This window comes from Mercenaria mercenaria, chromosome 14 (assembly GCF_021730395.1).
Source record: "Mercenaria mercenaria strain notata chromosome 14, MADL_Memer_1, whole genome shotgun sequence".
In the NCBI taxonomy this organism is placed as follows: Eukaryota; Metazoa; Mollusca; class Bivalvia; order Venerida; family Veneridae; genus Mercenaria; species Mercenaria mercenaria.
The window spans coordinates 5,226,408-5,370,586 of record NC_069374.1 but is presented as its reverse complement, the minus strand read 5'-3'; the positions used below and the strand labels follow the sequence as shown (position 1 = coordinate 5,370,586).

The following is a 144,179-nucleotide window of genomic DNA, read 5'->3' as shown; positions in this document are numbered from 1 at the left end:
TTTTACTCTCGGCGAAAAGCTTTCATATGTCATAACCATTTGAATTTTACTACACAAATAACGAAAGTTTTCTTACAGTAAGCAGTATAAACATGGGGAAAACTTAAATGAAGTAGATAGACTTTTAATAACAAATCTTTAAATCAAGCCCCCGTCTTAGCATTAAGAAAAACGGACCCCCGCTTAGCAATTTGATAAATCCGGCCTAGGAAGCTATTGTAGGCTCTTAATTTGTAATTTCTTAAAGTGTTTATGTCAAGACAATACTCGTACAAATATCCGTGTCGCAAAATAGTCTTTTACGGTCTCTTAAAGGGTTTATTTATTGAATTTGCGGAAATGTCCCCCGTCTTAACATCATCAAATTTGTTCACTTCAGTTGCGCGGTTGCACTTTTAGAGAAAACGAACGGACTTTGAGACAGAAAACTTGTAGCCGAGTGTTGGATTTTCATATGAGACGGCACTCATCTATGTTTCCTTTTATTTGAGCAGGTTGCTGAAAAGATATTTAAGAAAATGTTACCTTTATCGAGCAGTCCGCCATGTTTTTGGCACCCCAGATTAGCGAAAAAGTCACGTGGTACATGCACCCTGAGTAAGCTCGGAAAATATTTTAGTGTAAACATAATTATGAAAAATTAGAAAGGAAATAAGAAAGATTTATGTTTTCTTGTCGTTTTTATAAAAAAAAACATTCATGGAAAACAGAATAATAGAACGTAACAGTATGATTTTTAGAACAAGTAAATACTCGAGTTTTTTTCCAAGCGTCAAATGTAAGAAAACGGCGTATTTCTGGCGTTACGCTTTTTAACTCCAACTTATGACGTCGCGTCGGAATAGCAAGTGCGACAGATGGGGGATCAGATGGGTACACGATTGACACTGTCAACTAAGACACACCAGAATTTTTTGGATGTGAACCACTGAAACGATAATACTAGTTCAAAACGTAATTTAAAATTCTCCAACATAAATTAAAATCATTTTTAAAACATTTAATAATAAGCACATTGCAGTGACGTCTGTGCAATATATTAGCTTTGTATCGGGAAACAGGAGTTCTGCAGCGGAAATATTGCGCGACTTTAGGAGCTAAAGAACGAGTGTGCATATTTCCCGATGCAAAGATTTACACGTATAAATGTAATGTGAATTTTATGAATTTGTTCATTAGTCCGAAAGAGAACGATCAATCTGCTGCAGCAGTGCAATGTCGGACGGGCCTCACATCACAAACAGACTGGTCCCCTGCCAACTTCGAAAAAAGTACATTTGGATGGGAATCATTATAGGACAGGGAACCAGATAATTTTGCATGAAAAAAACCCATAATTTTCCCGCTCTCAGTACGCTCAGACGTGGTATTGTGTGCAGTGTGTGTTTGCGCTCATTGTCTCTGGTCACCACAATATTGGGTAAGTCAAGCTTTTTTGTGGTTTTTAGCGAACCATGTTAGACCCCTGGTGTACGAGAATGGGCTAGATTCTATATTTGTTAAAATTTTCGTGTTTTTTCTTCTTTTTTTTGATTGTTCATTATTTGTAATTAGGTAAGTGGGCGGGGTTGTTCATTATTTGTAATTAGGTAAGTGGGTGGGGTATTATAAAATTTATCTGCTTAAAAGTACAACGTTTCTGTATAAAAAATGATACTATTTCAAATGTTATTAGTAGACAAAAAAGTGCTCAGGTCTAGAAAATGGTATATTTACAGATTATCTGTAAATTTAAAGCAAAATACTAATCAACAGAAGTTTGAACGATGATGGCAAAGACAAAATGTTTCATTTACCATTGATTTATCAGTTTTCAAACCCCTAAGGAATTTAGACAAATTATTTATAATTAAGGACTTTTGCAGGACATCATCTTATATTGTTTTCCAGTTGAGTCACAAACGACTGGCACAAATAAAAACATTTTATTTATTGATAGAGTAACATACTTTTAAATATTAATAGTGGCTAGCAAATTTCAAACACGCATACTTCCAAATGACGCCTGATTCAAAAACCTGTTTTCAAACCACATACTTAAGTAAATGTTGAGAAATATACCTGTATGTTTCTAAGTATTTGGAAACTTGGCCTAATTAAAGAACCACTAAAAGATAATAGTTTTTGGACTTTTTCTTTATTTTCCTGTCATCTGTTGTTTTTATTTTGCTTAGAGGAAAAGACATACATTTGATTAACTATGAAAAGTGATGATTATTCTACATTAACGTAAAAAGTTTAGTAATTGAAAAAGCTCTGACTTCATTTGAACAAACAATTAATGTATACAGTATTATAGGTAACATTTTATTAAATGGTGTATACGTTACAGCTTACAGTTTTTCATTAAACGTGTTTAAGAATGGTAAAAATGTAACGTAGTGGAATTAACAAACTTTTTTCTGTAATTTTAATTGACAAAACAGCGCCAGGTGTCAATCAAATCAATAAATCTATAAGCGATCAACCAATCAATGCGCTTAAATTGCACACCTCCAGGCAGTGTTATGTAAATATTACCCTCCAACATTGTGATCTCGACACGATAAAAACAGCTGATTAATTACTTTTGACAATGATTATTTATACCTGTAAAACTTATTAGAATAAAGTAAAAAAGGTGTCAGTCACAGGGACTTAGCAAGTCAGACAGTAGCTTCCCAGAACGCTTAGGTTAAAAAATACCAACATTAGATCGCCCCTATTGTATGTATGCACATATTGAGTGTAAAGGTTAGGCCTGGGTAGGGTTAGGTTTAACATAGGTTTAATAGTGGACATTCAATGCATGCCAACACTCAATGCAGGAGATTTAATGCCAACCTGTTAAAAACCCACCACTGTAAAAGAAAAGAAACGAAATTTGTGAGCATAATTTTAAGTCATAAGGTCATAAAATGTCATTTTCTAGTTTGATACATTTCTGATTGATTTGATAGCAAAATAATTTTCCTAAAACAATAAGATTAATATACTTAGTCATAAAACAAAGACTGGCCATCAATGCCCAGCATGTATAGCACTTGAAGTATATAATCGTAATATTAAACATTAATTGGCACAAAGTTCTTTAAAACAGACTGTACTTGTATTCTCATAAAAATTGAAAGTAGTGTAAGTAAACTTATGAATGTAATTTTTTCTATTTTCGGTCATTGAGGACTTGTTTGCTGTCAAGGTCTTTGGTGAGGAGCTACAGGCAGGTGATGAGGAGTTCACCATGGTGGTAGGGTACAGGAAGATCTTCAGTTTCCTGACTTTGCTTGGACTGAGGTAGGACCAGTAGAGATGTGGTTCTTTCCAAGGTAGGTATTGCTTTTCCACAGAGTGAATCTTTTTGACATGGTTAACAATCCAATTCTAATTCCAAGCCCATCTCGTGTTGGACCTTTCATAGGACATGCCAAACTTCTGACTTTACATGTAGTTTAGTTACCAATAGGTAAAAAAAAAAATTACTATTCTCTTTTAAAGATATGAAATGAAAGAAAACACTGTGTCTGAAATCATTTATCCTGCACTTTTGGTTGGCAGTTACTAATGAAAAACAGGTAAATACTGGTGCAGAATCCAGGAACATTCGTTAGTTAAACTGTCTGGCATTACAAAGTAGGATATTGTACAAAAGTTTGTTAGAATTATTCCAGTTTGTCAGAAGTACGGCTACAAGATATGTAAGTCACTTACAAATATCACCGTGTCCAACCTATACGTCGCATTTACGGCGGGTACGCTATACACACATTATATATATTGTATGTTCCATTACTGGCATTTCCTGTTGATTTTGTCAACATTCTGTATGGTGAGGTAAGAAAAACTACTTATTTTCATTGAAGTTCAACGAGTGTAAAGAAGCGATATATTCAGTACGAGCTGCAGATCATTCACGCTTCTCATGGTAATTTGGTTTTGGCCAGCAATTTTCTATTTTATTAAAACATTCGAGTAAACTGACGTGTGAAGTCGGTTTCAAACTCGGACGCTCACTTTCAGGTTCATTTTCTGTCTCTCAAAAAAATTCTGTTGACTGTTCACTTGTTTAACGCGAGAATAGTACAAATAAACATATATATCATGGCGTAAATTCATGTTTTAGGGAAGCTTTATGCCAAAATTAGCGATGTTCGCCCCATAAAATGGCGGGTCTACAGAAGTACGCAACATAAAAAGGCCGTTCTCTTATGCCATTCAGTTAGTACTTACTGTATTTGCATTTGAGAGCCAGTTTAATATAGTATTTTTGACATTGTGATACATGTTTTGTATAGATCACTCATATATGATAAACTATGGCATAAGATTTTTTAAGTGTTAGGCCACACCAAATTGATTACTTGGTCAATGGATTTCCTGCACCATTTTTTTTTTGGAAATCAGCTTCCGCTCACTTAGTTTTTTTGCAGACTGATTTCAAAGCGGGCCTTAATTTTTAGCTCACTTGAGCCAAAGGCTCATGGTGAGTTTTTGTGACCACACAGTGTCCGTCGTCCGTCGTCCCTCCGTCAACATTTTCTAAAAAAATCTTCTTGAAAACCACTGGGCAGAATTACACTAAACTTCACAGGAATGATCCTTAGGTGGCTTCCTTTAAAAAATGTTCAAAGAATTGAATTCCATGCAGAACTCTGGTTGCCATGGCAACCAAAAGGAAAAACTTTAAAAATCTTCTTGTCCAAAACCACAAGGGGTAGAGCATTGATATTTGGCATGTGACATCATCTAATGGTTCTCTGTATAGATTGTTCAAATTATGCCCCTGGGGTGAAAAGAGGCCCCACCCCGGGGGTCACAAGTTTTACATAGACTTATATAAGAAAAAACTTAAAAAATCTTCTTGTCTAAAACCAAGGACCTAGGCCTTTGATATTTGGTATGTAGCATTGCCTTGTGGTTCTCTACCAAAATTGTTCAAATTATAACCCTTGGGTGAAAAAAAGCCCTGTCCCGGGGGGTCTCAAGTTTTACATAGACATATATAGGGGGAAAAAATCTTGTCTGAAAGTTCAAGTCCTAGGCCTTATTTGGTATGTAGCATTGCCTAGTGGATCTCTAACAAGATTGTGTAGAGCATTGATATTTGGCATGTGACATCATCTAATGGTTCTCTGTTTAGATTGTTCAAATTATGCCCCTGGGGTGAAAAGAGGCCCAGCCCCAGGGGTCACAAGTTTTACATAGACTTACAAGAAAAAACTTTAAAAATTTTCTTTCCTGAAACTGCAAGGCTTAGGCTTTGATATTTGATATTTGGTATGTTGCCTTGTGGCCCTCTACCAAAGTTGTTCAAATTATGCCCCTGGGGTGATAAGAGGCCCTGCCCTGGGGGTCCCAAATTTAACATAGACTTATATAGGGGAAAAAAATCTTCTTGTCTGAAAGTTCAAGGCCTAGGCCTTTGATATTTGGTATGTAGCATTGCCTAGTGGATCTCTAACAAGATTGTTCAAAATATGCCCCTGGGGTGAAAAGAGGCTCCGCCCTTGAGTCACTTGTTATGAGTTATATAGGATAAAAATGCTTCAAAAATTATCAGATCATATTTCCTAGACTGTTTAATTGTAATTACCTGACGACCCCAAGCGATTAGGGGTCACTTGACTGTGACCTTGACCTACTGACCTACTTCCTTGTTTTTTAAGATACAGGCTTGAAATTTGGATGTCATGTACAGTTTTGCACACCGATCTTAATTCTGACTTTCAGTGACCATGAAAGTGACCTACTGACCTACTTTCTAATATTTTACCATCAGTTTGCCATTTTAAACAAGTGGCTCATATTACTTTGGTGAGCAATTCAGGGTCATCATGACCCTCTTGTTTCACTGTTTAGGTGCCTTTTTATGCCCCCGAAGGGAGGCATATAGTTTTTGAACCGTCTGTCGGTCTGTCTGTCGGTCTGTCAGTCTGTCCGCAGTTTTCGTGTCCGGTCCATATCTTTGTCATCGATGGATGGATTTTCAAATAACTTGGCATGAATGTGTACCACAGTAAGAGGACGTGTCGCGCGCAAGACCCAGGTCCGTAACTCAAAGGTCAAGGTCACACTTAGACATTAAAGGATAGTGCATTGATGGGCGTGTCCGGTCCATATCTTTGTCATCGATGGATGGATTTTCAAATAACTTGGCATGAATTTGTACCACAGTAAGACGACTTGTCGCGCGCAAGACCCAGGTCCGTAGCTCAAAGGTCAAGGTCACACTTAAGACGTTAAAGGATAGTGCATTGATGGGCGTGTCCGGTCCATATCTTTGTCATCAATGGATGGATTTTCAAATAACTTGGCATGAATGTGTACCACAGTAAGACGACGTGTCGCGCGCAAGACCCAGTTCCGTAGGTCAAAGGTCCTAAACTCTAACATCAGCCATAACTATATATTCATTCAAAGTGCCATAGGGGGCATGTGTCGTCCTATGGAGACAGCTCTTGTTTCAATATGAAGCGACATGAACTAATAAAATTTAATACTTTTGAGTCGTAATTGTCCATTAAAACACCACAAGAACATGTTTTAGGCTCTGTATTGCACAAGTTCATACGTCAGTTTACTCGAATATTTGAAGAAACTAGAGAATTGCTGGCCAAAATCACCTTACCATGAGGAGCGTGAATGATCTGCAGCTCGTACTGGATATATCGCTTCTTTAAACTCGTTGAACTTCAATGAAAATAAGTAGTTTTTCTAACCTCACCATACAGGATGTTGAAAAAATCAACAGGAAATGCTGGTAATGGAACATACAATATACCGTGTGTGTAGTGTACCAGCCGTAAATGCGACGTATACGTTGGACACAGTGCATATGCATTAAGCGGATACTACAAAAATTTTCTTCTCAGAAGAAACTTGCTCATTTTCAAAATAAAAAGACACATATTTTCCATGTGTTTCCCTCTGTTTGGTGTGGGTTAACCTCAGTGAGACCGAGTGTCATGCGCAAAATCAAGGCTCCTATGTCAGAGGTCAAGGTCACACTTGGAGGTCAAAGGTCAAATTCAACAAATGCTTTGTCTGGAGCATTAATTTCTTCTTCATGCATGGAGGGATTTTGATGTAACTTGGCACAAATGTTCACCATGAGACGGAGTGTCATGCACAAAAACCAGATCACAAGAGCTAAGGTCAAGGTCACACTTAGAGGTCAAAGGTCAGAACAAGAATGACTTTGTCTGGAGCATTTCTTTTTCATGCATAAAGGAATTTTGATGATCTGACATGCAATGCACAGGTTCCATAACTCTACATTGCATTCTACAAAATTATGCCATTTTTTTTTCGACTTAGCAGTTTTTGGTAAAATTTTTGTATGTAAGCTGGTATCTCAGTACCCACTAATGGGAATGTATTGAAGCTTCACACACTTGTTCACTGTCATGATCTGAAATGTAAAGCACAGGTTCTGGTAAGTTTTTTAGCTCACCTGAGCAATGCTCAGGTGAGTTTTTCTGATCGCTCGATGTCCGGCGTCCGTCGTCCTTCGTCTGTCGTCTGTCGTCCGTCGTCTGTCAACATTTAGCTTGTGTATGCGATAGAGGCTGTATTTTTCAATTAATCTTCATGAATATTGGTCAGAATGATAACCTTGATGAAATCTAGGCCGAGTTCGAAAATGGGTCATCTGGGGTCAAAAACTAGGTCACTAGGTCAAATCAAAGAAAAACCTTGTGTATGCGATAGAGGCTGTATTTTTCATTTAATCTTCATGAATATTGGTTAGAATGATAACTTTGATGAAATCTAGGCCGAGTTCGAAAATGGGTCATCTCGGGTCAAAAACTAGGTCACTAGGTCAAATCAAAGAAAAACCTTGTGTATGCGATAGAGGTGGTATTTTTCAATTAATCTTCATGAATATTGGTCAGAATGATAATCTTGATGAAATCTAGGCCGAGTTCGAAAATGGGTCATCTCGGGTCAAAAACTAGGTCACTAGGTCAAATCAAAGAAAAACCTTGTGTATGCGATAGAGGCTGTAGTTTTCAATTCTTCTTCATGAATATTGGTCAGAATGATAACCTTGATGAAATCTAGGCCGAGTTCGAAAATGGGTCATCTGGGGTCAAAAACTAGGTCACTAGGTCAAATCAAAGAAAAACCTTGTGTATGCAATAGAGGCAGTATTTTTCAATTGATCTTCATGAATTTTGGTCAGAATGATTACCTTGATGAAATCTAGGCCGAGTTCGAAAATGGGTCATCTGGGGTTAAAAACTAGGTCACTAGGTCATATCGCGTAAAAACCTTGTGTATGCGATAGAGGCTGTATTTTTCAATTGATCTTCATGAATTTTGGTCAGAATGATTGCCTTGATGAAATTTAGACCAAGTTCGAAAATGGGTCATCTGGGGTCAAAAACTAGGTCACTAGGTCAAATCAAAGAAAAACCTTGTGTATGCAATAGAGGCTGTATTTTTCAACTGATCTTCATGAAATTTAGCCAGAATGATTACCTTGATAAAATCTAGGATGATTTCGAAAATGGGTCATCTGGGGTCAAAAACAAGGTCACTAGGTCAAATCGAAGAAAAACATTGTGTATGCAATAGAGGATGTATTTTTCAATTGATCTTCATGAAATTTGGTCAGAGTGATTGCCTTGATGAAAACTAGGTCGGTTTTGAATATGGGTTATCTGAGGTCAAAAACTAGGTCACTAGGTCAAATTAAAGAAAAATCTTGTGTATGCGATAGAGACTGTTTTTTTCAGTTGATATTTATGAAATTTGGTCAGGTTGATTGCCTTAATGAAATCTAGGTCGAATTTGAATATGGGTTATCTGAGGTCAAAAACTAGGTCACTTGGTCAAATCAAAGAAAAAACTTCTGTATGTGATAGAGGCTGTATTTTTCAGTTGATCTTCATGAATTTTGGTCAGAATGATTGCCTTGATAAAATCTAGGTTGAGTTTGAACATGGGTCATCTAGGGTCAAAAACTAGGTCATATCTAAGAAAATGCTTGTTTTATCGCAAGAGACCAATTTTTTGGTCCAATCTTAATGAAAATTGGTCAGAATATTTGTTTCCATGAAATCACTAGGTCAAACATGTTTTACACTGTTATGGAGTGTTTCTTAGGTGAGCGACCTAGGGCCATCTTGGCCCTCTTGTTATATGTAAGCTGGTATCTCAGTACCCACTAATGGGAATGTATTGAAACTTCACACACTTGTCCACTGTTATGATCTGACATGTAATGCACAGGTTACATAACTCTACTTTGCATATTAACAAAATATGTCCCTTTTTTGGACTTAGCAGTTTTTGGTTAAGTTTTTGCATGTAAGCTGGTATTTTAGTACTCACTAATGGGAATGGATTGAACTTCACACAATTGTCCACTGTCGTGAACTGATATACATTTTACAGGTTCCATAACCCTGTTTTGCAATTTTACAAAATTACTTCACTTTTTCAACTTTTGTTTTCATTCAACTGACAGGGCTGTTGAATAGTTGAGCGTTGCTGTCCTCTGACAGCTCTTGTTATCCCCAGCCTATGAAATCGGGAGGGGGTATTGAAATGGCGTTGTCCGTCCGTCCGCAGCCATTTCTCAGTAACTACCTGGTAGAATTTCATGAAACTTGAAATAAACATGAACCAACATACTGCAATGATGCCCGTCAATTTTTTTTTTGATTGGTAAATTTCCCTTAGAGTAATTGCCCTTGATTTAATGAAAAATACACGTCTGCAGCCATTTCTCAGTAACAAGTTTGTAGAATTTCATGAAACTTGAAATAATTATGAACTAACATACTTTGATAATGCCCGTCATTTTCTTTTCTTTTTTTTCGACTTAGCAGTTTTTGGTAAAGTTTTTGTATGTAAGCTGGTATCTCAGTACCCACTAATGGGAATGTATAGAAACTTCACACACTTGTCCACTGTCATGATCTGACATGTAATGCACAGGTTACATAACTCTACTTTGCATATTAACAAAATATGTCCCTTTTTTGGACTTAGCAGTTTTTATGCCCCCGAAGGGAGGCATATAGTTTTTTAACCGTCTGTCGGTCTGTCCGCAATTTTCGTGTCCGGTCCATATCTTTGTCATTGATGGATGGATTTTCAAATAACTTGGCATGAATGTGTACCACAGTAAGACGACGTGTCGCCCGCAAGACCCAGGTCCGTAGCTCAAAGATCAAGGTAACACTTAAGACATTAAAGGTCATTTTTCATGATAGTGCATTCGTGTCCGGTCCATATCTTTGTCATCCATGGATGGATTTTCAAATAACTTGGCATGAATGTGTTCCACAGTAATACGACATGTCACGTGCAAGACCCAGGTCCGTAGCTCAAAGGTCAAGGTCAGACGCATTGATGGGCGTGTCCGGTCCATATCTTTGTCATTCATGCATGGATTTTAAAATTATTGGGCATGAATGTGTACCACAGTAAGACGACGTGTCGCCACAAGACCCAGGTCCGTAGGTCAAAGGTCCTAAACTCTAACATTGGCCATAACTATTCATTCAAAGTGCCATCGGGGGCATGTGTCATCCTATGGAGACAGCTCTTGTTGGTTAAGTTTTTGTATGTAAGCTGGTATTTTAGTACTCACTAATGGGAATGGATTGAACTTCACACAGTTGTCATCCGTCATGAACTGATATACATTTTACAGGTTCCATAACCCTGTTTTGCAATTTTACTTCCCTTTTTCAACTTTTGTTTTCATTCAACAGACAAGGCTGTTGAATAGTTGAGCGTTGCTGTCCCCTGACAGCTCTTGTTATCCCCAGCCTATGAAATCGGGAGTGGGTATTGAAATGGCGTTGTCCGTCCGTCCGTCCGCAGCCATTTCTCAGTAACTACCTGGTAGAATTTCATGAAACATGAAATAAACATGAACCAACACACTGCAATGATGCCCTTCAAGGTTTTTTTTGTATTGGTCAATTTCCCTTAGAGTTATTGCCCTTGATTTAATGAAAAATGTCCATCCACAGCCATTTCTCTGTAACTAGCAGGTAGAATTTCATCAAACTTGAAATAGACATGAACCAAGATACTGCGATGATGCCCTTAAAGTTTTTTTTCGATTGGTTAATTTCCCTTGGAGTTAATGCCCTTGATTTAATGAAAAATGCACAAAAATGTCTGTCCGCAGCCATTTCTCTGTAACTAGCAGGTAGAATTTCATCAAACTTGAAATAAACATGAGCCAACATACTGCAATGATGCCCGTCAAGTTTTTTTTTTTTTTTTGATTGGTCAATTTCCCTTAGAGTTATTGCCCTTGATTTAATGAAAAATACACGTCTGCAGCCATTTCTCAGTAGCAAGTTTGTAGAATTTCATGAAACTTGAAATAAATATGAACTAACATACTTTGATGATGCCCGTCATTTTCTTTTTTATACGCCCGTTTGAAAAACGGGACGTATTATGGGAACGCCCCTGGCGGGCGGGCGGCGTCCACAGACCTTGTCCGGAGCATATCTTCTACATGCATGAAGGGATTTTGATGAAACTTGGCACAGTTGTTCACCATCATGAGACGGAGTGTCATGCGCAAGAACCAGGTCCCTAGGTCTAAGGTCAAGGTCACACTTAGAGGTCAAAGGTCAAATTCAAGAATGACTTTGTCCGGAGCATATCTTCTTCATGCATAGAGGGATTTTGATGAAAGTTGGCACAATTGTTCATCATCATGAGAAGGAGTGTCTTGCGCAAGAACCAGGTCCCTAGGTCTAAGGTGAAGGTCACACTTAGAGGTCAAAGGATACAAGAATGAAAACTTTGTCCGGAGCATTTCTTCTTCATGCATAGAGGGATTTTGATATAACTTGGCACAAATGTTCACCACCACGAGACGTAGTGTCATGCGCAAGAACCAGGTCCCTAGGTCTAAGGTCAAGGTCACACTTAGAGGCCAAAGGTCAGATACAAGAATGACTTTGTCCGAAGCATTTCTTCTTCATGCATGGAGGGATTTTGATGTAACTTGACACAATTATACATCATCATGAGACGAAGTGTCATGTGCAGTTCCCTTCTTTAGAATTACTTCCCTTTGTTGTTACTATAAATAGCTTATATTGTAAGTTTTTCATTACTAGTCGTAGGGAAAAATCGAGACCACTTTTCTGTAGTACAACATGCATGCTACATCCAATTTTGAGGTGTATTTTGACCAGTCTCTACCTGGTAAAGATTTTTGTGAGGACTTACATTTTTTTTTTTTTGATTTTTTTTTTTTTTTTTTTTTTTTTTTTTTTAAGATTAACTTCCCTTAGTTGTTACTATAAATAACTTATATTGTAACTTTTTAGCTCACCTGTCACAAAGTGACAAGGTGAGCTTTTGTGATCGCGCGGTGTCCGTCGTCCGTCGTCCGTCCGTGCGTCAGTGCGTCCGTGCGTCCGTGCGTCCGTAAACTTTTGCTTGTGACCACTCTAGAGGTCACATTTTTCATGGGATCTTTATGAAAGTTGGTCAGAATGTTCATCTTGATGATATCTAGGTCAAGTTCGAAACTGGGTCACGTGCCTTCAAAAACTAGGTCAGTAGGTCTAAAAATAGAAAAACCTTGTGACCTCTCTAGAGGCCATATTTTTCACAAGATCTTCATGAAAATTGGTCAGAATGTTCACCTTGATGATATCTAGGTCAAGTTTGAAACTGGGTCACGTGGGGTCAAAAACTAGGTCAGTAGGTCTAAAAATAGAAAACCTTGTGACCCCTCTAGAGGCCATATTTTTCATGAGATCTTCATGAATGTTGGTCAGAAAGTTTATCTTGATGATATCTAGGTCAAGTTCGAAACTGGGTCACGTAGGGTCAAAAACTAGGTCATTAGGTCTAAAAATAGAAAAACCTTGTGACCTCTCTAGAGGCCATATTTCTCAATGCATCTTCATGAAAATTGGTCAGAATGTTCATTTGATGATATCTAGGTCAAGTTCGAAACTGGGTCACGTGGGGTTAAAAACTAGGTCCCGTAGATCTAAAAATAGAAAAACCTTGTGACCTCTCTAGAGGCCATATTTTTCATGAGATCTTCATGAATATTGGTCAGAATGTTCACCTTGATGATATCTAGGTCAAGTTCGAAACTGGGTCATGTGGGGTCAAAAACTAGGTCAGTAGATCTAAAAATAGAAAAACCTTGTGACCTCTCTAGTGGCCATATTTCTCAATGGATCTTCATGAAAATTGGTCAGAATGTTCACCTTAATGATATCTAGGTCGAGTTCGAAACTGGGTCATGTGCGGTCAAAAACTAGGTCAGTAGGTCTAAAAAGAGGAAAACCTTGTGACCTCTCTAGAGGCGATATTTTTCAATGGATCTTCATGAAAATAGGGGCAGAATGTGTACCTTGAAGATATCTAGGTCAAGTTCGAAACTGGGTCACGTGGGGTTTAAAACTAGGTCAGTAGATCTAAAATAGAAAAACCTTGTGACCTCTCTAGAGGCCATATTTTTCATGAGATCTTCATGAATATTGGTCAGAATGTTCATCTTGATGATATCTAAGTCAGATTCAAAACTGGGTCACGTGGGGTCAAAAACTAGGTCAGTAGGTCTAAAAATAGAAAAAAACCTTGTGACCTCTCTAGAGGCCATATTTCTCAATGGATCTTCATGAAAATTGGTGAGAATGTTCAGCTTGATGATATCTAGGTCAGGTTCATAACTGGGTCATGTGCGGTCAAAAACTAGGTCAGTAGGTCGAAAAATAATAAAAACCCTTTTGACCTCTCTAGAGGCCATATTTTTCACGAGATCTTCATGAAAATTGGTGAGAATGTTCATCTTGATGATATCTTAGGTCAAGTTTAAAAGTGGGTCACGTGCCTTCAAAAACTAGGTCATTAGGTCAAATAATAGAAAAACCTTGTGACCTCTCTAGAGGCCATGTTTTTCAATGGATCTTTATGAAAATTGGTCAGAATTTTTTATCTTGATGATATCTAGGTCACATGTGCTCAAAAACTAGGTCACTATGTCAAATAATAGAAATAACGATGTCATACTCAGTTGAACACTGGGTCATGTGGAGATAGGTGAGCGATTCAGGACCATCATGGTCCTCTTGTTTATAATTGAGCGTAGGGAAAAACCAAGACCACTTTTCTGTGGTACAACATAGATGTTACTTTCCAATTTTAGGTGTATTTTAAGGTATCTCTACCTGGTAAGGAGTTTTTTTGTGGACTAAGAAAAACAAAACACTTAGTTATTACAAAAATTACCACAAAATTAAAATTCCATTTGCAAATACAGGTGCTAGAGTAAAGAAATTTGCTGTGACGGGCGTATATTGTGACATTCTTGCACTCTTGTTATTGGTCAATTTTCCATACAGTTATTGCCCTTAAATTGTTTAAAAATCCACAGATTTGTACATAACAAACCAACCAATTGGAAGAATTGCATTAAACTTATTTCATTCTTTTCCATGAACATTTATTATGTCTCCCCAGGAGACATATTGTTTTTGCCCTGTCCGTCCGTCCGTCACACTTCATTTCCGAGCAATAACTGGAGAACCATTTGACCTAGAACCTTCAAACTTCATAGGGTTGTAGGACTGCTGGAGTAGACGACCCCTATTGTTTTTGGGGTCACTCCGTCAAAGGTCAAGGTCACAGGGGCCTGAACATTGAAAACCATTTCCGATCAATAACTAGAGAACCACTTGACCCAGAATGTTGAAACTTCATAGGATGATTGGTCATGAAGAGTAGATGACCCCTATTGATTTTGGGGTCACTCATTCAAAGGTCAAGGTCACAGGGGCCTGAACAGTGAAAACCATTTCCGATCAATAACTAGAGAACCACTTGACCCAGAATGTTGAAACTTCATAGGATGATTGGTCATAATGAGTAGATGACCCCTATTGATTTTGGGGTCACTCCATCAAAGGTCAAGGTCACAGGGGCCTAAACATGGAAAACCATTTCCGATCAATAACTAGAGAACCACTTGACCCAGAATGTTGAAACTTAATAGGATGATTGGTCATGCAGAGTAGATGACCCCTAACGATTTTGGGGTCACTCTGTGAAAGGTCAAGGTCACAGGGGCCTGAACATTGAAAACCATTTCCGGTCAGTAACTTGAGAACCACTTGACCCAGAATGTTGAAACTTAATAGGATGATTGGTCATGCAGAGTAGATGAACCCTAACGATTTTAGGGTCACTCTGTTAAAGGTCAAGGCCACAGGGGCCTGAACATGGAAAACCATTTCCAATCAATAACTTGAGAACCTCTCGACCCAGAATGTTGAAACTTCATAGGATGATTGTTCATGCAGAGTAATAATAATAATGATAGTAATATTAATTATTAAGAGTACGGTATTTTGGTGTGTATAGGTCGCGGTAATGTATAGTCCGCATCTAATTTTTGCTCTGGAAATGGTCGGAAAATTTAACTTCCAGCGTATTAGTCGCAGTTAAATTTCGGATTTTTTCCCCAGCAATATTTAATATTTACCGGCAAAAAAGTTATGGCGGCGGCCATATTGATGCCGCGGACTGAATTATTATCAGAACCTGATTGGTGGATATCGGACGGTGTTATTTTCGTTCCCAACCGTTTCGTACCAACAGTAGTATCGGTAACAGACTACATCAAAGAAAAGCGGCTTTTTGACACTACTTGGCAGCAGACGGTTTGCGTTTTCATTCTGTTATCATGCAAGTTTAAGTGTGAATTGTTTGCACAGCAATTATAGCACCTTTCCGTGTCATGTAATAAACAGCGTTCTTTTGATTCTGAGTAAAAAGATTAACAAAATATCTCTGTTTGGATTTTTTTCTTTTATTTAAAAATCAAAAGTAAAAAATTATCTTGCAAATTTTTTAATACGCTAAGAATTAGTATAAACAATGTTTGGAATGGAGGACGGATCTGTCCGGATTTTATCCAACCCGGAGTACATGTCAATGGCGTCCAGTAAAACGAAAGTAGAAACAAACGTAATTCAGACTGCAAAAACATCTTTGAATTAATGTCATTCGTAATTTTAATAGTCTGTATGGGTTATTTACAATATATTTTATTGAAAGTAACCGCTGTTGGCTGAAAAGCCGCCGATATTGATATTTTTTTATCCATTTTGTTCGTTCGTAACAGATGCACGTAATTTTTCTAGAGCTACGGTCAGAAAATTGGCCCGAAAAAAAAACTGCTGGCAATGTTCTGTCGTATAGGTCGCAGGAACTTTTTCAGGCAGCAAAATGGGTAGAAAAAGTGCGACCTATACACACCAAAATACGGTAAATGACCCCTATTGTTTTTGGGGTCACTCCATTAAAGGTCAAGGTCACAGGGGCCTGAATTATTAAGAGTAAATGACCCCTATTGTTTTTGGGGTCACTCTGTTAAAGGTCAAGGTCATAGGGGCCTGAACATTGATAACCAGTTCCGATCAATAACTTGAGAACCACTTGACCCTGAATGTTGAAACTTCATAGGATGATTGAACATGCAGAGTAGATGACCCCTATTGATTTTGGGGTCAGTCTATTAAAGGTCAAGGTCACAGTGGTCTGTTCATGTAAAATCATTTTTATGCCCCCGAAGGGAGGCATATAGTTTTTGAACCGTCTGTCGGTCTGTCAGTCTGTCCGCAATTTTCGTGTCCGGTCCATATCTTTGTCATCGATGGATGGATTTTCAAATAACTTGGCATGAATGTGTACCACAGTAAGACGACGTGTCGCGCGCAAGACCCAGGTCCTTAGCTCAAAGGTCAAGGTCACACTTAGACGTTAAAGGTCATTTTTCATGATAGTGCATTCGTGTCCGGTCCATATCTTTGTCATCCATTGATGGATTTTAAAATAACTTGGCATGAATGTGTACCACAGTAAGACGACGTGTCATGCGCAAGACCCAGGTCCGTAGCTCAAAGGTCAAGGTCACATTTAAATGTTAAAGGTCATTTTTCACGATAGTGCATTTGTGTCCGGTCCATATCTTTGTCATCCATGGATGGATTTTCAAATAACTTGGCATGAATGTGTACCACAGTAAGACGACGTGTCGCGCGCAAGACCCAGGTCCGTAGCTCAAAGGTCAGGGTCACACTTAGACGTTAAAGGTCATATTTCATGATAGTGTATTGATGGGCGTGTCCGGTCCATATCTTTGTCATTCATGCATTCATGCATTGATTTTAAAATTATTGGGCATGAATGTGTACCATGTGTCATCCTATGGAGACAGCTCTTGTTTGGACATAACTTGAGAACCACTTGACCTACAATGTTGAAACTTAATAGGATGATTGGACATGCAGAGTAGATGACCCCTATTTATTTTGAGGTCACTTGATCAAAGGTCAAGGTCACAGGAGCCTGAACAGTGACTTGAGGACCACTAGGCCAAGAGTGTTGAAATTTAGCGGGATGACTGGACATGCCAAGTAGATGATCCCTATTGCAGCCAACCATCAGTGTCTCTTTGACTTTCGCTCCTGACCCCTATTGACTTCTTGCCTATAGGACTTTGCATTGGGGGAGACATGCGCTTTTTTACAAAAGCATTTTCTAGTTATAAACATGTGATGTTGTGTACCCACACCTGGTCGCCACCTTGCCTTGGTCACACCCCTCCCCATCCCCCCCCCCCCCCCCCCCAATTTTTTTTTTTAATTTTTAATTTTTAATTTTCCATCAATATTTATAATCAACATGTTAAGTTTTGTACCCCCCCCCCCCCCCCCCCAAAAAAAAAAAAAAAAAAACGAAAAAAAAAAATTCATTTTCTGTTGATTTGATTTTGACTAATGAAATAATTTGCTTCTTTGTAACATCCTTAACTTTTTGCTGGATATATTTTTTTGCCGTTCCTCACCACAGACCCTTTCGGCGGGGGATACCAATTCATCGAATTTGCTTGTTAAATACAGGGATGGGTTTGGCAAAATTAGTTCCAGGAATTGCCATTAAAGTTGCAGTTTTTATTTATTTTTTTTTTTTTTTTGGTTCGACTATTCAAAGAATATGTACAGCTATTGCATTTGCCCATGCGTCAGCGTCTCGATTTGGTTAAGTTTTTGTATGCAAGCTGGTATCTCAGTAATCACGTAACGGAATGGATTGAAACTTCACGCATTTATTCACTGTAATAAACTGACTTACACTGCACAGGTTCCGTAACTTTATTTTGCTTTTTATGCCCCCGAAGGGAGGCATATTAGTTTTCAACTGTCCGTCCATTCGTTAGTTTGTTCATTCATCACAACGTTAACTTTTTGCATGAAGGCACTTTACTCGTGAACCACTGCACTCTGGACCTTCAAACTTCACATGCTGGTAGTGCTTATTGAGTACACCACACCTATTGAATTTGGGGTCACCAGGTCAAAGGTCAAGGTCACCAGGTAAAAGGTCGAGGCACAGCAGGGGCATTTGTCACCATTACAAAATTATGCCTGTTTTTCGACTTAGAAATTTTTGGTTAAGGTTTTATATGTAAGCTGGTATCTCAGTACCCAATAATGGGAAAGGATTGAAACTTCACACACTTGTTCACTGTGATGATCTGACATGCAGTGCACAGGTTCCATAACTTTACTTAGCGTTTTTAGCTCGCCTGTCACATAGTGACAAGGTGACAGGGTTCCCATTCACGTAAAGCCAGTACGTATTTTCACGCAACCATAATGCTGACCAGGAAGATGCTTAATTGTTCTAAATCAAAATACAGTCGACATTGTATTAAGAGACCCCCCAAGGGACTGATAAAAAGTGGTCTCAGAGTTAATGGAGTGGTCTCTTAATGAATTTCAGTCAGGTGAAAAGAAAAGATATTTTTAACTGTTAATTATAACTGTATATATCATGAGCATACATATATGTATATCAATTTCACAAACTGAAAAATTATAACTGGATTGTTCGTCAGTTCGACTGTTACAAAGGTTAATTGCATCCAGGCAGGTGCAAAATGTACTCGCTAATTACACAGGTGAAGAAATACCAGGCAGGAATTTGATACCAGGTTGCTTAATAGATACTGTTGTTAAATATTTTTCCTGTCGGGACACCATTAAAGTGGTCGCTGGTCGTTTAATAAAAAAAGTCATTTAATGGAATAAATTTATGTACTGAAAACGTTCGGGAGGGATTTTGACTGGTCATTTAATACAAAAATTGCTTAATAGAGGTGATCGCAAGTACTATGTCGACTGTAACAGCAAACATACAATGCAATCAATCCGAAAGTAGCTGAAAAATGAACTGTTTGTGGAATCTCGGTTATTCCTAAATGGATTTGATTCAGAATGAAAGTAGTTGTTCCACATCATCTCCCACATCATATGACAAAAGGCCCATAACTCTGGTACCAATATTTCATGAATTATCCCCCTTTTTACTTAGAATTTCAGGTTAGTTTTGATGCACTTTCACTCTATCTCAGTTATTCCTAAATGGATTTGATTCAAACTAAAAGCGTTGTTCCACATCATCTACATCATATGACACAAGGACCATAACTCTGGTACTAATATTTAATGAATTATCCCCCCCACCTTTTACTTAGAATTTCAGGTTAGTTTTGATGCACTTTCACTATATTTCAGTTATTATCAGTCAGGGGTGTAACTGTTTCAAGTTATCGCAGTTTATAACCCATTTGAGTTATTGGTTAAACTTTGATAACTGGTTTCAGTTATCATAAAATATTACAAAGCCCTCCTGTGCCAATTCCTCATTTTGAACGAGACTAATGCAATTATTTCCTGAATCCTTGACCTTTTATCTTTCCAGCTATGCAGTAAAAATTTTTACGCAAGGCTGATGAAGTTTTACGCAAAAGCTTTAAAGTTATAAAACTCTTAATATCTCATTACTATCCCATTATGCTTATCAGGTCATGCTCAGACTAAAAGAGAATTTGATTAACAATAGTTTGCTACTAATTATGTCTCCCCTAGGAGACATATTGTTTTTGCCCTGTCCGTCCGTCCGTCCGTATGTCACACTTCATTTCCGAGCAATAACTGGAGAACCATTTGACCTAGAACCTTCAAACTTCATAGGGTTGTAGGGCTGCTGGAGTAGACGACCCCTAGTATTTTTGGGGTCACTCCGTCAAAGGTCAAGGTCACAGGGGCCCGAACATTGAAAACCATTTCCGATCAATAACTAGAGAACCACTTGACCCAGAATGTTGAAACTTCATAGGATGATTGTACATGCAAAGTAGATGACCCCTATCGATTTTGGGGTCACTCCATTAAAGGTCAAGGTCACAGGGGCCCGAACATTGAAAACCATTTCCGGTCAGTAACTTGAGAACCACATGACCCAGAATGTTCAAACTTCATAGGATGATTGGTCATGAAGAGTAGATGACCCCTATTGATTTTGGGGTCACTCTGTCAAAGGTCAAGGTCACAGGGGCCTGAACATGGAAAACCATTTCCGATCAATAACTTGAGAAGCACTTGACCCAGAATGTTGAAACTTCATAGGATGATTGGTCATGAAGAGTAGATGACCCCTATTGATTTGAGGGTCACTCTGTCAAAGGTCAAGGTCACAGGGGCCTGAACATGGAAAACCATTTCCGATCAATAACTAGAGAACCACTTGACCCAGAATGTTGAAACTTCATAGGATGATTGTACATGCAGAGTAGATGACCCCTATCGATTTTGGGGTCACTCCATTAAAGGTCAAGGTCACAGGGGCCTGAACATTGAAAACCATTTCCGGTCAGTAACTTGAGAACCACTTGACCCAGAATGTTGAAACTTAATAGGATGATTGGTCATGCAGAGTAGATGACCCCTAACGATTTTGGGGTCACTCTGTGAAAGGTCAAGGTCACAGGGGCCTGAACATTGAAAAGCATTTCCGGTCAGTAACTTGAGAACCACTTGACCCAGAATGATGAAATTTCATAGGATGATTGGTCATACAGAGTAGATGACCCCTAATGATTTTAGGGTCACTCTGTTAAAGGTCAAGGCCACAGGGGCCTGAACATGGAAAACCATTTCCGATCAATAACTTGAGAACCTCTCGACCCAGAATGTTGAAACTTTATGATGATTGTTCATGCAGAGTAAATGACCCCTAATGATTTTGGGGTCACTCTGTTAAAGGTCAAGGTCACAGGGGACTGAACATTGATAACCAGTTCCGATCAATAACTTGAGAACCTCTCGACCTAGAATGTTGAAACTTCATAGGATGATTGAAAATGCAGAGTAGATGACCCCTATTGTTTTTTGGGTCACTCCGTTAAAGGTCAAGGTCACAGGGGCCTGATAGCTGTATGTACTTGCATGCAAAACTTTAACCAAGGTGTGACGCTAAAACCAACGCCGACGCCAGGGTGAGTAGAATAGCTAGACTATTCTTCAAATAGTTGAACTGAAAACAAGAGCTGTCACAGGAGACAGAGCTCTCGACTATTTCGATGATGGATAGTGAAACTGGGCACATCTGTGGAAACCGGAGCTGTCACTGGAGAGTTCAATGACTCCAGTGGTGGATGAAGATGTGGCACAATGGCCTCAGTCTGTGTAAAAAATTTTATTAAGTAAAAGAGGGGAAAGTAAAGTGTATAAAACCCACTATATAAGTAAAAGTCAATGCCTTTTTAGTGAAGTAAAACGATTTTTCCTGATCGTCTTCCATTCGAATTTTACATCCGTGTGAAGTCGTCGAAATGGTTTTTTAGGATGAAAAAGCCATCTATGAACTAGACAAATAGTTGTGAGCCCAAGAAATGAACGGATTTGGTTACAGTTTTGGGTCTGTCCATGTTTTTTACTGAAATTTACCTTGTCAGGATCGGGTTTAAAAATTCCCGATTCCGAAAACAGGGTATCCTTTTATTTTAGAATTTGTTTTTTTTGTTGTCCGAAACAAACCATTTTTTCTTTTTTTCAAGTAGGTTGGGTTTTTGAAGACGCTGAAGTAATAGAAATATTTTTAAAATCTTACTACAGAAAAAAATTGGGAATATGATATCTAGGCGGAGTTTAAATTTATCTTGTAGATTTGGGTTACTACCTTACCTCAGGGGCCCAAGTCCCATAAATTAATTGTTTTGGGGGAAAATTTAGGGCCCCTTTTTGGGATTTAGAAATTCGGGTTTAAAGTTTGTGGGGAAGGAACAAATCCAGAAAAAAAGGCGGGTATTAATTTAAAAACCTTACTTGTGCCTTCGAGGTTTATAAAACTAGTTGATCGAAGGGAAGCCCCAAAAACCTCGGGACTTTACTTTTTGGTTTGGAATTATCCCCCCTTTTAAAATTAGAAAAAAAAAGGTATGGTTTGAAACTCTTTAGATAGTTAGGGACAATATTTAAAATAGTCAAAGTTGGGACTGTTTATAAAAAACGCTCTTGTTATTGTTTGCAATACTTAAAACCCTGTTTATCTTGCTAAATTTTTTTTTGATTTTCAAAATATTTTCAAACTTTCTTAGCTAAATTTAGGCAGCCCAAGATTAGGGATCTTGGGGGGTGTTGTTTCCATGGGGTTTTGGAAAAGACATTGTGTTTGAAACATTCACCCCAACTTTTAAATTATGTAGAGAATTTTGGCAGTTAATGAGAGAAACGGTTTTTTTTCCTGGTACAAAATCCGGGAAAAACACCTTTAAAACTGCCCCCCAATTAGAAATTAAAATATTTTTAAAAAAAACTGCGAAAAACCCCAAAACAAAAAAAAAAAATATTCTAATAAATAATTAGTTGTCTCAATTTACTGAAAGGGAATGTTTTTAAAAATTTTTCTGATGTGAATCCTGGGGAAAACACGGCCATTAAAAAAATCCCCCCCAAACCCTTGCTGTGTTGCTATCTCATATAAAATTTTTTTCTTATCTAAGTTAGGGTTATAAATTGATTGTAAGTATTGTGAATTTTGGGTGTCCCTTTCGGGGTTTGCGTTATTTTTTAAAAACCTACAGAGTACACTAAAGCCCCAAACCTACCCCTGGGGTCACCCTGGTATTTGAATTTCTTCCGGGTCCCTTGATCCTGAAAGTAGTTCTTTGAAATTTTTAATTTCCCAAAATTTTAAAGCTATCCCCACTTTTTACCCGTTAAATTCCAAAAAAAAGTATTTATTGATTCTGTGTTTCCCTTTTTTGTCATTTTTGGGTCTTTAGCAGTTGTTTTTAAAGTGTGGGTTTTGGGGTTTCTTTTGTGGGAAGGGAATTTTAAAAAAACAACCCGGGTGGTGGCCATGCGTTTTCAGGGGAAAATTTTTAAAAATGGACTGATAAAGTGTTTTGGGAGCAAAAAAGTTCATTGTAGTGGTGGTTTTTTTTCTATGATATATTGACTGGGAAAAGTATTTCTCTTTAGGAAAAAACCCGAGCTGTCAAGCTGCAAATTTTTTTGTGAAATTCCCCAATTTCCCGTCCCAAAAATGCTTGTTTTACTATCAGCAAAGAAGAGGGAAAATTTTACCGGGGCCCACACCTTATGGCCAAAATTCAGAAAAGGGGGAATTTTTCAGAAACATAGGGGTTTTCAGTCATGAAAATTCACACACAAATAGCTGATTAAAAAATTTCAAATCAATGGTAAAAGGGAAAATTTCCCCAAAGGGTTTTTGAAAAATTTTTAATTTTTTAAATTTTAAAAAAAAAGTTTAATTTTTTTGAAATTTGAGTAAAGTTGTCTCCTTTTTGATTTGCAAATCTTTTACTTGGGGAAAAAACCCCTGAACAAGCGGGGGAAACTTTAAAAAGGCTAATAAAAAGAAAACAAATAGTTTTTTTACTTTAATTTTTTGGGAAAAAAAAAAAAATTTTTAAAATTTTTTTAAAAATTTTTTAAAAGAATTTTTTTATTTCACATAGCGTCTCTTTTCCGGGAAGGGAAATTTTTAATATATTTAGGGGAACATGGTTTCACCCGTTTCGGGAATAGACCGTGGATGAAAAGTGTCGTTTTATGGAAAACCCGTAAAATTTTTGGGCTGGATGGGTTTATAAAAAAGGGGGATAGTCGGTTTAAAAACAAGAGTCGGAGAGACTGGGGGTGCTAGTTTTTTTGGGGGTGGATTTTCCCAAAAGGTTTACGGTGTTTTACACGGGTGTTAAACCCGTCAGGAGGCTTCATAAATGATATTTAAAAAAATTGGGAATTTTTCGTTTCCCTTTCGTATGAGCGCCCGAGCTAAAAATAATACCCCAAAATAATCATTTTTCTCATTTTAAACAAGTTAAGTGTGCTATGGCATTTTTGGAAATTGAAAGGGCATTTTCCCTACCAGGTGTGCCGAGTGATTTGTCTGCATTATTAATGTATGGAAGAAGTTTCCTTTACACTGAAAGGAAAATTTGGTTGTATTAAAGGGGAAAACATGGAGGTTGCTTTTGTGTGATAAAAAAGTTGTTGTTGGGTATTATTTTTTTTTTATTTGTTTTTTTTAGGGTTTTGAAAATATTCCGAGCTTTCAGTTTAGCCCGCATCAGGCCATCGAAGAAATTCTGCCCTTTAAAAGGTGCTTTTTTTTGATTTGCTTTTCAGGTTTTAAAAAGCAGGTCTGTGGTTTTCTAAGAAAAAATTTTAACCGGGGTTTATTTCCTGGGGGGGCCATGTTTCAGTTTTCCCTTTAAATGTATTTGGGCCCCGGGGAACCCATGGGGAAACCCCAAATTGATGGGAAATTTTATTTAAATTTTGCTCGATTTTATTTTTACTTCATTTTTTTAGATGGGACGTTTCCTGTTAGGACTTTTATCCATGTTTTTCTGTATGTTGTGTATTCATAGCATTTATGTGTTTCAATTCTTTTAAATGTGCATTTCAGATACTTTGTTGTCTGTGCTGAAAGAGGTTGTCTGGTAATGCTTATTTTAATATTCTTTAATTTCACTATTTCAGCTAACATACATGTAGAAAATTATTCAGTTGCAGTGTTTTAATGACAGACTTCCTGTAAAGTTCCTGAACCAGTTGATATCAGAATGATAAAGAAATGATAGATGGTACCAATCTGTGAATATTATGTCACTTTTTTTCTATAGGTGTTCCTGATCACACTTAGAACTATACACACACACTCAGTTGTTTCTCAAGAAAGGCCGACACCGGTTAATGATGTTTCTTTTGTCATTTGCAGGCAATGAATTCCACACGTTAGAAGGAATTTAGAATTGTACAACCAGTCAGCAGCTACCCATAAACCAGACCAACCTATTAAGTCGAGCGGGCAGAAGCTGTGATTCCCAGTGTAACACCGTTTTGCCCTGTCCGTCCGTACGTCACACTTCATTTCCGAGCAATAACTGGAGAACCATTTGACCTAGAACCTTCAAACTTCATAGGGTTGTAGGGCTGCTGGATAGATGACCCCTATTGTTTTTGGGGTCACTTCGTCAAAGGTCAAGGTCACAGGGGCCTGAACATTGAAAACCATTTCCTATCAATAACTAGAGAACCACTTGACCCAGAATGTTGAAACTTCATAGGATGATTGGCCATGAAGAGGAGATGACCCCTATTGATTTTGGGGTCACTCCGTCAAAGGTCAAGGTCACAGGGGCCTGAACATTGAAAACCATTTCTGATCAATAACTAGAGAACCACTTGACCAAGAATATTGAAACTTCATAGGATGATTGGTCATGCAGAGTAGATGACCCCTATTGATTTTGGGATCACTCCATCAAAGGTCAAGGTCACAGGGGCCTGAACATTGAAAACCATTTCCGATCAATAACTAGAGAACCACTTGACCCAGAATGTTGAAACTTCATAGGATGATTGGTCATGAAGAGTAGATGACCCTAATTGATTTTGGAGTCACTCCATCAAAGGTCAAGGTCACAGGGGCCTGAACATGGAAAACCATTTCCGATCAATAACTATAGAACCACTTGACCCAGAACGTTGAAACTTCATAGGATGATTGTACATGCAAAGTAGATGACCCCTATCGATTTTGGGGTCACTCCATTAAAGATCAAGGTCACAGAGGCCTGAACATTGAAGACCATTTCAGGTCAGTAACTTGAGAACCACTTGACCCAGAATGTTGAAACTTAATAGGATGATTGGTCATGCAGAGTAGATGACCCCTAACGATTTTGGGGTCACTCTGTGAAAGGTCAAGGTCACAGGGGCCTGAACATTGAAAACCATTTCCGGTCAGTAACTTGAGAACCACTTGACCCAGAATGATGAAACTTCATAGGATGATTGGTCATGCAGAGTAGATGACCCCTAACGATTTTAGGGTCACTCTGTTAAAGGTCAAGGCCACAGGGGCCTGAACATGGAAAACTATTTCCAATCAATAACTTGAGAACCTCTCGACCCAGAATGTTGAAACTTCATAGGATGATTGTTCATGCAGAGTAAATGACCCCTATTGTTTTTGGGGTCACTCGGTTGAAGGTCAAGGTCACAGAGGCCTGAACATTGATAACCAGTTCCGATCAATAACTTGAGAACCACTTGACCTAGAATGTTGAAACTTCTTAGGATGATTGAACATGCAGAGTAGATGACCCCTATTGATTTTGGGGTCAGTCTATCAAAGGTCAAGGTCACAGTGGCCTGTTCATGTAAAATCATTTTTTGGAAATAACTTGAGAACCACTTGACCTACAATGTTGAAACTTAATAGGATGATTGGACATGCAGAGTAGATGACCCCTATTTATTTTGAGGTCACTTGATAAAAGGTCAAGGTCACAGGAGCCTGAACAGTGACTTGAGAACCACTAGGCCAAGAGTGTTGAAATTTAGCGGGATGACTGGACATGCCAAGTAGATGATCCCTGTTGCAGCCAACCATCAGTGTCTCTTTGACTTTCGCTCCTGACCCCTATTGACTTCTTGCCTATAGGACTTTGCATTGGGGGAGACATGCGCTTTTTTACAAAAGCATTTTCTAGTTCATTTTAAGATAGGCTGTGATGTATTGATCTGTTTTACTTGCAGTAATTTTCATAAATACAATCACATATTGGTCTTTGCTTGTGGGTTCTGGTCTTTCAATCATTTAAAAAAATGTTCATTTTTCTGCAATTGTAGTGGGTAAATTATGCATTTTTTACTAAAAATTGCATATTTTTAAAGGAAATATTCATTTTGATACATCATTTTACAAAATAAATAAGCTTAAAGTTACATAAAACATACTATAAGCATTAACTAGTGATATTTCAGTTGATTTCATGAAAGTCTGATTGAAATTTTCAGAAGGAAGGCAAATTTTGTAATGTGCCTTTTCTCTTCAAAATTCCGATTTCTGAGCCAATTTCTCCGCAAAGTAGGTCTAATGTTTGAACTGTTTCTGCGGTACAAAATTTTCTTTGCGATGACAATGTCTTTGTAACTTTTCTCGCAAAACCCTAAGTTACAAGATTTTGTGGGAAAAATTTGGCTAAATTGAAAAAAATTTGGCTAAATTGAAAATTTGATAAGATTTAATATATGGCAAATTCAGAAAGTGGAATATCTCAGCAACCATAGGGTTTACAGTCATGAAACTTCACACACTAGTAGCTGATAATAAAAATCAGTGGCTAAAAGGATATTTCCAAGGTTTGTGAAATTTTAATTTTATTCAAATTTTAAAAATTCAGTTGAATTTTCTTTGAAATTTGAGTAATAGTTGTCTCCTCTTGATTTGTCAGTCTTCTACTATAGTGCAAAGACACTGAACAAGCTAGAAGCTTTAAAAAGGCTATATAAAAAGAAGAGACATAGTTTTTCACTTTAATTTTAAGAAAAAAAATATAAATTTAAATTTCTTAAATTTTTTTAAAAGAATTTCTATTTCGCATAGCGTCTCTTTTCTGAAGAATTTATAAGTATATATAATTATGTGAACATGTTACACAGTGCTGCAATAGACCGTGGATGAACAGTCGTATTTATGGAAGCTGTACATTTTGGACTGGATGGGTTTATAAATGAGGCTATAGTCGGTTTCATAACAAGAGTCGGAGAGACTGACTGTTTGTCTGGCCTGGATCTTGAACTGGTCACGGTGTTATTACACTGATGTTAAAGCCAGTCAGCAGGCGTCTCATATATGATACAGTGTAACTTCCGAAAACCGGATGACCTTCGGACCAGCATAAAAGTTTGGTATTTGAAAGTTTGTAGGCAAAGTGGACGTGGTGCACAAGAGTTGTATTTTCTTACATATAGGATGAAGGAGATTATTATCCTTAAAATTTTACAAGTTTATATAAAGTTGTTAATTAACTGATTAATTAATAAATTACAAGCATTAATGATAACAGATACATAAATAACAAATATAAAAACATAGCTTTGATAATAGCATTTACGCAAACATTTTCCACTTAAATTTTACCATCTTTGGAGTCTGGAGTTCGTCAATATTTAATTAATGCTGTTAATGCATAGTTTAATTGATGTAACTAAATCAATTAAAACACCGATCTTTCTTTCGTGCAAACATTAAGGAAGGTTTTCACACTTAAGATATTTAATTTATCACGTTTTCATAAATTGAATACAAATAAAAGTAATTGCCGATTACTTCTTTACTTTTGCATCAAATGTTCATTGTAATTATGAAGTATGTCAAAATAAATGCGCGCTGCTAATATATCAACAAAAGAAAATGTTGAAAACTTGCCACCGGTTTGTTTGGATTAACAGGTGACACTTTTAATCCGGCAAGTATTTTGCTGCTCGGTTTTCAGAAGTCAATTTTAGAGTTAAAATATAAACGGTCCTTTAGAAGTCATCCGGTTTTCAGAATTCGGAAGTTCCGGTTTTCAGAAGTTAAAAATATATAGAAATAAGAACAGAAAAAATGGGACCTTGTGTTTCGTGCAGTTTTCAAAGGTTTCCTGTTTTCAGAAGGTCCGGTTTTCGGAAGTTCCACTGTATAAAGAAATTGCGTGATTGTTTGTAATATAACACAAAATAATTATTTTTCTCATTTCAGTCAAATTCAATGTGCTACCGGTATTTTGGCATTGAAGGACATTGCATACTGTTGTGCCTAGTGCATTTGTCTGCATTATTAATGTATAAGAAGTTTCCTTTACACTGACAGGACATTGGTTGTATTGCTGGGAATTACATGGAGGTTGCTTCAGTGTGATAAAATAGTTGTTGTTGTTTGTGTATTATTTTATTTATTCATTTGTTTTTAGCTCACCTGTCACAAAGTGACAAGGTGAGCTTTTGTGATCGCGCAGTGTCCGTCGTCCGTCCGTGCGTGCGTCCGTAAACTTTTGCTTGTGACCACTCTAGAGGTCACATTTTTCATGGGATCTTTATGAAAATTGGTCAGAATGTTCATCTTGATGATATCTAGGTCAAGTTCAAAACTGGGTCACGTGCGAAAAACTAGGTCAGTAGGTCTAAAAATAGAAAAACCTTGTGACCACTCTAGAGGTCACATTTTTCATGGGATCTTCATGAAAGTTGGTCAGAATGTTCATCTTGATGATATCTAGGTCAAGTTCGAAACTGGGTCACGTGCTGTCAAAAACTCGGTCAGTAGGTCTAAAAATAGAAAAACCTTGTGACCACTCTAGAGGTCACATTTTTCATGGGATCTTTATGAAAGTTGGTCAAAATGTTCATCTTGATGATATCTAGGTCAAGTTCGAAACTGGGTCACGTGCCGTCAAAAACTAGGTCAGTAGGTCTAAAAATAGAAAAACCTTGTGACCTCTCTAGAGGCCATATATTTCAAAAGATCTTCATGAAAATTGGTCAGAACGTTCACCTTGAGATATCTAGGTCAAGTTTGAAAGTGGGTCACGTGCATCAAAAACTAGGTCAGTAGGTCAAATAATAGAAAACCTGTGACCTCTCTAAAGGCCATATTTTTCATGGGATCTGTATGAAAGTTGGTCTGAATGTTCATCTTGATGATATCTAGGTCAAGTTTGAAACTGGGTCACGTGCTGTCAAAAACTAGGTCAGTAGGTCTAAAAATAGAAAAACCTTATGACCTCTCTAGAGGCCATATATTTCACGACATCTTCATGAAAATTGGTCAGAATGTTCACCTTGATGACATCTAGGTCAAGTTCGAAAGTGGGTCACGTGCCGTCAAAAACTAGGTGAGTAGGTCAAATAATAGAAAAACCTTGTGACCTCTCTAAAGGCCATATTTTTCATGGGATCTGTATGAAAGTTGGTCTGATGTTCCTCTTGATGATATCTAGGTCAAGTTCGAAACTGGGTCACGTGCTGTCAAAAACTAGGTCAGTAGGTCTAAAAATAGAAAAACCTTGTGACCTCTTTAGAGGCCATATATTTCATGACATCTTCATGAAAATTGGTCAGAACGTTCACCTTGATGATATCTAGGTCAAGTTCGAAAGTGGGTCACGTGCCATCTAAAACTAGGTCAGTAGGTCAAATAATAGAAAAACCTTGTGACCTCTCTAAAGGCCATATTTTTCATTGGATCTGTATGAAAATTGGTCTGAATGTTCATCTTGTTGATGTCAAGATCAAGTTCGAAACAGGGTCATGTGCGGTCAAAAACTAGGTCAGTAGGTCTATAAATAGAAAAACCTTGTGACCTCTCTAGAGGCCATACTTGTGAATGGATCTCCATAAAAATTGGTCAGAATGTTCACCTTGATGATATCTAGGTCAAGTTTGAAACTGGGTCACCTGCCATAAAAAACTAGGTCAGTAGGTCAAATAATAAAAAACCTTGTGACCTCTCTAGAGGCCATACTTTTCATGGGATCTGTATGAAAGTTGGTCTGAATGTTCATCTTGATGATATCTAGGTCAAGTTTGAAACTGAGTCAACTGCGGTCAAAAACTAGGTCAGTAGGTCTAAAATTATAAAAATCTTTTGACCTCTCTAGAGGCCATATTTTTCAATGGATCTTCATGAAAATTGATCTGAATGTTCACCTTGATGATATCTAGGTCAGTTTCGAAACTGGGTCATGTGCGGTCAAAAACTAGGCCAGTAGATATAAAAATAGAAAATCCTTGTGACCTCTCTAGAGGCCATATTTTTCATGAGATCTTCATGAAAATTAGTGAGAATGTTCACCTTGATGATATCTAGGTAAAATTCAAGACAGGGTCACGTACGTTCGAAAACTAGGTCAATAGGTCAAATAATAGAAAAACCTAGAGACCATATTTTTCAATGGATCTTCATGAAAATTGGTCAGAATTTTTATCTTGATAATATCTAGGTCAAGTTCAAAACTGGGTCACATGAGCTCAAAAACTAGGTCACTATGTCAAATAATAGAAAAAACGACGTCATACTCAAAACTGGGTCATGTGGGAAGAGGTGAGCGATTCAGGACCATCATGGTCCTCTTGTTTCAGTTTAGAACATATTCCGAGCTTTCAGCTTCAGCCCGCATCAGGTCATTGTCAGATACATTCTGCCTTGAATGGGATGCTTCTATTCTGATTTGCTTTTCAGGTTTACAATGCAGGTCTGTGTTACTAAGAAACTATTTAACCGGGCTGATTTCCTGGGTCGGCCTTGTGCAGTTTCCTTAATATGTTTTTGTACTGGTACCGACTGGAAACACAACTTGACGGTATTTGTATTTAAGTTTTGCTGGATTCATTCCACTTCATTCTATAGATGGGACTTTTCCTGTTGGGACTTTTATCCATGTTTTTCTGTATGTTGTTTATTCATAGCATTTATGTGTTTCAATTCTTTTAAATGTGCATTTCAGATATTTGTTGTCTGTGCTGAAAGAGGTTGTCTGGTAATACTTATTTTAATATTCTTTAATTTCACTTTTTCAGCTAAGATACATGTAGAAAATTATTCAGTTGCAGTGTTTTAATGACAGACTTCCTGTAAAGTTCCTGAACCAGTTGTTATCAGAATGATAAAGAAATGATAGATGGTACCAATCTGTGAATATTATGTCACTTTTTTTCTATAGGTGTTCCTGATCACACTTGGAACCTTACACACACACTCAGTTGTTTCTCAAGAAAGGCCGACACCGGTTCACGATGTTTCTTTTGTCATTTGCATGTGATGAATTCCATATGTTAGAAGGAATTTAGAATCGTACAACCAGTCAGCAGCTACCCATAAACCGGACCAACCTATTAAGTCGAGCGGGCAGAAGCTGTGATTCCCAGTGTAACACCGCAGACTGACGGCTAGTTTTCGGTAAGTGATTTACATGTTCCATTGGCACATTTCCCTCTGGTCGTCATGTCTTTAGTCAGAACTGTAGTCTTGTCAGTAACTGCTTGACAGTTTCAGGGGTACCCTGAGCTGTGTCTGGCTCCAGTTGGAGTTCTTGACCTTCCGCACTTGCCTGCTTCCAAGATGGTGCGGATCGGCTTTGCATTTGACGTTTCAGGCATTGCCCGGCTTAGTCGAAGAAGTAATTCATTTTACGATAGGCTGTGATGTATTGATCTGTTTTACTTGCAGTAATTGTCATAAATATAATCACATATTGGTCTTTGCTTGTGGGTTCTGGTCTTTCAGTCATTAAAATGTTCATTTTTCTACAATTGTAGTGGGTAAATTATGCATTTTTTACTAAAAATTGCATATTTTTAAAGTAAATATTTTGATACATCATTTTACAAAATAAATAAGCTTAAAGTTACATTAAACATACTATAAGCATTAATTAGTGATATCACAGTTGATTTCATGAAAATCTGATTGAAATTTTCAGAAGGAAGGCAAATTTTGTAATGTGCCTTTTCTCTTCAAAATTCCGGTTTCTGAGCCAGTTTCTCCGCAAAGTAGGTCTAATGTTTGAACTGTTTCTGCGGTACAAAATTTTCTTTGCGATGACAATGTCTTGTGTAACTTTTCTCGCAAAACCTTAATTACAAGATTTTGTGGGAAAAATTTGGCTAAATTGAAAATTTGATAAGATTTAGGTGTCACCCCAGTATAGAAGTACTTCTGGGTCGTTGTATCCTAGAAAGTAGTTCTTTGAAATTTTGAAGTTCGCAATTGAACGCTATCCCTACTTTGACATGTTGAATTCCAAATGTATTTATTGATACTGTGTACATTTCTTGTCATTTCTGATGTCTTTAGCAGTTGTTTAATGTGTGTGTTTTCAGGACTACATTTCTGTGCGGAAGGATTAAAAAACTACACCAGACTGGCGGCCATGACAGATGTCAGTTGGAAATTTAAACATGGACTAGATACTTTGATGTGTAGCAAAAAAGTTCATCATTGATGGTGGTGTTTTTCTGTGATATATTGACTGGGATAGTATTATTCTTCAGAAATACAGAGCTGTCAATGCTGCAATTTTGTTGTGAAATTCACAATCCATGTCCAAAAGTGCTAGTTTTACTACACAGCAAAGAAGGAGAAATTGTACCAGGCCGACACCATGAGCCACTTTCAATTCTGCTTTCCAAATACTTAGTAATATATAGAACTAAATGCAGTTTAGCTATGAGTGGAGTCCAGCAATTATGTCGCCATTACCAGCAAATCTAATCAGTGTTCTAATCAGCTGGAAAATAAGAACATTCAGTTATAAACCAGTTATTCTTCATGGATTTTTGTGGAGTTTATGAACATTCAGTTATAAACCACTGATTGTATTTGAGTAGATACAAATATTCAATTATAAACTGGCGATAGTACATGTATGGATTTTTGAGCAAATTATAATTGTGTGCATTATCAGAATATTTCTGTGGTATTAGGAAATGATTTACTTTGACATTCGGAAAAGAGTGACTGTATGAATAGTGTAGTTCAGTAGGTTATTAAAAAATAAAAGTGTATACATGTACTGGTATTATATTTTTTTAATATGAGAAGTTGTACCACTGGAGTGGAAAACACAAACAGTAACAGTTGACAGTGAAATTTTTATTAAAAAATCAAAGGGCGTAAAGAGAAAATTAAAAACTAAGATAAACGGAGAAGAAAACTAAAGCAGTAACAGTTGACAGGAAATTTTTATTAAAAAAATCAGAACGGTGTAAACAGAAAATTTAAAACTTTTACAAAGTGGCTTTTTTATGTGAAAGTGGCACAGTAAGATGTTTTACAGTCTAAAGTACAAGAAATTTACAGTCGGGTACAGATATTAACTGAGTGGTGAGTTACACAAATATTCTATACAGAAATTGCAGTTATCTGTAATAATTAAAGCTAGTGTTGGCATTTCAACACATTACTTATTACTTCAGTTTGCACAACTTATTTTTGTGCAATAAACTGGAATAACTGCAGTTCCTGTATATACAGAAGTGTTTATTGTTTTGTTTTTAGGTCAGTGATGTTTTTAGCTCACCTGTCACAAAGTGACAAGGTGAGCTTTTGTGATCGCGCGGTGTCCGTCGTCCGTCGTGCGTGCGTGCGTCAGTCCGTAAACTTTTGCTTGTGACCACTCTAGAGGTCACATTTTTCATGGGATCTTTATGAAAGTTGGTCAGAATGTTCAACTGGATGATATCTAGGTCAAGTTCGAAACTGGGTCACGTGCCGTCAAAAACTAGGTCAGTAGGTCTAAAAATAGAAAAACCTTGTGACCTCTCTAGAGGCCATATATTTCACAAGATCTTCATGAAAATTGGTCAGAACGTTCACCTTGATGATATCTAGGTCAAGTTCGAAACTGGGTCACGTGCCTACAAAAACTAGGTCAGTAGGTCAAATAATAGAAAAACCTTGTGACCTCTCTAAAGGCCATATTTTTCATGGGATCTATATGAAAGTTGGTCTGAATGTTCATCTTGATGATATCTAGGTCAAGTTCGAAACTGGGTCACGTGCGGTCAAAAACTAGGTCAGTAGGTCTAAAAATAGAAAAACCTTGTGACCTCTCTAGAGGCCATATATTTCATGAGATCTTCATGAAAATTGGTCAGAATGTTCACCTTGATGATATCTAGGTCAGGTTCGAAAGTGGGTCACGTGCCGTCAAAAACTAGGTCAGTAGGTCAAATAATAGAAAAACCTTGTGACCTCTCTAGAGGCCATATTTTTCATGGGATCTGTATGAAAGTTGGTCTGAATGTTCATCTTGATGATATCTAGGTCAAGTTCGAAAGTGGGTCACGTGCCATCAAAACTAGGGCAGTAGGTCAAATAATAGAAAAACCTTGTGACCTCTCTAAAGGCCATATTTTTCATGGGATCTGTATAAAAGTTGGTCAGAATGTTCATCTTGATGATATCTAGGTCAATTTCGAAAGTGGGTCACGTGCCGTCAAAAAATAGGTGAGTAGGTCAAATAATAGAAAAACCTTGTGACCTCTCTAAAGGCCAATTTTTCATGGGATCTGTATGAAAGTTGGGTTGATGTTCCTCTTGATGATATCTAGGCCCAATTTCGAAAGGGGTTTCCGTGCTGTCAAAAACTAGGTCAGTAGGTCTAAAAATAGAAAAAAAACCTTGTGACCTCTTTAGAGGCCATATATTTCATGAATCTTCATAAAAAATTGGTCAGAACGTTCACCTTGAATATCTAGGTCAAGTTCGAAGTGGGTCACCGTGCCATCTAAAACAAAGGTCAGTAGGTCAAATAATAGAAAAACCTTGTGACCTCTCTAAAGGCCATTTTTCATTGGATCTGTATGAAAATTGGTCTGAATGTTCATCTTGTTGTGTCAAGATCAAGTTCAAAAACAGGGTCATGTGCGGTCAAAAACTAGGTCAGTAGGTCTATAAATAGAAAAACTTGTGGACTCTCTAGAGGCCTTACTTGTAAAATGGATTCCATAAAAATTGGTCAGAATGTTCACCTTGATGATATCTAGGTCAAGTTTGAAACTGGGTCACCTGCCATAAAAACTAGGTCAGTAGGTCAAATAATAAAAAACCTTGTGACCTCTCTAGAGGCCATATTTTTCATGGGATCTGTATGAAATTTTGGTCTGAATGTTCATCTTGAGGGATATCTAGGTCAAGTTTGAAATGAGTAAAACTGCGGTCAAAAACTAGGTCAGTAGGTCTAAAATTAAAAAAAATCTTTTGACCTCTCTAGAGGCCATATTTTTCAATGGATCTTCATGAAAATTGATCTAAATTGTTACCTTGATGATATCTAGGTCAGTTTCGAAACTGGGTCATGTGCGGTAAAAAAACTAGGCCAGTAGATATAAAAATAGAAAATCCTTGGACCTCTCTAGAGGCCATATTTTTATGAGATCTTCATGAAAATTAGTGAAATGTTCACCTTGATGATATCTAGGTAAAATTCAAGACAGGGTCACGTACGTTCGAAAACTAGGTCAATAGGTCAAATTAATAGAAAAATAGAGGACCATATTTTTCAAGGATCTTCATGAAATTGGTCAGAATTTTTATCTTGATAATTATCTAGGTCAAGTTAAAAACTGGGTCACATGAGCTCAAAAACTAGGTCACTATGTCAAATAATAGAAAAAACGACGTATACTCAAAACTGGGTATGTGGAAGAGGGGAGCGATTCAGGACATCATGGCCCTCTTTTTTCAGTTTAGAACATTTTCCCGGCTTTCGTTTTCAGCCCGCATCAGTCATTGTCGAACTTTCTGCCTTGAATGGAGCTTTTATTCTGATTTGTTTTTCATTTTAAAATCGGGTCTGTGTTACAAAAAAAACTATTTAACCGGGCTTTTTCCTGGGTGGGCCTTTTTGCATTTTCCCTTTAAAAGTTTTTGTACGGTCCGAGGGAAACCAACTTGACGGATTTGTATTTAAGTTTTGGGTTATTCCCTTCATTATAGATGGGACTTTTCCTTTTGGGATTTTATCCATGTTTTTTTCTGTATGTTTTTATTCATAGCTTTTGTGTTTCAATTCTTTTAAATGTGATTTCAGATACTTTGTTCTGTGCTGAAGGGTTGTCTGGTAAAATTATTTTAATATTCTTTATTTCATTTTTTTGCTAAATACAGTAGAAATTATTCAGTTGCAGTTTTTTAAAATGAAAATTCCTGTAAATTTCCCCTAAACCTTGTTATCAAAGAAAAGAAATGATAGATGTCCCAAACGGAAATATTTGTCACTTTTTTTCTATGGGTTTTTCCTGATCAATTTGGGAACCTTACACACACACTCAGTTGTTTTCAAAAAAGGGCCCCGACCCCGGGTTTCCGATTTTCTTTTGTCTTTGCATTGATGAATCCATTGTTAGAAGGAATTTAGAATCGTAAAACCCAGTCAGCAGCACCATAAAGGGCCCAAACCCTATTAATCGAGCGGGCAGAAGCGTGATTCCCAGTGAAACACCGCAGCTGAGGTAGTTTTCGGAAAAGTGTTTTTACATTTTCCCATTGGCACTTTCCTTGGTCAAATGCTTTAGTCAGAACGTGTCGTCTTAATGCTTGACAGTTTCAGGGGTCCCCTGAGCTGTGCTGGCCCCATTGGAGTTCTTGCCCTTTCCGCACTTGCCGTTCCAAGATGGTGGGGATCGGCTTTGCTTTTGATTTTCAGCATTCCCCGGCTTAGTCGAAGAATTCTTTTTACGAAGGCTGTGATGTTTTGAATCTGTTTACTTCAGTAATTGTAAAAAAAAAATTAAATCACTATTGGTTTTGTTGTGGGTTTTCGGGCCTTTCAGTCATTAAAATGTTCATTTTCTAAAATTTGTATGGGTAAATTTATGCATTTTTTACAAAAAATTGCATATTTTAAAAGTAAATATTTTGATACATCATTTTACAAAATAAATAAGTTAAAGTTACATTAAACATATTAAAAGCTTAATTAGTGATATCACAGTTGTTTTCAGAAAATCGATTGAAATTTTAAAAGGGAAGGCAAATTTTGTAATGGCCTTTTTCTTCAAATTCCGGGTTTCTGAGCGTTTCTCCGCAAAGTAGGTCAAGTTTGAACTGTTTCTGCGGTACAAAATTTTCTTTCGAGACAAGTCTTGTGAAACTTTTCTCCCCAAAACCTTAATTACAAGATTTTGGGGAAAAATTTGGGCAAATTGAAATTTGAAAAAGATTTAGGTGCCCCCGTATAGAAGTACTTCTGGGTCGTTGTATCCTAGAAGTATTTCTTTGAAATTTTGAAGTTCGCATTGAACGCATCCCTCTTTGACATGTTAAATTTCCCCAAATGATTTATTGTACTGTGTCATTCTTGTCATTTCGATGTCTTTAGCAGTTTTTAATGTGTGTGTTTAGGACTACATTTCTGTGGGGAAGGGGAAAAAAAACACCCAATGGCGGCCATGACAGTGCAGTTGGAAATTTAAACAGGGATAGTACTTTTGATGTGTAGCAAAAAGTTCATCTTGATGGGGTTTTTTTCTGTGATATATTGTGGGATAGTTTATTCTTCAGAAATACAGAGGTCCAAGCTGAAATTTTTTTGTGAATTCCAACCCCAGCCCAAAAGGCTATTTTACTACACGCAAAAAAGGGAGAAATTGTACCGGCCGACCCTGACCCCTTTCAATTCTGCTTTCCAAATATTAAAATATTAAAAAAAAAATGCGTTTAGCTTGAGGGGACCCAAAAATTATGTCGCCTTTACCAGAAAACTAATCATGTTCAATCGCGGGAAAAATAAAAACATTCAGTTATAAACCAGTTATTCTTCATGGATTTTTTGTGGAGTTTTGAAATTCTTTAAAAAACAATGATTGTATTTGAGTAGATACAAAATTTCAATTTAAAAACTGGCGATAGTCATGTATGGTTTTTTGAGCAAATTAAAATTGTGTGCATTATCAAAATATTTCGTGGATTAGGAAAGATTTACTTTGACTTAAAAAAGAGTGACTGTTGAATAGGTATTCGTAGGTTTTAAAAAAATAAAATGTAACTGACTGGTTTTTAATTTTTTTAATATGAGAAGTTTCCCCCGGAGTGGAAAACAAAACGTAACAGTTGACAGTGAAATTTTTTTTAAAAAAAACAAAGGGCGTAAGAGAAAATTAAAAACTAAGAAAACGGAAAGAAAATAAAAGCAGTAACAGTTTACAGGAAATTTTTATTTAAAAAAATCAGAACGGTGTAAACAGAAAAAATTTTAAAATTTTCAAAATGGTTTTTTATGTGAAAAATGGCCAGTAAAATGTTTTACAGCTAAAGTCAAGAAATTTACAGTCGGGTACAGAATTTTAAATGAGTGGTGAGTTACACAAATATCTATACAAAATTGCATTATTTAATAATTTAAAAAAATAGTGTTGCATTTCAAACATTCTTATTACTTCAGTTTGCACAATTTTTTTGTGCAATAACTGGAATAAAGCGTTCCTGTATATACAGAAGTGTTTATTGTTTTGTTTTTAGGTCAGTGTGTTTTTGCCCCCTGTACAAAAGGGCAAGGTGGTTTTTGATCGCGCGGGTTCCTGTCCCCTCGTGGGCGTGCGTCGTCCGTAAACTTTTGCTTGTGACCACTCTAGAGGGCACATTTTTCATGGGATCTTTTAAATGGTCGAATGTTCAACTGGATGATATCAGGTCAAGTTCGAAACTGGGTCAACGTGCCCTCAAAAAAAATAGGTCAGAGGTCTAAAATAGAAAAAAACCTTGTGACCTCTCTGAGGCCCTTTTTTCACAAGATTTTCATGAAAATTGGGCAAAGTTCACCTTTTGATATCTAGTTTAAATTTGAAAGGGGCCCCGTCCTACAAAAACTGGCGAGGTCAAATAATAAAAACCTTGTGACCTCTTAAAGGCCATATTTTTTGGGATCTATAGAAAATTGGTTGAATGTTCATTTTATGTTCTAGGTCAAGTTCGAAAATGGGTCACGTGCGGTCAAAAAAATAGGTCGTGGTCTAAAAATAAAAACCTTTGACCTCTCTGGGCCAAAATTTTCTGAATCTTCTGAAAAAATTGGGCAGAAAAGTTCACTGAAATTAAAGGGCGGTTCGAAAATGGGGCACGTGCCGTCAAAAACTAGGTCAGTAGGCAAATAATTTAAAAACCTTGTGACCTCTCTAGAGCCATATTTTTCAGGGATCGTATGAAAGTTGGTTGAATGTTCATCTTGAGTATCTAGGTCAAGTTCGAAAAGGGTCACGTGCCGTCAAAAAAATAGGGGAGTGGTCAAAAATTTTTGAAAAAACCTTGTGCCCCCTCTAAAGGGCCCTATTTTTTTGGGATCTGTATGAAAGGTTGGGCGAATGTTTTCTTGAGTATCTGGTAAATTCAAACGGGTCACGTGCTCAAAAACAGGGCAGTAGGTCTAAAATGAAAAAACCCTTGTGACCCTCTAGCTAGGGCCATTTTTATATGAGACTTCAGAAATTGGTCAGAATGTTCCCTTGGTATTTGGTCAAGTTTTAAATGGGTCACGTGCCATCAAAAACTAGGGCAGTAGGTCAAAAATAGAAAAAAACCCTTTTACCTCCAAAGGCCAAATTTTTTTATGGGTCTGTATGAAAGTTGTCTGAATGTTACTTGAGACATCTAGGGCAAGTTCGAAAGTGGGGGCACGTTCCGTAAAAACTAGGGCAGTAGGTCGATAATAGAAAAAACCTTGGACCTCTCTAAAAGGGCCCTATTTTTTATGGGTCATATGAAAAGTTGGTCTGAATGTTATCTTGTGATTTAGGCAAGTTCGAAAAAGGGGCATGTGCGGGCAAAAACTAGGTCAGTGGTCTAAAAATAGAAAAACCTTGTGACCTCTTAGGGCCCCAATTGGAATGGATCCCATAAAAATTGGTCAGATGTCATCTTGATGTATCTAAGTCAAGTTCGAAAAATGGGTCACGTGCCATCAAAAAAAGGTCAGTAGGGCAAATAATGAAAAAAAAGTGACCTCTCTAGAGGGCCTTTTTTTTTGGGATCTGAATGAAAATTGGCCCCTGAATGTTTTTTTTTTGATTATGGTCAAATTTTAAAACTGGGTCAACTGCGTCAAAAACTGGCAGTGGTCTTGAAAAAGAAAAATTGTGACCTTCTAGGGCCATACCCTTGAATGATCTTAGAAAATTGGTGAAAGTACCTTTGAGATACTGGTCAAGGTTGAAACGGGTCACGTGCCAAAAAAAAATAGGGCAGTAGGTCAAATAATAAAAAAACCTTTTGACCCCTTTTAGAGGCCATCCTTTTATGTGATCTGTTGAAAATTGGGGCGAAAGGTCATCTTTTATGATACTAGGTGGTTTGAAACGGGGTCAACTGCGGTCAAAAGTAGGTCAGTAGGTCTAAAATTAGAAAAATCTTTTGACCTCTCTAGAGGCCATATTTTTCAATGGATCTTCATGAAAATTGATCTGAATGTTCACCTTGATGATATCTAGGTCAAGTTCGAAAGTGGGTCACGTGCCGTCAAAAACTAGACCAGTAGGTATAAAAATAGAAAAACCTTGTGACCTCTCTAGAGGCCATATTTTTCATGAGATCTTCATGAAAATTAGTGATAATGTTCACCTTGATATCTAGGTAAAGTTCAAAACAGGGTCACGTACCTTTGAAAACTAGGTCAATAGGTCAAATAGTAGAAAAACCTTGTGACCTCTCTAGAGACCATATTTTTCAATGGATCTTCCTGAAAATTGGTCAGAATTTTTATCTTGATAATATCTAGGTCAGGTTCAAAACTGGGTCACATGAGCTCAAAAACTAGGTCACTATGTCAAATAATAGAAAAAACGACGTCATACTCAAAACTGGGTCATGTGGGAAGAGGTGAGCGATTCAGGACCATCATGGTCCTCTTGTTGTATTTTGTTAATTGAACCATCGGTTAGCTAGGTAATGTTTACAAATCTGTAGGAATCAGGATATTAACAAATAATTTACAATACCTTAATACAGTGTTTTGTCAAGCCAATTCGGGGCTTCGGCCTGATTTGTGGACAGATAACTTAAAAAGTCACTTGTCAATATTTTTTTTTTTCAATCTATTTGGCTGCAATTTTATGTGAATGACTTGTTAACATAGAAATCTAGATATTTTGATTAGTCATAACATTTGCTGAAATTTCTTTAGTTCAGGTAAGATGTGTACATCCACTTGAAAAATGTGAAAAAATCCTACATTTTGTTTACATATTTCTGGAGAGCTACTAAATTTGCAGGTTCTACCCAGGTGCCCGCTTGTGATGAAATAATGCACGGAGGGGCACCTGGGGTCTTCCTCCACCATTAAAGCAGGAAAGTCGCCATAATTATGACCTATCATGTGTCAGTGCAACGTTAAATAAAAAATAACAACAAAAACTTAACTTAAAAAAACAACTTAATTTACAGGTGTTTGTGCATGAAATGCATGTTTACTTAAGTGTTATGTTTGACACTGGTATATAGAAGACAACTGTGTATCGAAGAAAGTTGACCAAGATTTGGACATAATAATTATATTATAGTGGACGCAACTTGACCCCGATGGTTGACCTTATTATTGAAAAGGAGTGTACGTAAAACCCTTCATCTCTTTGAATTCATAAGTTTGTTGAAAAAAGGTGAGCTGCACAAGAAAATAGAAACATAAATTTGTGTAAATATAAATTATAGTGATGAAACGATGATCGAGTTAAATCGAATAATCGTCGCCGGCAGCCGCAGGTCGCCGACTATCGATGTTGGAGTTCTGAAATCGATGTCGCTAGCGCTTTTCACGCAATTGATCCCTTTCCGTTCATTCCATATATCCGTTATTTTCATACATTTCGTTAGTTAAACCGCAAGGGACGTCACTCTCACACGTTAAAATGGCAGAAAAAAGTGTCAATGCAGACACCGAAATATTTCCCTTTCCAGGAAAAGTTCGGTCGACTGTGTGGGCTTATTTTGGCTTCGAAAAAACAAAACAAGGACCACCTTTTAAAGAAAACCTCAACATGCAATCTGTTATTTGCAAACTCTGCCAAAAATCATATGTGAACAACGGTATGTTTTCGTACCCAAACTATTCGAACCCTTCGTAATTCGTATGGAATTTGTGAATTATTAAACAATGATCCCGATGTACCTCTCTGTGTCTGCAATTTGTCAACCTTATTTTGAAATAGTCTTGAACTGTCTTGTTTTATATTTATCTTATCAAGCCAACGAGATTGAATTAAATTAATCAATTTTATACTTACAGAAATTTATAGTTAAAAGTAAAAATGCATTCCCTAAATACATTAAATGTATTCACCATGATCACTTGACACTTGTTATTGGTTTAATTTACTTATCAAGAAAAGTATTTACAAGTACAATTTTAATAAACATCCCTAGTCCCAAGTAATGATAAAAGCATAGTATATTTTTGTTTTATGAAATTATCTGAAATGTATTGCCTAAGTGGAACCTATAATAAGAGTATAATTATAGGTAAGTCTGAATGCTTTTACTTTCGATTATATAATCGATTGTGAATCGAAATAGCTGTTCAGATTCGATTCGATTATCGATTTTGTTTTGAAACCGATTTTACAACACTAATAAATTAGTGTATTGGAAAGTTTTAACTGATCCTATGTAAGTATAGTGCATATTTTGATACTTCACTGTATACAAACTAATACCATATAAATATACACGGCTACCCTAAGCACCCCTTATTTCTACAATGAAATAATCAATATGAATAATTAGCCTTAGGTCAACCATCGCGGTCAAGTTGCGACTACTATACTTTTCTCTTGTTTACATGAAATACCACTCTTAGTTGCTTAAATTTACATAGTACTATGTTACTACTAACATCACACTTAGTTTGAGTAGAGGAATATTTATTATAATCTGGTGCAAAAAATTCAGTTCAAGGAATTGAAAACTATTTAACAGATTGGGCCTGAAATTTGCATATAAATTATGAAGGAATACGAGCAGAATGTATGTTATTAGGGATTTGACCAAACACAGAAAACTGTTGTTTGATAGGTTGCTAATAAACTTGATAAGTAATATCTATGTAAATGTTTTAATTAAATCAAAATTAATTGTTGTAAAATTTAGTAGCCTTCGTTAAGTTGCAATGGCTAGCAAGAAAAACCAGAAAACAGAATTACAGTACTATAACATTATTTCAGTCAGTTTTGCATTCAGTTCAGAGTATAGTCAATTTTATTTGGTAACTGTACACATTCCTTCAGATTTACAATGCAAGTTAGGCAACAAAGCAGAAAAGACTGCTTTGTGATTGGTATTTGTATTATTTAATAGGTTATGGCATTATTTACTATGTCTTGTGTAAGACTTTATTTTCAGGTACATTTTGACACTTTCAGTGTGGGGAAAGGAGATTGTGATATAAATGTTCATGGAAAAGTTGCTACGAGTGTCACTTTTAATATTTCACACTTTTTAAATATTTCACACTTTTTTGAACTCGCATTGTTTTAAGACATTTTGCACATAGTACACAGTTTAGATATTTATGACTACAATGTAGCTTCCATCATTTTTCAGATGTGGTACTCAGTCTTGCACAAACCCGCCCACTTAGCTCAGTAGGTAGAGCGTTGGTCTACGGATCGCAGGGTCGCGAGTTCGATCCTCGGGCGGGGCGTGTGTTCTCAGTGACAATTTGATAAACGACATTGTGTCTGAAATCATTAGTCCTCCACCATAACTGAAATACTGTTGAAAAACGGCGTTAAACCCAAAACAAACAAACAAACAGCCTTGCACAAGTTGCTATGTCTGACAGTGGCACGAATGGTCACTGGAATTCACACTAGTCACTGGAAAAATTACGAGAAACAGTTGTAGTTAGATTGATATTTTTTAAGGTTTTTACAGAAATTTAGCCAGTTTGAAAAATTCAAAAGACAGTGTTGAGCAAATAAATCTCCTCATATACAGAGACTTTTTTTCTAGGAGTCTCAACTATGATACACAATTTAGGAATTAACTAACAAATAATAAGAGGGAGGAACAACACAGCAACAATGGGGTAAAATGGACTAAAATTTATTAATGTCTACCGGTTTCGGTCCTCCAGGACCTTCATCAGGACAAAATTGCATAGAAAAATCATTATTGAAGTACTAAAAAAAGGTTACACTTTGTGACGTTCATTACTAAATATAGAACAATAGTTACTATTTATAGTGCAAAATTGGCTGATGTCCAAATGTCTTGGTAGAGTTCATATTAGTGAAAATTGAGCATATGAATTAAATGGTATATAAATTAGTTAAAACATATTTTTGAGTCTTTTATGCTGTAATGTACATTGTTCTGATGTATCTGATGCTAAATGTACTTCATTTCTAATGTTACTCCTTTCAGTAATCCAGTGCAAGAATGATTAATTTTAACTACAGTCAACGGTCACTTCTCAGTTAGCCATTATCATGCTGATAAAAGTATCTTTACAGCAGCTTCTTGCATTCTTTATGTTCTATGTATTAATTTGGCCGGTGTAAACCTGCAAATTTTCAATATAGCAGTAATTATTATGTTTGCTATAAGGCCAAAGTCGTGAAAATTCGGCGGATTTCAAATATTTTCAAGCCGGAACGGTCCAGCTTGGTCGTTACTGAGGGGCAATTTATATGACCTTTGGGAATCAATTTGGCTGGTCGCGGTCGCCAGGTGGTCGCTATTCACGGCCTTTTTATGAGCATTTTTCTATGGGGGGACCAGAGACAGGTGGTTGCTATTCACGGGTGGTCGCTACCAGTTTGAATGTATTCAGTTCATGTACTGATTTCAACAAAAAATCATCTTAAAAAAAATGTCATACAGATAATCTTGTCCATGTGATATTCGATGTTAGTCAAGTCTTGATTATGTAAAAGAAAAAAATGTTTCACCCTGTATTTGTCTGCTCTCACAGTGTAACTGTCTGTGGCCTAGGAGCGTGCTAAATACAAAACTGAGGGCATCTTGCTGAAGATTTTGGCATAATACTCCTATATCAAAATGAATACATGTTTAAATTTGTTCTGTTTTTCTGTGGCAATAAACTGTGATAGTTACAAATTGTTTAAATGCATAAAAAAAGACTAATACATACAGTGTTTAATTTTTGTGTCTGTTTCCTACTTGTGTTTCCCTTAAATTTATCTCTATTTGACGGATTTCTATTCAAAGCTAACTGGTAAGTCATGGTTCTTATGCATCGTGAACGGGGTTCCGGCTTTTTTCTGCTATCTAGTTTTTAGCTCACCTGTCACAAAGTAAAAAAATCTTCTTCTTGAAAACAACTGGGCAGAATTACACCAAACTTCACAGGAATGATCCTTGGGTGGCCCCCTTTCAAAATTGTTCAAAGAATTGAATTCCATGCAGAACTCTGGTTGCCATGGCAACTGAAAGAGAAAACTTTAAAAATCTTCTCAAAAATCAGAAGCCCTTTAGCTTAGATATTTGGTGTGAAGCATTGCCTAGTGGACCTCTACCTAGTTTGTTCAAATCATGACCCCAGGGCCAAAATTGACCCCGCCCCAGGGGTCACTTGATTTTACATAAGAAAATCTTAAAAAGTCTTCTCAAAAAACCAGAGCCCTAGAGCTTAGATATTTGACATGTAGCATTGCCTAGTGGACCTCTACTAAAATTGTTCAAATCATGACCCTGGGGTCACTTGATTTTACATAGGAAAATCTTCAAAAATTTTCTAAAAATAAACCAGAAGGCCTAGAGCTTAGATATTTAACATGTAGCATTGCCTAGTGGACCTCTACAACATTTGTTCAAATCATGACCCCGCCCCAGGGGTCACTTGATTTTACATAGGAAAATATTAAAAAATCTTCTTCTCAAAAACCAGAAGCCCTAGAGCTTAGATATTTGACATGTAGCATTGCCTAGTGGACCTCTACTAAAGTTGTTCAAATCATGACCCCGGGGTCCCCGCCGTAGGGGTCACTTGATTTTACGTAGGAAAATCTTCAATAAACTAGAAGGCCTAGAGCATAGATATTTCACTTGTAGCATTGCCTAGTGGACCTCTACAAAATTTGTTCAGATCATGTCCCACGGGGTCAAAATTGACCCCGCCGCAGGGGTCACTTGATTTTACCTAGGAAAATCTTTAAAAAAAATCTAAAAATAAACCAGAAGGCCTAGATCTTAGATATTTGACATGTAGCATTGCCTAGTCGACTTCTACAAAAAAAATTCAAATAATGACCCCCTGGGTCAAATTGACCCCACCTATGTTACTTGATTGTACATAGGAAAATCTTCCAAAAAAATTCTAAAAATCATCAGTTTGACATTTGAAACATGTAGCTCATATTACTCAGGCGAGCGATCCAGGGTCATCATAACCCTCTTGTTGTGTGTCCCATTTTTAGCTCACCTGAGCCAAAGGCTCATGGTGAGCTTTTGTGACCCGTCAATGTCTGTCGTGCGTCGTGTGTCCATCAACATTTTCTAAAAAAATCTTCTTGAAAATCACTGGGCAGAATTACACCAAACTTCACAGGAATGATCTTTGGGTGGCCCCCTTTCAAAATTGTTCAAAGAATTGAATTCCATGCAGAACTCTGGTTGCCGTGGCAACCGAAAGGAAACACTTTAAAAATCTTCTTGTCCAAAACCACAGGGCCTAGGGCTTTGATATCTGGTTTGTAGCATCATCTATTGGTCCTCTACCAAGGTTGTTCAAATTATCCCCCTAGGGTCAAATATGGCCCCGCCCCGGGGGTCACATAGTTTATATAGACTTATATAGGGAAAACTGTGAAAATCTTCTTGTACAAAACCACACGGCCTAGGGCTTTGTTATTTGGTATGTAGCATCATCTAGTGGTCCTCTACCAGGATTGTTCAAATTATCCCCCTAAGGTCAAATGTGGCCCTGCCCTGGGGTCCCAAGTTTTACATAGACTTATATAGGGAAAATTTTTTAAAAATCTTCTTGTCTGAAACCACAAGACTTAGACCTTTGATATTTTGTTTGTAGCATTGTCTAATGTACCTCAACCAAAATTGTTCAAATTGTACCCCTGGGGTGAAAAGAGGCCCTGCCCTGGGGGTCCCATGTTTTATATAGACTTATATAGGAAAAAACTTTAAAAATCTTCTTGTCTGAAACCACACAATCTAGGCTTTTGATATTTGGTATGATGCATTGCCTAGTAGTCCTGTACCAAAATTGTTCAAATTATGCCCCTGGGGTTAAAAGAGGCCCCGCCCTGGGGTCACTTAATTATTATATGAGTTATATAGGAAAAAATACTTAAAAAATTATCTGATCCTATTTCCAAGACTGTTTAATAATAATTACCTGATGACCCTAAGTAATATGATGTCACTTGACTGTGACCTTGACCTGCTGACCTACTTTCTGTCTAAGATACAGCCTTGAAATTTGGATGACATGTACAGTTTTGCACACCTATCGTAAAACTGAATTTCATTGACCATGAATGTGACCTACTGACTTTCTTAATATTTTAACATCAGTTTGACATTTGAAACGTAGCTCATATTACTCAGGTGAGCGATCCAGGGTCATCATGACCCTCTTGTTACAATAGCTTTATACTTCACTGTAGAAGAACACCCTCTGACTGTACAGGTGTGTCTGTGCAGTTTAATTTCATGTAAACTGAGACAGGTGACATAATTTTCATCTTATGGCAAGTTCCCTATCCAAGGGCTAAGTTGCTGCCTGCTGACGGTGGATCCACAGGAGAATGCTATGGCAGTAGGTGTTTTAACTTATAGTCTGCCACACACCGCCTTTTGGTGACTGTTTAGCTGGCCCACTGCTACTGGATCCTCAGCAGAATTCACGTTCCCCCAAAGTATAAAACTAACAACTAATAGGGGGGAGTGACTAAAATTTATTAATGTCTACCGGTTTCGGTTTTGATAAAGTTAAATATCTCTGTTACTATTAAAGCTTTTGACATGAAACTCGAAATAGTTATTTACTATCAAAATCTACACTAGGAGAGACAATGCACATAACTCTGGTTTGAATTTTGACAGGATTATGCCCCTTTTTAACGTAGAATTTTGGTTAAAGTTTTTGAAAAAGTCAAATATCTCTGTTACTATCAAAGCTTTTGACTTGAAACTTAAATTACTTGTTTACCATCAAAGTCTACACCAGGAGAAACAATCCCCATAACTCTGATTTGAATTTTGACAGAATTATGTCCCTTTTTAACTTAGATTTTTTTGTTAAATTTTTTGATAGTCAAATATCTCTGTTACTATTAAAGCTTTTGACTTGAAACTCAAAATAGGTATTTACTATCAAAGTCTACACCAGGAGACGCAACTCCCATAACTCTGATTTGAATTTTGACAGAGTTATGTCCATTTCTAACTTGGAATTTTTTTTACTGGCAAAGCTGTAATTCAGACTCAAGCACTGAGAAAAGTCGAGCGCGCTGTCTTACGGACAGCTCTTGTTTGTATGCCAGACACTGCTTAATATATATGGTCTAGATAGATTTGAAACACCAAACAAATTTTAATCAGTATGATTGATAACTTTAAACTTGCTACAATTATTATCTCCATAGCTGTAGTAAAAAAAAAATTTGGGATAACCGGAAACATTTTTAGCTCACCTGTCACATAGTGACAAGGTGAGCTTTTGTGATCACCCTTCCTCCGTCGTCTGTGCAGGCGTGCGTGCGTGCGTCAACAATTTCTTGTCAGCACGATAGTGGTTTCATTATTGATTTTATTTTAACTAAACTTGCACACAACTTGTATCACCATAAGATGTCGATTCCTTTCTTGAACTGGCCAGATCCCATTATGGGTTCCAGAGTTATGGCCCCTGAAAGGGCCAAAAATAGCAATTTTGACCTTGTCTGCACAATAGCAGCTTCATTTATGATTTGATTTTACCCAAACTTGCACAAAACTTGTCACCATAAGATCCTGGTTCCTTTCTTGAACTAGCCAGATCCCATTATGGGTTCCAGAGTTGTGGCCCCTGAAAGGGCCAGAATTAGCTATTTTGACCTTGTCTGCACAATAGCAGCTTCATTTATGATTTGAATTTAATCAGACTTGCACAAAACTTGTGTCACCATAAGATCTCGGTTCCTTTCCTGAACCGGCCAGATCCCGTAATGGGGTCCAGAGTTATGGCCTCTGAAGGGGCCAAAATTTAGCTATTTTGACCTTGTCTGTACAATAGCAGCTTCATTTATGATTTGATTTTAACCAAACTTGCACACAACTTGTATCACCACAAGATCTTGCTTCCTTTCTTGAACTGGCCAGATTCCATCTTGGGTTCAAGAGTTATGGCCCCTTAAAGGTTCAAAATTGGCTAGTTTGGCTTTTGCAGCCATATAGAGACTTCATTTATGGTTTTATTTGATACAAACTTCCAAAATATCTTCAACAACAATAAATCTTGGATTCCATGACAAATCAGATCCAGTCGTAGGTTCCAGGGTTATTTTATATCTGATTACCTCCCCTGATTGTAATCATAATTGATTTATATCAGTAAGTACTTATGACTTATTTGAAATTTCATTATTGTTATTAGTTGGACTGAGACAATCAGGGTAGATAACTATGGACTGATTTTATGTTGAATTACCTCCCTTTATTTCAAATTAAAATGGGTATATCTCCGTAACTAACGAAGATACTGATCAGAAATTTCATTTATGCCAACATATTTATTTGGCAGATCCTTCTTTTGTTCACTTACAATATTTGTTTTTAATTACTTCCCTTTTACGTTACTATAAATAGCTTATTTTTAGTAACTTTTTTATTATCGGCCAGAGGAAAAACCGAGACCACTTTTCTGCGGTACAACATGGATGGTACCTCCAATTTTTAGGTGCTTTTTGACATATCTATACCTTGTAAGAATTTTTTTCTTCTTTTTGGTTAAATTTCTTCCCTTTGTTGTTCCTGTCCTTTGGATTTAGATATTTTTTCTGAGGACCTTCTTGTCCTCAAGTGCAATGATAACAGGTGAGCGATATAGGGCCATCATGGCCCACTTGTTTTTTTATCCCAGCCTACCCTATTGACTTACTATTAAGTAAGTTTAGGTCTAGGTCTCTTAAATTAATAAAGTGCATTTTTATGTTTTAATGTTTTTAAATATCTGGAATGAGCGGAATCCTTAAATTTTTTATATTGCTTTATAATTCTTGTTCAGATTCTTGTTGGTTTGATTTGATGGCTCATGCAGTACATTTCTATGCATTAAATGAATGTACCCCCCATTCATTGGTTTAATAGATAGTATCTGATAGGTATTTTAGCAGCGACCCTTCTTTTAGTGTAAACTGCTGGCATTACTTTCAAGTTCAGGGGTGGCAAATTTAATTGTCCTTATTGCCCAGGTTGTCCCAAAGCTTGTACGGACAAGTGAAATTTGATTAGAATTTTCTATATAACTATCATACGGACAAGTAAAAAATGGCAATTGACAAAAACAGACAAGCAAGTCAAAATCAGATTTTCCCTCCCCTGAAGTTTAGGTTTAATTAGTGTGGTGCATTCTTTAATGTTTTAATGTTTTTAAATGTCTGGAATCCTGGACTTTCTTGTTTTACTTTTTCAATCCTTATCATGCTAGGGAGCACATGATTCCTTCACCAAGAAATACCATCTCTGTCTGTCAGCTGACATTTGTTTTATCTGGCCCCAAGTCCTTCCAAGTTCTTTCATCACAAATGCACGTAATATTGGCAACCCTTCTTATTGCCTTTGTAGTTTAAAGTGCTGGCATTACTATTAAGTAAGTTTAGGTCTCGAAATCAGTAAAGTGCGTTTGTATGTTTTAATGTTTTTAAGCATCTGGAATCCTTAAATTTCTATGCCCCCACTTTGGGGGCATACAGATTTGCCCTTGGCCGCCCTTCCGAGAATGTTGTGTCGCGCCTAGCTCCAAAAGTATCGACGTAGAGTCACCAAAGTTTGCTGGAATGTTGGTCAGCATGTGTAGTTGTGCACCTGGGGTTTTGCATCTGGATTCATTCAGTTGTGTAGGAGTTATGGTCCCTGACTTAGTTAAAAATTGCTCATTTTACTGTTGTGTCATGCATAGCTCCAAAAATATTTGACCTGGAGTTTCGCGTCTGGACACATTTCTAGTTGATATTGCTTTATAATTCTTGTTCAGATTGTTGTTTGATTTGATGGCTCCTGCATTACATTACTATGTATTAAATGAATGTACCCCTTGTTCATTTGTTTAATATTAGTATCTGATAGGGATTCTTGTGGTAACCCTTTTTATTGTCTTTTTAGTTTAAACTGCTGGCATTACTTTTAAGTTTAGGTTTAGGTCTTACAAATTAGTAAGGTGCATTTTTAGCTCGACTATTCAAAGAATAGTCTAGCTATTCTACTCACACTGGCGTCGGCGTCGGCGTCACACCTTGGTTAAGTTTTTGCATGCAAGTACATACAGCTATCATTTAAAGGCATATAGCTTTGAAACTTATTTATTCTTTTTCTGGGTCAATTACCAACCTCACTGGGTCAAGTTCCATAACTCTAACATGTATTTTGAGCAAATTATGCCCCCTTTTGGACTTACAAAATTCTGGTTAAAGTTTTACATGCAAGTTACTATCTCCAAAACTAATGCAGATATTGAATTGAAACTTCACATGTGTCTTCGGGGTTATAAAGCTAGTTGATAGCACCAAGTCCCATAACTCTGACCTTCATTTTGGCCAAATTATGCCCCCTTTTGGACTTGGAAAATTCTGGTTAAAGTTTTGCGTGCAAGTACATACAGCTATTACTAAAAGGCATATAGATTTGAAACTTTTTTTTTCTTTTTCTAGATCAATTACCTACCTCACTGGGTCAAGTCCCATAACTCTGACATGTATTTTGGGCAAATTATACCTCCTTTTGGACTTAGAAAATTCTGGTTAAAGTTTTACATGCAAGTAACTATCTCCAAAACTACTACAGATATTAAATTGAAACTTCACGTGTCTTCGCGGTTATAAAACTAGTTGATAGCACCAAGTCCCATAACTCTGACATGTATTTTGGGCAAATTATGCCCCCTTTTAGACTTAGAAAATCCTGGTTAAAGTTTTGCTTGCAAGTACATACAGCTATTACCAAAAGGCATATAGCTTTGAAACTTATTTATTCTTTTTCTAGGTCAATTACCAACCTCACTGGGTCAAGTTCCATAACTCTTAACATGTATTTTGAGCAAATTATGACCCTTTTGGACTTAGAAAATTCTGGTTAAAGTTTTACATGCAAGTTACTATCCCCAAAACTAATGCAGATATTGAATTGAAACTTAACATGTTTCTTCGGGGTTATAAAACTAGTTGATAACATCAAGTCCCATAACTCTGGTATGTATTTTGGTCAAATTATGTCCCCTTTCGAACTTAAAACTCTTTTGATATTTAACATTTTGGGTAATAATTTCCTGCTTCTGTGACAATATTTCGAATAGTCGAGCTTGGCTGTCTTACGGACAGCTCTTGTTATGTTTTAATGTTTTTAAATGTCTGGAATCCTTGCCTATTTAGCTCAGGTGAGCTTTTGTGATCGCCTTTCGTCTGTCGTCCGTCCATCGTCTGTTCACAATTTCTTGTGAACATGATAGAGACCACAGTTTGCAATCAATTTTAATCAAACTTGCACACAACTTGTATTGGCATAATATCTCAGTTCCTTTCGAAAACTGGCCAGATCCCATCATGGGTTCCTGAGTTATGGCCCCTTAAAGGGCCAGAATTTGCTATTTTTGGCTTGTGAACATGATAGAGACCACATTTTGCAATCAACTTTGATAAAACTTGCACACAACTTGTATTGGCGTAATATTTTGGTTCCTTTTAAAAACTGGCCAGATCCCGTCATGGGTTTCAGAGTTATGGCCCCTTAAAGGGCCAAAATTTGCTATTTTTTGCTTGTGAACACGATAGAGACAACATTTTGCAATCAACTTTAACCAGACTTGCACACAACTTGTATTGGCATAATATCTCGGTTCCTTTCGAAAACTGGCCAGATCCCATCATTGATTCCAGAGTTATGGCCCCTTGAAGGTCCAAAATCTGCTATTTTGGCTTTTGCAGCCATATAGAGACATCATTTATGATTTGATTTGATACAAACTTGCAAAATATCTTCAACAACAATAAATCTTGGATTTTCATGTTTTGTTGCGCAAATTTTCAGTTTTGTAGTTATTTTGTGGAATACACTATTTGTTTGAAGGATTTGTCTTAAGTTGATCACCAACAGTCTTATTATAAACAGAAAACTAATAATAAATGAATACAACAGTGATTTTCAAATATGTGTCCCCTGTGCACCTGTAAAATAACTGTTTTGAGATGACAATTTTAGAAATTATTATTACAGTACATTCTTGAAATTTGGTATGCGGTTGATGAACATGCAAACTGAGAGAAAAAAATAGGTTTTATAATAATATGTTAATTATTTTTCATTGAGCAATAACTTTTCTAGGTAGAATTTTATTTTCATGTTATATTTATGCAGAAATGGCGATTTTGAAAACCAATGTCCACAAATATTTGATAAATTAACATTCAAACCATTCACATATACCTATTATGTATCATATATGTTGAAAAAATTACTGTTATACATATTTCCTTGTCATAAAACATTACAGCATTTATCACCCATTTTACTGGAAATTCATCAAACTTTCGAATTAAAGGCTGAAATTTTTTCTGACTGGTATTTCTCAACACTTTCCCAAAACTATTTCCTTGAAATTCGAAGTATTGCTATAATATAAAATAGGTGACCACTATAAGAAATAGGTTTGAATTTTAAACACCTATGTCACACATTTGCTTCATTATTTTGAAAACCACCCATGTATGAAAGTTTCATTATCTTTGTTTCTATTGTAGCAGGTAGGTAAATATAGGTCTCTCTTTTAAGGTAGCATGACATTGATTCGTCGCCTTCCTCACTTTATAAAAAGAACTGGTATTCTGACATCATTGTCAGTACTGTAGTGAAAACTGCCATATTTGACTAGAAGGTTCCCGAGAGTCATTGCTTTCAAATTCAGCCTTTGCTTAATTTGCGTATTTGAACTCTTTGGAAGCTGAAAAGTTATAAACAGAAGTTCTATCATCTTTATTTAATTTCTAGCAGATATGTAAATGAAGTAGGTCTCGTGTCGGGTAGCTTGACACTAACTCATTGCCTTCCTCACTTTATAGAAATAATCTTATATTGTGACTTTATTTCCATTTTTTCTTTTTGTTTGGAACAACTGCCATATTGGTCTATTAGGTTCCTTAGGGTCACAGCTTTCAAATGCTGCCTTTGCTTCGTTTGCGTATGTGAGCTCTTTGGACCCCAAAAAACTATGTATGGAAGTTCTATCAACATTTTTTCTATTGATGCAGATAAGTTAATGTAGAGTTTTTCCTTTGCGTGTAACCTGACAGTAATTTATTGCCTTCTATTTCATAGAAATGACAGAATATTCCGACTTCATTTTTCAGAATTTTAGAAGAACCGCCATATTGTTCTAGTAGGTTCCTTAGTGTCACTGCTTTCAAATGCAACCTTTGCTGAATTTGCATATGTGAGCTCTCTGGAAGCAGAAAAGCCATTTACGGAAGTTCTTCCTCACTTAATAAAATGAATTAATATTCTGACTTCAATTTTTGGTTTGCTGTTTTATCCGACAATCATAGCATCTTTATTTGATTCCGAATCACATCCACAGGATATTCATGTGCTACACAAAATAGTCCCATTCATGAACAATGCAGATGAATTATCAATGAACAAGCAGTTCTTATTCAGCCTGTATCCACTCACACTGACCATTTAGATTATACAAGATCTATCAATGATATGGTATTCCAGCCCATGGTTACATCACAAGCTGAGTCAGACAGAGTTCATCTTAGATATGAGGCACATTAAATTTGTATTTGTTTCTCATTCATGTATATTCATAGACTGGCATTTAAACAGAAATAAATCTACCAAAAACCCACAACCATCAGTCATTTCAAGGCTTTGATTTTTACTGCAGGAAGTACTGACATATTGACCTAGTGGGTTCCTTGAGTGTCACCACTATCAAGTGCCTTTGCTTCATGCGATATGTGAGCTCTTCGGAAGCAGAAAAGCCATGTACGGAAGTTCTTCCTCACTTTATAAAATGAATTAATATTCTGACTTTGTTTTTATTACTGCAGGAAGTACCACCTTATTGGCCTAGTAGGTTCCTTAGTGTCACCGCTATCAAATGCTGCCTTTGCTTCATGCGATATGTGAGCTCTTCGGAAGCAGAAAAGCCATGTACGGAAGTTCTTCCTCACTTTATAAAATGAATTAATATTCTGGCTTCTTTTTTATTACTGCAGGAAGTACTGCCACATTGGCCTAGTAGGTTCCTTAGTGTCACTGCTATCAAATGCTGCCTTTGTTTCGTTTGCGTATGTGAGCTCTTTGGACCCCAAAAAACTATGTATGGAAGTTCTATCAACATTTTTTGTATTGTAGCATGTAAGTTAATGTAGAGTTTTTCCTTTGCGTGTAACCCGACAGTAATTTAGTGCCTTCTATTTTCATAGAAATGACAGAATATTCCGACTTCATTTTTCAGACTTTTAGAAGAACCGCCATATTGTTCTAGTAGGTTCCTTAGTGTCACTGCTTTCAAATGCAACCTTTGCTGAATTTGCATATGTGAGCTCTCTGGAAGCAGAAAAGCCATTTACGGAAGTTCTTCCTCACTTTATAAAATGAATTAATATTCTGACTTCAATTTTTGGTTGCGGTTTTATCCGACAATCATAGCATCTTTATTTGATTCCAAATCACATCCACAGGATATTCATGTGCTACACAAAATAGTCCCATTCATGAACAATGCAGATGAATTATCAATGAACAAGCAGTTCTTATTCAGGCTGTATCCACTCACACTGACCATTTAGATTATACAAGATCTATCAATGATATGGTATTCCAGCCCATGGTTACATCACAAGCTGGGTGAGACAGAGTTCATCTTAGATATGAGGCACATTAAATTTGTATTTGTTTCTCATTCATGTATATTCATAGCCTGGCATTTAAACAGAAATAAATCTACCAAAAACCCACAACCATCAGTCATTTCAAGGCTTTGATTTTTACTGCAGGAAGTACTGACATATTGACCTAGTGGGTTCCTTGAGTGTCACCGCTATCAAGTGCTGACCTTTGCTTCATGCGATATGTGAGCTCTTCGGAAGCAGAAAAGCCATGTACGGAAGTTCTTCCTCACTTTATAAAATGAATTAATATTCTGACTTTGTTTTTATTACTGCAGGAAGTACCACCTTATTGGCCTAGTAGGTTCCTTAGTGTCACCGCTATCAAATGCTGCCTTTGCTTCATGCGATATGTGAGCTCTTCGGAAGCAGAAAAGCCATGTACGGAAGTTCTTCCTCACTTTATAAAATGAATTAATATTCTGGCTTCTTTTTTATTACTGCAGGAGGTACTGCCATATTGGCCTAGTAGGTTCCTTAGTGTCACCGCTATCAAATGCTGCCTTTGCTTCGTTTGCGTATGTGAGCTCTTTGGACCCCAAAAAACTATGTATGGAAGTTCTATCAACATTTTTTGTATTGTAGCATATAAGTTAATGTAGAGTTTTTCCTTTGCGTGTAACCTGACAGTAATTTAGTGCCTTCTATTTTCATAGAAATGACAGAATATTCCGACTTCATTTTTCAGACTTTTAGAAGAACCGCCATATTGTTCTAGTAGGTTCCTTAGTGTCACTGCTTTCAAATGCAACCTTTGCTGAATTTGCATATGTGAGCTCTCTGGAAGCAGAAAAGCCATTTACGGAAGTTCTTCCTCACTTAATAAAATGAATTAATATTCTGACTTCCATTTTTGGTTTGCTGTTTTATCCGACAATCATAGCATCTTTATTTGATTCCGAATCACATCCACAGGATATTCATGTGCTACACAAAATAGTCCCATTCATGAACAATGCAGATGAATTATCAATGAACAAGCAGTTCTTATTCAGCCTGTATCCACTCACACTGACCATTTAGATTATACAAGATCTATCAATGATCTGGTATTCCAGCCCATGGTTACGTCACAAGCTGAGTCAGACAGAGTTGATCTTAGATATGAGGCACATTAAATTTGTATTTGTTTCTCATTCATGTATATTCATAGCCTGGCATTTAAACAGAAATAAATCTACCAAAAACCCACAACCATCAGTCATTTCAAGGCTTTGATTTTTACTGCAGGAAGTACTGACATATTGACCTAGTGGGTTCCTTGAGTGTCACCGCTATCAAGTGCCTTTGCTTCATGCGATATGTGAGCTCTTCGGAAGCAGAAAAGCCATGTACGGAAGTTCTTCCTCACTTTATAAAATGAATTAATAAATTATTCTGACTTTGTTTTTATTACTGCAGGAAGTACCACCTTATTGGCCTAGTAGGTTCCTTAGTGTCACCGCTATCAAATGCTGCCTTTGCTTCATGCGATATGTGAGCTCTTCGGAAGCAGAAAAGTCATGTACGGAAGTTCTTCCTCACTTTATAAAATGAATTAATATTCTGGCTTTGTTTTTATTACTGCAGGAAGTACCACCTTATTGGCCTAGTAGGTTCCTTAGTGTCACCGCTATCAAATGCTGCCTTTGCTTCATGCGATATGTGAGCTCTTAGGAAGCAGAAAGCCATGTACGGAAGTTCTTCCTCACTTTATAAAATGAATTAATATTTTGGCTTCGTTTTTATTACTGCAGGAAGTACTGCCATATTGGCCTAGTAGGTTCCTTAGTGTCACCGCTATCAAATGCTGCCTTTGCTTCGTTTGCGTATGTGAGCTCTTTGGACCCCAAAAAACTATGTATGGAAGTTCTATCAACATTTTTTGTATTGTAGCAGATAAGTTAATGTAGAGTTTTTCCTTTGCGTGTAACCTGACAGTAATTTATTGCCTTCAGAATCTGTTTTCATAGAAATGACAGAATATTCCGACTTCATTTTTCAGAATTTTAGAAGAACCGCCATATTGTTCTAGTAGGTTCCTTAGTGTCACTGCTTTCAAATGCAACCTTTGCTGAATTTGCATATGTGAGCTCTTCGGAAGCAGAAAAGCCATGTACGGAAGTTCTTCCTCACTTTATAAAATGAATTAATATTCTGGCTTCTTTTTTATTACTGCAGGAAGTACTGCCATATTGGCCTAGTAGGTTCCTTAGTGTCACCGCTATCAAATGCTGCCTTTGCTTCGTTTGCGTATGTGAGCTCTTTGGACCCAAAAAAACTATGTATGGAAGTTCTATCAACATTTTATGTATTGTAGCATATAAGTTAATGTAGAGTTTTTCCTTTGTGTGTAACCTGACAGTAATTTAGTGCCTTCTATTTTCATAGAAATGACAGAATATTCCGACTTCATTTTTCAGACTTTTAGAAGAACCGCCATATTGTTCTAGTAGGTTCCTTAGTGTCACTGCTTTCAAAATGCAACCTTTGCTGAATTTGCATATGTGAGCTCTCTGGAAGCAGAAAAGCCATTTACGGAAGTTCTTCCTCACTTTATAAAATGAATTAATATTCTGACTTCAATTTTTGGTTGCGGTTTTATCCGACAATCATAGCATCTTTATTTGATTCCAAATCACATCCACAGGATATTCATGTGCTACACAAAATAGTCCCATTCATGAACAATGCAGATGAATTATCAATGAACAAGCAGTTCTTATTCAGCCTGTATCCACTCACACTGAGGCCAGAGTTTTTTATTTTTTTGTTACTTGGATTTTGGGCAGAAAAATGTTGACAGGAGGAGGGAAAAAAATAAAAATAAAAAGGCAGTAAAATTACTAAAACAACAGACGATAAGTGATCACTTCAAATGTGTTGCCTGAAAGGATTTTAACACTACTTTAATACGCATTTAACATGTAATACAAAGAAAATTACCATTCTGTGTTTTATTATCTTGAACATAAAATTGATGATTTCAAAAACTTTAACAAAATCACTCTTTGGGCATGGGTACTATTTGCCCTTGGTCATAACATCTCCGACGAGTATTAAATTGATGATTGAATAGCAATTTTTAGCTCGACTATTCGAAGAATAGTCTAGCTATTCTACTCACCCTGGCGTCGGCGTCGGCGTCGGCGTCGGCGTCGGCGTCGGCGTCACACCTTGGTTAAGTTTTTGCATGCAAGTACATACAGCTATCATTTAAAGGCATATAGCTTTGAAACTTATTTATTCTTTTTCTAGGTCAATTACCAACCTCACTGGGTCAAGTTCCATAACTCTAACATGTATTTTGAGCAAATTATGCCCCCTTTTGGACTTAGAAAATTCTGGTTAAAGTTTTACATGCAAGTTACTATCTCCAAAACTAATGCAGATATCGAATTGAAACTTCACATGTGTCTTTGGGGTTATAAAACTAGTTGATAGCACCAAGTCCCATAACTCTGACCTTCATTTTGGCCAAATTATGCCCCCTTTTGTACTTAGAAAATTTTGGTTAAAGTTTTGCGTGCAAGTACATACAGCTATTACTAAAAGGCATATAGATTTGAAACTTATTTTTTCTTTTTCTAGATCAATTACCTACCTCACTGGGGCAAGTCCCATAACTCTGACATGTATTTTGGCCAAATTATGCCCCCTTTTGGACTTAGAAAATTCTGGTTAAAGTTTTGCGTGCAAGTACATACAGCTATTACTAAAAGGCATATTGATTTGAAACTTATTTTTTCTTTTTCTAGATCAATTACCTACCTCACTGGGCCAAGTCCCATAACTCTGACATGTATTTTTGAGCAAATTATGCCCCCTTTTGGACTTAGAAAATCCTGGTTAAAGTTTTACATGCAAGTTACTATCTCCAAACTAATGCAGATATTAAATTGAAACTTCACATGTGTCTTCGGGTTATAAAACTAGTTGATAGAATCAAGTCCCATAACTCTGACATGTATTTTGGGCAAATTATGCCCCCTTTTGGACTTAGAAAATCCTGGTTAAAGTTTTGCGTACAAGTACATACAGCTATTACCAAAAGGCATATAGCTTTGAAACTTAATTATTCTTTTTCTAGGTCAGTTACCAACCTCACTGGGTCAAGTTCCATAACTCTTAACATGTATTTTGAGCAAATTATGCCCCCTTTTGGACTTAGAAAATTCTGGTTAAAGTTTTACATGCAAGTTACTATCTCCAAAACTAATGCAGATATGGAATTGAAACTTCACATGTTTCTTCGGGGTTATTAAACTAGTTGATAGCATCAAGTCCCATAACTGATATGCATTTTGGTCAAATTATGTCCCGTTTCGAACTTAAAACTCTTTTGATATTTAACATTTTGGGTAATAATTTCCTGCTTCTGTGACAATATTTCGAATAGTCGAGCTTGGCTGTCTTACGGACAGCTCTTGTTAATGGTCTGATCGGCTGGTTTCATTTTTAGCATGTGCATACTTTTATTTTTAATTCAATAACTTTTCTGACCAAGATCTTTATTTAATACATTTTAATATTTATTTGTTGTGTTATAAGTCACACTGACACAATTTTATAGGTCATATGGTGACTTTCCAGACTTAAATGGTGCTGGAAGACCCCAGGTACTCCTCTGGGCATCATCTCAGGCAAGAATTGGCATCTTGGTAGAATAGCCTACCTTCCGTCAGCCAGCTGGATATCTTTTTCACATGATGACCTGAGTGGGGCTCGACTCCACAGTGGTCAGGAGCACGTGATTCAAAGTCGGGCCACTCTTTATTTTATATTCAATGGCCAGAAAATGACTGAAAGCATAAGTAGCTAGATAGGTCCCTGAAAAGGATTTGTATGCAATGGAATATATAGATAAATACCTCCAATCAGGCAACTTGTAATATATATATATAATTATGTCTTCATAAGCATATCACAGGGTTTTATCCCCTTCATAATAGGGTCCTTCCCTCAGAAAATATCTTTTAAATTATGCAGTTTTCCCCAAAAACTGACTTTACATAAGGTTTTTTATTCCCCTTTGCCCAAACACCGAGCTGTTTTTGCTCGAAATCACAGGCCTGGGCCCCTTTCCCTCCTGGTTAAACCGCTCCCCCTCCCTCAAAATCTGTAACGGATGACTCCTTTGGCAGTACTTTGTTGCTCCTATACATCATTCTCATGTAAATATATAACTGCCAAAGGCATGTCAAATTCACATTCAATTTTGCCGTTGTTATTTACGTCGGGTAAATCTATGTTTTTCTAACATTTTGAGACACTGTTACTGACCGTTACCTTTACAGAACTTGTTTTTCGTTGTTTTATTGTCTATGCTAGATCACAAACCAAATATTCCGCTTTTCCATCGCGCATAAATCGTTCAAAGACAATCTTAAATTTCACTCAGGTTTTTGTTTACGTACGGGAGACGCTTCCATTTGAGCGGAAATTGCGCCTATATGACACTGACGGATAATGCGCTGACGAATATCGACGTTGTCGTCGTCGTCAGAATGCAGCAAAACATTGATCGTTGCCCGAAAATAATTTTGAAATTTTTGAAATTTCAATTTTTATTTTTTTCGAAAATGACGGAAAAATAGGGTCGGGGGGGTTCTGAGTAACAAAAAAATCAAAGAACTCTGGCCTACCTTTAAAATACAAGATCTATCAATGTATGTTTTCCACCCTTTACTCACGCGTGTAGACAGTTCTCTTAGGTATGGGGCCAAATAAATTTGTATTTGTTTTTCATTCATGTATATTCATAGCCTGGCTTTAAACAGAATAAATTACCAAAAACCCACAACCTCAGTCATTTAAAGGCTTTGATTTTTACGCAGGAATACGGGACATATTGACCTAGTGGGTTCCCGAGTGCCCCGCTTCAATGCGGGCCTTTGCTTCATGCGATTTGAGCCTTGGAACAAAAAATTTATGTAGGGAAAAGTTTTTCCTCACTTTATAAATGATTAAAATAAATTTTTGACTTTGTTTTTATTACTGCAGGAATTTCCACCTTATTGGCCCTGTATTTTCCTTTTATTTCACCGATCAAATTGCCTTTGTTATGCGTTTGTGAGCTTTCAAAAGCAGAAAACCCAGTAGGAAGTTCTTCCTCACTTTTAAAAAGAATTAATATTTTGTTTCGTTTTTATTACCCAGGAAGTAGCCAATTGGCCAGTGGGTTTTTGTGTCCCCTATCAAATGGCCTTTGCTTCATTTGCTATGTAAGCTTTTTTGGACCCCAAAAAATATTAGGGAAAAGTTTATAAACTTTTTTTGTTGTAGCAGATAATTTAATGTAGATTTTTTTCCTTTTGGGGTGTCCCCTGACAAAATTTTTGCCTTCTATTTTCATAGAATGACAAAATATTCGATTTCATTTTTCAGCTTTGAAGAACCCCCCATATTGTTCTGTAGGTTCCTTAGTGTCATGCTTTCAAATAAACCTTTGCTGAATTTTGCATTTGTGAGCCCCTTGGAAGCAAACCATTTACGGAATTTTCTTCTCCTTTATAAAATGAATTAAATTCTGATTTAAATTTTTTGGTTGGGGTTTTAAACCGACAATATAGCATCTTTATTTATTCCGAACACATCCACAGGAATTATTGCTACACAAAATATTCCCATTCATGACAATGCAGATGAATTATAAATTAACAAGAAAGTTCTATTCAGCCGTATCCACTCACACGACCTTTTGTTATAAAAGATCTTCAATGATAGGTATTCCACCCCGGGTTTTCATCAAAACTGGGTGAGACAGAGTTCATCTTAGAATAGGCCCAATTTAAAATTTGTTTTTGTTTCCCCTTTCATGTATATTCAAACCCCTGGCTTTTTTTAAACAGAAATAAATCTACCAAAAACCCCAAAACCCAATCAGTCATTCAAGGCTTTGTTTTTTTACTGCAGGAAGTACGACTATTGACCTAGGGGGTTTTTCCTTTTGAGTGCCCGCTTTCAAGTGCTGGCCTTTGCTTCATGGTTTGAGCTCTTCGGAAGCAAAAAAGCCATTAGGGAAGTTTTCCTACTTTAAAAATAATTTATAATTTTTCTGACTTTGTTTTATTACTGCAGAGGTACCACCTTTTTGGCCTAGTGGTTCCTTTAGTGTCCCGCTATAAAATGCTGCCTTTGTTCAGCGATAGTGGCTCTTGGGAAGCAGAAAAGCCTGTACGGAAGTTCTTCCCCCCTTTATAAATGTTTAATATTTGTTTTTGTTTTTTTTACGCAGGAATCCACCTATTGGCCTATAGGTTCTTGTTCCCGCTATCAAATGTGCCTTTGTTTTCATGCGATTGTGAGTCTTGGGAAGCGAAAACCCATGTAGGGAAAGTTCTCCCTCACTTTAAAAAATAATTAATATTTGGTTTTTTTTTATTACTGAGAAGTACTGCCATTTTGGGCCCTAGTATTCCTTAGTGTCACCCAATAAAATCCCCTTTTTGCTTGTTTGCGTATGTGAGCTTTTTTGGCCCCCCAAAAAACTATACTTTGTATGAATTTATCAACATTTTTTTATTGAAAGCTATAATTTATTTAGGTTTTTTCCTTTGCGTGAAATCTGACAGAAATTTAGTCCCTTCTTTTTTCATAAAATACAAAATTCCCGACTTCATTTTTCAAACTTTTGAAAAACCCCGCCATATTGTTCTGTTTTTTCCCTTTAGCGTCGCTGCTTTCAAATGCAACCTTTGCTGAATTTGCATATGTAGTCTCGGGAAGCAAAAAGCCTTTTACGGAGTTTTTCCTCTTTGAAAATGAATTAATATTTGACTTCAAATTTTTTTTTGGTTGGGGTTTTCATCCGAAAATCTAGCATCTTTTTTTGTTTCCGAACACATCCACGGTATTCATGTCTACCAAAAAGCCCCCCCTTTTCTGAACAATGGAGAATTATAAAATGAAAAAGCATTCTTTTCCCTGTATCCATCCCCTGACCTTTTAATTATAAAAGATCTATCAATGTATGGTTTCCAGCCCAGGGTTACATCACAAGCTGGGTGAGACAGATTTCATTTTAGATATGAGGCACATTAAATTTGTAAATTTTTTTTCCTTTCTTGTTTTCATAGCCGGGGGGCTTTAAAACAGAAATAAATTACCAAAAACCCACAACCATCGTCTTTTCAGGTTTGTTTTTATGCAGGAATACTGACAATTGACCTAGTGGGTTCCTTGATTCACCGCTATCAATGCTGGCCTTTGCTTTGCGATATGTAGTTTCTTGGGAAGCAAAAAGCCATGTAGGGAAGTTTTTTCCCTCATTTATAAAATGAAAAAAATCAATTATTCTGACTTTGTTTTTTTACTGCGGGAATACCACCTTTTTGGCCCCAGGGTTCCTTAGTGTCATGCTATAAAATCCCTTTGCTTCATGCGAATGTGAGTCTTGGGAAGCAAAAAACCCATGTACGGAATTCTTCCTCCTTATAAAATAATTAATACTGATTTTTGTTTTTTTTGCGGAAGTCCATTTATTGGCTATAGGTTCCTTAGGGGTCCCGTATAAATGCTGCCTTTGTTCTCATATTGAGCTCTTCGGAAGCAGAAAACCCTGTAGGATTCTTCCTACTTATAAAAATTAATTTTAAAAAATTCGGCTTTTTTTTATTACTGCGGAAGACTGCCATTTTTGGCCTGTGGTTCCTTGTGTCACCGCTATCAAATGCTGCCTTTGCTTCGTTGGTTGTGAGCTTTTTGGACCCCCCAAAAAACTATGCTTTGTAGGGAAAATTCTATCAAAATTTTTTGTATTGAAGCATAAAGTTAATGTAGAGTTTTTCCTTTGCGTGTAATTGACAGAAATTTAGTCCTTTTCTATTTTCAAAATGACGAATTTTCCGACTTATTTTAAAACTTTTAGAAGAACCGCCATTTTGTTCTAGTAGGTTTTCCTTAGCGCGCGCTTTCAAATGAAACCCTTTTTGCTGAATTTGATATTGAGCTCTCGGGAAGCAAAAACCCATTTACGAAGTTCTTCCTCACTTTGTAAAATAATTAAATTCTACTTAAATTTTTTTGGGTTGCGGTTTCATCCGACAACATGCATTTTTATTTATTCCAAACAAAATCCACGATTTTTGCTACAAAAAATTCCCCATTTATTTTTCCCAAGATGAATTTTTAAATAAGAAGCAGTTCTTATTCACCCCTGTTCCACTAAACCGCCATTTAATTTAAACTTTTAATGATAGGGGTTTTTTAAGCCATTTACATCCAACCAAACCAAATTCATTTGATTACCCCTAAATTTGTATTTGTTTCTCTTTTGTTTTCATGCTTGGATTTAAAAAAAACAAAAAAAAAACCCCCCATCATTATTTCAAAGGTTTGTTTTTTAGGCGGGAAAAGTACTCCCCTTATTTCCTAGTTTCCTTGTGTCACCGCATCAATGTGGCCTTTTTTTTTGGGGGGGTTTTGTTTTTTGGGGGGGGGGGGTTTTTTTTTTTTTTTTTTTTTTTTTGTTTTTTTTTTGGGGTTTTTTTTTTTGGGGGGGGGGGGGGTTTGGTTTTGCTTCATGCATAGGGAGCTCTGGGAAGCAAAAAGCCTGTGGGAAGTTTTTTTCCCTCACTTTTAAAATAAATTTTAATTTCTGATTTGTTTTTTTTATCGGGAATCCCACCTTATTGGCCTAGTAGGTTCCTTATGTCACCGCTTAAAATCGCCTTGCTTATGCGATTGAGTTTTCAAACAAAAAAAAACCATGTAGGGAATTTCTTCCCATTTTTAAAAAAATAAATTTTTTGGCTTTTTTTTTTATTACTGCGGGGAAGTACTGCCTAGGGCCCTAGTGGGTTCCTTATGTCACCCTATCAAATGTGGTTTGTTTTCGTTTGCGTATGGGGGGCTCTTTGGACCCCAAAAAACTTTTGTTGGAAGTTCTATCAACATTTTTGTATTGTAGCATATTTTTAATGTAGATTTTTTTCCTTTGCGTGAAACCTTTACAGAAATTTTGTTTTCATTTCGTAGAAAGGGGGGACAAATATTCCGCATTCTTTTTTTCCAGCTTTTAGAAAAACCCCAAATTTTTGTTCTAGTAGTTCCTTAGTGTCACTGCTTTCAAATCAACCTTTGCAAATTTGCATGTGTGAGCTTCTGGAAGCAAAAAGCCATTTACGGAAGTTCTTCGTACTTATAAAATAAAATTTAATTTTCTGACTTAAATTTTTTTTGGTTGGGGTTTTAGCCGAAATCATAGACTTTTTTGTTCCAACCACCCACAGGATATTCATTGCACCAAATAGCCCTTCAGACTGAATGAATTATCTTTGAAAAAAGCATTTTATTCCCCCCTTTCCACTCACCGACCTTTAGATTTCAAGTCTTCAATGAAGGGTTTTCCACCCATGGTACATCACAAGCTGGGTGAGACAGATTCATCTTTGTATGAGGAAATTTAAAATTTTGTTTTGTTTTCATTTATTATATTCTGCCTGGCATTTAAAAAAAAAATAAATTTTTAAAAAAACCCCCCAAACCATCAGTCTTTTTCAAGGCTTTGATTTTTACTCGGAAGTACTGCATTTTGCCCTAGTGGGTTCCTTTGTGTCACGTATAAAGTGCTGCTTTGCTTAAAGGTTTGGAGTCTTCGGAAGCAAAAAACCATGTCGGAAGTTCTTCCTCACTTTTAAAAAAATAATAAATTTTCTGACTTTGTTTTTATTATGCGAAGTACCCCTTATTGGCCTGTATTTCCCTTAGGTACCTCATCAAATGTGCCTTTGCTTCTGCATATGTGAGCTTTTTCGGAAGCAAAAGCCTTAAAAAGTTCTTCCTCGTTTAAAAATGTTAATGCTGTTTCGTTTTATTACTGCGGGGAGTACTGCCATATTGGCCTAGTAGGTTCCCTTTTGTCACCCTAAAAATTTCTCCCTTTTGTTCGTTTGCGTTGGCCCTCGGGAAACCCCAAAAAAACTATGTATGGAATTCTATCAATTTTTTGTATTGTGCAGAATAAGTTAATGTAGATTTTTTTTCCTTTTGCGTGAAAAACCTGACTTTTAATTTTTTCCCTTCTGTTTTCATAAAAATGACAAAAATATTCCAATTCTTTTTTTTAAGGACTTTTAAAAGAAGCCTATTGTTCTAGTGGCCCCTTGTGTCACGTTTTCAAATGCAATTTTTGCTGATTTGCATTTGTGACTCTCTGGAAAGAAAAGCCTTTTTTGGAAGTTTTTCGTCACTTTATAAAAAAATTAAATTTTCGACTTCAATTTTTGGGGTTGCGGTTTTTTTATCCGACAATCATAGCATCTTTTTTGTTTCCAATCACCCCACAGATTTTTCAGGCTAAAAAAATAGTCCCATTTAGAACAATGCGTGTTTATAAATGACAGCTTTTTATTCCCTGTACCCCACTCCACTAATTTGTTTATAAAAGATCTAAAATGGATGTTTTCCAGCCCATGGTTACACACAATGGATCAACAAATTCATCTTAATATGGGGACCTTAAATTTGTATTTGTTTCTCATTTATGTAATTATAGTTTGGGCATTTAAAACAGAAATAATCTCCAAAAACCCAAACACAGCTTTCAAAGGGTTTTGTTTTTTTACTGCGGGAAGTACTGCATATTGCCTAGTGGGTTCCGAGTGTCACCGCTGTCAAGTGCTCCCCGTTGCTTCATGCAAAATTTGTGAGCTTTTTCGGAACAAAAAGCCATGTACAAGTTCTTCCCACTTTATAAAATAAATTTAAATAAATTTTCGACTTTTTTTTTTATTACGAGGAAGTACCCCTTTTTGGCCTAGTAGTTCCTTAGTGTCCCCCCGATAAAAATCTCCCTTTCTTCATCATATGTGACTTTCGAAAAAAAGCCTGTGGGGAAGTTCTTCCTCATTTTATAAATGAATTAAAATTCTGATTTTGTTTTTATTACTGCGGAAGTCCACCTATTGGCCTAGTAGGTTCTATGTCACCGTATCAAATGTCCCTTTTTGCTTCATGCGATATGTGAGCTCTTGGGAAGCAAAAAACCAGTAGGGAAGTTTTTTCCCTCACTTTATAAAATAATTAATTTTCTGGTTTCTTTTTTTTTTCCTGGGGAAGTCTGCCATTTTGGGCCTAGTGGTTCCTTGTTTTCACTGCTGTCAAATCTGCCTTTGCTTCGTTTGCTTTTGGAGCTTTTTGGCCCCAAAAAAATATTTTGGGAAGTTCTATCAACTTTTTTTGTTTTGTACAGATAATTTTGTAGATTTTTCCGGGGGGAAACCCGACGTAATTTTATCCCTTCTTTTTTCGTGAAATGACAGAATATTCCGACTTCCTTTTTTCAGATTTTTTAAAGAACCCCATATTGTTCTAGTAGTTTCCTTTTGTCATGTTTTCAAAGCAACCTTTGCTGAATTTGCATATGTGACTCTCGGAAGCAAAAAACCTTTTCGGAAGTTTTTCCCTATTTGAAAATGAATTAATTTCGGACTTAAATTTTTGGTTGCGGTTTTATCCGACAATCAAGCATCTTTATTTGATTCCGAACAATCCACAGGATTTCTGGTCCCAAAAAATTCCCCATTCAAAAAAAATGCGATGAATTTCAATGAACAAGCATTCTATTCACCTGTATCCACCAACTGACCATTAAATTATAAAAGATCTATCAATAAAATTTGGTATTCCAGCCGATGGTTTCATCCAAGCTGGGTGAGCAAGTTTCTTAGATTGAGGCACTTTTAAATTTGTTTTTGTTTCTTTTTCATGTATATTCATAGCCTGGCTTTTAAACAGAAAAAAAATTAAAAAAAACCCAAAAACCATCATCATTTAAAGGGCTTTGATTTTTACTGCGGGAAAACTGACATATTGCCTAGTGGGTTCCTTGAGTGTCACCGCTTCAAGTCGGTTTTGTTATGCGATATGTGAGGCTCTTCCCGGAAGCAGAAAACCATGTACGGAAGTTTTTTCCCCCTTTTTATAAAAGAATACAAAATTATTCGACTTTGTTTTTTTTTACGCAGGAAACCCTTTATTGGCCTAGTAGGTTCCTTAGTGTCCCCGCTATCAAATGCGCCTTTGCTTCATGCGATATTGACTTTGGGAAACAGAAAAGCCAGTACGAAGTTTTTCCCTCACTTTAAAAAATGAATTAATTTTCTGATTTGTTTTATTACTCAAAAAGTACCACCTTAGGGCCAGTGGTTCCTTAGTGTACCGCTAAAAAATGCTCCCCTTTGCTTTATGCATATGTGAGCTTTTTCGAAGCAGAAAAGCCGTACGGAAGTTCTTCCTCACTTTATAAAATGAATTATATTTGGTTTTCTTTTTTTACTGCGGGAATCTGCCATTTTGGCCTAGTATTTTCCTTAGTGTCACCGACAATGCTGCCTTTGCTTCGTTTGCGTTGTAACTCTTTGGGGACCCCAAAAACTATGACTTTGTTGAATTCTCTAAAACATTTTTGTATTTAGCATATAATTTAAAGTAGATTTTTTCCTTTGCGTGTAACCTGACGTAATTTAGTCCCTTTATTTTCATGAAATGACAGAATTTCCATTTCATTTTCAGATTTTAAAAACCTCCATTTTGTTTAGTAGGTTCCTTAGTGTCACTGTTTTTTAAAGCAACCTTTGCTGAATTTGCATATGTAGCCCCGGGAAGAAAAAAAAGCCCATTTCGAGGGCTTAGAGCAAAAGGGTCTATCTGTTTTTATTCTATATAAATGCCCCATTTCCTCAAAACCCCCTCGTTTTAAAAAGTTTTTCCTCGCTTTATAAAATAAATTTAAATTTCTGGCTTCTTTTTTTTACTGCAGCCAGTCCCCATATGGCCTATGGTTCCCTTGTGTCCCCTATCAAATGCTGCTTTGCTTCGTTTGCCTTGTGAGCTCTTGGCCCAAAAAACTAGTAGGGAATTCTTTAACATTTTTTGATTTACAAAAGTTAATGTAATTTTTTTCCTTTGCGTGTAACCTACAAAATTTTTTGCCCTTCTGTTTTCATAAATGACACAATATTCTGATTCATTTTCAGACTTTTAGAAAAAACCCTATTTTTTTAGGGGTTTCCTTTTAGTCATTGTTTTAAAATGAAACCTTTGCTGAATTTGCATATGACTCTCGGGAAAGCAGAAACCTTTAGGAAGTTTCCTCATTTTTATAAATGAATTAATATTTGACTTAAATTTTTTGGTTGGGGTTTTTACCCGACAATCATAGCATCTTTATTTGTTTCCGAATCACATCCACGGATATTCTGTGTAAAACAAAATATCCATTTAGAAAAATGCGATGAATTACAAAAAAGCTTTTCTTATTCAGCCTGTATCCTTCGCCACCTTTTAATTAACAAGATCTATCAATGTATGGTATTCCACCCCATGGTTACATCACAAGGGGGTCAGAAAAGGTTCATTTAGATATAGGACCTTAAAATTTTTGTATTTGTTTCTCATTATTTATTCAAGCTTTGGATTTAAACAGAAAAATTTTCTACCAAAAACCCCAAACCATCTTATTTAAAGGGCTTTGATTTTTACTGCAGGAAGTAGACATATTGCCCCTAGTGGGTTCCGGGGTTCACCTCTTCAGTGTGGCCTTTGCTTCATCGATATTTAGCTCTTCAAAAGCAGAAAAGCCATTACGGAATTTTCTTCCTCACTTTATAAAATTAAAAAAAGTTTCTGACTTTGTTTTTTTTATGCGGGAAGACCACCTTTGGCCTATTTTTTCTTTTACCCCGCTATCAAATGCTGCCTTTGCTTCATGCGATATGTGACTTTTCGAACAAAAAGCCTTTTGGGAAGGGTTTCCTCATTTATAAAGTGATTAAATTTCTGACTTTGTTTTTTTTTACTGCGGGGAAAGTACCACCTTTTTGGCCTAGTGGTTTCCCTTTATTCACCGCTATCAAATGCTCCTTTTGCTTCAGGAATGTACTCTTCAGAAGCAAAAAAAAGCCAGTAAAATTTTTCTTCTATTTAAAATAAATTTAAAATATTCTGGCTTCTTTTTTTTATGCGGGAATCTGCCATTTGCCAGTGGTTTCCCTTATTCCCCCGCATCAATGGGGCTTTGCTTCGTTTGCTATGTGAGCTTTTGGGGCCCCCCAAAAACAGTAGGGAAGTTCTATCAACTTTTTTTGTATTGTAGCAAAAGTTAATGTGGATTTTTTCCTTGCGTGTAACCTGACAGTAATTTTATGCCTTCTTTTTTTAGAATAAAAAATTTTCCCGATTCATTTTTAAACTTTTAGAAAACCCCCCTTTTATTTTTCTAGTAGTTCCTTAGTGTACGTTTTAATGAAACCCTTTGCTGAATTTGCATGGGGAGCTCTCTGGAAGCAGAAAAGATTTGGGAATTTCTTCGCACTTTATAAAATGAATTAATTCTGACTTAAATTTTTTTGTTGCGGTTTTAGCCGACAACATGATCTTATTTGATTCCAACCATCCACGGATATTTTGCTACACAAAAAGCCCTTTCATGAACAATGCAGATGAATTATCAATGAACAAGCGTTTTTATTCAGCCTTTCCACCCACTAAACCATTTAATATAAAGATCTTCATGTATGGTATTCCGCCCATGTTACATCAAAGGGGTGAGAAAGTTCATCTTGATTGAGGCACTTTAAAATTTTATTTGTTTCTCATTCATGTTTTTTCATGCCTGGCATTTAAACAGAAAAAATCTCCCAAAAAACCCACAACCATCAGTCTTTTCAAGGCTTTGATTTTTACTGCAGGAAACGACATATTGCCGGGGGTTTCCTTGAGTGTCCCGCTATCAAGTGCGGGCCCCTTGCTTCATGCGTTATTGAGCTTTTCGAAGCAAAAAACCATGTACAATTCTTCCCCCTTTTATAAAATGAATAAAAAATTTTTCGATTTTGTTTTTTATTATGCGGGGAAGTACCCCTTTATGGGCCCTAGTAGGTTCCTTATGTACCTCTATAAAATGCGCCTTTCCCTTCTGGATATGTGAGCTCTTCGGAAGCAGAAAAGCCATGTACAGAAGTTCTTCCTCGCTTTATAAAATGAATTAATATGCTGGCTTCGTTTTTATTACTGCAGGAAGTACTGCCATATTGGCCTAGTAGGTTCCTTAGTGTCACCGCTATCAAATGCTGCCTTTGCTTCGTTTGCGTATGTGAGCTCTTTGGACCCCAAAAAACTATGTATGGAAGTTCTATCAACATTTTTTGTATTGTAGCAGATAAGTTAATGTAGAGTTTTTCCTTTGCGTGTAACCTGACAGTAATTTATTGCCTTCTGTTTTCATAGAAATGACAGAATATTCCGACTTCATTTTTCAGACTTTTAGAAGAACCGCCATATTGTTCTAGTAGGTTCCTTAGTGTCACTGCTTTCAAATGCAACCTTTGCTGAATTTGCATATGTGAGCTCTCTGGAAGCAGAAAAGCCATTTTTGGAAGTTCTTCGTCACTTTATAAAATGAATTAATATTCTGACTTCAATTTTTGGTTGCGGTTTTATCCGACAATCATAGCATCTTTATTTGATTCCGAATCACATCCACAGGATATTCATGTGCTACACAAAATAGTCCCATTTATGAACAATGCAGATGAATTATCAATGAACAAGCAGTTCTTATTCAGCCTGTATCCACTCACACTGACCATTTAGATTATACAAGATCTATCAATGGTATGGTATTCCAGCCCATGGTTACATCACAAGCTGGGTCAGACAGAATTCATCTTAGATATGAGGCACCTTAAATTCAGGGTCCACGCTTCTAGGCGACGTGAGCGAAGTGGTCGCTTTTTTTCTGATGACTTCGCTCTGTTTGTACAGAAAAGCGAAAAACAAGTCGCCCTAAAATCTGGCGCCCGAGACAGTTATCATACATGTATATATCACATATATCAGCTTCTAATCAGCTTGTAAAAACATTACATAATCAATTAGCGAAACTTATCCCGTTACGGGTTGTGCACCTGTCAACAAAGTATGCTCCGCCTATCACCGAATATCGTTAGGATGATTTTAATTGGTCGAAAACTTTGGAAACACCAATCAAATGAGGCGAAACAAAATTGCCTTTAATTGATTTTGTGCATCACGGATAAAAAGTGTGTGCATCACGTGTGAAAACAAACAACTAAAAACTGTCAAAAGTAGGGTAAATAAAAACAAAAACACAAGTATGTCGGCGCAAGAGTCAGTAGCTGATTATAGGATGATAGCCCATCGCAAATTGACCGATAGGGCCTAAAGAAAAGCTCTGAATAATAACCAGAGTTATTCGTAATGTATGGTTTTAATTGTGGCTGCCAGACGTAAATATCCGTGTTATACACAAATTAAATTGGAATTCAGACAACAGATATTTAATTTCAGTCAACAAAAATCAATCACAATCAATTTTAGATAAGAACACATTAGCTTTTATCTTTTTGTAAAAGTTTTTTGAAAACGAAAGTAGGCTGTCAGAATGTCTGCTCGCGGTGACAACTTGCCGGTATTTCATGAACATTTTTCTTAATTTTCTCCAATAAAAGGTATTGTCATTGTAGACTTTAATATCAGATACTGTCCTGTGCTGTTAAATTGTCTTTGCATCATCACAGTATGTGAAATATATTCTTTAGACTGGAGAATTGGGCAATGCTTATGAGTGTATCAGTATCCGGACATAAAATTTTGGATATCCGGATTTTGACCAGCTGGGGTTTGAAACAGGGGTGTGCATGGATAAGAATTGAAAAATTAATTTTCTATTGTTAGTTTTGACTGGTGGAAGGAAGATGAGCCTGGCAAATCGCACTGTGTTATATGTAGACTGGCAAAATTTGATAAAGCATATGCAAGGGGTCATGACAAATGAGCCGAACAACAAATCACACTACACATGCCTGTTATAATACTGATACTGATTTAGTATTATTTATGAATGTTTCAAACTACTGCATAAATCCATGCTCACTGTGTGTGTTTGTATTTGATACTTGGCATTTTGTACTTATAAGTAAAATATGTGTTGTTTTGAAATGTTATTCCTTTGTGTTGTACCATCAAAACTGTAATATACGGTTTAATTAATGACTGTTATGACCCGCAGCCTCACTTCTCCCTGTTCTGAGAAAACTTCTCCCTATTTTCACTGAAGGGAGAAGTCACTTCTCCCAATTTTTCTGGGCTAGCTTGAACCCTGTAAATTTGTATTTGTTTCTCATTTATGTATATTCATAGCTTGGCATTTAAACAGAAATAAATCTACCAAAAACCCACAACCATCAGTCATTTCAAGGTTTTGATTTTTACTGCAGGAAGTACTGACATATTGACCTAGTGGGTTCCTTGAGTGTCACCGCTATCAAGTGCTGGCCGTTGCTTCATGCGATATGTGAGCTCTTCGGAAGCAGAAAAGCCATGTACGGAAGTTCTTCCTCACTTTATAAAATGAATTAATAAATTATTCTGACTTTGTTTTTATTACTGCAGGAAGTACCACCTTATTGGCCTAGTAGGTTCCTTAGTGTCACCGCTATCAAATGCTGCCTTTGCTTCATGCGATATGTGAGCTCTTCGGAAGCAGAAAAGCCATGTCCGGAAGTTCTTCCTCACTTTATAAAATGAATTAATATTCTGACTTTGTTTTTATTACTGCAGGAAGTACCACCTTATTGGCCTAGTAGGTTCCTTAGTGTCACCGCTATCAAATGCTGCCTTTGCTTCATGCGATATGTGAGCTCTTCGGAAGCAGAAAAGCCATGTACGGAAGTTCTTCCTCACTTTATAAAATGAATTAATATTCTGGCTTCTTTTTTATTACTGCAGGAAGTACTGCCATATTGGCCTAGTAGGTTCCTTAGTGTCACTGCTGTCAAATGCTGCCTTTGCTTCGTTTGCGTATGTGAGCTCTTTGGACCCCAAAAAACTATGTATGGAAGTTCTATCAACATTTTTTGTATTGTAGCAGATAAGTTAATGTAGAGTTTTTCCTTTGCGTGTAACCTGACAGTAATTTAGTGCCTTCTATTTTCGTAGAAATGACAGAATATTCCGACTTCATTTTTCAGACTTTTAGAAGAACCGCCATATTGTTCTAGTAGGTTCCTTAGTGTCACTGCTTTCAAATGCAACCTTTGCTGAATTTGCATATGTGAGCTCTCTGGAAGCAGAAAAGCCATTTACGGAAGTTCTTCCTCACTTTGTAAAATGAATTAATATTCTGACTTCAATTTTTGGTTGCGGTTTTATCCGACAATCATAGCATCTTTATTTGATTCCGAACACATCCACAGGATATTCATGTGCTACACAAAATAGTCCCATTCATGAACAATGCAGATGAATTATCAATGAACAAGCAGTTCTTATTCAGCCTGTATCCACTCACACTGACCATTTAGATTATACAAGATCTATCAATGATATGGTATTCCAGCCGATGGTTACATCACAAGCTGGGTGAGACAGAGTTCATCTTAGATATGAGGCACATTAAATTTGTATTTGTTTCTCTTTCATGTATATTCATAGCCTGGCATTTAAACAGAAATAAATCTACCAAAAACCCACAACCATCAGTCATTTCAAGGCTTTGATTTTTACTGCAGGAAGTACTGACATATTGACCTAGTGGGTTCCTTGAGTGTCACGCTATCAGTGCTGGCCTTTGCTTCATGCGATAATGTGAGCTCTTCGGAAGCAGAAAAGCCATGTACGGAAGTTCTTCCTCACTTTATAAAATGAATACATAAATTATTCTGACTTTGTTTTTATTACTGCAGGAAGTACCATCTTATTGGCCTAGTAGGTTCCTTAGTGTCACCGCTATCAAATGCTGCCTTTGTTCTTAGCGATATGTGAGCTCTTCGGAAGCAGAAAAGCCATGTACGGAAGTTCTTCCTCACTTTATAAAATGAATTAATATTCTGACTTTGTTTTTATTACTGCAGGAAGTACCACCTTATTGGCCTAGTAGGTTCCTTAGTGTCACCGCTATCAAATGCTGCCTTTGCTTCATGCGATATGTGAGCTCTTCGGAAGCAGAAAAGCCATGTACGGAAGTTCTTCCTCACTTTATAAAATGAATTAATATTCTGGCTTCTTTTTTATTACTGCAGGAAGTACTGCCATATTGGCCTAGTAGGTTCCTTAGTGTCACCGCTATCAAATGCTGCCTTTGCTTCGTTTGCGTATGTGAGCTCTTTGGACCCCAAAAAACTATGTATGGAAGTTCTATCAACATTTTTTGTATTGTAGCATATAAGTTAATGTAGAGTTTTTCCTTTGCGTGTAACCTGACAGTAATTTAGTGCCTTCTATTTTCATAGAAATGACAGAATATTCAGACTTCATTTTTCAGACTTTTAGAAGAACCGCCATATTCTTCTAGTAGGTTCCTTAGCGTCACTGCTTTCAAATGCAACCTTTGCTGAATTTGCATATGTGAGCTCTCTGGAAGCAGAAAAGCCGTTTACGGAAGTTCTTCCTCACTTTGTAAAATGAATTAATATTCTGACTTCAATTTTTGGTTGCGGTTTTATCCGACAATCATAGCATCTTTATTTGATTCCGAACACATCCACAGGATATTCATGTGCTACACAAAATAGTCCCATTCATGAACAATGCAGATGAATTATCAATGAACAAGCAGTTCTTATTCAGCCTGTATCCACTCACACTGACCATTTAGATTATACAAGATCTATCAATGATATGGTATTCCAGCCCATGGTTACATCACAAGCTGGGTGAGACAGAGTTTATCTTAGATATGAGGCACATTAAATTTGTATTTGTTTCTCATTCATGTATATTCATGGCCTGGCATTTAAACAGAAATAAATCTACCAAAAACCCACAACCATCAGTCATTTCAAGGCTTTGATTTTTACTGCAGGAAGTACTGACATATTGACCTAGTGGGTTCCTTGAGTGTCACCGCTATCAAGTGCTGGCCTTTGCTTCATGCGATATGTGAGCTCTTCGGAAGCAGAAAAGCCATGTACGGAAGTTCTTCCTCACTTTATAAAATGAATACATAAATTATTCTGACTTTGTTTTTATTACTGCAGGAAGTACCACCTTATTGGCCTAGTAGGTTCCTTAGTGTCACCGCTATCAAATGCTGCCTTTGCTTCATGCGATATGTGAGCTCTTCGGAAGCAGAAAAGCCATGTACGGAAGTTCTTCCTCACTTTATAAAATGAATTAATATTCTGACTTTGTTTTTATTACTGCAGGAAGTACCACCTTATTGGCCTAGTAGGTTCCTTAGTGTCACCGCTATCAAATGCTGCCTTTGCTTCATGCGATATGTGAGCTCTTCGGAAGCAGAAAAGCCATGTACGGAAGTTCTTCCTCACTTTATAAAATGAATTAATATTCTGGCTTCTTTTTTATTACTGCAGGAAGTACTGCCATATTGGCCTAGTAGGTTCCTTAGTGTCACCGCTATCAAATGCTGCCTTTGCTTCGTTTGCGTATGTAAGCTCTTTGGACCCCAAAAAACTATGACTTTGTATGGAAGTTCTCTCAACATTTTTTGTATTGTAGCATATAAGTTAATGTAGAGTTTTTCCTTTGCGTGTAACCTGACAGTAATTTAGTGCCTTCTATTTTCATAGAAATGACAGAATATTCCGACTTCATTTTTCAGACTTTTAGAAGAACCTCCATATTGTTCTAGTAGGTTCCTTAGTGTCACTGCTTTTAAATGCAACCTTTGCTGAATTTGCATATGTGAGCTCTCTGGAAGCAGAAAAGCCATTTCGAGGGCTTAGAGCGAAACTGGTCTATCTGCTTCTATTTCTATATACAGATAGACCAGTTTCGCTCTAAGCCCTCGATTTACGGAAGTTCTTCCTCGCTTTATAAAATGAATTAATATTCTGGCTTCGTTTTTATTACTGCAGCCAGTACTGCCATATTGGCCTAGTAGGTTCCTTAGTGTCACCGCTATCAAATGCTGCCTTTGCTTCGTTTGCCTATGTGAGCTCTTTGGACCCCAAAAAACTATGTATGGAAGTTCTATCAACATTTTTTGTATTGTAGCAGATAAGTTAATGTAGAGTTTTTCCTTTGCGTGTAACCTGACAGTAATTTATTGCCTTCTGTTTTCATAGAAATGACACAATATTCTGACTTCATTTTTCAGACTTTTAGAAGAACCGCCATATTGTTCTAGTAGGTTCCTTAGTGTCAGTGCTTTCAAATGCAACCTTTGCTGAATTTGCATATGTGAGCTCTCTGGAAGCAGAAAAGCCATTTACGGAAGTTCTTCCTCACTTTATGAAATGAATTAATATTCTGACTTCAATTTTTGGTTGCGGTTTTATCCGACAATCATAGCATCTTTATTTGATTCCGAATCACATCCACAGGATATTCATGTGCTACACAAAATAGTCCCATTTATGAACAATGCAGATGAATTATCAATGAACAAGCAGTTCTTATTCAGCCTGTATCCATTCGCACTGACCATTTAGATTATACAAGATCTATCAATGATATGGTATTCCAGCCCATGGTTACATCACAAGCTGGGTCAGACAGAGTTCATCTTAGATATGAGGCACCTTAAATTTGTATTTGTTTCTCATTTATGTATATTCATAGCTTGGCATTTAAACAGAAATAAATCTACCAAAAACCCACAACCATCAGTCATTTCAAGGCTTTGATTTTTACTGCAGGAAGTACTGACATATTGACCTAGTGGGTTCCTTGAGTGTCACCTCTATCAAGTGCTGGCCTTTGCTTCATGCGATATGTGAGCTCTTCGGAAGCAGAAAAGCCATGTACGGAAGTTCTTCCTCACTTTATAAAATGAATTAATAAATTAGTCTGACTTTGTTTTTATTACTGCAGGAAGTACCACCTTATTGGCCTAGTAGGTTCCTTAGTGTCACCGCTATCAAATGCTGCCTTTGCTTCATGCGATATGTGAGCTCTTCGGAAGCAGAAAAGCCATGAAAGGAAGTTCTTCCTCACTTTTAAGTGAATAATATTCTGAACTTTGTTTTTATTACTGCAGGAAGTACCACCTTATTGGCCTAGTAGGTTCCTTAGTGTCACCGCTATCAAATGCTCCCTTTTGCTTCATTGATATGTGAGCTCTTCGGAAGAAAGAAAATCCATGTACGGAAGTTCTTCCTGACTTTATAAAATAAATTTAAATATTCTGGCTCTTTTTTTTTACTGAAGGAAGTACTGCCGTATTGGCCTAGTGGGTTTTCCTTAGTGTCACCGCTATCGAATGCTGCCGTTGCTTCGTTCGATATGTGAGCTCTTCGGAAGGAGAAAAAGCCCATTATGGAAGTTTTTCCCTCGCTTTATAAAATAAATTTTAATATTCTGGCTTCGTTTTTATTACTGAAGGAAGTACTGCCATTTTGGCCTGGTAGGTTCCTTAGTGTCACCGCTATCAAATGCTGCCTTTGCTTCGTTTTGCGTATGTGAGCTCTTTAAACCCCCAAAAAAACTATGTATGGAAGTTATATCAACATTTTTTTGTATTGGCGATAGTTAAAGAAGGTTTTTCCTTTGCGTGTATCCTGACAGTGATTTATTGCCTTCTGTTTTCATAGAAAATGACAGAATTTTTCCGATTTCATTTTCAGACTTTTAGAGAACCGCCATATTGTTCTAGTAGGTTCCTTAGTGTCACTGCTTTCAAATGCAACCTTTGCTGAATTTGCATATCCTTTCGGCTACCATAGCAGACTAATACTTACCATAAAAACGGGGGTCGCTATTACCGCTTTCATACACCGACTGACTACCGCAGACGCCTAAAACGTACCATCAAAACGAGGGTCCAGATTACCGACATCGTACAGTGTAGGACTACCGGAATTTTTTGATTTTTCTTTGTATCTGGGGGGAATTTAAATGTGTTTTTTTTATTGCAGAATTTGATTTGAAGTGTAAACTTTCATTTATGTTATTAACAAAACGGTATAGAATCAGTTAAACTAATAAGTTAAATCATTCATATGACATACTAAATAATATTACGCAACAAATTACAGGTCCATAAAATTTAAAAACAAAACCAAACGCCCTCGTGCGCAAAATGTTTCTAAAATCATTTTTATCGCAATTTGTTGATACGAAAATCCTTTTCCGACAATTAAGGGATCATTACTCTCTAAAAATACCCATTAGTTTTGATGGTTGCTCGTCGCAGTAATTACAGAACTCATTTTTTTTCAAATTTAAATTTAAATTTAAACCATTCTACGCTAGGGTTTATTTAAAGCTATTTTACTACGTCTGCATTATCGGCTCCGGCATTCTAGAAGTCTGAAAACCACGGGTCTGCCACTGATGCGTTTGTAGACTTTTCACCAGTTACTTTCACTATGGCACTAGTAGTTCTGAACTTTTTTCCATGAAATACAAAATTTTACTGTAGATATCAGAAATAGTGTACATTTATATACTACGGCAGTAATATTTTAAATTGTTATTGCACTTGGAACATACAAAATATAAAACTGTGGTAATTCTCTACAAAACGCTTCGTTTTTACGCTGCAACGGAATACTATGCCCCAAAATCGCTTCTTCCAATTGCGTACTAGTAGTGTGTAAATTTATCCACTATGGAAGTATTGTACTTTTCAAATTTAAAACTCAAACTTTAGGTAAGAATGCATTAAATTTAAACCCAAATACACAATGGTAATTTTGACTTTGAGCTCCATGCATTATGCATTATAATGCATGGATACTCTGGAATGCTTCATAAATGGTACAGTATTCAGTATTTAACTCGACATTTTTGAGTTTTGTTTTGGCACTTGCATCGTATACACCACAAAACAGATTATGAATATGAATAAATTTAAATGAACTGTAATAACGTATAGTTGACGCGTTTACATGGTCCGCTGACATAACTGGTAGGTGACTAAAAGTAAAATGAAAAAAAAAAAAAAAAATTTTATAACAGAAAATAATAAGATAAAAGTAAGAAGAATCATATATCAAATGCTACACAACCTGAACAACGTATTTTGGACTAAATTTCATGATAGCCAGTTACTTTTAGTCCGATCCGGAAGAAACAGTAGGAGACAAAAAGTAAAACTTTTAAAAGCAAACAAAAACATTTAAACAGAAAATAAAAAATATATATTTAACGAAAGCAAGTTGTAAAAAGCTATAACAGATGAGGATATCATTCATCACTTACAAATCATTGCAAAAGAAAATTTAGAGCATAGTAATGTTACACAAAAAGTTCACTGAAAGTCATGAAATAATTCCTGTTTATGATGAATTTGTACTGTAGTCCTTTTTAAACTGAGTAAAAAATGTAACAATTTGTCAACAATTTAAACGACAATAACCGTTAATCTATATATACATGTTTTCTTTTAATAGCCGTCTAAATGCAAGGGGGATGGGGGGGGGTGGGGTAATTAGCATTGTTAATGCGCATAGAAAGATAAAATTTTCCAAAATTCACTGTGATAAAATGTCATCGGTAGAACTGTTTAATAAGTTAGTTATTTGTCTATATTTAATATGCCCGAATGTATGATTATTATTTCTTTACCATATTACAATGTATCAAAATTCTACAAGAAGCCAAACTTTATGAAACATGTTTTTCTTGAATTTCAAAACTCTAAACAACTTTTCCCTTGAGACAGCTCATATTAGAAAAGTATATTGCATGTGAAGATTAATTATCAAAAGATGAATCAATCAAACTTTCTCATTCTACTAGAAACATAACGTACATATACGCACGACACATAGTAAAAATGTGTACACCATGTAATGTTGTCACTAATCTTAGACACTGTCTCTTTCTTTCTCCAGTTTGTGCTTAGTGTCTGCTAGTCAGACAGTCATTTCTGCTTCGTCGATTTCCAAGATAATTTTGTTGGCATTTTACGGGGTTTTTTCTATTTTAATATGTACCTTCCTGGGTGTTTTTTTTGAAAAACCGTTATGTAGCTAAATTGAAGAAACGGATTTCTTATTAAAATGTAGTAAAAATTGAAAAATAATAAAACGTATCAAATTATAACATTTAGTGATTTGCAATGGTTATATATACTAAAATCGATTTTCGGGAGTTTCCATTTTGCTCTTGTTGCCATGGACTTGTTCTTTAGTTACCCCAATCCCAGTTCTGGACGCATGATACGAAGAAAGCATTCCCTGAAAGAAATTATTAAAAGATCACGGGGATTAACCCTAAAAAATAGATGACAAATATTTTTATGTAAGCAAGACATTTTGATTTTCAGCTACAATTATTGCACAACTCTGGAACTGGCTTTTGTACTTAAGGGCTAGATTTCTCGAAACATTTTATCCTGTTTTAAAAAGGGATTAACCTGTTAAAAGCAGTCGAATATATCATGCAATTACAGTCTTTTCCTCTTCTGAAAAGCTTAAATATTTCGAGAAATTTGACCCAGAGCGATAATTTGAGTACATTTTTGGATTTGAGCGACTTGTTGACTCAGACCCAATTTATATACATGGAGTAAAAAAAAAAGTACGTTCACGTAACATAGCAATGACCCAATAATACCATGAAACCTTTAAAACTACTCATTAGATCAATATAACTTTTTAATAAGAAGAGTATTGTTATACCTGTGTAAATTGTCTTTACACTGCTTAGAACCAAATGATGACGTTGGTGTTCGGAGACCACCGGCTGTCTTTAGTTTCTTCATACTGCAAAACTGACAAGCATTTGTTCCCCTGACATTGAGATAATTTCATGTGAGTCTGCAAACTCTCGGTGAATGGTATTAACTACCTGCGTTTGTTTGGGTTTCCTAATTCCTGAACGGTAACCTTCCATACTCCAGCTACCATGTTTCCATCTTTGATTTGACGTGTCATATGCTGTCCTTTGTTCATTGTACTAACCGAAACCAGGAATTATAATGTATTACATGTATTACATTATTCCTGCCGAAACATCCTTCCATCGGACTAATTTCTGTGGTTTAAAATCATATGGCAAGAATTTTCGCCCTTATTAAAAGATCGACAAAGATGGGTTGAGCTGGCAAGGAATGCCTGTGCCAAAGGGATGTGTCTAGAAGCACTATACGGTTCAAACAGATGTTCAACAATCTTCCTCGTTAGTTCTACTTCTTTTTTGCCTCTAATATAAACTTTAAACTTCCAAAGATATGCAGAAACTACATCTGATAAAACGAATATTTTAAAGCCTCTCTTTAATACCTACTATTAACTAAACGTTTATCTATTTATCTTTATATACTGCATCACTCCTCTTTACGAGTATTACGTGCAGCTGTGCGCCTGTACAAGAATTTTAAAGTAGAATGGACAGGAGAATAAAAGTTATACACCGATGTGTATGCAAGCATGAATACAGTTGATAGTGTTAAAAAAAAGAAGGACTTACAGATAAAAAACAGTTTTAAAAAAAACCCGGTCTATCATGTTAAGCATTGTGTGCAAGTTTGGTTACACCCCGCCTAAACTGGTTTTAGGGTTGGGGCTTGCACAAGTTGTACTGGAAGGGGAATTCCAAAGCACTATGGTGCCTGGAAAAAAGAGTACTTATAGTAATTACAGGGAGTGAGGATCTGGGATAGGTGGGGGATGCATATGTCTTGTTAGACGGGATTGGGGAGGGGGAGGGGCTGAATAGGGAGAGTGATACAGCAAAACCAAACCACTCTGCAAATAATTACCTCAGTAGACGTTTACAGGAAGAACGAATTTCATGTAGTACCGCAGTGTAGTTTTACTCGTCCTGTTACTAAGAACTATAGTAGACTTTTGTGAGAAACTTGAATTTAAGGCAGTGCTATAGTGTAGTATACATATTAAAAAGAAATTAAGTGCACTTCCACAATGCTGAGAAAGTTACCCTGCGAAAGGATTATATATAATCAAAACTTATCCTGTAGGGATTATTTATTCCCCGATTACCACAGTAGTTTAATGCAGGGGAAAGCGAAACCAAAGAGAGTGCCGCAGCGTATTAATACATATTTACACAAATAGCATTTTACTGCCGTAGTGATGCAGTGTCCTTTAAAATATGTGACTTTTAATAAATACATTAACCCGTTTGTTTTATCTGCATATAAAAACCATAGTAGACTATTGCAGGAAACAAGAAACTATAAGTTGTGCCACAGTGTAGTTATACCAAAAACCACACAATGGACTAACTACCATAGTGTAGCAACCGTTTTACATAAAAATTACCGCAGCATAAAAATGTAGTATATTTTTGTTAATTCCTTCTATTTTCAATTGCGAAAATATACAATTTTTACCCAAATACTGCATTATACGCTATGGAAATGAGCACCCCCATTTTTCTGGTACATATTAGTCGTCTGCGGTAGCCCGTCTGCAAAACAGTAGCGGTAATGGAGAACCCCAAAAATATAGTCTGCATTTGAAGTCTCAGGTAGTGCGTCGGTGTACGATAGTGGTAGTAGAAAGGATATGTGAGCTCTCTGGAAGCAGAAAAGCCATTTACGGAAGTTCTTCCTCACTTTATAAAATGAATTAATATTCTGACTTCAATTTTTGGTTGCGGTTTTATCCGACAATCATAGCATCTTTATTTGATTCCGAATCACATCCACAGGATATTCATGTGCTACACAAAATAGTCCCATTCATGAACAATGCAGATGAATTATCAATGAACAAGCAGTTTTTTATTCAGCCTGTATCCACTCCACTGACCATTTAGATTATACAAGATCTATCAATGATATGGTATTCCAGCCCATGGTTTATTCACAAGCTGGGTCGACAGATTATCTTGATATGAGGCACATTAAATTTGTATTTGTTTCTCATTCATGTATATTCATAGCCTGGCATTTAAACAGAAATAAATCAAACCAAAAACCCGACAACCATCAGTCATTTCAAGGGTTTGATTTTTACTGCAGAAGTACTGACATATTGACCTAGTGGGTTCCTTGAGTGTCACCGCTATCAAGTGCTGCCTTTGCTTCATGCGATATGTGAGCTCTTCGGAAGCAGAAAAGCCATGTACGGAAGTTCTTCCTCACTTTAAAATGAATTAATAAATTATTCTGACTTTGTTTTTATTACTGGGAGGAAGTACCACCTTATTGGCCTAGTAGGTTCCTTAGTGTCACCGTATCAAATGCTGCCTTTGCTCTTGCGATATGTGAGCTCTTCGGAAGCAAAAAACCATGTCGGAAGTTCTTCCTACTTTATAAAATGAATTAATATTCTGACTTTGCTTTTATTACTGAGAAGTACCACCTTATTGGCGTAGGTTCCTTAGTGTCACCGCTATCAATGCTGCCTTTGCTTCATGCGATATGTGAGCTCTTCGGAAGCAGAAAAGCCATGTACGGAAGTTCTTCCTCACTTTATAAAATGAATTATTCTGGCTTCTTTTTTATTATTGCAGGAAGTACTGCCATATTGGCCTAGTAGGTTCCTTAGTGTCACCGCTATCAAATGCTGCCTTTGCTTCGTTTGCGTATGTGATGCGTATGTGAGCTCTTTGGACCCCAAAAAACTATGTATGGAAGTTCTATCAACATTTTTTGTATTGTAGCAGATAAGTTAATGTAGAGTTTTTCCTTTGCGTGTAACCTGACAGTAATGTATTGCCTTCTGTTTTCATAGAAATGACAGAATATTCCGACTTCATTTTTCAGACTTTTAGAAGAACCGCCATATTGTTCTAGTAGGTTCCTTAATGTCAGTGCTTTCAAATGCAACCTTTGCTGAATTTGCATATGTGAGCTCTCTGGAAGCAGAAAAGCCATTTACGGAAGTTCTTCCTCACTTTATAAAATGAATTAATATTCCGACTTCAATTTTTGGTTGCGGTTTTATCCGACAATCATAGCATCTTTATTTGATTCTGAATCACATCCACAGGATATTCATGTGCTACACGAAATAGTCCCATTCATGAACAATGCAGATGAATTATCAATGAACAAGCAGTTCTTATTCAGCCTGTATCCACTCACACTGACCATTTAGATTATACAAGATCTATCAATGATATGGTATTCCAGCCCATGGTTACATCACAAGCTGGGTCAGACAGAGTTCGTCTTAGATATGAGGCACATTAAATTTGTATTTGTTTCTCATTCATGTATATTCATAGCCTGGCATTTAAACAGAAATAAATCTACCAAAAACCCACAACCATCAGTCATTTCAAGGCTTTGATTTTTACTGCAGGAAGTACTGACATATTGACCTAGTGGGTTCCTTGAGTGTCACCGCTATCAAGTGCTGGCCTTTGCTTCATGCGATATGTGAGCTCTTCGGAAGCAGAAAAGCCATGTACGGAAGTTCTTCCTCACTTTATAAAATGAATTAATAAATTATTCTGACTTTGTTTTTATTACTGCAGGAAGTACCACCTTATTGGCCTAGTAGGTTCCTTAGCGTCACTGCTATCAAATGCTGCCTTTGCTTCATGCGATATGTGAGCTCTTCGGAAGCAGAAAAGCCATGTACGGAAGTTCTTCCTCACTTTATAAAATGAATTGATATTCTGGCTTCTTTTTTATACCCCCACCAAACATGTTTGAGGGGGGTATATAGGAGTCAGTTTTGTCGCGTCCCGTCCAGTCGCGTCCCGAAATCTATTATCTCAGTTATTACCAAATGGATTTGATTCAAACTTAAAATACATGTTCCACCTTATCACCCACATCATGTGACACAAGGTGCATAACTCTGACACCAAGTTTTCATGAATTATGTCCCCTTTTACTTAGAATTTAAGGTTAATTTTGTTGTATTTTCACTATATCTCAGTTATTACTAAATGGATTTGATTCAAACTTAAAATAGATGTTCCACCTCATCACCCACATCATGTGACACAAGGTGCATAACTCTGACACCATTTTTTTATGAATTATGCCCCTTTTTACTTAGAATTCAAGGTTGATTTTGAAGTATTTTCACTATATCTCAGTTACTACAAAATGGATTTCATTCAAACTTAAAATAGATGTTCCACTTCATCACCCACATCATGTGTCCACATCATGTGACACAAGGTGCATAACTCTGACACTAAGTTGACATGAATTATGTCCCCTTTTACTTAGAATTTAAGGTTAATTTTGTTGTATTTTCACTATATCTGAGTTATTACTAAATGGATTCGATTCAAACTTAAAATAGTTGTTCCACCTCATCACCCAGATCATGTGACATAAGGTGCTTAACTCTGACATAATTTTTTTTATGAATTATGTCCCCTTTTACTTTAAATTTAAGGTTGATTTTGATGTATTTTCACTATATCTCAGTTATTACAAAATGGATTTGATTCAAACTTAAAATAGATGTTCCACCTCATCACCCCATCATGTGACACAAGGTGCATAACTCTGACACCAATTTTTTCATGAATTATGCCCCTTTTTATGAGAATTTAAGGTTAATTTTGATGTATTTTCACTATATCTCAGTTACTACTGAATGGATTTGATTCAGACTTAAAGTAGATGTTCCACCTCATCACCCACATCATGTGACACAAGGTGCATAACTCTGACACTAATTTTTCTTGAATTGTGTCCCTTTTACCTAGAATTTAAGGTTAATTTTGATGTATTTTCACTATATCTTATTCTGATTGGCTTAGAGCCAGAGGGAAGTAACCTTTTTTAACTTATGAACTGAGTTTCTTCCTCTTAAATTCAAGGAATTAGTCTATTTTTAGAAATCCTATTTTTTAGATTTTCAATATTTTAGGTATTTTTCTAACTTTTTTATTATAAGTCCTATGTAAAAAGTAAATACATTTTTCTGTGGTAACATGGGTCGGTAAGACATTTTTTTTGTATTCACTTTCAGTGTATCTCTAATATTAGAGATTTTTTATATTTACTAGTATTACTATACTAGTATTATACTAGTATTACTTATATGTGGAAGCCCAGGATGAAGTACTCCAAAGACTAAGTATTTTTAAGATTTCTTATGGTTGCCATTCTTCTGTGACAAGACCGTATGGTGGGGGTATGAGTCACTCCTGTGACAGTTCTAGTTATTACTGCAGGAAGTACTGCCATATTGACCTAGTAGGTTCCTTAGTGTCACTGCTATCGATTGCTGCCGTTGCTTCGTTCGATATGTGAGCTCTTCGGAAGCAGAAAAGCCATGTATGGAAGTTCTTCCTCACTTTATAAAATTAATTAATATTCTGGCTTCGTTTTTATTACTGCAGGAAGTACTGCCATATTGGCCTAGTAGGTTCCTTAGTGTCACAGCTATCAAATGCTGCCTTTGCTTCGTTTGCTCATGTGAGCTCTTTGGACCCCAAAAAACTATGTATGGAAGTTCTATGAACATTTTTAGCTCACCCGTCACAAAGTGACAAGGTGAGCTTTTGTGATCGCGCGGTGTCCAACGTCCGTCGTCCGTGCGTGCGTCCGTCTGTCCATTAACTTTTGCTTGTGACCACTCTAGAGGTCACATTTTTCATGGGATCTTTATGAAAGTTTGTCGGAATGTTCATCTTGATGATATCTACGTCAAGTTTGAAACTGGGTCACGTGCCTGCAAAAACTAGGTCAGTAGGTCTAAAATTAGAAAAACCTTGTGACCTCTCTAGAGGCCATATATTTCACAAGATCTTCATGAAAATTGGTCAGAATGTTCATCTTGATGATATCTAGATCAAGTTCGAAACTGGGTCACGTGCCTTCAAAAACTAGGTTAGTAGGTCTAAAATCAGAAAAACCTTGTGACCTCTCTAGAGGCCATATATTTCATGAGATCTTCATGAAAATTGGTCAGAACATTCACCTTGATGATATCTAGGTAAAGTTTGAAACTGGGTCACGTGCCATCTAAAACTAGGTCAGTAGGTCAAATAATAGAAAAACCTTGTGACCTCTCTAAAGGCCATATTTTTCATGGGATCTGTATGAAAGTTGGTCTGAATGTTCATCTTGATGATATCTAGGTCAGTTTTGAAACTGGGTCACGTGCGGTCAAAAACTAGGTCAGTAGGTCTAAAAATAGAAAAACCTTGTGACCTCTCTAGAGGCCATATATTTCAAGAGATCTTCATGAAAATTGGTCAGAATGTTCACCTTGATGATATCTAGGCCAAGTTTGAAAGTGGGTCACGTGCCATCAAAAACTAGGTCAGTAGGTCAAATAGTAGAAAAACCTTGTGACCTCTCTGGAGGCCATACTTTTCATGGGATCTGTATGAAAGTTGGTCTGAATGTTCATCTTGATGATCTCTAGGTCAAGTTCGAAAGTGGGTCACGTGCCGTCAAAAACTAGGTCAGTAGGTCAAATAATAGAAAAACCTTGTGACCTCTCTAAAGGCCATATTTTTCATGGGATCTGTATGAAAATTGGTCTGAATGTTCATCTTGATGATATCTAGGTCAATTTCGAAACAGGGTCATGTGCGGTCAAAAACCAGGTCAGTAGGTCTAAAAATAGAAAAACCTTGTGACCTCTCTAGAGGCCATACTTTTGAATGGATCTCCATAAAAATTGGTCAGAATGTTCACCTTGGTGATATCTACGTCAAGTTTAAAACTGGGTCACGTGCCTTACAAAACTAGGTCAGTAGGTCAAATAATAAAAAAAACCTTGTGACCTCTCTGGAGGCCATACTTTTCATGGGATCTGTATGAAAGTTGGTCTGAATGTTCATCTTGATGATATCTAGGCCAAGTTTGAAACTGGGTCAACTGCCATCAAAAACTAGGTCAGTAGGTCTAAAATTATTAAAATCTTCTGACCTCTCTAGAGGCCATATTTTTCAATGGATCTTTATGAAAATTGATCTGAATTTTCATCTTGATGATACCTAGATAAAGTTCAAAACAGGGTCACGTACCTTCGAAAACTAGGTCAATAGGTCAAATAATAGAAAAACCTTGTGACCTCTCTTGAGGCCATATTTTTCAATGGATTAAAATTGGTCAGAATTTTTATCTTGATAATATCTAGGTCAAGTTCAAAACTGGGTCACATGAGCTCAAAAACTAGGTCACTATGTCAAATAATAGAAAAAACGACGTCATACTCAAAACTGGGTCATGTGGGAAGAGGTGAGCGATTCAGGACCATCATGGTCCTCTTGTTTATATTGAAGCAGATAAGTTAATATGTAGAGTTTTTCCTTTGCGTGTAATCTGACAGTAATTTATTGCCTTCTGTTTTCATAGAAATGAAAGAATATTCTGACTTCATTTTTCAGACTTTTAGAAGAACCTCCATATTGTTCTAGTAGGTTCCTTAGTGTCACTGCTTTCAAATGCAACCTTTGCTGAATTTGCATATGTGAGCTCTCTGGAAGCAGAAAAGCCATTTACGGAGGTTCTTCCTCACTTGATAAAATGAATTAATATTCTGACTTCAATTTTTGGTTGCGGTTTTATCCGACAATCATAGCATCTTTATTTGATTCCGTATCACATCCACAGGATATTCATGTGCTACACAAAATAGTCCCATTCATGAACAATGCAGATGAATTATCAATGAACAAGCAGTTCTTATTCAAACTGTATCCACTCACACTGACCATTTAGATTATACAAGATCTATCAATGATATGGTATTCCAGCCCATGGTTACATCACAAGCTGGGTCAGACAGAGTTCATCTTAGATATGAGGCACATTAAATTTGTATTTGTTTCTCATTCATGTACAGTCGAACTTCGATGGCTCGAACTCGAGGGTCCCGTGGAAATTAGTTCGAGTTTTTCGTTGCTCAAGCCATCCAAATAGCGGCCATTTTGAATTTGGGAATTCGAGGACATGATATGTTGCAAACCTTACATCGTAATATATTGTCATATTGTACCTAAATGTGTGTATGATATGATGATAAATAAACACTGCGATATGCTTTATTATTTATTTTCAAACACGACAGTCAGTAGGTCTGAAAATAGAAAAAACTTGTGACCTCTCTAGAGGCCATACTTTTGAATAGATCTTCATGAAAATTTGTCAGAATGTTCATCTTGATGATATCTACGTCAAGTTCGAAACTGGGTCACATGCCTTCAAAAACTAGGTCAGTAGGTCAATTAATAAAAAAACCTTGTGACCTCTCTAGAGGCCATATTTTTCAAGGGATCTGTATGAAAGTTGTTTTGAATATTCATCTTGATGATATCTAGCTCAAGTTCGAAACTGGGTCAACTGCGGTGAAAAACTAGGTCAGTAGGTCTAAAAATAGAAAAACCTTTTGACCTCTCTAGAGGCCATATTTTTCAATGGATCTTCATGAAAATTGGTCTGAATGTTCTCCTTGATGATATCTAGGTCAAGTTCAAAACTGGGTCACGTGCCTTCAAAAACTAGGTCATTAGTTCAAATAATAGAAAAACCTTGTGACCTCTCTAGAGGCCATATTTTTCAATGGATCTTCATGAAAATTAGTCAGAATTTTTATCTTGATGATATCTAGGTCAATTTCAAAACTGGATAACATGAGCTCAAAAACTAGGTCACTATGTCGAATAATAGAAAAAACGATGTCATACTCAGTTCAAAACTGGGTCATGTGGGGACAGGTGAGCGATTCAGGACCATCATGGTCCTCTTGTTTGAAAATCCCTCGCTTGTCATTGGCTAAAAATGATGTTTGAACTATAATATCATTACGAGTTAAACCTACATATTATATTTCCATTGAATAAGAATATAAAATTGTGTTCCACAAACTACTCGATAAGACTTAGTCGTCTACTATGTATTTATGATAACTAAATTAAAATCTTCCAGCACTGGATCAACCGCTGTTTTGCTAAAGGTTGGCACTAAAATGACCTTGTATAAAGTTGTAGTAAACATGTACTTCTCCATCATGAGTGAAGATAAGACAAGCCAATGAATTCCAAGAGACTGAAGAAGGCGTGGTTTAGTTTACTTCAGAGAGAGCTTTTTGTTTCTTTAACCTGTCAGTTAAATGAAATGGGGCGTTTAAACTATAAATAGGTTATAGATACACTTATTGAACTTCTAATGCATTAAGTTTTGCCTTCACTACGCTACGCTGCGTTTCGGCAAACTTAATTGCATTAGAAGTTCAATAAATGATCTATGACCTATATACATATTACACACTTGTGTATGCTGACTTGACTCTATCTATTTTTGGCTCACCTGTCACATAGTGACAAGGTGAGCTTTTGTGATCACCCTTCGTCCGTCGTCCGTCCATCCGTCAACAATTTCTTGTCTGCACGATAGTGGTTTCATTTATGATTTTATTTTAACCAAACTTGCACATAACTTGTATCACCATAAGATCACGGTTCCTTTCTTGAACTGGCCAGATCCCATTATGGGTTCCAGAGTTATGGCCCCTGAAAGGGCCAAAATTAGCTATTTTGACCTTGTCTGCACAATAGCAGCTTTATTTATGATTTGATTTTTACCAAACTGGCACACAACTTGTATCACCATAAGATCTTGGTTCCTTTCTTGAACTGGCCAGATTCCTTAATGGGAACCAGAGTTATGGCCCCTGAAAGGGCCAGAATTAGCTATTTTGACCTTGTCTGCACAATAGCAGCTTCATTTATGATTTTATTTTAACCAAACTGGCACACAACTTGTATCACCATAAGATCTCGGTTCCTTTCTTGAACTGGCAAGATTCCATTATGGGTACCAGAGTGATGGCCCCTGAAAGGGCCAGAATTAGCTATTTTGACCTTGTCTGCACAATAGCAGCTTCATTTATGATTTGAATTTAATCAAACTTGCACAAAACTTGTGTCACCATAAGATCTCGGTTCCTTTCTTGAACGGGCCAGATCCCATAATGGTTTCCAGAGTTATGGCCCCTGAAAGGGCCAAAATTAGCTATTTTGACCTTGTCTGCACAATAGCAGCTTCATTTATGATTTGAATTTAATCAAACTGGCACACAACTTGTATCACCAGAAGATCTTGCTTCCTTTCTTCAACTGGCCAGATTCCATCATGGGTTCCAGAGTTATGGCCCCTTAAAGGTCCAAACTTTGCTATTATGGCTTTTGCAGCCATATAGAGACTTCATTTATGGTTTTATTTGATACAAACTTCCAAAATATCTTCAACAACAATAAATCTTGGATTCCATGACAAATCAGATCCAATCGTAGGTTCCAGAGTTATTTTATATCTGATTACCTCCCCTGATTGGAATCAAAATGGATTTATATCAGTAAGTACTTACAGATCTTATTTGAAATTTCATTATTGTCATTAGTTGGACTGAGACAATCAGGGTAGATAACTATGGACTGATTTTATGTCAAATTACCTCCCTTTATTTCAAATTAAAATTGTTATATCTCCATAACTAATGAAGATACTGATCTGAAATTTCATTTATGTCAACAGATTTATTTGGCAGATCCTTCTTTTGTCCACTTACAATATTTTTTTTAATTACTTCCCTTTTACATTACTATAAATAGCTTATTTTTAGTAACTTTTTTATTATTGGCCATAGGGAAAACACGAGACCAGTTTTCTGTGGTACAACATGGATGGTACCTCCAATTTTAGGTGTATTTTAACATATCTATACCTTGTTAGATTTTTTTTTCTTTTTGGTTAAATTTCTTCCCTTTGTTGTTCCTGTCCTTTGGGCTTAGATATTTTTTCTGAGGACCTTCTTGTCCTCAAGTGCAATGATAACAGGTGAGCGATATAGGGCCATCATGGCCCTCTTGTTAACAATAACGTCACTGTGCTTGATCAGTAAAAATAAGCTAACTTGATCAGATATGTAGTCAGACTAAGTCAGTGGGACGCATATAATGTAGGTGATGTTTTTCTGCTGGACATATTTTGGAGGAAATGCTGTTAAATTATAATTTGTTTACCTGCGAGCACATTTACCATGGTGTGTATTTCAAACTTCAAGCGTGTATTATTACTGTCACACTCACTGATCTTTACTTTTTAGTCCCCTACTGGTTGAAAACCAGTTTTGGGGACTATAGGAATGCTCTTTTCCGTCATTCCGTCTTTCCGTCATTCTGTCATTCCGTCCGTCCGCAATTTCGTGTCCGGTCCATAACTCTGTCATCCATGAAGGGATTTTAATATTACTTGGCACAAATGTTCCCCATGATGAGTCGACGTGTCATGCGCAAAACCCGGACCCCTAGCTCAAAGGTCAAGGTCAATATAGGAGGTCAAAGGTCAACAAGGCTTTTTTCCTGTCCGGTCCACAACTCTCCCATCCTTGAAGGGATTTTAGTATTACTTGGCACAAATGTTCCCCATGATGAGATGATGTGTCATGCGCAAATCCCGGACCCCTAGCTGAAAGGTCAAGGTCACAATTTAAGGTCAAAGGTCAACAGGGCTTTTTTCCTGTCCGGTCCATAACTCTCCCATCCATGAAGAGATTTTAATATTACTTGGCACAAATGTTCCCCATGAGGAGACGACGTGTCATGCGCAAAACCTGGACCCCTAGCTTAAAGGTCAAGGTCACAATTGGAGGTCAAAGGTCAACAAGGCTTTTTTCCTGTCAGGTCAATAACTCTCCCATCTATGAAGGGATTTTAATATTACTTGGCACAAATGTACCTCATAATAAGACGATGTGTCATGCACAACTTTCAGACCCCTAGCTCAAAGGTCAAGGTCACACTTAACAGTCAAATGTTAACATAGCATGAACAGGGTCTGTTTCGTGTCCGGTCCATAACTCTGACATTCATTAAGGGATTTTAATATCACTTAGCACAAGTGTTCCCCATGATGAGACGACGTGTCATGTGCAAATCCCGGACCCCTCGCTCAAAGGTCAAGGTCACAATTGGGGGTCAAAGGTCAACAGAGTTTTTTTCCTGTCCCGTCCATAACTCTGCCATCCATGAAGGGATTTTAATATTACTTGGCACAAATGTTTCCCATGATGAGACGACGTGTCATGCGCAACACCCAGTACCCTAGCTTAAAGGTCAAGGTCACACTTTGAGATCAAAGGTCAAGAGGATTTTTTTCCTGTCTGGTCTATAACTTTGTCATGCAAAGCAGGATTTAGATATCAGTTGGCACAAATATTCCCCTGGATGAGACAACATGTCATGCGCAAGAACCAGGTCCCTAGGTCTAAGGTCAAGGTCATATTTAGAGGTCAAAGGTCAAATTCAAGAATGACATTGTACGGAACATTTCTTCTTCATGCATGGAGGGATTTTGATGTAACTTGGACCAAATGTTCACCACCATGAGGCACCCTTGTTTTTAGAATTACGTCCCTTTGTTTTACTATAAATAGATTTTATTGTAACTTTTTTATTACTGGGGGTAGAGAAAAATTGAGACCACTTTTCTGTGGTACAGCATGCATGTTACATCCAATTTTTAGGTGTATTTTGACCTATCTCTACCTGGTAAAGAGTTTCTTGTGGACTTATATTATTATTATTATTTTTTTTTTTTTTTTTTTTTTTTTTAAAGATTAATTTTCCTTTGTTGTTACAATAAATAACATATAACTTTCTTATAATCGGCCAAAAAAAATTCGATATGAAAACAACTGTGGGTTTTTATATATGCACATTTTAATCCAAGTGTGTTGTTATAATGTTATAACATATTGTATATGTAGTACAATATTGTTTATACATCATTGACAGATATCAGTTCATTATGTTATACTGCAGTAGAAAAAATTAGGTGCCTTCCAGTAGGGGACTTTGTATTGCATGGCAATACTTCATTCACTTGTTTATTTTAAAAGTGCATGGATGAACCCGAACTTGTTGAGAGAACAGAATCTGTGCAGTGTTCTACAGATAGTTCGGAAACAGCTAATGTCAGTCAAGGTAATAAATTATACATAATCTTGCAAAATAGTATTTTTTTTAGTAGTACTAACAAGTTTGCATTAGCAGGGCGCCAATGGCTCCAGTTTCCAAATAATAAATTCTGGCACTAAAAATATAACCATAAAAGAAATAAACGATAGATTTTTCTCAAACTATTGTTCAGTGCACCAGATATTGATGCAAGGTAAATTAAGCATGTTGTACATTATATATGTTGTGTGATATTGATTCATGCTCTGCCCTTGCATCACTGATCTTCCATTAAGAATAACATTCTATTGTGAATAAGTCAATGACCTTTTACCAAAAAATCATATGAAGTTTGTACGGTGCATACTAGAAAAAAAAGACATACGAAAACAAAATTTTCAAGGTATGTGGTAAGTATGTGTATAAAACGTATGAAAACAACTGACTTTGTTAAATCTTTTACTGCCAATTTCAGAAAAGCTCGCCGAATGTGCGTTTACATCCAACGCAGGTAGTAAATGACATAGCTGTCATTCTAGTAATTGGTGAGAGGGTAATTTGATGACGCTTGTAGTTTGCTCCGCCCAAACGTATATTTCTATCGGTTGCAGTGGAAAGCAAGTGTTAGTTTAATACAAAAGTAAAATATATTGAGGACGTTTTATTTCAGTATTACAATATATACATATATGTGCATGTGCACATACGCAGCATATACAGTATTTACATTATAGATCTGAACTGTCTGAAGATCGACATTGATGTGTATAATTTGTATTTATAGCAACTCTCGATGAAATACAACACAGCTGGTTTCATGTATTTATTTTGAATTGATGTATCTAGTCTTCGTATTATATCCACGGATATCGGTCATGGATTTTTTTTTTCAAACGCAGAAAGTACCGCTTATTATCGATTTATCGATGTTGTCTTCCACATTGAACTATAAGGTTCGTTTACCCATTTTGCTTTCAATTGTGGGAAAAACTCGGCAGTATTTATTTAAAACTACATGCAGTATCTTGTCAAAATACAACTGAAAATTTTGTCCCTAGAATCGTGAACGTCTGGTAATTATATGTAACCTAGTACATGTATGTATAATGCCTTTCTTCTCTTTCAATCTTTAGCCTGATTGTGGCAAGTGCTTCTGCCTTTGCGACCAGTGCAGACCAAGATCAGCCTGCACGTTCATGCAGTCTGATCATGGTCTGTACTGTTCGCCATTTCAGTCAGTATCTTTTTTGTAAGCGCCCCTTTCAACAGTTAATGGTACTGTCCAAACTGAAAGATGGACAAGTTCATTATAGAAATTTAGCAGAGTAAGGGTTAAGAGCGCAGCGTGTTGCATTTCGTTCTTGTTACGCAGAGAATAGAAACCTAAGATCATGCACTAGATTTTGTAATAAAAAGCTTTATTGTCCAGTTTACATGTCATGTTGATTGCTATTTTAGCGCGCCAGTTATGACTGATATCACTCTATTGAACATGTTTTCAGATCACTGTTATATTATAGCACTAAGTCTTCCCCCCGTGGCCCAACTTTGCCCCTTACCATTTCCTTCTCCATGTTGTTCGTTTATGAAATATTTCTGTGTTTTGGTGATAAACTCCTAAACCTTAAAGACTACATGAATGATTTTGCAAATGTATTCTTGCCAAAATTCACTAATCAGGTTTTTTTTTTGGTTGTATCTATAATTACTAAGGGATGAGTGTCTAATTTTCACATGTATAATGGATGCATGAAATCCGATCAGTATCGCCTTGACGCATTAAAACAGCGATAAAACCTGTTTTACCGTTATCATTCTGGACCGCGTAATCAGAAAAAAAAAAAAAAAAAAAAGATTTTTTATATACGTGTGGGGCAGGTGAATTTTTTTCTTTTTCTCAGGAGTGAAATTATTGATGCAGTCGTTCACGACATATCAATTCGGAATGGCCTTATAATGTATACGTGAAATGATACAGCTTATTGTAACACTGCCTGTCTGAAATATAGTTTATGAATGTATCATCATGTATACAGCTTATTGTAACACTGCCTGTCTGAAATATAGTTTATGAATGCATCATCATGTGTACAGCTTATTGTAACACTGCCTGTCTGAAATATGTATAGTTTATGAATGTATCATCATGTGTACAGCTTGTTGTAACACTGCCTGTCTGAAATATAGTTTATAAATGCATCATGTATACAGCTTGTTGTAACACTGCCTGTCTGAAATATAGTTTATGAATGCATCATCATGTATACAGCTTGTTGTAACACTGCCTGTCTGAAATATAGTTTATGAATGTATCATCATGTATACAGCTTGTTGTAACACTGCCTGTCTGAAATATAGTTTATGAATGTATCATCATGTATACAGCTTATTGTAACACTGCCTGTCTGAAATATAGTTTATAAATGCATCATGTACACAGCTTATTGTAACACTGCCTGTCTGAAATATAGTTTATGAATGCATCATCATGTATACAGCTTATTGTAACACTGCCTGTCTGAAATATAGTTTATGAATGTATCCATACTGAAGAATTGGGCAAAAATCGATTCTATTATCTTTCCTTGTTTATTGAGATCAACGCTATACCTTGTTGTCTCCCTTCGACCGTCTAGCTAAATATCGATCACTATAGGATATTTTTTAGCGAGTGTTGCAGATCGTTATGGTTCGGCTATCTCCGCTTATCGTATCACGGGAGGTGCCGAACATAAAAAACAAGGATTATAGATCTGCTGTAAAAACGTAGTGGGAAGGGTGATTTATTTTACACCAATTTTAAGTACCGGTAAAACAACAACAGCAAATATAGTCATCAACTTGATTTAATTCTGTTACAGAACGGAAAAAAGAAGACACTATGTTATTTATTCTTTTATTTTGCATAGTATATGAAAATATGATCAACACTATATTACCGTCTTTATATTTTACATTAAAGAAACTGAGACATAAAAACAAATATAAATACACAAAATCATGTATGTTAGGCGAGCATAACATACATGTACATGAAACTACTATTATCTTAAAAAATAGAAAGCAGGAAAAAGTTATAATTTTTAAGAGTGCTTACACACTTGACAATTTCATTTTCAGTTATTATAAATAGATGTGAAATGGGTTTTTAGTCCCCTGCTGGTTGAAAACCAGTTTCGGGGACTATAGGAATGCACTTTTCATTCATTCCGTCTTTCCGTCATTCCGTCTGTCCGCAGTTTCGTGTCCGGTCCATAACTCTGTCATCCATGAAGGGATTTTAATATTACTTGGCACAAATGTTCCCCATGATGAGACGACTTGTCATGCACAAAACCCGGACCCCTAGCTCAAAGGTCAAGGTCACAATTGGAGGTCAAAGGTCAACAGGGCTTTTTTCCTGTCCGGTCCACAACTCTCCCATCCTTGAAGGGATTTTAGTATTACTTGGCACAAATGTTCCCCATGAGATGATGTGTCATGCACAAATCCCGGACCCCTAGCTCAAAGGTCAAGGTCACAATTGGAGGTCAAAGATCAACAGAGCTTTTTACCTGTCCGGTCCATAACTCTCCCATCCATGAAGAGATTTTAATATTACTTGGCACAAATGTTCCCCATGATGAGATGATGTGTCATGCGCAAAACCTGGACCCCTAGCTTAAAGGTCAAGGTCACAATTGGAGGTCAAAGGTCAACAAGGCTTTTTTCCTGTCCAGTCCATAACTCTCCCATCTATGAAGGGATTTTAATATTACTTGGCACAAATGTACCTCATAATAAGACGATGTGTCATGCGCAACTTTCAGACCCCTAGCTCAAAGGTCAAGGTCACAATTAGCAGTCAAATGTTAACATAGCATGAACAGGGTCTGTTTCGTGTCCGGTCCATAACTCTGGCATTCATTAAGGGATTTTAATATCACTTAGCACAAGTGTTCCCCATGATGAGACGACGTGTCATGGGCAAATCCCGGACCCCTAGCTCAAAGGTCAAGGTCACAATTGGGGGTCAAAGGTCAACAGAGTTTTTTTCCTGTCCTGTCCATAACTTTGCCATCCATGAAGGGATTTTAATATTACTTGGCACAAATGTTTCCCATGAGACGACACCCAGTACCCTAGCTTAAAGGTCAAGGTCACACTTTGAGATCAAAGGTCAAGAGGATTTTTTTCCTGTTCGGTCTATAACTTTGTCATGCAAAGCAGGATTTAGATATCAGTTGGCACAAATATTCCCCTGGATGAGACAACATGTCATGCGCAAGAACCAGGTCCCTAGGTCTAAGGTCAAGGTCATATTTAGAGGTCAAAGGTCAAATTCAAGAATGACTTTGTACGGAACATTTCTTCTTCATGCATGGAGGGATTTTGATGTAACTTGGACCAAATGTTCACCACCATGAGGCACCCATGTTTTTAGAATTACGTCCCTTTGTTTTACTATAAATAGATTTTATTGTAACTTTTTTATTACTGGCGGTAGAGAAAAATCGAGACCACTTTTCTGTGGTACAGCATGCATGTTACATCCAATTTTTAGGTGTATTTTGACCTATCTCTACCTGGTAAAGAGTTTCTTGTGGACTTATATTATTTTTTTTTTTTTTTTTTTTTTTTTTTTTAAAGATTAATTTCCCTTTGTTGTTACTATAAATGACTTACATGATAACATTTTTATAATCAGCCAAAAAAATTCAATATGAAAACAACTGTGGGTTTTTATATATGCACATTTTAATCCAAGTGTGTTGTTATAACATACTGTATATGTAGTACAATATTGTTTATCAGTTCATTATGTTATACTGCAGTAGAGAAAATTAGGTGCCTTCCAGTAGGGGACTTTGTATTGCATGGCAGTACTTCATTCACTTGTTTTTAGCTCACCTGTCACAAAGTGACAAGGTGAGCTTTTGTGATCGCGCGGTGTCCGTCGTCCGTCGTCCGTCCGTGCGTGCGTGCATGCGTCCGTAAACTTTTGCTTGTGACCACTCTACAGGTCACATTTTTCATGGGATCTTTATGAAAGTTGGTCAGAATGTTCACCTTGATGATATCTAGGTCAAGTTCGAAACTGGGTCACGTGCCTTCAAAAACTAGGTCAGTAGGTCTAAAAATAGAAAAACCTTGTGACCTCTCTAGAGGCCATAATTTTCAATGGATCTTCATGAAAATTGGTCAGAATGTTCAACTTGATGATATCTAGGTCAAGTTCGCAACTGGGTCACGTGCGGTCAAAAACTAGGTCAGTAGGTCTAAAAATAGAAAAACCTTGTGACCTCTCTAGAGGCCATATATTTCACAAGATCTTCATGAATATTGGTCAGAATGTTCACCTTGATGATATCTAGGTCAAGTTCGAAACTGGGTCACGTGCCATCAAAAACTAGGTCAGTAGGTCAAATAATAGAAAACCTTGTGACCTCTCTAAAGGCCATATTTTTCATGGGATCTGTATGAAAGTTGGTCTGAATGTTCATCTTGATGATATCTAGGTCAAGTTCGAAACTGGGTCACGTGCGATCAAAAACTAGGTCAGTAGGTCTAAAAATAGAAAAACCTTGTGACCTTTCTAGAGGCCATAAATTTCACAAGATCCTTATGAAAATTGGTCAGAACGTTCACCTTGATGATATCTAGGTCAAGTTCGAAACTGGGTCACGTGCCATCAAAAACTAGGTCAGTGGGTCAAATAATAGAAAAACCTTGTGACCTCTCTAAAGGCCATATTTTTCATTGGATCTGTATGAAAATTGGTCTGAATGTTCATCTTGATGATATCTAGGTCAAGTTCGAAACTGGGTCACGTGCGGTCAAAAACTAGGTCAGTAGGTCTAAAAATAGAAAAACCTTGTGACCTCTCTAGAGGCCATATATTTCATGAAATCTTCATGAAAATTTGTCAGAATGTTCACCTTGATGATATCTAAGTCAAGTTCGAAAGTGGGTCACGTGCCATCAAAAACTAGGTCAGTAGGTCAAATAATAGAAAAACCTTGTGACCTCTATAGAGGCTATATTTTCCATGGGATCTGTATGAAAGTTGGTCTGAATGTTCATCTTGATGATATCTAGGTCAAGTTTTAAAGTGGGTCACGTGCCGTCAAAAACTAGGTCGGTAGGTCAAATAATAGAAAAACCTTGTGACCTCTCTAAAGGCCATATTTTTCATGGATCTTCATGAAAGTTGGTCTGAATGTTCATCTTGATGATATCTAGGTCAGGTTTGAAACAGGGTCATGTGCAGTCAAAAACTAGGTCAGTAGGTCTAAAAATAGAAAGACCTTGTGACCTCTCTAGAGGCCATACTTGTGAATGGATCTCCATAAAAATTGGTCAGAATGTTCATCTTGATGATATCTAGATCAAATTCGAAAGTGGGTCACATGCCATCAAAAAGTAGGTCAGTAGGCCAAATAATGAAAAAACGTTGTGACCTCTCTAGAGGCCATATTTTTCATGGGATCTGTATGAAAATTGATCTGAATGTTTATCTTGATGATATCTAGGTCAAGTTTGAAACTGGGTCAACTGCGATCAAAAACTAGGTCAGTAGGTCTTGAAATAGAAAAACCTTGTGACCTCTCTAGAGGCCATACCCTTGAATGGATCTTCATGAAAATTGGTCAGAATGTTCACCTTGATGATATCTAGGTCAAGTTTGAAACTGGGTCACGTGCCTTAGAAAACTAGGTCACTATGTCAAATAATAGAAAAACCTTGTGACCTCTCTAGAGACCATATTTTTCAATGGTTCTTCATGTAAGTTCAAAACTGGGTCACATGAGCTCAAAAACTAGGTCACTATGTCAGATAATAGAAAAAACGACGTCATACTCAAAACTGGATCATGTGGGAAGAGGTGAGCGATTCAGGACCATCATGGTCCTCTTGTTTATTATTATTACATTCAATGGAGTGAAAAGTTAAGTAATTAATCAATTTATTGCGGATTGAAATTTTAAGTAATCAATTGATTGTATTTAATCATATTTAACTTGTCAAAACTAATTTTGCTATGTAGTAAACATTTGAAAAACATATTGTCACACACTAATGAAAAATGAACAGAAAAACAAACTAACAAACATACTTGACAATGTAAAAGGTATCTTTTTATGACACCAGAGCCTGTTAATTGGAAGTGTGACTTATTTGCCCCCAAGCCAGTCATTGTGTAATAAAGTATGTGCGAATTATGACTTCTCAAGGTTTCTCAAATTAAGGGACTGACTGACTGATTTAATAAATGTCAGATTTTTAAAATAAAAAGTGCAAAAACCTAAGAACAAAACAAGCTCATCATAGCAAGAAGTATTTTAGGAAAGATATAGGATAATGTGACACTAAAGTAGTGTAAATGTTATTCATAATAGTTATCACGAATATTTTTACTAAATGAACAAGGGATTACAGATTTTTCATATCTTTTAGCGCATGCTATACTTTCTTGAGATTCAGCTGTGCATACATTAAGTTCAATTCAATTTCGATTTATTGCATAAATATAATGCCTACAGCAAGCGAAAGCATTATATGATATGGAGCAGAGAGAGTACATAGTAATTTTCAGGAGAGACAATAAACCAAAGAGCTATAAAAATGTATTTTATACTTCTTTGACTAAACTAATAAATCGATAAACGACAATTTTTCACAATGTTGTCAGGAAACTTTTATAATATGATATTTTCACTTTGAACCTTTCACACGTGTTTTTAATATCGAACAATTAACCTGTATTCAGGAAAAAAATACTGTTAATCAAATACAAGTAAAAACTCAATCACTGTCACATTATCTTATGTATCTAACGAGTGTATATCAAAATCCCCTTGATCAAAATCCCCTCCACTGAAAAATGACTGGGTGTTACAAAATCCCCTTCATACTTTTGCAGTGGGTATCATAATCCCCTCTGTGATTAACATTATAGATATATAGATATTAGTGCTCCAAATTATATTATGTTTGCTAAAGGCATTGTATTTACGTGCTTTATGCAATAGACTTTTAAGTTGTATATAGTTGTTTTTGAATTTCATGAAATAAATAAAAATCACAGAGGGGATTATGATACCCCCTGCAAAAGTATGAAGGGGATTTTGTAACACCCTGTCATTTTTCAGTGTAGGGGATTTTGATCAAGGGGATTTTGATTGTCTCCCGTATCTAACAACATTGTTGTTTAAGGTTTCGATGGAGGCCTTGAGAAACAAAAATCAAACAACACCAAATCATAGAAAGAAAGAGTTGTTTGACATGAAAATTGAACAGCATGTAAAACATGTATATTACTTTACGAAACAAGTGTCAGTATACCGATATAAACATTGAATTCCGGAAAAGGGCTGCCTAAAGGGGCTCCACTTCCGGACAGTTAAACGCCTTTAAAAACTCACAAATTTCAAAGAACTGATACACATGTTTGTTTTGATGCATTTGCAATAGCGTGCGAGTGGTGAAATTTCACGTAACAAGGTGGAACATAGTTTTCAGCAATTGTTTATCTTTTTTTCTTTACAAATGGCATTCATTTTCAAAGGGAGACAACTTTTTCTCAAAGATTACTTAAAATAATCGGAAAAAGTTGTTTCCCTTTGAAAATGAATGCCATTTGTACTTAAAATAATCGGGAACAGTTGTCTCCCTTTGAAAATGAATGCCATTTGTAAAGAAATAAAGATAAACAATTGCTGAAAACTGTGTTCCACCTTGTTATGCGAAATTTCACCACTCGCACGCTATTGCAAATGCATCAAAACGAACATGTGTAACTGTTCTTTGAAAATGGTGAGTTTTTAAAGGCGTTTAACTGTCCGGAAGTGGAGCCCCTTTAGGCAGCCCTTTTCTGGAATTCAATGTTTATATCAGTATACTGACACTTTCGTAAAGTAATATACATGTTTTACATGCTGTTCAATTTTCATGTCAAACAACTCTTTCTTTCTATGATTTGGTGTTGTTTGATTTTTGTTTCTGAAGGCCTCCATCGAAACCTTAAAAAAAATATATATATATGGGCCATTCCATGAGAAAACCGGTATTAGTGACAAAATTTTCGATTTTTGCTTTTTTGCATTTTCTTAAAGAAAAATATATATATTTTCATTCAGCGCAAAATTTAACATAATTCAAAGCTGCTTTTATATTTTATAACGCGTTTTAAACCCGAAGGTACCAAATGATAATTTACAAGAAATGATGACGTCAACATCACTTTCTGAACGTTAGATAAAAAAAACCACAAAGAATCATTGCATGCATAATTGTTTGTTTTAATCTTAAACCATATCATTAGAATATAAAACATTAACTTAAAGGCTCTATCAATAATATTGAAATAGTTTACCTTTCAAAAAGTGGATTTCTTGATTGAAGAATTACTCGACACTGAATTGGTGGAATATTTCTAGCAAATTTATAAATTTACCAGATATATGTACAAAACAGTCAAAATCTGTACATAAACAGTCATTTATAATACTGACAATCAACGAAATGAAGTATTTTATAAACGTATTTGTATTAAGATATCATTTTTGGGATTGAGAAAGAGAATAAAAAATATGAGTATTAAAACAAAGAAGAACAAAAAAGAAAGAAAAAAGTCGCGAAACCATTACGTCTCGAACCCGTACCTCTCGAACCCATATATTTAACTTCTAAAAAATGGGACAACGCTCTAACTATCTGAGCTAAACGCTCACTTGACTTTTAGGCGCTAAATGTAGTATATATCATATTTGGTCATGTGTTGACTTGAAATTCACTTTTCTTATAACAGTTCAATATGTAATATATTAGAGATGGATAGAAAGAGAGAACAAATATTCATCTCGATAACCTGGTTAATTGTCAAACACTATCAAGACCAGCATAATACTACAGAAAGGGCACATCTACCAGCGAATGTCATCTTTGCTTTATTTTATATCCTAGATCTAGAGTGTAAAAGGGTTTTATCAAAACATGCAATCACTTTTGTAGGATTGTATCACAACTGAAAGAAGTCAAATTAAAGTATCTCATCTATAAAGAAATGACAAAAAAAGAGAAACAAAATGGCGGCAAAAATTAATGTCAAGATGTGTTCAAAATAACTGTTGAATTTCCGTCCTATAACACTTTTGTTTAATAATCAACATGTCATTATATATATATCATTCGTTACTAACCTCGAAATCACTATCCATTTGAATTCAACTTTAATATATCCTGTACAATTAATCTCCAAATGATGTCAACAAACTTCCGGGTTATTCGCTGTAGATAATAGTGACGTCAAACTTTAATTGCTCTGACGTCATTGTTTATTGATGTCACTAATACCGGTTTTCTCATGGAACGCCCCATATATTTATTGTGTATTTAAGTCTCGTTCATTAAACATGCTCTTACGCAATCGCCGAGAAGATTATTATCTGTGTAATAAAAAGACATGATCGTCCCTAATCCCCTAATAAAAAGGTGTTGATAAGCAATAAACTTGCAAAAAGCTGTTAATTGGTAATAAGCAACTATCGAAAAGTGCTTTTAGATGGCTGTTTCAGAGGCTCCGAAAACAATTTACTCAAAATGTTGCATTATATAAATTCTTTATAACATATTTATGGTTAAAACTTAAACTAAGGGGTATAAGTATAGCGGAAAACTAGTAATTCCCAAAAACTATGGTTCGCTTTAATATAACTGAAATTATAATCATTTGAAATTATAGATAATTTACATACTCAAGCTTCTTTTCTAAATGTGTATAGCAAACAGTAAAATATAGACCATTTATATACTTTAGCTTCTTTTCTAATTGTGTAAATTTAAGTCATGAAATTGTTATGACTTTCCCTTCTCTCTCTCTCTCTCTCTCTCTCTACCTTTCTTTCTTTTATATTGATGCATGCAGTAAAAATAATACTCTGTTGTAACAATCAGCTCTTTCTGTATCATCGGCAGCTAAACTTCGGGCGAGTTCATGCGTTTCGGCACGTGTTCGGAAATATCATGGACACATGCAAATAAAGAAATAATACAAAAATCACCAACTTTTAAACGTCTAGGGAAGCAAGAAGACATTAAAATAATTTCAAAATAAAAACATATATAAAATATTTATTGTCTGTAGAATACTTCAATAGGATAATAAATATTCTAAAATTATGAATAAAGTGGCTACAGGGGAAAGAATAAGATAGGTATCACAGGTTTTTGCTTATTTATTCAGTAACTATATGCCGTAAACAGAGACTGATAGTGATGTTTTTTAATCGCCAAGGGAAGCATTAATTCTTCATTTTAGATAAATAATTTTTATATCTTTGTAAAGAGAAAAGGATGACGAACACTTCAATAGGATAATAAATATTGTGTGTTCATTCTAATTAAAACAATATTTGTTCAAACTTTTTTTCCTTCTTTGTTTCTATTGGAAAATGTCAACCAGATAAAAATCGATATCGTACAGCCAGGTGATTTCAAGGGGGATAATTTTACCGATAAGATGGCAAATTTTACCTAATTGTTGATCATGATCATGTATTATACAGCTTATTGTAACACTGCCTGTCTGAAATATAGTTTATGAATGCATCATCATGTATACAGCTTATTGTATCACTGCCTGTCTGAAATATAGTTTATGAATGCATCATCATGTATACAGCTTATTGTATCACTGCCTGTCTGAAATATAGTTTATGAATGCATCATCATGTATACAGCTTATTGTATCACTGCCTGTCTGAAATATAGTTTATGAATGCATCATCATGTATACAACTTATTGTAACACTGCCTGTCTGAAATATAGTTTATGACTGGATCATCATGTATACAGCTTATTGTAACACTGCCTGTCTGAAATATAGTTTATGAATGCATCATCATGTATACAGCTTATTGAAACACTGCCCGAAATATAGTTTATGAATTTATCATCAGGTATACAGCTTCTTGTATCACTGCCTGTCTGAAATATAGTTTATGAATGTATCATCATGTATACAGCTTCTTGTATCACTGCCGGTCTGAAATATAGTTTATGAATGTATCATCATGTATACAGCTTATTGTAGCACTAATCAAGTTCAGTTTTACAGACATAATGTAATCAGTCCGAGTGCACGTAAAAAAAAAATGTTTGTTTTGAATTTGAGTCTGAGATACGGCTAAAAACTGTAATGTCATCCATTTTTAGCTCGACTTTTCGAAGAAAATGTAGAGCTATTGCACTCACCCCGGCGTCAGCGTTGCTGTTGGTTAAAGTTTTTGATAATAAAGTCAAATATCTCTGTTACTATCAAAGCTATTGACTTGAAACTTAAAATGGGTATTTACTATCAAAGTCTACACCAGGAGAAACAATCCCCATAACTCTGGTTTGAATTTTGACAGAATTATGCCCCTTTTTAGCTCGACTTTTCGAAGAAAATGAAGAGCTATTGCACTCCCCCCCCCGGCGTCGGCGTCAGCGTTGGTTAAAGTTTTTGATAAAGTCAAATATCTCTGTTACTATTAAAGCTATTGACTTGAAACTTAAAATAGGTATTTACTATCAAAGTCTACACCAGGAGAAACAATCCCCATAACTCTGATTTGAATTTTGACAGAATAATGCCCCTTTTTGACTTAGAATTTTTTGTTAAAATTTTTGATAAAGTCAAATATCTCTGTCTTGAAACTTAAAATACTTATTTACCATCAAAGTCTACACCAGGGGAAACAATCCCCATAACTCTGATTTGCATTTTGACAGAATTATGCCCCTTTTTAACTTAGAACTTTTTTGTTAAAAATTTTGATAAAGTCAAATATCTCTGTTACTATTAAAGCTTTTGACTTGAAACTCAAAATAGTTATTTACTATCAAAGTCTACACCAGGAGACACAATTCCCATAACTCTGATTTGCATTTTGACAGAATTATGCCCGTTTTTAATTTAGAATATTTTGTTAAAATTTTTGATAGTCAAATATCTCTGTTACTATTAAAGCTTTTGACTTGAAACTCAAAACAGTTATTTTCTATCAAAGTCTACGCCAGGAGACACAATTCCCATAACTCTGATTTTAATTTTGACAGAATTATGTCCCTTTTTAACTTGAATTTTTTTTACTGGCAAAGCTCTAATTCAGAGTCAAGCACTGAGAAAAGTCGAGCGCGAAGTCTTACGGACAGCTCTTGTAAAAACCATAAATACATTTATGACAGACTTTTCAGTTTAACTTTACTCGCGTCTTGGGCGGAGTTTATGTAAATGACGGTTACAAAATTAGCCACTCATGATAAAAAAAATCAATATCAGTCAGTGACTAAATGTGTATGATGCAAACATTGAATCGGCGCGCTATTCTGAAATTGGCAGTACATGATTGGTAAGGAATGGTAGAACAGTATTGCTGTTGCTAATGCAGAGACAATTTATTACAGGTTCTTCTGATGTAATGTCGTCAATGCCATCAGCTAGTTGTAATGTATCAATGAATGGTAAGTTAATTTTTGTACACAGTAAGTCTTAATACAGCTAGCTACAAGTTTATTAAATCACGCCTGGTAAACTACAGAGCTAGCTCTTTAAGAGGTACCAGGCGTGTAAATTCTTTAACAAGTACCTGTTTTATTATCCCCCGACGAAAGTCGGAGGGATATAGTTTTGGCGTTGTCCATCCGTCCGTCCTTCCGTCTGTCTTTCCGTCCGTCCGTCCGGAGACATATCTAGGAAATGGTTGGGAATATTTATTTAAAACTTCATATACATGTTCACCACTATGAGTTCTTGCGGCCCGTCAAGTTTCAGTCAGATTGCCCAAGTAACACCAGAGTTATGGCCCTTAGAAGTTTTTAGTATTAACTATATAGGGTACTATAAATATGGCAATTTCTGCATCATAACTTTTCATATATTTGACTTAGAACTATGAAACTTAAACAGAATTTAGATCACCATAATGTGGTTGTGTACACACAATTTCATTCGGATTTATTTTGTAAATTAAGAGTTATTGCCCTTTAATTGTATAAAAATCCACATATTTGTACATAACAATCTTACCATTTGGTAGAATTTCATTAAATTTCTTTCATTCTTTTCCATGAACATTTATTGTAAACATGTGAAGTTGTGTACCCACACCTGGTCACCCCCTTACCTTGATCACACACCTCCCCCGCCCCCCCCCCCCCCAAAAAAAAAAAAAAAATTCCTTATTTTAGATTTTTTTCAAACAACCTTCATGTACATGTTCACCACTATGAGGTTATGGGGCCCATCAAGTTTCAGACAGATTGCCCAAGTAACACCAGAGTTATGGCCCTTAGAAGTTTCTTCTAGTGTTAACTATATAGGGTACTAGATCTATAGATATGGCAATTTCTGCATCGTAACTTTTGATATATTTGACCTAGAACTATGAAACTTTAACAGTATTTAGAGCACTATAATGTCGTTGTGCACAGACAATTTTGTGTGGATTTCTTTTGTAAATTAAGAGTTATTGCCCTTTAATTGTCTAAAAATCCACATATTTGTACATAACAAACTTACCATTTGGCAGAATTTCATTAAATTTCATTCTTTTATGTGAACATTTATTATAAACATGTGAAGTTGCGCACCCACACCTGGTCACCCACTTGCCTTGGTCACACCCCCTCCCCCTCCCAACCCCCCTCAAAAAAAAAAATTTCTTATTTTAGATTTTTTTCAAACCTTCCAAGTTGTACCATTCCCCCACCTCACTTCTCCACCCAGTCATGCCCAACACTGATCATGCATCCTCTGCCCCCCCCCCCCCCCCCCCCCGCCCCCTCACCAACTTCACCCTTTTACCCTTTTTTAGTTCGAAGAATAGTCTAGCTATTCTACTCACCCTGGCGTCGGCGTCGGCGTCACACCTTGGTTAAGTTTTTGCATGCAAGTACATACAGCCATCAATTAAAGGCATATAGCTTTGAAACTTATTTTTTCTTTTACTAGGTCAATTACCAACCTCTCTGGGTCAAGTCCCATAACTCTGACATGTATTTTGAGCAAATTATGCCCCCTTTTGGACTTAGAAAATTTTGGTTAAAGTTTTACATGCAAGTTACTATCTCCAAAACTAATACAGACATACATGTGATAAGTTCAGAATCCCAAAACTGGAGGTTTGCCATTTTTCAGCTGGAGTTGGGGTCTCAAAACTGGAGGTTTTTTATCGACATAAATTAAGCGCGCGGACACATAACTTAGAAGCAAAATCCAACATTTTTGGCCACACAATAATGTATGTAAGTCTACACCAGAAGAAACAATCCTCATGATTTGAATTTTGACAGAGTTATGCCACTTTTTAACTTCATTTTTTTTGTAAAAGTTTTATATAATGTCTAATGTCTTTGTTACATACAAAGCTATTGCCTATTATGCCCCTTTAACTGGCAAAACTTTAATTCAGAGTCAATCACTGAGAAAAGTCGAGCATGCTATCTTACAGAAGCTCCCTCTTGTTCTAACTTTAAACTTTCTTAACGGATTAAATTTGTAGAAACAAAGTCTCAATTTAGGTCTGAAATGAAGGTGAACATGCATTAACATTATTCTACTCGAGGACTTAAAAAAACGAAGCTCTAAATTGGTCTGAACACAACTCATAAATTATGTAAATTCCTTACCCCACCCACTTTCGTATAAAAATACTGATGATTTTCACATGAAAAATAGAAAATAGAAATGCATCAACATGTATTTACCCTTACCAAAATAATGTAGATTGATGTTATCAAATAAATGAGTGTGTGTTTTCATCCAATTTTCAATGAAATAAGTCCAGTTTATTAGCAAATTAATTTGGTCAACATTGGAAGAAAATGGCGTAACTCCGTAAGGGGAAATAACACTCCTGTTCTAAAAATAGTAATGGGTTGGGTTTTCCAACAATTATTCATGTGATTTTATTACCGAGCAAAATTTTTCTTTGAATAATCAAAATTCATTTCAGTTGGGAATTATTTCTTATGACTGGGAGTTTTTTTGCTTCAAATTGGTAAAAAATGGAGCTTAATTGGCACTGAGAATGGGCAGATATTCGGCCCCGTGAGACAGGTGGAAAAGGCCCTGCTTGTCTAATCCCTTATCAAGACAATCAATAATTCACCTGTGAAAAACAACTCTTTCCTCCAGCAACATGTGTGTCAAACATGTATAATACACAACAGTCGGTGACACTTTGATTTATTGTGTAAACATGTTTGGCACTCCTCGGTAATTATCAACCCAGTCATAATACTGATTTTTATTTTTTGAAAAGCGGGAGAAATATGGTTTTGGTCGGGAGACGGGAGGCAAGGTGAAAAAATCGGGATTTTGACCCTCCCGCGCGGGAGATCACATGTATGAATACAGATATTGATTTGAAACTTCACATGTGTCTTCGGGGTTATAAATCTAGTTGATAGCAGCAAGTCCCATAACTCTCACCTTCATTTTGGCCAAATTATGTCCCCTTTTGGACTTAGCAAATTCTGGTTAAAGTTTTGCGTGCAAGTACATACAGCTATTTCTAAAAGGCATATAGATTTGAAACTTATTTTTTCTTTTTCTAGATCAATTACCAACCTCACTGGGTCAAGTCCCATAACTCTGACATGTTTTTTGAGCAAATTATGCCTCCTTTTAGACTTAGAAAATTTTGGTTAAAGTTTTACATGCAAGTTACTATCTCCAAAACTAATGCAGATATTGATTTGAAACTTCACATGTGTCTTCGGGGTTATAAAACTAGTTGATAGCAGCAAGTCCCATAACTCTCACCTTCATTTTGGCCAAATTATGTCCCCTTTTGGACTTAGCAAATTGTGGTTAAAGTTTTGCATGCAAGTACATACAGCTATTACTAAAAGGCATATAGATTTGAAACTTATTTTTTCTTTTTCTAGATCAATTACTAACCTCACTGGATCAAGTCCCATAACTCTGGCATGTATTTTGGGCAAATTATGCCCCCCTTTTGGACTTTGAAAATTCTGGTTAAAGTTTTACATGCAAGTTTCTATCTCCAAAACTAATGCAGATATTGAATTGAAACTTCACAGTCATGTGCCTTCGGGGTTATAAAACTAGTCGATAGCAGCAAGTCCCATAACTGATATGCATTTTGGTCAAATTATTCCCCCTTTTGAACTTAAAATTCTTTTGATATTTAACCTTTTTATGTAATATTTTCCTGCTTCTGGGACAATATTTCGAATAGTCGAGCTTGGCTGTCTTACGGACAGCTCTTGTTTTTTTTTCATGTTTAATTTTCAATCAATATTTATAATCAACATGTGAAATTTTGTTTCCTCTCCCATTCCCCTGCACCCCCACCCCTTAAAAAAATAAATATATACATATATCTATATATATACATATATATATATTTCCATTCCTTTTTTTTTTTTTTTTTTTAAATGTTCAAACCTTCAACATGTTAAGTTGTGACTGCACAAACCTTGCCCTCAGCCATGTTCAAGATATCTTACCTGTGTTCTCTTAAGGACAACTGTCCTTTTAAGTTCAAATGTACATGTTAAACAGCAACACCTGGTGCCAAACCACTCGAAGACAATATTTCGTTCCAGTTAAACTTCAAGCTCACATTTCAATTAACTGCATTTAATTTTAAAAGCTAAGCTTATTACAGTAAGCATATCCCATTCAAAATAAATTCTTTAGTCAGGATCAAAGTATCATACATTTATTATGTACTCTTTAATTAAACATTTGTTTTCTGTTAAATTGATTTTGACTAATGAAATTATTTGCTTCTTATTAACATCCTTTCACTTTTTGCCGGATATATCTTTTTGCCATTCCTCACCACAAACCCTTTCGGCGGGGGATACCAATTCATCGAATTTGCTTGTTTTTAAGCATTAAGAACATGTGCTTAAAACACGGTCACAGCCTTGACTCACAGGTGAGGCCAGAGTTATTTAATTATTTGTTACTCGGATTCTGGGCAGAAAAATGTTGGGGGTGGGGGGAGGCAGTAAAACAACAGACTTAAAGTGATCAAAAGCTTTACAGGATGACTCCTTTGTTTTGCAGCATTTGTTGCTCCTTTGGTCACCTCAGTATACCTCTTTCCATGTCATATTTTATTTCCCAAATGGATGTCAAATTCACATTCAATGTTGCTATTGTTATTTACATATGGTTACATCTAGCATATATTTGAGACACTATATAGTTTTTCATGATTTCATCTTCTTGGCCTTCAGAGAACTTGTGTACCATGAGGGCGTTAGCCTGAGTGATTAAATACTGGAGCATCTGAACGATGAACCGTGGTACACTATATGATAAACAACTCGAGGCATTGGTTGTTTCCATTCTGACATGCTCATTGGCATTTTTTAATAAATATCATGCTGTACTTCATTTACCTGAGGAGTAATTATCGGACATCATGCATCAATTTGACGTCATGATTGACTACAAAATGCTGTCTTACTGTCTGCGCGTCAACCGTTGTTTATCGCAGAATATACAGAGCTTGATTTCCTTCTTTGTTTAACTGGAAATCAAATCAAGCCATGTTAGAATTGCCAATATACTGGATTTAGCTATTTCATCGCATATTGTAAATAGTCGGGGTTTTTTTCCCCCTATAAATCTACCTCCGATAAAAGGAGGTAATCCCTGTGCAAAAGGTATGTTTTTTCCCCAAATTTGAATTTAAAATTCCCAAATGATTATACCTATTAGAGTTTTTGCTGTTTTAAGATAGTTGCTAATTTGTATCTATATTTAGGTAAATTAAAATACTGTTGAACAGTTACTGAAATATATTCATTAATATTTCACACACAAAAAAAAAATTATGTAGATTTTAGTAATTTGCAAAATTGTCCCAATTAAGACAATTTCCGAGAGCATTTTCCCCCAATTCCACCAGTGTTGGTGGCATTTCCAAATTAATGAAAAAAGGCCTGATGGTTCAAAGATAAACTTAAATTTCACACAATTGTTTACATATGGAGGACACTTTTATTTGAGAGGAAATCGTGCATATATGACACTGATGGCTTATGCACTTACAAATATTGGAGTTGTCATCATCAGAACTCAGCATCAATAATTGCCCTTAAAAATTTTGAAATTTCATTTATTTTTTTTGAAAATGACAGAAAATAGGGCAGGAGGGTCTGAGTAACAAAGAATCAACAAACTCTGGCCTGACTGAAAAACAAATGATGAGGTCATACTTGAGTATCATATTCAAAAGCAAAGAAATAGAAATAGAAATAAAGATATAAATTTAAATTCTAGTAATCAGAATGAAAAGGACTTGTCTTTTCCTCCTCTATCTGCCCATTTACTAGATTTACTTTTTATATAAATGTGATAATAGCAGTATTTAGATGTATATAATGTAATTATTTTACAGTCGATATGGAAGACAGTGGTTTTGAGCCTGGTACCCTAGAAGATGGAAGTTTTGAGCCTGAGATACCCGTCTTTAACTGTGGAGACCTTGCAGTACCCGTGATAATTAAGATAGGTATGTTAAACCATAAACATTACTCCAGACTTCTGGAAAGTTGCAGGTCCAAAGGTCAATACCACAAACTTTTGATGCGGTCCACCAGTTTTTAACATGGATGCGGTCTGACTGGCCATCATTTTTCGGTCCTTTGGCATCATAAGATGTCATCTGTTGCCAGTTAATGAAATAGCTTTTATTGCCCCCATTTAACATTTCCACAAGTCTTTTGCATCTTTTGGCCAATACACTAATATGTGACATAGATGTTCTTTATTGTAAATTGATACAAGGTAAGGCTCATATTTAAAAAAGCAAAGGTTGTAAGTTACAAGTAAATGGTCAGATAATCAGCATGACTGATCAACATCAAGAAATGTATTGTATTGAAACTCAAATAATTATTGGCTAAATAAAAATACTGTATGAAAAAAAAAGGATGCAACATTCTGGAAAGTACAACAACATTATGCAAACTGTAGAATGCAGTTCACATACATAATTCACAATATTTCTGGGGATATAAATTAGCAGGGGTGCCATAGTCCATTGCCCATAGATGTTGGGCTGGGCCTCTAAATTGCTGGAAAAAATGCCCTTATGTTAAACATTTGTTAATCCCCCGCCGTGGTGGAGGGATTATAGGAATGGTCTGCGTCCGTCCGTCCGTCTGTCCTTCCTTCCGTCCGTCCTTCCGTCCGTCTTTCTGTCCTTCCGTCCGTAACAAAATCGTGTCCGGTCCATATCTCCTAAACCCCTTGAAGGATTTTCATGAAACTTGGGTCAAATGATCACCTCATCAAGACGATGTGCAGAACCCATGAGTCAGCCTTGTCGGTTCAAGGTCAAGGTCACAACTCAAGGTCAAAGGTTTGAGCCTGCCATTTTGTGTCCGCTCTATATCTCCTAAACCCCTTGAAGGAATTTTATAAAACTTGGGTCAAATGATCACCTCATCAAGACGATGTGCAGAACCCATGAGTCAGCCATGCCGGCTCAAGGTCAAGGTCACAACACAAGATCAAAGGTTTGAGCCTTCCATTTTGTGTCCGCTCTATATCTCTTAAACCCCTTGAAGGAATTTTATAAAACTTGGGTCAAGTGATCACCTCCTCAAGATGATGTGCAGAACCATGAGTCATCATGCCGGCTCAAGGTCAAGGTCACAACTTAGGGTCAAAGGTTTGAACCTTCCATTTTGTGCCCGCTCTATATCTCCTAAACCTCTTGAAGGATTTTCATCAAACTTCGGTCAAATGATCACCTCATCAAGGCGATGTGCAGAACTTATGAGTCAGCCATGTCTGCTCAAGGTCAAGGTCACAACTGAAGGTCAAAGGTTTGAGCCTTCCATTTCGTGTCCGCTCTATATCTCCTAAACCCCTTGAAGGAATTTTATAAAACTTGGGTCAAATGATTACCTCATCAGAACGATGTGCAGAAATTATGAGTCAACCATGCCAGCTCAAGGTCACGGTCACAACTAAGGGTCGAAGGTTTGAGCCTTCCATTTCGTGTCCACTCTGTATCTCCTTAACCCCTTGAAGGATTTTCATCAAACTTGGGTCAAATGATCACCTCATCAAGAACTCATGAGTCAGCCATGTCAACTCAAGGTCAAGGTCACAACTGAAGGTCAAAGGTTTCAGCTCTGTATCTCCTAAACCCCTTGAAGGATTTTCATGAAACTTTGGTCAAATGATCACCTCATCAAGACGTTGTGCAGAATTCATGAGTCAGCCATGTCAGTTCAAGGTCAAGGTCACAGCTAAAATCAAAGGTTTTACCCTTTCACTATCCATAGCAGTGGCGGGGGATTTAGCTGTCTTTCAGACTGCCTTGTTTTTGATAGTCTGGGCCCCTAAATAAAAATAGCTAGTTTCATTATATCCCAGTATTTACTTTTCAGTTAATACCAGATACTGTTTTCATGATAAAATTATATTTCCAGGACAACAAGTGATGAGTTTCAAGACATTTTGTCAGAACAGACTGTCCGTGTGTATACAAGACACTCCACAGCTGATAATGGTGAGCTTATTATTTATTTTTATATGCCCGAAGGAACATATTATGTTATACCCCGGTGTCTGTCTGTCTGTCCGTCCATCAGCAATTCACTGTCAGTTCTGTAATTCTTGAACCCCTTGAAGGATTTCAAAGAAACTTGACACAAATGTCCACCACACCCAGAAGACATGCAAAGCACACGTTTTGGATGTCTCGCTTCAAGGTCAAGGTCACACTTAGGGGTCAAAGTTCATATCAGTTTGTTTCGTTTTCACTCTGTAACTCTTGAACTGCTTGAAGGATTTCAAAGAACTTTTTGTTGGGTTTAATGTCACACCAACACAATTATAGGTCATATGGCGACTTTCCAGCTTTGATGGTTGAGACACACCCAGATGCCCATTTGTGCACTATTTCATCACGAGCGGGCACCTGGGTAAAACCACTGACATTTCGTAAGCCAGCTTAAAGGCTTCCTCACATAAAGAATTCAACGACCCGAGTAACGCTCAAACCCACATTGGTGAGGGGCAAGTGATTTGAAGCCAGTTACTTCAACCACTCTGCTGCAGAGGCCCCTACTGACCTAGAAATTATCAATACATGTTTACTTATTATGCCCCCCTTTGAAAAAGGAGGGGTATATTGTTTTGCAGATGTCGGTCGGTCGGTCGGTCGGAATGTAGACCTATCAGTTTCCGGATGATAACTCAAGAACGCTTGGGCCAAGGATCATGAAAGTTGATAGGGAGGTTGGTCATCACCAGCAGATGACCCCTATTGATTTTGAGGTCTGTATGTCCAAGGTCAAGGTCACAGTGACCCTGAATAGTAAAACGGTTTCCGGATGATAACTCAAGAACACTTGGGCCTAGAATCATGAAAGTTGATAGGGAGGTTGGTAATGACCAGTGGATGACCCCTATTGATTTTGAGGTCAGTATGTTAAAGGTCAAGGTCACAGTGACCCCAAACAGTAAAACGGTCTCCGGATGATAACTCAAGAACGCTTAGGCCTAGGGTCACGAAAATTGATAGGGAGGTTGGTCATCACCAGCAGATGACCCCTATTGATTTTGAGGTCTGTATTTCAAAGGTCAAGATCACAGTGACCCTGAATAGTTAAATGGTTTCCGGATAATAACTCAATAACACTTGGGCTTAGGATCATGAAAGTTGATGGGGAGGTTGGTCATGACAAGCAGATGACCCCTATTGATTTTGAGATCAGTATTTTAAAGGTCAAGGTCACAGTGACCCTGAACAGTTAAATGGTTTCCAGATGATAACTCAAGAACGCTTAGGCCTAGGATCATGAAAGTTTATAGGGAGGTTGTTCATGACCAGCAGATGACCCCTATTGATTTTGAGGTCAGTATGTCAAAGGTCAAGGACACAGTGACCAGGAACAGGAAAATGGTTTCCGGGCAATAACTCAAGAACGCTTGAGCCTAGTGTCAGGAAAATTGATAGTGAGGTTGGTCATGACCAGCAGATGACCCCTAAAGATTTTGAGGTCATTAGGTCAGAGGTCAAGGTCACATTGGCCAGGAACAGTTAAACAGTTTCTGATCTTTTTGTCCAAAACCACAGGACCTAAGGCTTTGATATTTGGTATGTAGCAAAATCTAGTGGTCCTCTACCAAGATTGTTCAGATTATTTCCCTGGGGTCAAATATGGCCCCACCCCGGGGGTCACATGGTTTATATAGAATTATATAGGAAAAAACTTTGAAAAACCTCTTGTCCAAAACCACAGGGCCTAGGGCTTTGATATTTTTTATATGACATCATCTAGTGGTCCTCTGCTAAGATTATTCAAATTATTCCCTTAGGGTCAAATATGGCTCCGCCCTGGGGGTCACATGGTTTACATATACTTATATAGGGCAAAACTTTGAGCACATAATTTATGTTCCTTGTGCAATTACTGAATGCATCAAGGGGGGCATTTCGTGTTCGACGAGCTCTTGTTCCATTTGGGTCAGGTATATAATTATAAAAAGTTTGACTTGTTGTTTGCTTAAAATAGATCAGATAATGGTAATTGAAATAATTAACATCTTTGCAGACAACAGTGATAGATGTGTCGGGGTTCGTTACCCCGCAGCTACTCGGGGAATTTTCAGAAACGCTTTTCAGTGTTTCCTGCCCAACTAGAGGTGTACTGGTCAGGAACCCAGGCAATTCTATACACTGGGCACGTTGAAGAACCAGGCTGTCTATTCGCAACGAGCTAGGCTAAGTTAGCCGGACAAGCCTGTATCTGATTTCTGATCTCTCTGTAGTGGGGGCTTTGTCTCACTCTGTCCCGCTGGTCAGATCGCCCTGTGTCTGTACTAGTAGAGGATGAATTATGCGCCCTGTGTGGCTGCATTTGAACTATGTAAAGTGCCTTTGAACGTGAAATTGATCATGAAAAGGGCGCTATATAAATCTGGTATAATAAATAAATAGATGTGTAAGAGAATGCTGTAAAATGAGAGAACAGAAAGAGATGTACTCGGTGCAGTGCCAGGTGCCATATAATCTCATTGTAAGTAAGAAAGCATACACTTTTATAATACTGTGCTGTTGTTGCAATTGGTCAATTATAAACTGGTTAATTGTCATCATCTATTTACATTTTCTAAAATCAAAAGGCTTCGCATCCATTCATTGCTGTTCAGATGATCTGCTCTGACAGTCCAGTTTGAAATAATGGTTGCAAAATGCCAAACAGCATGCTGTGTACAATGTGTTGATAATTTACATGGGAACAGAAGTCCCATCCTAAACATAAGATAATTTATCAAGTCAGATCTATATTATGTTTTAATATTACTTATTTGCTGTTTTGACTATTTTACATTTGTTCGTGTATTTCTTAAGGACAGTGTATTTAAATTTTGTTTAACAGAGAAGAAAACATGCTGCTGTTCAAGTGGCACCAAAGACCGTTACTAGAGAAACCCAAACAGAGGTGCCTTACCCACTAATGGACATGGCTGGAAATGAACTTGATTCCACATTAAATAGTAGCATGAATGTAAGTACTTCAAAGGAGGATCCGGACTGGCATCCAGATGATAGTTATACTAGTGACATTGTAGAGGAAGAGAATGGAGTAACAAATGAAAGTACAGAGAGAAAACTTATTGTTTGAGAAATAGTTAGACAAATTGTTCGAAAAGTTTGATTTATGTGGAAGTAGACTTATAATTATGAAAAAAAACTAATGGGACTTTACTAAAAGTCGAAATGACATGTGAAAGATGCCACGAGAAGAGTAACTGGTACAGTCAACTATGTCGGGAACAATGGCCCTTGGGAATTTGATTCTCGGAGCAGCAATTTTGTTAGCAGGTTTGAGTCCCATTAAAGCTTTAAACATGTTGACATGCTCGGGAATTGCTTCATTTTGTGATAGAACATGTGCCAAGTATCATGTCAGTGTGGACTTTGCATCAGGCTCAGCAAAACGAAGTGACGAAACAGGCAGGAAAACCACTATGCCTTGGAGGGGATGCCAGATGTGATTCACCAGGCCACACAGCAAAATATGGATCGTACTCTAATTGATTTAGAACGAAATAAGATTCTGGATTGCCAGTTAGTTCAGGTAATTTTCATTGTAACATCTCGATACTAATTAATATTTTTTCAGTTACTAGTACACTTCCTTACAAGTAACTAACTTTCCTGCTACAAATACATCTAGGTGCCATAGACTTTTCTTCTTCAGTCAGACATAAGTACAGATGCATAGCTAAGGATTCAAAGCAGCAACATCCTGTAAAAAAACAATCTCTCTACCAAGTGATGTGACTGGATGTGCAAATATAGGTGATATGAATAATTCATGTAGTATGTGGAGGATAGTGTGACCATTTCTTATACATGTAGTTTCATTACTATTATTACAGGTTGCAATGGTAATACTTAACACCTTGGGGCCGAAATGCAACTAAAGGCGCTATATTTTCTACCCCTGTAGCGTCGATATCCGACTATACGCGCGTTATCAGGACTCCCCAGGACGGCGATTGACGAGTATAGTCGCGGCACCGAGAGCATGCTGATTGCGTCACATACTTGTTAATTTTTTGATAATCCTGATAAAAGCAAAATTATTTTGCATACCGACTATTATTTCTTAGATGTTATAATTATTAATTATGCTAATAATTAGTTTCCTTGTTAAAATAAATGTTTGTAAATTTTCGGTATTAAAAGGAAATAAAAAAGAACTCCGCTGTGTTTCGTTCATACTGTATTTCTAAAGATTAAAATAATGTCGGCTGCCCGAGAATTTTCTTAAAGTGAAGAAAATATTCATTATCATGCTGATTTTTACATATCAGTCCGTCGGATGATGATTCCGACAATGAAATTTCATTATCAGAGAAATGAATGGTCAGAAAATGTTAACTTTTAGAAAGCTGAAATATCTGTACACTTACAGCGCATTAAATTCAAATGGATAAAAATAACACAGCAAAAAATGTTTCATACATAAAAATGTGTGTAAATAAACGCTTTTTGTAAATTTAATAATTCTTCAAAGATAGGTGCAAATATTACAACTTAAATGTCTCAGTGTGTGTACATGTGGTTTATATAGACTTATACAGGGAAAAACTTTGAAAATCTTCTTGACCAAACCACAAAGACTAGGGCTTTGATATTTGTAATGTAGCATCATCTAGTGGTTCTCTACCAAGTTTGTTCAAATTATCCCTCTAGGGTCAAATATGGCCCCGCCCCGGGGGTCACATGGTTCATAAAGATTTGTATATGCAAAAAACCTAGAATCTTCATGTCCATAACCTACATCATTCAAATTTGAACCACATATATAGTTTTGAGTGGCAAGATGAAGGTTGACATGAGTTGACCTTGATCTTGACCTAGTGACCTACTTTCACATTTCTGTAGCTACAGCCTTCAGATTTGGACCACATGCATAGGTTTGTGTACTGAAACAAACTTTGACCTTGTTATTGACCTAGTGACCTACTTTCACATTTTTTAAGCTACAGACTTCAAATGTGGACCACATGCTTAGTTTTGTGTTCCGAAATAAAATATGACCTTGATTTTGACCTAGTGACCTTTTTTTCACATTTCTCAAGCTACAGCCTTCAAGTTTGAACCACAAGCATAGTTTTGTGTACTGAAATGAACTTTGATCTTGAGTTTGACCTAGTGACCTACTTTCACATTTCTGAAGGTACAGGCTTCAAATTTGGACCAAATGCACAGTTTTGTGTTTCGAAATAAAATTTGACCTTGATTTTGACCTAGTGACCTACTTTCACATTTCTCAAGCTACAGCCTTCAAATTTGAACCACATGCATAGTTTTGTGTACTGAAATGAACTTTGATCTAGAGATTGACCTACTTTCACATTTCTGAAGGTACAGGCTTCAAATTTGAACCACATGCATAGTTTTGTGTACAGAAATAAAATTTGACCTTGATTTTGACCTGGTGACCTACTTTCACATTTCTCAAACTACAGCCTTCAAATTTGAACCCCATGCATAGTTTTGTGTACCAAAATGAACTTTAATCTTGAGATTGACCTAGTGACCTACTTTCACATTTCTGAAGCTACAGCTTCAAATTTTGACCGCATGCATATTTTTGTGTTCTGAATTGAAATTTGACATTGAATTTTACCTATTACCTACTTTCACATTTCTCAAGCTACAGCCTCCAAATTTGAAGCACATGCATAGTTGTACCCCCCGACAACAAAGTTGTAAGGGGGGGGTATACTGGTTTCAGGTTGTCTGTCCGTCTGGCAGTCTGTCCATAGACGCAATCTTGTGCGCACCATCTCTCCTTATCCCCTTCTTATCTACATTCTTTTAGATAAATATTCTGCATAGTTATGGGACTTTGTTTTTTGTTACTATACATACAGTCTATATACATACAGTCCACATAATTATGCAGTCTTGTGTGCGTCAAATTGCAATGTACTGTGTCAGTGCATGCGGGGGTTGGGGGGGGGGGGGGGGGTACATTCATCACCTTTAGTGATAGCTCTAGTTTTATGTATTGAAATGGACTTTGATCTTGAGATTGACCTACTTTCACATTTCTGAAGGTACAGGCTTCAAATTTGGACCACATGCATAGTTTTGTGTACGGAAATAAAATTTGACCTTGATTTTGACCTGGTGACCTACTTTCACATTTCTCAAACTACAGCCTTCAAATTTGAACCCCATGCATAGTTTTGTGTACCGAAATGAACCTTAATCTTGAGATTGACCTAGTGACCTACTTTCACATTTCTGAAGCTACAGCTTCAAATTTTGACCGCATGCATATTTTTGTGTTCTGAATTGAAATTTGACATTGAATTTTACCTATTACCTACTTTCACATTTCTCAAGCTCCAGCCTCCAAATTTGAAGCACATGCATAGTTCTGTCTACCGAAATGAACTTTGACCTTGAAATTGATCTAGTGACCTACTTTCACATTTCTCAAGCCACAGCTTTCAAATTTGGACCACATGCACAGTGTTTTGTACCGATATGAAATTTGACCTTGATTTTGACCTTGAGCTAGTCTTGAAATTTGGAACATTCAAAAATGGCTCAGTGGTGGGCGCCAAGATCACTCTTGTGATCTCTTTTTAGGTTAATAGTTCAAAGGTCAAGGTCAGATTGAACTAGAATGGTAGAACTTTTGTTTACAGTGAGCATATAATTTCTGTTCCTTGTACAATTACTGAATGCATCAAGGGGGGCATTTCGTGTTCGATGAGCTCTTGTTACTGTTATTGCCAACCTAACAAAAAAAATTTCCTTTAGGCACAGATTTATATATTGCAAAGAGCAGATGCTTTAAAACTTCCTTTTCATTGTAGGCTTCAGACCATATGAAGAGACGGCGAAGATTGTTGGCAGCAAAATGCTTTTGAAAGACATTGGAAAGTTGTCACCAGCACAACAGACCTCTTGGCTTGAGGCATTCCACAAAGTTGTTTGCCATTTTGCTCCAAAATTTGTACACTATGAACATCCTCAGATGGAAGCAAGGTAGATGTGGGGTTTTTGTGTGATAGGTTTCTCATTTCAGAATAATTTCAGTGTAGCTAGACAAATATTATGATTTTTTAAGGGCTTGTCCTCCACAAGTATTGCTAACTTCTCCACAAGACTCAGTGATGGAGAAAAATCATATCAGACTTATTTTCTTCACAGAGAACATACATAAAATCAGGAGATCAAACTTGTATTGTTTACATTGCATTTCTTTTGCTGATTTGTAATTAGCTCACATGAGCCAAAGGCTCAGGATGAGCTATTGTGATCACACACTGTCCGTCGTCCGTCCATAAACTTTTACTTTAAACGACATCTCCTCATAAACGGCTAGGCCAATTTCATCCAAACTTCACAGGAATGTTCCCTGGGTGAAGCTCTAAAAAAATTATTCAAAGAATTGAATTCCATGCAGAACTCTGGTTGCCATGGCAACCGGAAGGAAAAACTTTAAAAATCTTCTTCTCAAAAACCAGAAGCCCTAGAGCTTAGATATTTGGTGTGAAGCATTGCCTAGTGGACCTCTACCAAGTTTGTTCAAATCATGACCCCGCCTGAGGGGTCATATGATTTTACATAGGAAAATCTTAAAAAATCTTCTTCTCAAAAACCAGAAGCCCTAGAGCTTAGATATTTGACATGTAGCATTGCCTAGTGGACTCTACTAAAGTTGTTCAAATCATGACCCTGGGGTAAAATTGGCCCCGCCCCAGGGGTCACTTGATTTTACATAGATTTCTATAGGAAAATCTTCAAAAAAAATTAAAAAATAAACCAGAAGGCTTAGAGCTTAGATATTTGACATTTAGCATTGCCTAGTGGACCTCTACATAATTTGTTCAAATCATGACCCCCGGGGTCAAAATTGACTCCGCCCCAGGGGTCACTTGATATTACATAGGAAAATCTTCAAAAAATTTCTAAAAATAAACCAGAAGGCCTAGAGCTTAGATATTTAATATGTAGCATTGCCTAGTAGACTTCTACAAAATTTATGCAAATCATGACCCCCGGGGTCAAATTGACCGAGCCCCATGGGGTTACTTGATTGTACATAGAAAAATCTTCAAAATTTTCTAAGAATAAAGCAGAAGGCCTAGAGCTTAGATATTTGACATGTAGCATTGCCTAGTGGACCTCTACAAAATTTGTTCAAATCTTGACCCCCCAGGGTCAAATTGACCCAGCCCCAGGGGTTACTTGATTGTACATATTGAAATCTTCAAAAAAATTTCTAATAATAAACCAGAAGGCCTAGATCTTAGATATTTGATATGTAACATTGCCTTATAGACTTCTACAAACTTTGTTCAAATCATGTCCTCCGGGGTAAAATTGGCCCCGCCCCAGGGGTTACTTGATTGTACAATGGAAAATCTTCCAAAAAATTTCTAAAAATCATCAGTTTGACATTTGAAACATGTAGCTCATATTACTCAGGTGAGCGATCCAGGGTCATCATGACCCTCTTGTTTAATTGGAGAATGTCCTAGTTTGGGAATGTTTTCTTCATCTTGATATTACACATCTGACTGTGGCCAGAGATATTTGAATGATATGTTTATTCTGAATTCTTCTACTTAAGTTTTAATGAAACATCAGGCATACATGTGATACGTCCCGGATTGTCCGGGATTGTGCCGGAAATTACATACTCGTCCGGTGTCCCGAACAGTCTTGAAATGTCCCGGAAAAATAGTAATACAGGAACAGATAAAAATAATCCCTAAAAAATTGTCTATAAGTTGTTGAATTTTACACAATAAACAGTCCACAGTGTCACATTGTTTATTCCTAATCAGTTTCATGCCCTTGAGCGGGACACGTGTTGATTAAGCCGGCTTTGGTCACGCGAAGATCTTTGATGACACTGATTAAGTTACAGTCACTTATTATGATAACCCTGATTAAGAACTGACACGATTATGCAATCAGTAACTGTTTTATGATACTTAAATTAGGAACAATAGTTGTAAATCTCGTTGTTTTTAGCACGTTGGCGGTAAAGCTACTTGTAGCCTTTATGGAAGCGATTGTTGAAAACAGTCAATTAAACGATAATTATTTTAAAAGGTTGTAATCATTTAAGATCTAGATCGATTGTCACACATATTCTAAATTAAAATGTTGAATGCCTTTGCCGACAGACCCATGGAAATTGACCAGACTCCAAATATTTTATATTGTCTATTTTATCTACAAGATTTATTTTATTCCTTTAAGGATTCAATTTAATCACTAGATAAATGTTTAAGCTTTAGAATGATACCACATTAGCTAGAATCTAAATCACGATGACCAGGTTGATTCTTCGTATATAGTAAGTCTCCGAATTCTGTTCACTTCGGGAACGCAATAAATTCACGTGCTGAACTATAGATGTGTTTTACCCGTACATGTATTTACCTCCCTTAGAAAGCTAGATGACATTTGCAGCAAATTAATACAAGCGAGTGAACAATGTTTATCTCAGGAAACTACATGTAACATTATGATATTTTTGCATGAAACAGACGAATACCAATGTCACGGTGTATGTCCCAGACAAAAGGTAAAAATCCCGTAAACGTTAACTCAGAATCCCGGAAACGTTCTCAAAAATTATGGCATGTATGTATCGGGCAACATTGATTCCGACATTACTTGGCTATATGGCAGGGTGAAGTGTGCGGCAGTGCAGTTAAGAACCTTCTGGGTTAAGCCTTTATTGTTATATTCATTTTTAGCTCATCTGATTTTTTGAAAAAAAATGATGAGTTATTGTCATCACTTGAGCGGTTGTCGGCGTCGGCGTTGCCTGGTTAAGTTTTATGTTTAGGTCAACTTTTCTCCTAAACTATCAAAGCTATTGCTTTGAAACTTGGAATACTTGTTCACCATCATAAGCTGACCCTGTATAGCAAGAAACATAACTCCATCTTGCTTTTTGCAAGATTTATGGCCCCTTTTGTACTTAGAAAATATCAGATTTCTTGGTTAAGTTTTATGTTTAGGTCAACTTTTCTCCCAAACTGTCAAAGCTATTGCTTTGAAACTTGGAATACTTGTTCACCATCATAAGCTGACCCTGTACAGCAAGAAACATAACTCCATCTTGCTTTTTGCAAGATTTATTGCCCTTTTGGACTTAGAAAATCAGTTTTCTTGGTTAAGTTTTATGTTTAGGTCAGCTTTTATCCTAAACTATCAAAGCTATTGCTTTAAAACTTGCAACACTTGTTCACCATCATAAGTTGACCCTGTACAGCAAGAAACATAACTCCATCCTGCTTTTTGCAAGGTTTATGGCCCCTTTTGGACTTAGAAAATATCAGATATTTTGGTTAAGTTTTATGTTTAGGTCAACTTTTTCTCTTAAACTATCAAAGCTATTGCTTTGAAACTTGCAACACTTGTTCACCATCATAAGCTGACCCTGTACAGCAAGCAGCGTAACTCCATCCTGATTTTTGCAATAATTATTGCCCCTTTTGGACTTAGAAAATCATTTTCTTGGTTGAGTATTATGTTTAAGTCAACTTTTCTCATAAACTATCAAAGCTATTGCTTTAAAACTTGCAACAGTTTTTCACCATCATAAGTGGACACTGTACATTAAGAAACATAACTCTATCCTGCTTTTTGCAAGAATGATGGCCCTTTTTAGACATAGAAAATCATGGGTAGGACAATATTTCTATTACACAAAAAAAATCAGATGAGCGTCAGCACCCGCAAGGCGGTGCTCTTGTCACATTTGATAGTGCATAAAACCAGACTTATACATTACAAGAGAACCAATTTCTAATTTCACAAAAATTTAGTTATGTTGCCTTCATCATTGAGTCAACTGTGTAAATATACTTGTTTTTTTTATTCCAGGTTGTGTCTGGCTGCCTTACATTTCAACGAGAATGCTAATCGGGCACAGGCAACAAAAAAGGATGGCACACCGCAATATTCTGTATTGTTTCAAAGAGGGCGTGAAACTGGAGTTGCGAAAGAAGTCAAAGTTGAAATGACTTATGGTATGAATTATTACTCAATTACCTTTCTGATCTCAGGTAGTCTTAGATTACTTCTGTATCATTGTAAGTTCACAAGACACACAACAGATTGTAATGAATAATTTACAAGAGACTGTTGGGACTTTCATAGACTTTTCATCAGAAAATTGGAAGTGGCCATGGCCTTTTCAATTCAAAAATTTATATGCAGTAACAGTTTTTGTGTGGTAAAGAGAATCTGCTTAAAACAATTATTTTTACGTCTGCTTACAAATATTTAGACAAAGGATGTTTTAATTTGGTAAAAGTCCTGTAACTGTGTTTATGAACCACATAATAATTGTCAGTTCTTACTTTTGCTCTGTCTGCAGATAAGGATATTTACCAAATGTTTTGCTTTACAGATTATGTTCGTGAGCTTATGGCAGAAGTTCTTCTTACCCACGAAGTATGAATTTAATTATCCAGCATTAGCCTACAAAAATTCCACTGGAATTGTATCGACAGAAGAAAAAAACGACATTCTTGGTCATGATACAGGAAACACTGATAAAGGATGAAGTTATTGTACCCCCCGACAACAAAGTTGTAAGGGGGGGTATATTGGTTCCAGGTTGTCTGTCCGTCCATCCGTCTGTCTGTAGACACAATCTTGTGTGCACCAACTCTCCTCATTCCCTTGACACAATTTAATGAAACTTCACACAAGTGTTCAGTAACATTTGTAGTTGTGCATGGTGCATGTTAGGTTATTTCAGAAAAAAAAACATTGCAGAGTTACGGGACTTTGATTTTTGTTACTATACTATATACATACAGTCTGCATATGCAATCTTGTGCGCACCAACTCTCCTCATCCCCTTGACACAATTTAATGAAACTTCACAAAAGTGATCAGTAACAACAGTAGTTGTGCATGATACATGTTAGGTTCTTTCAGAAAATTTTTTTGCAGAGTTATGGGACTTTGTTTTTTGTTACTATACTATAAACATAGACACAATCTTGTGCGCACCAACTCTCCTCATACCCTTGACACAATTTAATGAAACTTCACAAAAGTGATCAGTAACAACAGTAGTTGTGCTTGATGCATGTGAGTTCTTTCAGAATTTTTTTTTGCAGAGTTATGGGACTTTGTTTTTTGTTACTATACTATATACATAGACACAATCTTGTGCGCACCAACTCTCCCCATCCCCTTGACACAATTTAATGAAACTTCACACAAGTGATCAGTGACAACAGTAGTTGTGCATGATGCACGTTAGGTTCTTTCAGAAAAAAATTTGCAGAGTTATGGGACTTTGATTTTTGTTTCTATACTATATACATACAGTCTGCATATGCAATCTTGTGTGCGCATAATCTCCTGAACCCATGCACACAACTTAATGAAACTTAACACAAGTGATCAGTAGTAACCCTAGTTGTGCATGATGCATGTTAGGTTCTTTCAGAAAAAAATTCTGCACAGTTATGGGACTTTGTTTTTTTGTTAATATACTATATACATACAGTCTGCATATGCAATCTTGTGCGTGCCTAATCTCCCGAACCCTTGCACACAATTTAATGAAACTTCACACAAGTGATCAGTACTAACCCTACTTGTGCATGGTGCATGTTACGTTCCTTTAGATAAATATTCTGCAGAGTTATGGGACTTTGTTTTTTGTTACTATACTATATACATAGAGTCTTTATACTTACAGTCCAGATAATTATGCAGTCTTGTGTGCGTCAAATTGCAATGTATTGTGTCAGTGCATGCGGGGGGTACATTCATCACCTTCAGTGATAGCCTGATAGGTCTAGTTGCTACATGTACCATGGAAACTGCATTTTCATACAGTTCTAACTGCATTTTACTGGGTGCAACTTCAGGTTTATGAGTTTGTCTTTTATTCAGAGAATGCTTTGGTGTGTAAATAATTCTTTTTTTGTAAAACATAGTTTGTTTATCTTTTATAGAAACTTCTGCATAGACAGTAAAATTTGCTGTAAATGACTTTAATTTATTGTACCTGTGTTTTAGTAAAAGATATCACAGATTTTAATGATAACTGAATATTTATGTTGATGTGTAATTTTATACTTTGACAGAATTGGTACCCATTGCTGTGAAACTGAAGTGCTTAAGAGAAAGTTATTACTTTCATGCTTGTGATAAAACATAATGAAGATGTGCTTGATTTAAATTCTATGTAGTGCTTTACAGACATTAGGTATAAATGCCAGTGACCAATAAATTGATTATATATGTGATAAGGAGCAGTCAGTTTTGTGTGTAATTTAACACCTTGAAAATAAATGTGTAAATTGTTTAAAAGAAAATCCCCCTTTTTGTGCACATTTAGGAGAAAAAAATGAGGACAAAAAAAAAATTCAAAGTTGGCCTTAGAATTTAAAAATAAAACATGATAATGGCAAGAAATAATTTCAGTCATGTCACTGAGGATTCACTCTTGGGGGTCAAGAAGCAAGAGTACATACCCCTGTCAAGTATTTCGCCTTGGAAATTGGTTCAGATGTTGCTTTAAAAAACATTGAAAACTTGTTTATTATAACTGCTTGTACCTGTTAGCAAGAATACACAACTCTGTAAAATGTTTTCTTGGTTTTTTTTGGGAGGCATATAGTGATTGTCCTGTCCTTACGTCCATCCATACGAGGTTAACCAAATGGGACTTTTCGTCTAGCATCAATACCCCTTACTAGAATGACTTGATACTAATGCAGATGTAACCTGTGACTATTCCTCATCTTCAAACATCACCTGACCTCAGTTTGACCTTGACCTTGACCTCATTTTGGACTTAGGTTGCTTTATATGGGCCATCTCTTGGTTAACCAAATGGGACCGTTTCATCTAGCATCAATACCGCTTACAAGAATGAATTGATACTAAAACAGATGTAACCTGTGACCATTCCTCATCTTCAGACATCACCTGACCTCAGTTTGACCTTGACCTCGTTTTGGACTTGGGTTGCTTTGTATCAACAAGGATGCCACCGGGGGCATCAAGCGTTTATTGAATGCAGCTCCTTGTTTTTTTTTTTGCTGAATTCTTGCCCTTTTTATACGCCCGTTTGAAAAACGGGACGTATTATGGGAACGCCCCTGGCGGGCGGGCGGGCGGCGTCCACAGACCTTGTCCGGAGCATATCTTCTACATGCATGGAGGGATTTTGATGAAACTTGGCACAGTTGTTCACCATCATGAGACGGAGTGTCATGCGCAAGAACCAGGTCCCTAGGTCTAAGGTCAAGGTCACACTTAGAGGTCAAAGGTCAAATTCAAGAATGACTTTGTCCGGAGCATATCTTCTTCATGCATGGAGGGATTTTGATGAAAATTGGCACAATTGTTCATCATCATGAGACGGAGTGTCATGCGCAAAAACCAGGTCCCTAGATCTAAGGTCAAGGTCACACTTAGAGGTCAAAGGATACAAGAATGAAAAATTCAAGAATGACTTTGTCCGGAGCATATCTTCTTCATGCATGGAATGATTTTGATGTAGCTTGGCACAGTTGTTCACCATAATGAGAGGGAGTGTCATGCGCAAGAACTAGGTCCCTAGGTCTAAGGTCAAGGTCACACTTAGAGGTCAAAGGATACAAGAATGAAAACTTTGTCCGGAGCATATCTTCTTCATGCATGAAAGGACTTTGATATAGCTTGGCAAAATTGTTCACCATCATGAGACGGAGTGTCATACGCAAGAACCAGGTCCCTAGGGGTAAGGTCAAGGTCACACTTAGAGGTCAAGGATACAAGAATGAAAAGTTTGTCCGGAGCATTTCTTCTTCATGCATTGAGGGATTTTGATACAACTTGGCACAAATGTTCACAAGCATGAGACGGAGTGTCATGCGCAAGAACCAGGTCCCTCGGTCTAAGGTCAAGGTCACACTTAAAGGTCAAAGGTCAGATGCAAGAATGACTTTGTCCGGAGCATTTCTTCTTCATGCATGGAGGGATTTTGATGTAACTTGGCACAATTGTACACCATCATGAGACGGAGTGTCATGCACTGGTCCCTTCTTTTGAATTACTTCCCTTTGCTGTTACTATAAATAGCTTATATTGTAACTTTTTCATTACAAGTCGTAGGGAAAAATCGAGACCACTTTTCTGTAGTACAACATGCATGTTACATCCAATTCTGAGGTGTATTTTGAGCTATCTCTACCTGGTAAGGATTTTTGTGTGGACTTGTAATTTTTTTTTTCGATTTTTTTTTTTTTTTTTTTTTTTTTTTCTCTTTAAAGATTAACTTCCCTTAGTTGTTACTATAAATAACTTACATTGTAACTTTTTTATAATTGACCGTAGGGAAAAACCAAGACCACTTTTCTGTGGTACAACATTGATGTTACTTTCAAATTTTGGGTGTATTTTAAGGTATCTCTACCTGGTAAGGATTTTTTTTTGTGGACTTGGAAAAATAAAAGAATTACAATAATTTCTAAAAAAAACAACATTGTAAACAACTAGAAAATTAAAATTCCATTTGCAAATACAGGTGCTAGTGTAAACAAATTTGCTGTGACGGGCGTATATTGTGACATTCTGGCAACCTTGTTGGTCTTTGATTTTGGCTCAGTTTTTGTACATGTCAACTGTATGAGCCGTGCCATGAGAAAACCAGCATAGTGCGTTTGCGACCAGCATAAATCCAGACCAGTCTGCGCATCAGCGCAGTCTGGTCAGGATCCATGCTGTTCGCTAACGGTTTCTCTAATTGCAATAGCCTTTGAAAGCGAACACTATGGACCCTGACCAGACTGTGCGGATGCACAGGCTGGTCTGTATCCATGCTGGTCGCAAGGCCACTGTTGGTTTTCTCATGGCGTGGCTCATATGACTTTGAAACTTCGAACACATGTTTATCATCATGAATTTCTGTAGACAAGAACACATAACTTTGTCAACAACTATGGTCCTTTTTGGACTTGGAAATCAGTTAATACTTTTATACCAGACCTTATTTGGTCTGACCTGTTTGTTTGTATTCTACTTATATTTTATCCCGATTGATGAAGATTTGTTTTGTATATATTTGTAAATTATTCCTGATTTGTTGTTGCACTGAGTGAGATTCTGGTCACATATACTGTAAAAGCACATACTTTTGCTGGGTCAAAATTTCCCAAAGTTGAAATATTGGTTTTATGTTCACAAAATTGTAAAAAAGGATATTCTACCCCTTACAAGAATGAATTGATACTAATACAAATGTAAACTGTGACCATTCCTCATCTTCAAACATCACCTGACCTCAGTTTGACCTTGACCTCATTTTGGACTTAGTTGCAAAATCTATCAACAAGGATGCCACTGGGGAACGCAGCTCCTTGTTGTTTTTTTCAGCTCACCGGAGCACGAAGTGCTCAAGGTGAGCTTTTGTGATCGCCCTGTGTCCGTCGTCAGTCGTCTGTCCGTCAACAATTTGACTGTTAACACTCTAGAGGTCACAATTTTGGCCTAATCTTAATGAAACTTGGTCAGAATGTTACCCTCAATAAAATCTTTGACGAGTTCGATATTGGGTCATCTGGGGTCAAAAACTAGGTCACCAGGTCAAATCAAAGGAAAAGGTTGTTAACACTCTAGAGGTCACAATTTTGGCCCAATCTTAATGAAACTTGGTCAGAATGTTACCCTCAATAAAATCTTGGACGAGTTCGATATTGGGTCATCTGGGGTCAAAAACTAGGTCACCAGGTCAAATCAAAGGAAAAGCTTGTTAACACTGTATAGGTCACAATTTTGTCCCAATCTTAATGAAACTTGGTCAGAATGTTTCCCTCAATAAAATCTTGGACGAGTTTGATATTGGGTCATCTGGGGTCAAAAACCAGGTCACCAGGTCAGATCAAAGGAAAAACTTGTTAACACTGTAGAGGCCACATTTATGACTATCTTCATGAAACTTGGTCAGAATGTTAATCTTGATGATCTCAGGGTCCAGTTTGAATCTGGGTCATGTAGGATCAAAAACTAGGTCACCAGCTGAAATCAAAGGAAAAGCTAGTTTACACTCTATAGAGGCCACATTTATGACCATATCTTAATGAAACTTAGTCAGAATGTTAATCTTGATGATCTATAGGTCGTTTAAATCTGGGTCAGGTGGGGTCAAAAACTAGGTCACTAGGTCAAATCAAACGAAAAGCTTGTTAACCCTCTAGAGGCCACATTTATGGCTGTATCTTCATGAAACTTAGTCAGAATGTTAATCTTGATGATCTTTAGGTCAAGTTCGAATCTGGGACATGTGGGGTCAAAAACTAGGTCACCGGGTCAAATCAAAGGCAAAGCTAGTTAACACTTTAGAGGCCACATTTATGACCATGTCTTAATGAAACTTGGTCAGAATGCTAATCTTGATGATCTTTAGGTCAAAAGGTCAGGTGAGCAATACAGGGCCTTCATGGCCCTCTTGTTTTTAGCTCACCTGAGCACAAAGTGCTCAAAGGTGAGCTTTTGTGATCGCCCTGTGTCCGTCGTCAACAATTTGACTGTTAACATTCTAGAGGTCACATTTTTCACCCAATCTTAATGAAACTTAGTCAGAATGTTACCCTCAATAAAATCTTGGACGAGTTTGATATTGGGTCATCTGGGGTCAAAAACTAGGCCACCAGGTCAAATCAAAGGAAAAGCTTGTTAACACTCTAGAGGTCACATATTTGGCCCAATCTTAATGAAACTTGGTCAGAATGTTACCCTCAATAAAATCTTGGATGAGTTTGATATTGGGTCATCTGGGGTCAAAATCCAGGTCACCAGGTCAAATCAAAGGAAAAGCTTGTTAACACTCTAGAGGCCACATTTATGACTATATCTTCATGAAACTTGGTCAGAATGTTAATCTTGATGATCTCAGGGTCCAGTTTGAATCTGGGTCATGTAGGATCAAAAACTAGGTCACCAGCTGAAATCAAAGGAAAAACTAGTTTACACTCTATAGAGGCCACATTTATGACCATATCTTAATGAAACTTGGTCAGAATGTTAATCTTGATGATCTATAGGTCATTTAAATCTGGGTCAGGTGGGGTCAAAAACTAGGTCACTAGGTCAATTCAAACGAAAAGCTAGTTAACACTTTAGAGGCCACATTTATGACCATGTCTTAATGAAACTTAGTCAGAATGTTAATCTTGATGATCTTTAGGTCAAGTTCGAATCTGGGTCATGTGGGGTCAAAAACTAGGTCACCGGGTCAAATCAAAGGAAAAGCTAGTTAACACTTTAGAGGCCACATTTATGACCATGTCTTAATGAAACTCGGTCAGAATGCTAATCTTGATGATCTTTAGGTCAAAAGGTCAGGTGAGCAGTACAGGGCCTTCATGGCCGTCTTGTTGAATTTTTGAAATAAAAAGCTTTCTGCCAAAAATCTTTCATTTTGACATTAGATCAAACGCTTTTTGAAAGTGAGTTGATTACATCAAGAATTTCTTTTATCAAGTAAAAGAATTTTTTAAAGACATTTGAGTGAATCATTTTCAATCCTACCAGATCTAAAGTTTGCAGCTGTTTAGATTTACGACATATTTCTTATTCACCTCTCTATCAAGGAGACGTGAGTATAAATTAAAGAAGAGCTGTCCCTAAGACAGCCAATGCTTGACTATTTGAAATATTGTCCCAGGAGTAGGAAAATATTACCCTAAATGTTAAAATATCTATAGAGTTTCAATCAAGTATCTGCATTAGTTTTTGAGATAGTAACTTGCATTCAAAACTTTAACCAGAAGTTTTATGTTCAAAAGGGACATTATTTGACCAAAATGCATGTCAGAATTGAGGTTGATGCAATCAACTAGTTTTATAACCCCGAAGGCATATGTGAAGTTCCAATTTAATATCTGCATTTGTTTTGCAGATCGTAACTTGCATGCAGAACTTTAACCAGAATTTTTTAACTACAAAAGAGGGTATAATCTGCCCAAAATACATGTCAGAGTTATGGAACTTGTCCTACATGTGAAGTATCAATTCAATATTCTGTATTAGTTTTGGAGATAGAAAATTCTGATTAAAGTGACTTGCATGTAAATATAATCTGGAAAGTAGATCCTTGAAAGCACTGAGAACAATGCAAACAGTGAAAATTGCAGACTCCGTTTGATTGAGTCTGTTCATGAACAGTAAAGGAAAATGCAGCACCGCCCATGCCCCCTAGCCCGGCTTAAGCAGTAATCAATTTTCAAATCGAGTTGAAATCAATGATCCCAAAGGACCAGAAAATATAGCAACAATGAGATGAAGTCAGGGTGACTTTTTATGGCCGCCACACAGCACTTAACACCCGCTGTTGTGAAGTAAATATAATCTGGAAAGTAAATATAAGCTGGAAAGTAAAACTTTAACCAGAATTTTCTAAGTCCAAAAGGGGGCATAATTTGGCCAAAATACATGTCAGAGTTATGGGACTTGACCCAGTGAGGTTGGTAATTGATCTAGAAAAAGAAAAATGTTTCAAATCTATATTTCTTTAAGTAATAGCTGTATGTACTTGCACACAAAACTTTAACCAGGATTTTCTAAGTCCAAAAGGGGGCATAATTTGGCCATAATGCAGGTCTAGAGTTATGGGATTTGATACTATCAACTAGTTTTATAACCCGAAGACACGTGAAGTTTCAATTCAATATCTGCCGTAGTTTTGGAGATAGTAACTTGCATGTAAAACTTTAACCAGGATTTTCTAAGTCCGAAAGGTGGCATAATTTGCTCAAAATACATGTCAGAGTTATGGAACTTGACACAGTGAGGTTGGTAATTAACCTAGAAAATAAAAAAAGTTTCAAAGCTATATGCCTTTAAATGAAAGCCATAATTATTTACTTGCATGCAAAACTTTAACCAAGGTGTGAGGCCGACGCCAGGGTGAGTAGAAACACAAACACACACAAAAAAACAACAACATGAAAATGTAAATCTGAATAGTTGCAAACTTGAAATCTAGAGGTCCCAAGTCCTCAGAAAAGCAGAGGGAAAATGATTTTGTTATCTTTCAATATTATTTACATTATAAAAAGGTGACATATTTGTGAATGTTTTTTCTAAACGCATTCAGTGGCTGTTTATTTTATATGCGTCTTTTTAGCTCACCCGAGCCAAAGGCTCATGGTGAACTTTTGTGACCACTCAATGTCCATCGTGCGGTATGCGTCGTCCGTGGTCAGTCCCTCAACATTTTCTAAAAAAAATATTCTTGTTGAAAACCACTGGGCAGAATTACACCAAACTTCAAAGAATTTAATGCCATAGCAACCAAAAGGAGATACTTTAAAAATATTCTTGTCCAAAACCACATGGCGTAGGGCCTTACTATTTGGCATGTGACATCATCTAATGGTCCTCTATGAAGATTGTTCAATTTGTATCCCTTGGGTGAAAAGAGGCCCCGCCACGGGGGTTACAAGTTTTACATAGACTTACATAGGAAAAGACTTTAAAAATCTTCTTGGCTGATAATTGGTTTGTAGCATTGTCTTGTGGTTCTCTACCAAAATTATTCAAATTATAACCCTGGGGTGAAAAGAGGCCCTGCCCCAGGGGACTCAAGTTTTACATAGACTTGTTTTCATATCTTATACTGAAACAAACAAGTTTTCTTTTTATTGTATATAATGTCAGTAGTCTTAATTAAATTATATATCTGTTTACCCGTGCAATGTTATGTGCATTGTGTCAAGACATCACAGTGTTGTGACATCACGATTACTTTGTCAAACGATGTTATGAAGTTTCCATGTTTCTGTTACATTTGATTATGAGGGAGTGTATATATCTTTATGTTCATGTTAGTATTTGTATATTGAGGTATTTTAATATAGAATTTCCTATCGCTTATAATTCGTATTCTCTGGAACAACTGGTATGTGTATTAGTCCTTCCTGGTATTCTTTAGTGTACCATTGAAAAATTAAAATATTTTCAGTACTTGATTTTATTTCATTGATGTACTTCATTGAAAAGCATTAAATAACAACTGTTTACTCCCTTCAGCAAAGAAATTGTCGAAAATGATTTATATATTATTAATTTGCAGGAAGACCTTTGTTCCCTAACTTGAGTGAACCTGGTTAAAGCAGTCATATACCAGTGTTCAATTTCATGATAGTTTGAACCTCAAACAGCCACATTTACCACTTTGACCTGAAGACGTACTGTCCTTAAGTTACTTATACACAGTTTTATTTCATAGTGAAACGTTAATTTCTGCGATATATTTCCTTCTTTATATGCCGCGATCAGTTTCAGTCGGTACTGGACCTTTTCCCAAAGTGACAAAAAAAATCGCTGAATTTATACTCGTTTTCAGGCCATTATTTGACACTCGGAGCGGGAAAGCTTATAGTGTTATTTCTAGAGCGACACAGCGGGGCGCCCCGCCCTGCCCTTTTTAACTGCCACCACGCTGCCCTTAAAATGTACCCTCCTACCTTTGATCGTCTGCTAAATCCCGCCCTTTATCCTGTAGACATGCCTGGCCGATTTTTTATCAACAAATTACGTCACGGTGAGTGCACACAGGCAACGAGAATCAGTGAAGTGTTAAAACTAATTGATAAAGAGTATTGATCCTGTGTACTGTCAAAATGGCGCCAATTAATGTATTACCCGTAAGCGGCCAGTTGATTAGGGTACCGAGCACGTGAAAAGTGCCCTGTAAGATTTCTTCATGCAAGCCTTAAATTCGACAATTGTTTAGTATATAATAAAAATACATCAATGTAGCCTGATCCTACCGTAATTTCAACTGGAAAATGCACAAAGTTCACAATTCTAATTACACCTGATGTCGTATGCAATTTTTCCATAATTCTTCAAAAATGTTCACTATAAGCGTATTTTTTTATGATAAGTAACATCAAAATCTGAGGAACTATCTCTGGTTTACCATAATGGATCAAATAAACTGAGTAAAAACCACTTTCAGACGATATTCATAAAGTGTACCAGTATCCGGATAGTACATTTTGGATATGTTTTTCTTACAGACTTTTTTAGCAATTTTCTGTTAATGAAATATTAACAATAGACCTAATCAATATAACATGACTTTTGATAAGTATTTGTTTAATATGTAACCTAGACCTTTTTGATATGTTGTAACATGATCTTGGTTTCAAACTTAAATGGCATATAATATAATTATAATATAATAAGCTGACATCCTATGTGACATTTTTTAGGAAAAAAGCTTGAATGTTTTGACCAGAAATATAAAGTAATGTAAAAACCCTATGTAAACTCTGTTACTGGTCTTGGGAAGATAATAATAATAATAATGACTTTATTTTACGAGGCAAACATATTTGGAAACCAATCTTACATATGGGCCTCAACATATATACATGTACATGATAAAGAATACATTAATACAAACATATTAAAACATAATAAAATTACAATGAAATACATTTAACTAAATACATTTAACTAAGTTAGTCTGTAAAATTAAATATTTATGGGATGGAATATTTAGATTTACATAAGGGTTTGCTGCCCACCAGAGTACCACCATGACAAGAATGAAGTTTTAAACGTTGACAAGGAGTTTGATTGGCGGATATTACGTGGGATTTTATTCCATATGATAGGACCTGAGTAGGCCAGTGACTTTCTGCAAAATTCTAATCTTGGTTTAGGTACATTTAGAAATTGTTGTGTGTGTGATCTGAGGGCAGTATTATTTGAATGTGAGAATAAGTTAGACATGTACTGTGGGAAAAGGTTATTGACTGATTTGTAAACAAAGATTGCCTTTTTGTATGAAATTCGATCTTGGATTTTCATCCATTTCAGTTCTTGAAAGAGTTTTTCTGATGGTGTGTCATGGTCTTTGTCGAGAATAATTCATGCTGCTCTTTTTGTACCCCCCGACAACAAAGTTGTAAGGGGGGGTATACTGGTTTCAGGTTGTCTGTCTGTCTGTCCATCTGTCCGTAGACGCAATCTTGTGCGCACCATCTCTCCTTATCCCCTTGACAGAATTTAATGAAACTTCACACAAGTGATCAGTACCAACAGTAGTTGTGCATGGGGCATGTTAGGTTCTTTTAGAAAAATTTTTTGCAGAGTTATGGGACTTTGTTTTTTTGTTACTATACTATATACATAGACACAATCTTGTGCGCACCATCTCTCCTCATCCTCTTGACACAATTTAATGAAACTTCACACAAGTGATCAGTACCAACAGTAGTTGTGCATGGGCATGTTAGGTTCTTTTAGAAAAAAAATTTGCAGAGTTATGGGACTTTGTTTTTTTGTTACTATACTATATACATAGACACAATCTTGTGCGCACCATCTCTCCTCATCCCCTTGACACAATTTAATGAAACTTCACACAAGTGATCAGTAACAACACTAGTTGTGCCTGGGGCATGTTAGGTTCTTTCAGCGACAAAAATTTGTTACTATACTATATACATAGACACAATCTTGTGCGCACCATCTCTCCTCATCCCCTTGACACAATTTAATGAAACTTCACACAAGTGATCAGTAACAACAGTAGTTGTGCATGGGCATGTTAGGTTCTTTCAGCGACAAAAATTGCAGAGTTATGGGACTTTGTTTCTTGTTAACATACTATGTACATACAGTCTGCATATGCAATCTTGTGTTTGCCTAATCTACCAAACCCTTACACACAATTTAATGAAACTTCACACAAGTGATCAGTACCAACCATAGTTGTGCATGCTGCATGTTACATTCTTTTAGATAAATATTCTGCATAGTTATGGGACTTTGTTTTTTGTTACTATACTGTATACATACAGTCTATATACATACAGTCCACATAATTATGCAATCTTGTGTGCGTCAAATTGCAATGTACTGTGTCAGTGCATGAGGGGGGTACATTCATCACCTTTAGTGATAGCTCTAGTTTGAAATTTGTAGATATTGTTCAGAAGATCACTATTACAGTTTCCCCATATTGTGCAACAGTAGTCTAGGTGGGGTAAGATATATGCATTGAAAAATAGTTTGCGCATTTCAGTACTCAAGTATTGCTTAATGCGTAAGAGAAGATATAGCAATGAGTTGCATTTTTTAAGAAGATGGCCAATCTGTGTTTCCCAGTGAAGTGTATGATCAACATGAATTCCTAATAACTTTTCACATTGACTGAATTCTATTTCTTGATGTTGTAGGGTTAGTTTAGTTATATCTGTTGTTTTAAGTTCTGTATTATAGATCCTATTTGATGGTGATATTAACATTGCCTTAGTCTTCTGGGGGTTTGGTTTCATAGAATTTCTGTGACACCATTTGTTGATAGTATCAAGACTGTTCTGTAATGTTTTACAAAGACATGCTAGTGAAGTGTCATATGCACTGATGGTTGTGTCATCTGCAAATATATCTGTAGGTGTGTTTTGTAGATGTAATGGCATATCATTTATGTATAAGATGAATAGAACAGGACCTAAAACAGATCCTTGAGGAACTCCAGATGAGATTTCTTGAGCACTGGATAGTTTCCCTGAGATGGCCACCTGTTGTGTTCGATCAGAAAGATATGACTTGAACCAGTTGATAGCATCATTGGAAAAATTGTATTCCTGCATTTTATCGAACAAAAGAGAATGATTCAAAAGGTCGAATGCTTTTGTAAGATCAAGAAATATGGTACCAACCAATTTATTGTCATTGATAGCATTGATCCAAGAGTCTATTATAGAAGTCAGTGCTGTTTCGCAAATGTGGGCTGTGCGAAATCCGGATTGTGTAGAGTGGAGTAAACATTGCTGTTCAAGATATTGTTTGATATGTTCACCAACATGTTTTTATTAGATTGGGGTAGATGTCGGTCGGGCGGCGTCAAACTGGTGTTTCCGGTCAATAACTTTTGTTTCGGTAAAGATATTTGAATAAAACTTGGTATGTATGTAGCTTATATCAAGACAAAGGCTGGGATTGATTTTGGGGTTTCCGGGGTCAAGGTCAAGGTCACTGTTACTTAAAATAGAAAAAGGGTTTCCGGTCAATAACTTTTGTTTCGGTAAAGATATTTGAATAAAACTTGGTATGTATGTAGCTTATATCAAGACAAAGGCTGGGATTGATTTTGGGGTTTCTGGGGTCAAGGTCAAGGTCACTGTTACTTAAAATAGAAAAAGGGTTTCTGTTCAATAACTTAACTTAGGAATAGCTATCATGATGAAACTTGGTGTATAGAAAACTTATATAAAGTTGTAGCTTGGGATTGATTTTGGGGTTTCTGGGATCAAGGTCAAGGTCATTGTTACTAAAAATAGGGTTAGGGTTAGGTTAGGGATAGGGTTAGCATATCTTCTACATGCATGGAGGGATTTTGATGAAAGTTGGCACAATTGTTCACCATCATGAGACGGAGTGTCATGCGCAAGAACCAGGTCCCTAGGTCTAAGGTCAAGGTCACACTTAGAGGTCAAAGGATACAAGAATGAAAACTTTGTCCGGAGCATATCTTCTTCATGCATAGAGGGATTTTGATGTAACTTGGCACAATTATACACCATCATGAGACGAAGTGTCTTGTGCAGTTCCCTTCTTTAGAATTACTTCCCTTTGTTGTTACTATAAATAGCTTATATTGTAACTTTTTCATTACTAGACGTAGGGAAAAATCGAGACCACTTTTCTGTAGTACCGTGCAAGTTACATCCAATTTTGAGGTGTATTTTGACCAATCTCTACCTGGTAAGGACTTCTGTGTGGACTTACAATTTTTTTTTTGTATTTTTGTGGCCCCCCATGAGTGGTGGGGGCATATAGATTTGGTCTTGTCCGTGCGTCGGTCCGTCCGAAGTTCGTGATGCGCCTAGCTGGAAAAGTATTTGATATAAATTGATGAAACCTTGCATGAGTCTTTATCATGATATGAACTTGCGCACCTCCTATTTTTCGTCTAGCTCCGCCCCCTATTTTCAGAGTTATGGCCCCTGAAATAGTCAAAAATGCACATTTTTACCTTGTGACACGCCTAGCTCAAAAAGTATTTGATATAGATTCATGAAATCTTGCATGAGTCTTAATCATGATATGAACTTGCGCACCTCCTATTTTTCGTCTGGCTCCGCCCCCTATTTTCAGAGTTATGGCCCCTGAAATAGTCAAAAATGC

General features: G+C 36.6%; 2 protein-coding genes across 2 annotated transcripts; both read left to right on the top strand.

Annotated features, from left to right (window-relative positions):
- The first annotated feature begins 31,870 nt into the window (after positions 1 to 31,870).
- On the top strand, positions 31,871 to 121,581 carry LOC123526223 (uncharacterized). The gene is made up of 7 exons (XM_053522866.1): positions 31,871 to 32,100; positions 33,024 to 34,026; positions 96,413 to 96,497; positions 109,900 to 109,956; positions 115,881 to 115,994; positions 117,928 to 118,007; positions 120,886 to 121,581. Exons 3-7 carry the CDS (start codon positions 96,416 to 96,418, stop codon positions 121,129 to 121,131), a joined length of 579 nt encoding a protein of 192 aa, XP_053378841.1. The 5' UTR covers positions 31,871 to 32,100; positions 33,024 to 34,026; positions 96,413 to 96,415; the 3' UTR covers positions 121,132 to 121,581.
- LOC123526224 (uncharacterized) lies at positions 121,274 to 132,063 on the top strand. The gene is made up of 4 exons (XM_053524001.1): positions 121,274 to 121,463; positions 124,856 to 125,027; positions 128,895 to 129,040; positions 129,424 to 132,063. Exons 1-4 carry the CDS (start codon positions 121,274 to 121,276, stop codon positions 129,471 to 129,473), a joined length of 558 nt encoding a protein of 185 aa, XP_053379976.1. The 3' UTR covers positions 129,474 to 132,063.
- The last annotated feature ends 12,116 nt before the right edge of the window (positions 132,064 to 144,179 follow it).

Bases quoted from the DNA above. Each gene is read 5' to 3' on its own strand.
- LOC123526224 (XM_053524001.1), top strand. From the start codon at position 121,274: ATGTCGGGAACAATGGCCCTTGGGAATTTGATTCTCGGAGCAGCAATT. The intron at 125,028-128,894 runs GTAGATGTGGGG...TTTTTATTCCAG, and splicing joins CATCCTCAGATGGAAGCAAG to GTTGTGTCTGGCTGCCTTAC. The intron at 129,041-129,423 runs GTATGAATTATT...TTTGCTTTACAG, and splicing joins CAAAGTTGAAATGACTTATG to ATTATGTTCGTGAGCTTATG.
- LOC123526223 (XM_053522866.1), top strand. From the start codon at position 96,416: ATGGATGAACCCGAACTTGTTGAGAGAACAGAATCTGTGCAGTGTTCT. The intron at 115,995-117,927 runs GTATGTTAAACC...TTATATTTCCAG, and splicing joins ACCCGTGATAATTAAGATAG to GACAACAAGTGATGAGTTTC. The intron at 118,008-120,885 runs GTGAGCTTATTA...TTTGTTTAACAG, and splicing joins ACACTCCACAGCTGATAATG to AGAAGAAAACATGCTGCTGT.